At 41.3% G+C, this 137,512-nt stretch overlaps 4 protein-coding genes across 5 annotated transcripts; 2 read left to right on the forward strand and 2 right to left on the reverse strand.

Moving 5' to 3' along the window:
* Window positions 1–13,491: 13,491 nt before the first annotated feature.
* CNDP2 (carnosine dipeptidase 2) lies at window positions 13,492–28,862 on the reverse strand. 2 transcript variants are annotated; one of them, XM_066561094.1, is made up of 12 exons: window positions 28,770–28,862; window positions 26,085–26,181; window positions 24,996–25,139; window positions 22,376–22,538; window positions 20,744–20,832; window positions 19,631–19,831; window positions 18,791–18,875; window positions 18,097–18,257; window positions 16,016–16,180; window positions 15,352–15,493; window positions 14,612–14,759; window positions 13,492–14,189 (listed from the first exon to the last, which is right to left on the reverse strand). In XM_066561094.1, exons 1-12 carry the CDS (start codon window positions 28,832–28,834, stop codon window positions 14,120–14,122), a joined length of 1,530 nt encoding a protein of 509 aa, XP_066417191.1. In that variant the 5' UTR covers window positions 28,835–28,862; the 3' UTR covers window positions 13,492–14,119. The 2 variants fall into 2 exon arrangements, with proteins under 2 accessions (XP_066417191.1, XP_066417198.1); XM_066561101.1 differs by lacking the exon at window positions 28,770–28,862 and adding an exon at window positions 28,293–28,365.
* Window positions 28,863–41,865: 13,003 nt separating this feature from the next.
* On the forward strand, window positions 41,866–60,114 carry DIPK1C (divergent protein kinase domain 1C). The gene is made up of 4 exons (XM_066561106.1): window positions 41,866–42,106; window positions 47,183–47,860; window positions 51,314–51,478; window positions 53,503–60,114. Exons 1-4 carry the CDS (start codon window positions 41,924–41,926, stop codon window positions 53,719–53,721), a joined length of 1,245 nt encoding a protein of 414 aa, XP_066417203.1. The 5' UTR covers window positions 41,866–41,923; the 3' UTR covers window positions 53,722–60,114.
* Window positions 60,115–80,851: 20,737 nt separating this feature from the next.
* C1H18orf63 (chromosome 1 C18orf63 homolog) lies at window positions 80,852–97,577 on the reverse strand. The gene is made up of 14 exons (XM_066546131.1): window positions 97,444–97,577; window positions 96,709–96,787; window positions 95,234–95,290; window positions 93,812–93,923; window positions 93,209–93,250; window positions 92,177–92,253; window positions 90,703–90,812; window positions 89,969–90,065; window positions 89,784–89,869; window positions 89,040–89,223; window positions 86,553–87,629; window positions 85,442–85,558; window positions 83,804–83,891; window positions 80,852–80,963 (listed from the first exon to the last, which is right to left on the reverse strand). The coding sequence occupies exons 1-13, from the start codon at window positions 97,575–97,577 to the stop codon at window positions 83,835–83,837; spliced, it is 2,229 nt and encodes a 742-aa protein (XP_066402228.1). The 3' UTR covers window positions 80,852–80,963; window positions 83,804–83,834.
* Window positions 97,578–101,201: 3,624 nt separating this feature from the next.
* On the forward strand, window positions 101,202–115,375 carry CYB5A (cytochrome b5 type A). The gene is made up of 5 exons (XM_066546142.1): window positions 101,202–101,422; window positions 110,595–110,723; window positions 112,390–112,419; window positions 113,412–113,446; window positions 114,311–115,375. The coding sequence occupies exons 1-5, from the start codon at window positions 101,279–101,281 to the stop codon at window positions 114,387–114,389; spliced, it is 417 nt and encodes a 138-aa protein (XP_066402239.1). The 5' UTR covers window positions 101,202–101,278; the 3' UTR covers window positions 114,390–115,375.
* Window positions 115,376–137,512: the final 22,137 nt, after the last annotated feature.

Genomic DNA, 137,512 nt, shown 5'->3' on the forward strand with positions numbered 1-137,512 from the left:
AGTTCTTAGACGTGGATAGCCTCACCATCTTCTAGCTGCCACATCTCGCATAGCAGAAGGGAGAACTGCTGAACTTGTAATAAATTTAAGGTGCTTGTGTCTGCATACAAACTTCTCCCCTAAAGTCCTCTGCCCATTTTGAAAGAACCTTTATTGACATGGTCAAATTCAGTAATAAGCATAATAAAGTAATAAATAATAAGGGAGGTCCAGGTCCTGTCTTAGAGCCTTACAAAGACCTTTCATTTTTTGAAGCACATGTTCTTCACTCGATTAATGTGTAAAACCTCATTTGGAAATGAAATGCAAAATTTGGGGGAAATTGAACGTTTGTTTTCATTTATTTAAAATATTTTTTTACATTAATCCTGTTTTCATTTATCTTAGCTTTAAATGTTTCACACTGGAGTTATTCCTGAATTAGAATAGTAAAAGTCAGATTAAAAATAGATCTATTATATCTAGTAGATCCATTCAACTATTTGTTTATTTATCACATAATACTGCTGAGGAACTATACTACCAAGGGGAAAAAAAAAAGCTATTATTACTTTATAGCTTAGTATTTCATTGCTAATTGTCCCTGATTTTATAACCTATAACTGGGACAAGGTTTAAGGTCCACAATATAAGAGATTTGTTTTGTTATGGTCCTTATTCCATTTATGGGATATCATAAACATTGCCAACATTGTTTAGAAGGACTTTTAAATGTAGGCAGGTTTATCTCTTTAATAAAACCATTCTTTGATGGTAGCTTATTAACTACAAGAAATGAAAGAACCAACTCAAATAGTTTGGTTGAATATCCTCTTTGGGATACAATAATTGTTTAAGCATGAGGAAATAGACTGATTCAAGGAAAATAAGAGCAGAACTGAAACAATAGGATAAAAAGGGATGGGAAGCATCATTGGCTCTGTTTCTCTTGTTATTTGAAAATGTAAACAATCTAAGGCAGAGATGGTCCCCTACTTTGTGTTTCCATTTCTACCTCAGGGCAAAGTGTAGCACCCTCACTTGGTTACAAAAGCGATGGTACCTCCACTTCAGCAGAATTAGCATGCTTTAATTGTTACCTTAATGAAAAGGGTATCTTAAATAATTACAATCCTAAGTTTGAGTGAGCAGATATGTAAGAAATATGCTATTAGGAGCAATATTTCATTGACAGAAAAATGATGTGATGGTTTTCAATGCTTCCTGTCCTTCTATAAGCAGCTATCTCTAGTTCAAGACAGGTATTTTTCATTTCTTGAAAGTGAAGTACAGAAAAGCAGGAATGTTATTGTCCTGTAATAATCAGTGGTACCTGGTTATTTTTGCAGCTGTCATTTCTCAATATACTCCCTTAATATAACTTATCATTGCATCCCAAAGGATTGGTGTGGTATGGAGAAGCCCTTTCACACAACTCCCCATATCTCCCTCCCCTACAAGTATTTCTACTTCCCTGTGCAGTAGCAGCAGCAAGCCCTTCCACCTCTTCGCTCCTTCCCACTTCACACTGCAGTTAGAAAAGTATTTCCCAGCCACCATCCTTCAAGATAACCACAACTGACACCAAAACACAATTTAAGCAACACTGTCCACGTGAGAGCTTATCAGCAGTGGAGTGAGATTCTGCTGGTAGAGAGGAAAAGACCCCCAAGACCCTGATTTAGTAGTTGTTACCTGGATGTCCATAATCACACCCGGGTATGTCAGTGGAAGGAGATTGACTTAGAAAAGGTCCCCTTACCCAGGCAGGAGGTGCTTCACAAGGATAGGTGGCTGCAGACTGTCCTCTGTACAGAGCAATGACACCCAGCACCTTCCAGGAGCAGGGCCACAAAGATCTGAGGTAGTGGGTGGAGGAAGAGCAGTAACACGGAGCCCTCTCACCACCTGGTGGCTCATTCAGCAACCTCTCTGAACCCACAGCTCCAAGCTCTCAGGCTTTAAATGATAAGAGAAACAAGCAAGTTCTTGTCCAGTGCCAATTCCCATACACTGCTCTGAGTGCTGAGATAGGAGACTGTCCTATTTTTCAAAAGCAACATTGTAAATTCATTTGGCTTAATAATTAAGCAAATTTTTTCAGATATTAATCACACTGAAATGATGGCAAGAGGTTATTCCCATCTTGATTTCCTTCAGACAGCTTTTCTCAGCCAAATTGCATAGGTTTTCCTTAGGGATGATTCATGTCCTCCTTGCAGGTGAGGCTTTTATCCAGCTTATAGCCATTTCCAAACAGATGCACCAGATACTGGCTTTTCAGGCTCAGTGGCACTTTGACAGAAGGGCCAGCACAGCACTTTGTTTATGGAGCTCTTCCTACTGCCTTCTCCCAGCTTTCTGTGAGTTCCAGGAGCCAGCAGAGTCAGGGCACAAGTCACTGAGGTGGCGACATGCATGGTGTCCTTCAAGGCACATGTCCAGAGTGTGGCAGTGTTCACAGGGGTCTTAGGATGAGGGAAGAGACAAGAATGTTGACTTCATGTTTCAGAAGGCTTGATTTATTATTTTATTATATATATTATATTAAAACTATACTAAAAGAATAGAAGAAAGGATTTCATCAGAAGGCTAGCTAAGAATAGAAAAGAAATAATAACAAAGGCTTGTGACTGACTGAGACAGTCCAGATGGCTGGACTGTGATTGGCCATTAATTAGAAACAACCACATGAGTCCAATCACAGATCCACCTGTTGCATTCCACAGCAGCAGATAACCATTGTTTACATTTTGTTCCTGAGGCCTCTCAGCTTCTCAGGAGAAAAAATCCTAAGGAAAGGATTTTTCAGAAAATAACATGGCTACACCAGAGCAGCACCAAGTTAACTCACTTTGACACTTCGCTGACTTCTGCAGCTCAGCTGGGTGTCCCAGGAGCCACAGCCTCCCAAAAAAGGCTTAGGAGTATTTTTCCATTTCAGTCTGCCCATCATTGAAGTGTATTTGGGAGAAGGCCAAAGCAAGCAAAGGTTCTTCTCTTGACAAACACAAGCTCTTTTAAGCTTAAGTATAAGCTTTCTTAAGCTTAAATATCTAAAAATTAAAAGAACACATATATGTTTATACATACATGAATATTATATACACACACAATAATGCCTGTTGCTAAGAGATGTTACCACTGCAAAGCTTTTGTGACTGCGACCTCCTTAAGGAGGAGTGTGAGCTATTTCATAGCACATCCCTTCTGTCAAAGTGCCACTGGCTGTAACAAGGGTGCAGCACCTTCCTCAGCAGGGAAAATGCCCACTGAACCAGGGCTCTGCACCACTCACACTTTGTGCACCCCATGCCAGCCATGGGCCTTTTTGTGAAAAATGCAACAGAATCTCAACAAAAAGAGACAGACAGATAATTACAAGACTGGAGCATTTGGTTAGACAACTGGTTCATATCCAGACATCTTAATTAAACACCTGCAACCAGGCACTGAGCCTGCTAACAACCAGGCAGATGCACGACTAGTGGATCAGGATCTTTAATTGAGTTGCTATAAATTTAATTACAACTTCTCTGGAAAGTAGTTCTCTACCCATTCTACTCTTTCCCTTTAGACAAATAGTTTTGCTCTTTTGTTACAGTCTTTTCAAGCAGAGAAGTTTGTCATATATTCAAAGGCCTTTTCAACAAAACTGTAGCATGTGCTTTGACATGGCTTAAAAGGCAATGATGGCTTTTCATTTTTAGTACTATAGAAAATCAAACACGTAGAACTAATTTTTTTTTTTAAAGCTCCTAACTTCTAAGAAAATGACAGTTCTGCAAATCACTGATTTGGATATAAGCCATTAATCCCACACTCTGAGTGCCTAAATCCTTATTTAAATTATGAAATTTTGGTTGAAATATTTGAGATAGTTCATGAAGATGCATAAAGTTTGTATCCCAGCACTCACTGCACTTCAGATGGAATTAAGTTTTACTGTGATCTAAAATAGAGAAAGAGAGGAAGTCCCATGGTGATATTTTAAAATGTCATTAGCTATGAAATGTCAAGTGCACAAACAGCTGCTAGAAGACCAGTTCCACCGCATGCTCCTGTCCTCATGCCTGGAAGCCAGTCTTTGAACAGAGCACAGCTTGACCAGGAAGAAAAGCATCTCCTCCCCATTTGCAACACTCAATGTACCCTTTCCTACAAGATGGGAAAAGGGAAGGCTGGGGAGGGAATAGCATCTTGGGTACATCTTGCTTGGATATGTGCTTGAGTCACGAGACCTTTGGTGCTCCAGAAGAGCAACACTATCACAGGCTTTAATTTCAACTATTTTTAGTGAGAGTTTCCTGATCAGGCCCCTAAAAAACAAGGTTCTCATCACCTACCTTAGAGAGGAGGTTCTGGGCTGTGCACACCATGCTGGGTTGAGCTTTGTGGCAGCACGCAGTTGGCAGAGCTGCTGAGAGCAAGGAACCACACCCAGTGCATTGCTACAGGCACTGATCCCAGCTCCCCAAACATTCCAAAGACTCATTCCAGACTGTTCTAGGATGCCATTGGGCAGCCTAAACAAACAACACCAGGTTTTCAAACTCTGACCCTTATTCACAAACCCCACCAGTCTGACACACCCATTGCTTTTGTTTCTCACTTACTTGTGCAACCCCGTTGTGTTCTTTGACTGTTTCTCCGTGCTGGACAGATATAGTCAGTGGTAGAGCTGGATATCCTTTTATCACACAATCATTCAGGTTGGAAAATATCTTCAGGTTAAGTTCAACAGTAAATCTCAGTCTGTGACATGCAATTGCATAGAAACTGCCCATAAAGAAAAACTTATAATTTAGACAAAGCATTTTTTTTCATTTCTTCTCTATATGGAAAACTCACAAGATGTGTGTTCTTTTGCTATGCCTCCTAATTAGAGTACGAAAAAAAATGCTACCTTTTTCATTTCTTATGCCAGAAGTCAGTATCTTAGATTACAGAAAAGCATATAGGAACCAAAAAACCATATTTTGATGTCCCCTTACTTTCCCATGGTGCCTTTCCTCATTAAGGCTATAGAGTTTAGGATTGTTTGTTTTCATCTTACTACCTACAGGGAAACTGGCTAAGCAAGGATTCCCTTAACAAAAAGCTAACTGAGGAACATGCACAACCCCCCACACTGGCAATTTAGTACAGGGGACTGAAGATAATGTCATCATGAAATGAACCCAGTTTCTGTCACATTTAGAGAACTACAAATGTTCTTATAATGTCAGCCTCAGCTTCTCCACTTGCAGCAAGTCTGCTTTTACCTATCTGATCATTCACTACTAGGGTAAAGGAAAAGTTATTACTGAAAAATATTGCTAGAGGCAACACATGTGTCCATTTCCAAAGCAAAAATTACATGATGAAGTCACAGTGAAAAAAATCTAGCTCTGGAATATGACAGATTTAAAGAGTCCAAACCATCCATTTAGTACCTTGTGAGCAATCTCAGCTAAATACAAAGGTGTCAGAGATGTCAGATCCTTTATCTGGGTGCAGCCTTCCCAGCCACAAGTAAACATGTCTTTTATCTACCTAAGGAAGATAAGGAGGAGGAAAATGCTCTGTGGAGATATTAGAAAGATAATGCCTCTCACACAGTTGAGGCTTTAGGTGAACTCTGCAAGTAAAGGGGAAAAAAAAATAGAAAAGAGTGTTTTTTCTTCTCCTCATAAAGAGTTTTCAAAGAGCCACATTTTGAGGAAAAAAAAGCCTGAAGGAGTGCGACTGATTGCTTTTGAATTATCTCAGCATGGTGTCATCTTATCTGAAGTTTTCATTTGTTCCTGTGACTAGTAATTGGGCCCTAAACTGACTACCAGATTTAGCAGGATCAAGCTCTCAAATTCAGAGCACTGCAAAAACACAAAGAGAATTTTTGATCTTTAAACTGAAAGATAAATGGATGTTATCCTTGTGACATGTGACACTTCAAGTACTGAAATAAGGGGGCTGGGGAGCAGGCTTTTTGGAACTTGGTGTGTTCCTTTGCTAATAGTAAGATCTAAGTTGCTCTTAGCTTCTGCCATCTTGAAAACTCTGAATATTGACACATCTGTGACAAATGAGTGACAACCAAGGTTATAAACTTATGCATCACTTGCCAAAATACCTGTCATTCCTAAAGTAACCAATTCTGCCTAATCACAGACTACAGAAGAGGCTTTTATACCATTTTGCTGTTTGTTAGTTTGAGTTACAGATTAACTTGATTAAGGTTTAAAAGACTCAGGATGACATATTAATTTCTATCAACAGATAAGATTATATTTGGAACAGACTGATTGCAATCTTTATTTTTGCATTATAATCATATGCAAAGTGTGTGAAATTAAAATTTACCATCGTGCTCTGTTATAAAGCAAACAAATTTCTGAATATTTCACAATTTGAATTCACCACCCTCTTCTACTTTTGATTTAGACCCAAACTTAAAGAACCAGCCTCTCAGTTTCACAGACCACTTTATCATTTTATCAACTGAATTCTTTCTATTCAGCAATGGAAAATAAAAATAATAGTGTGCCAGAATAATAATTATTTTTGATGGGCATAGACTCTAGTAATTCAAATTCAAAAGTAAACAGGTGCATGTATCTAAGTTCAGAGATTATCAAACACTTCTGGATACAAACCTTATTTCTGTCTTGATGTGTATGAATACAAGTGTGTGAAAAGACACACTTGTGTCTTTTTATGTCTGTATTTGTGTCTGTATTAAGACCGTGTGCTAGCAAAAACAATATTTTCCTACTTCAGAGCTGTATTACAGACTGTGTGCTAGTGAAAACAATATTTTCCTGCTTGAGCCCCCTTTTCAATTTTTAGTGCTGAGTCTAATTATATTCAGAACCTTTCTTCTACATCCATAAGGACTGCTGGCCTATTAGTGGTGGCAGGGAATGTGTCATTAAAACTTTCTTCCACATAAATCAAATTATTGGAAGAAGCTAGATGAGCATTTATTACCAAGGCACTCTCAGCTCCCTCTAATGAGGTCAGAGAAGCTGAACTTATTTTGCATTTGGAAGAGATAATGCTAATCAGCTGCTACTGAGCACAGCTTCAAGGTGACTGCTGTGTCCCAGTAAATCTGTGTCATATTTGCACGTAGATAGATGTGGAACTACAGCACATTAAGAGAATGAAATGTATCATCCTAATTATTAATATTTTATGTTGATGACTCAATTACCTGTCATATCCTATAGGAACACTTTCACACAGTGGGAGACATGATACAGCACAGTTTTCTATTAATTTAATACTCAGTTAATCTGGTGCTCCAATTTTCCATGGGGAAAAAAACCCACTCAGATGTGTTTGCTACATTTTAATCTATTTCTATTTTAAACCAGTCAATGCATGAACTTATCTGCAGTTAAAAACAAAATTTTACTATGCCATTTCTCAAATCCCTTCCTCAGAACTCATGAACTTTAAAAAATTATTTCTGAACTGGTCTCAATGTATTAAAATTTCATCTATGAGTGTCAGACAGCTCCAAGGAAAGCTTCCAAAAATTATATGCAGTTCTACAAACTTGAAATTCATAAAGCCAAATTCCATTAAATATAATTTCCAGCTAAGTGCAAAGGAACATTAGCAGACTAAAGACTGGAAGCTAATGAATTCTGGTTCTCTGTTCTCCAGGAACATGTATTTGTACATTCACTTTTACCTCTCCCGTGAAGCCCTTTAGATAATTTCAGAGACCTGCTCTCTACCTGTGTCTCTTCCAAGCCTGTCCACATTCAAGGTATCTTTATTCACAACTATATACTGAAATTGTTGCCAGGCAACAGAATTGGTGTGCCTCAGCTCCTGATGCAGTTTTCCCCTTTTCTTGATTTGTATTCCTGAACCCATCTGCTCAGAATTAAAAATGCCTTAAACTAATCACAAGCAGCACTGACTCTCCTTGTACAAAAGTTTAGGATATGGTTGGCAACACATTACAGGATATTTTAGAAATGTTAACAAGATTCAAAGCTGTGCAGAAATAAATCTTTTGCTTTCTTTGCATTAATTCTCTGTTTGACAACCATTTCCTAAAAATGACATGCAGGCTCTACTGTATTTTGAATTTCTATTGTATTCTTGCAGCTTTGAACTACAGTCCTGTAGTTAAGTGTTCAACACAATAGAAAAACCTAAAGAGATATGCCTGGAACCATTTCCAACTCCTTTTTTCTGATGCTTTTAACTTTGGGTATTTCCACAAATTAAAAAGTTCCAGTGGATTTGCAGACATAGCTGCTCTTCTGCCCAAAATTCTCACTGGTTGCTATTCACTCACATAGTAACCTTTTGTTTCCAAATTCCTGTCCCTTAATGTCTTTACTTTCTCCCACTCTATTTAGTGTTATTATAATGGTATGCTAACTTCCAAAAACTGAAAACTATTGCAGAGGCAACTGCAAAGTAAAATTGAAGTTCAATTCCTCCTAGCAGCTCTCATGTTAGAACTAGAACTATAGTTTTTATACTTTATACAAAAAGCAGAAGAGACTCAATCCAGTCAACATGTAACTATCACATTATACATCAAAAGCCTGGAAATATTCCTTGGAAACTTCATGGGTTCCCCTTGCAGGATTAGTTCTCCTCATGTGAATGACTGAGAAAAATAGGAGTGGGGAAGCAGGAACAGCAGCAACAGCAGAGAATATGTGACGCAGCAAAGGGCAGGTATTCTGTACTCTGCCTTGTATTATTGAAAATCCATCAAAAGAGACAATTTTTATGTTTAAAAGGTTTCTAATGATGCACTGCTACACAGTTGAAAATGGAAGAGAAAAAGTTGTCAACCCATTACTAATACAGAAAGATAGTCTAAACCAACACCTTATCAAAGACAATTATAAATAAATAGATATTTTACAGCATTCTAGTTTTCAAAAGTCTTTTACAGTCATTTTACTACTTTAGCACTTAGTTTAGTTGCTTTCTACAAGTCTATAGAAGAGTTTAAAAGGTATTCTTAAAATTAATGAGCAGAATCTCAAAACTCCACCTACAAGCATTTAAAATCAGTCCAAGGCAACACAGCATTTATTCTCAAATCTATCCACTACACCAAAATTAAATCCACTAAGTACTTCAGAAATATTGTATTTAATTTCATTACATATCTTAGCATACATCTTGGAATTCAGGAATTGGCTACAATTTTGCATAGATAGACAGCTCATATTTGCAATTCCATTAATTTACTCTGTCCAAAAGAGCGAAGAAACAGTCCTCCAAAGGTTTACCTTTACATGAATACATTTAGCATTTTTATGCATGTTTTTAGGTGTATTCACACATAGGCAGTGGCAGCACCCTTCAAAGGGCCCTACCTTAAACACTATTCATACACACTGCTTATAAACAACACTTGAGCTTTAAATAAAGCTCCTTCAGTACGGACCACTGGACTGTCACTGACAGCTGTGGGGCGCACATTTTCACAAGCAACAGCCAACACAGAAGCACCTCTAGATGATTTTATGAGAATCTAATAATTGAACATATTTCACTTTCAAATATTTTGGCATTTTGTGCAGTGGGTCAAATTTGTGCAGTGTTGCAACAGCTTGAGGGATTGACTCTGGCTGGACTCCACCAACACTGCTCTATTACTCCATTCCTCATCTGGATGGGGAGAGAAAACACAATGAAAGAGTCATGGGCTGAGATCAGGAGGGCAGGGAAAGCTCACTCACCAGGTACCATCATGGGCAAAACAGACTCGACTTGGATAAATTAATTTATAAGCAATCAAATCAGAGTATGATAATGAAAAGAAATCTGTGAAACCTCTTCCTCTGATCCCTTCTTCCTTCCCAGGCCTAACTTGATTCCCAATTCTCTGCCTCCTTCACCCCAGGGAGACAGTCAGCTCATTATAAGTTGGTTCTCTGTGGGCTGAGAAGAGCTGCCATGGTCTGCACCATGGCCTGCAGAAGAGTATCAGCTCTGGCACCTGGAGCACCTCCTCCCCCTCCATCACTGACCTTGGTGCCCACAGGGCTGCTTCTCTCACATATTCTCACTCCTCTCTTTTCTGCAGGAACTTCTTTCTCTCCTTAGTTATGTTCTCCCAAAGCCTCTCCCACTGTCACTGATGGGCTCAGCCTTGGCCAGGGGTGGTCTGTCTGGGAGCCATGTGGCATTGGCTCTGTCAGACATGGAAGTTTCTGGCAGCTCCTCACAGCAGCCACTCCCATAGCCCTGCCCAGAACCTTCCACACAACCCCAGTACATACAGAGAGCCTGAGGAGTGACTCCATGGTGGTTATCCCAGTGGAATTACACAGGAAGCTGCCTTCTGAAGGCAAGCACAGCACTGCAGCCATGATATTTTATTAAAATCCTGGCAAAGGGATTTTTCTCCTGAAAAGCTGAGAAACCTCAGAGGAAAAGAAAACCAATAATTATCTGCTGCTGTGGAATGCAACAGATGCATCTTTGATTACATCCATGTTGGTTGTATCTAATTAATGGCCAACCACAGTCAGCTGGCTCAGACTCTGAGAGTCACCAGCTTTTGTTATTCCATTTTTTTCCTTTCCTTGCTAGCCTTCTGATGAAATCCTTTCTTCTATTATTTTAGTATCATTTTAATATAATATATATGTCATAAAATAATAAATCAGCCTTCTGAAACATGGAATCAGATTCTTGTCTCTCCCCTCATCCTGGGACCCCTGTGAACACCACACAGCACAATAACAGTGATAAAAAAAAGCTGCTCAACTGTGCTTGTTATGGCATTTTTCAATCTAAAGGGCAGAAACATTAGAGGCCTGTGAGCTGCCTCTCCATGACTGAAAATTAAGAGCCTGCACAGAGAGAACACTGCTTGAGCATCAGCAGGCCTATTTCATTAGCATGCATGTTAAGTTTTCCTCAAGAAATCTCAGAAGCACTAAGGGTATGCAAAATTAATAGAAAAATGAATATTTGAAAGTGCTAGAAAAACATGTCTCAGCATTCAGGCCCTGTCATAACCTAACACAATGATGTAAAATGCTATGATCGAGCTAGCAAGGGACTAGAATCAAAATTACCCACTAAACTTTCCTGGGTAGCCTAAGAAGATTCTCTGAAGAGTGATTTAAATTCCCTGCATAACTTAATTAATTATCAGGAAGGCAATTTATTCAGATGGACACCTCAATTTAAATGCATATATAACACATTAATCTATAATATTTTAATTGAATGAGTTCAGATAACACTAAAAAAATGGTACTGTTTTTGAGCTAATAGTTTAACAGAATGAACAAACTAGAATACTTTATCTATATTAGCTCTATGTTATCTCCACTCTCCACACTGCTTTAAGGTCAAGATCATAGAGCTGAAGCTCTTCAAGGTTTGATTTAGTTAGTGCATGCAAACTCACTATGGTAAACCAAACTCTGCTTTGCAATTTAAAAACAGATTCAAATTAGGAAACATTGCACTGGATGAGCTTAAAATGCATTGCATCAAAGTTGAGAATCAGGGCTGTGTTTTAATGTGCATGCTCATGTTTCCCAGAACACAAAAAAATAAAGAAAAATCACATTTTAAATGGCACTTAGGGCTTATTTAGGGATAATAGCTTGTAATAACTCCAGCTGCTCTTTTGAGTGCATATTCCATATCAAGATACATTGCTTGTGTCTTAGCAAAATCCATGGCAATCTAGTGAGCAATGAGGGCACAAGTCCACATTCTCAGTTTTGCAGTAGTTGCACCCTGAGAACAATTAGCTGTAAAACCCATGTTGTAGAACTTTCTCCCTTCTTGGAGTGGGAGAACTGGAAGTACCAGCAAACTAGACTTCCTGACAGCCACATGCCACTGATCAAGGCATGCCCCAGTTTCAAATTCAACAGGTAAAGCAATGTTCTGTGAGGGAAGTGCCAAGTGGCCCCTGTACAAAGAGCAGACACAGGGGCATCAGGCTCTGGGCTTCACTGATGCATTTTGGCTTTCATGAGCAGCTCACAATTTCTGTCACATCAGACACGTCTGTGTTGTACAACAGTGCTGTTAATAAACAGCTTGGGCTGAGCAAACTCTTGACACCATGCACAAGCATTCATGGATGCCAGGTCTGAAGCACACAGGCCACAGAAATAAGCCTTGTTCACTGAGTACTACCGTTCACATACTACTGCTTTTGTGGTCACCTTCTGCAGGGACAGGAGAGGTCACAGCTAAAGCAAGCCCCATTGCAGCAAGCTAACAAATACTGATGATTTCTGAATTTAAAATAATTCATCTAAACAAATCTGAAGTCCCATTAAATCTCATTAAGTAGTGATTACTTTAGCAACCTACTCCTGTGGGCTTAAATAGGCCCCTGCAGGTTGCTCAGGCCAAAGGCCCATTTTAATGTCTTTTTCACAGGATTCTGGTACTCCCCATACCAAAATATTTCTGCTGTATATTCAACAGTATCTGCTCCTCAGCCTTTTCTACAAACTTCTTGACACCTTTTCTTCTGTTTGGGCCTCCTTCACAACTCTGCCATGTTGTACTTAGCAAGTACAGCATCTGATATAGTGTCTGCAGTGCAGAGCTCGAGCCAATTAGCTGATTCGCAATAAATTTGTTACAAAAGGACAACTACACATGGTTTCTGAACATAGTTCACAACCAAATTAATAAACATTCACTCCACAGTGTCTGTGTTCAGTGCTCACAAGAATTGACACAGGATGGTCTGACTGTACCCCAGCTCCAAGTGCAAGGGTTAATGGTACCAGATTATCTCCAGTCATCAACTTCAGTGACAAACCAAAAAACCCAAAACAAGTTTTCAGTGACACCAGAAGACTCCTTAGCCCAACAGCTCTCCACTGTAAAGTCTCCAGATCAAGCAACAGTAAAGACCAGGTAGAGAAGATTTTCCCACCTTCCACCCTTCAAAGTGGGAATCATCCCATGCTGCCGACCTGTGTCAGGACACAAGACTGTACCAGAAGCCAAGCACCACCACTTGAAACACTTACCTACCTTAGGCTGCCAGTGCTGATCAGGTCACTCAGAAGCAGGGAGCCCATTCCAGTTCAGATAGCAATCATTTAAGAGGTTTGTTTTTTCTGGAGTTTTTTGGCATAATAACAGAAGTATTGGAGTTTAATGTATCCAGTAGAGAACTTGAAGTTGGATGGCAGTAGTAGTTGCAACTAGTGATCTCGTCTGTCTCTGTTTATGCCTACAAATTCCATTCACTCCCTTTAGTATTATCAGTTATGCTACAGTGTGATGACCTGGTTTACAGAGCCAAAATGAAACACTTTGAGCTCAGTTTCTCTCAGGAGAGCTGGAGTTTGCAACATCAGCTTCAAGTCAACAAATTCTTACAGAGCCAGAGCCCAGAAATAAAAATTTGGATTCCCACAAGATACAGCCTGGGTAGCCATGTTGCTCATCTGCCTTTATAGCCACAGAAGTGTCCCTCCCAAGTTCCCAAAGCTGCTTTCCCACCCAAGCCATTATTTAAACCTTAGAGAGCAAGAGCCAAACTAGAGCATGATTATTTATTATTCTTTTCGGTAGTACAAAGGCAGCTTTACAAAAATGGCCAGTAGTCACCACCACAGTGAAATTTGTTACAACCTGATTCCCTGTAAATTGAAACCTGCAGGCAGGCATCAACTGTAAGAGACAAACTGCTCTTCCAAATCACTCACAGTCAGCAAAGACAGATGTCTCAGTACAGCCTGAGCATATTCCAGTGTTGCCCCATAATCTTGATTACTTGTTTCCAGGACATACCCAGGAATAGGAACCTTAAATTGGCTGGAAGTTCTGCCACTGCTGTGGCTACTTAAACTGCTGAGGGTAAATCATTCCTCTTCATTTACAGGAAAAGTAGATCAATACAGCAAACTGAAGTGATACAGAGGGATGAAGATGCAGTCCAGGACTGCTGACCAGTTAAGGAATAGTCTGTTCATATAAAGTAAGCATTTAGAGAAGTATTTTTGGTGTATCATGTTCCTTGTCAAGTGGAACTGCCCCTTTCCCTCTCCCCCATCAAAGCAGTGGAGTGTTGGTAGAAAAGGGGAGCCATGCAAGACTTGGTAACTGATGACATTTTGCAAGAAAATTCAGACTTCTGATCCATAAATCAGAAGGTGAGGTGTCTAACTTAGTCCTTCAGCTGGGAAACTTCATAGAGATATGCACCAAGCATCTTCACCCCCTGGATGTAGTTGTACCTGCAAAGAAGAGTTTGCTTTAGCAGTGTCTCCACTGAGCTTTATTTCTAGCAGATGTCCTATTTGCAAAGCCCACACATCAGTCCTATGCACAAGACAAACTCTATGGGAATTGCTGCTGCAGGCAACAGGCACTACTGCCCAAACCCTACATCCTCCCTGGCAAGACAGAAACAACACCCTTTGGGGAGAGGGTAGCCAAGCTGAGAGACCAAAATATAAAACCTACTTCTGGTTTCAAGAGTATCAATGTAGAAATCAAAATTCAGCTACAAACTAGTTACCCAACCAGTCAGTCATTCTCTCCTGGGGAGGATGACACTCTGCCATCCAGAGAATTAAACAAAAGCAAGAGCTCAGTTCTTGGTGTTTTTCATTTTACATGCCAAGACACCCCAGAATAGGAATAGATATTCTCTTACCTATTAAGTTTTTCATTTTGAGAGTGAGCACCATCATCCGCAGCTCCAACAGGAAGCAGCATGACATTCTTGCCTGTGGCTTCTTGAAAAGTAAGGGTAACAGGAATGCTTCCTCCCTCCCTTGTCAGGTCTGGTTCAACTCCAAACACTAGAAAAGCAATACTCTAGTCAGTTTGAAGTCTATGTCTTCCCACAAACACTCACTTAAGCCATCATGTTCCCATCTGCACCAGGTGCTGGCCTAATCAGCCAGACTGCAAAGGCCACAAAACTGTGGAGCTTCTCCCCACAGATGTAGCACTGGAATATTGTCACTGTCAGTCACACACAAAGAATTCATCTGAAGGCCTGTCTGTACTCCAACACAAGTTAAAGTTGCTCTAGCTGCCCAATACAATTAACTAAACTGATTAAGAGGGGTGCTGTGACCAAACTTCACTGAATTTGGCTTAGCAGGTGATCTGAACCAACAGTCTCATCCTTATGCAAAAGCAACACCACATCAACAAACTTGTCCCAGAAGAGCATACATGAATTTGATATCCAGTATCTCTCCTGCCTGTATTGAAATTTCTGTTTAAAGGTTGCACATGTCATGCCTCCTCACTCAGTGAGCCAAAGTTATTAAACATGAGAGCAGAACACTTAATATTCTGCAAACATGACCTCCTCCGTGTTTCTTGAGGTGCTGGAACAAGAGACTTTTAATCCTACCAGTGCTAAGAGAAAAACCCACTGACCTGTCTTCATGGCCCTCCTACCAGCCATGTAGTGGGGGTGGTTGAAGTCTGACACCCAGGGCTTTCCACCATGGCCTAAGTACACTTTGAATTTGTTGGGACTCCGCAGCTCCGCAAACTTTTTGTTCAAGTAGTCTTCAACCTGTAAGAAAGGTTGAATGATCTTATCTACTGGTAGCATTTGTATGAGCACTGGCAAAGCTCATATTCTAAAAGCATCTTAGGGACTTGCAGATCACTACAATTGTGCAGCAATACTTTTCCTATTTTTCTTATTTTGAAGCAATCCAATGATTCTCTGCTCTGAACCAGAATATCTTCTTTAGGCAAATTAACAGCGTATTGTAGAACAATTAGGCAGTATGTCAAACACTGCTGCTCTTGAGTATGTATTTCTGGCAGTCCAAGTGCCCCACAATTAGATTAGCATTTACTCCTAAGCCCTTTTGAGTTCAGAGAAACTGGATAATCAGACCACTACAATCCACTGGGGCACCACAGGATTCCCTCAGTTATCTCGTGTTGAGGTGCAGTACACAGGGAAGATAGCGGGAAAGCAAATGAACAGAACTGCTTTAGAAAACAGACAAACTCTTCCCCCAAGGCAAGGTGAGCAGAAGTTTAGAGACACTTGTTTGGTTAGCAGCAATACATCTCGACATACATTCTTTGTGACTTCTTCAGGAGTCATGTTTGGCACAAGCCTGATTGAGAACTTGCCAATCACTTTCCTAGGAATCACAGTCTTGGCACCAGAGGCTGAGAAGGCTCCTTCAATTCCATGGAGAGACAAGGATGGGTATCTCCACCTGTGCATAAGGATCTCTCTCTGCAGAAGCAAAGAGAAAAATGCAAGGTTACATGAGGTTTGACAGAGCTCCCTAAATTATTTCTTCAACCTAATAAAGAACTTGCAAGAAATAGCGCTTTTTCCCATGCAGAAATGCAGCTCATTGAACATCACTCAGAAGCTGTTACTCCCATTAAGCACACATTTTGATAACACAGCTGGGCTCTTAGCAACTTAAGATACTCAGCAGTTCTAGTCTGGCTCTCTCCTAGCTCTGTGGAACTTAGGGGACATGACCAGTCTGATTCTGATTAGGACACAAGCAGCACTTATAGGGTGCTCAAGCACAGTTTGTAGGGAACATTAAAAGCTTTAATTCCCACTGCCTCAGGACAGGCAGGTGCCTTCATCACCAAGACACTGCTTAAGTTGACATTTTCTAAAAGCCTCACCCACTGCTCAAACTGAGGCTTACAGTGTGCTTTTCTTTATATCATCAACTGTATCAAAAAGCCTGAACTGCAGGCTGATTAAACTGACCACCACTGCCTTCCAGGTACACTTCCTGCATTTAACATAACTCTGTTATCTTGAGCACAACTGTTCACTACATTGGATCCTGAACTCAGTGCAGTTGCTGAGTTGCCCTGAGCAGACACAGGTGCAGTATCTTCAGCATGAGCTTCACTGCAGAAATGCAGCAGACTCAGAAATTTTGTGTCCATTACATTAACAAGTTGGTTTTTCTCCAGGTACAACCTGCTTACCATCTTCTCTCAAAGCAAATGTAGCTGTCACAGTTCAAATCTCTCAAGCACAGTTACTTTTTATCTGGAAGTTTCAGTCATCTCTCCCTAGCCCTAAAGCCCTTCTTGCATGTATGCAGCTTAGAAGTCCCTTAGCTGGAATTTCTGTTGAGCCAAGACTGAACAGCTTCAGTTCAGTATCACAAAGAACATCTTGCCAGCTCCTCCTTATATCCAAGCTATAATTCATCTATTACTTTAAAGGACAGGGCTAAGCAAGGAAGTCTGTGTGCTCCCAGTTGATATAAACCTGAGCATGTAAAGACAAGGTTGAGGATATAAATTGTTACTTATTCCTATTTGAGTTAAGTTTGAAGTCTCCTGACAGTACTAGGACAGAAGACAGACCTGCACATGTAAACTTGCCTTTTACAACACCTATGTCTGCTTTTTATGACAGGAGATGTATTTACATCTAGGGTTTTAAAATTAGTATGTAATACTTGTACCTACCTTGTAAGAGTCAATGCTGTTAAAAGCATTCATTTGGAGAGCTCCCAGGATGAAGATTTAACTTTAGACATGAGTTTATTGAGCTTGAGATTGTTCAAAGATTTGGGCTGCCTAGCTCATGATTACAAAACAGTCCTTGTTTGCCAGGTCTAGGAACATGTTCAGAATGCCAGCCTTGAATTCAGCAAAGCTGGGTTTCAAGCTCTTTTCTCACCTAAGGAGCAATCATCTCTGAGCAACTGCTTTATTTCTGATAACCCACTGAACTTCCTACAGATGTAGAAAATCAGATGTTTTGTGTAGATTGTCACCTGACCTCTGGAAAGCTACCAACATTCTTATCTAGCATTAAGAGAACAGCATTAAAGGTCTGTACCAGTTTCAAATACTATTTATACAGAGTAAGGAGCAAATTTGGAGTTGTCAAGACTACTTGAGTTAAACATGGGATAACCTAGAATAAGTTTTCAAGCACATAACACTAGCAGTTCCTCTGCAAAGTGTTAAGTATGCAGTCAACCATACAGTAAGCAAAATTATCTTCAAGGCATTGTCACCATTTTGAAGACATCAGATGAATCCTCTGCCTAATAAATTACTTAATAACACACACACACATCCACAGAAGCTTGTTTCTGGTCTCCTACTAACACAGACAGCTTGATCTAGACAGGGCAGAGGAGAAGTGCAGCACACCTTTGCATCATGCAGAAGTCTTGTTGCTCCTACATCTTTTGCATATTCTGTCAGGTCAAAATCAATCTTCTCATATAATGCCAGCTCCTCATCAGTAACAGGTGCCACAGCTTCATTAACACCTGGGATGAGGATTTTCCCTTTCTTGTCTACAAGAGAACCTGTAAACAAGAAGCACCTAATATCAGCATTCAACCAGAAGATACAAGATGTCATTCCTGGGAGCACTTTCCTTGGGAAACTGAAGTCTGGGCCTTCTGAAAACTCTGTAAATGCAATGAAATTTAGACTTCTATTTTCCAGAGCATGCACCACTGAGCCTGGAAGACACTTAAAAGAATTTGCTTGTATCCAAAATGCAATCTTGCTTGCTACTCTATTTAATTCTACTGCTACATTTCACTGGCTGTCTGAAGGTATGATTCCCAAAGAGTTCAGTATCATACCCACAGAATTTGAGAAGACAGCTGATCTAACATACAAATTTGCAGCAACATTTTAGGGAAAACTAAGAGTAAACTGACAACTTCTTAGCAAGACCTTCACCATGTTTCTTGTATCTAAGGCAGTAGCTTTGTATACTTGGCAAGCACCATTTCACTGGTCACTGCTTTGCTACTGCAAACTCAGTCATGCTTGGATGGCTCTTGATCCCATTTTAAATGCATTTTCAGTGAAACCTGTGTTTTCTTACCCATTAGAGCAATGAGATCTGTCATGGCCTCATGGACCGAACCACCATAAACTCCGGAGTGAAGGTCTTTGTCACAACATTCCACCTGATTGAAGTGAATGAAGATTCAGCACGGAGATTTTGCCATGTAGGGAGGAGACTACAACAGCCAAAGCCCAGCTAGAACTTGATCTGGCCAAGGGTCAAGGAGTATCCCCATCATTTGTTCAAAGCAGAGGGTAGTACAGTGTCAGGGGATGAGAAAAAGGCAGAGGTATTTAATGTCTTCTTTGCCTCAGTCTCCAATATCAAGGTCAGTCATCCTCAGGATGCCCTGCTCCCCTGCTGGAAGTTGGTGATGGGGAGATGAGGGAAGCCCACGATGCATGAGGAGATGGTTAATGACCTGCTATGTCAATTAGCCACCCACAAGTCTATGGGCCCAGATGGGATCCACCCCAAAGTACTGAGGGAACTGGTAAAAACTTGTCAAACCACTCTCAATCCTCTACCAGCAGTTCTGGTTAACTGGAGATATTCCAGCTGACTGGAAAGCACAAATGTGACATCCACCTATAAGAAGGATGTATGTGGATAAAGATATCTATGCTATGAGACAATCCTTCAGTGGAAGTGCTGGTTTATCTTGCTTCACACATCTGAAAGCTATCCCACCCACCCAAGTATCAGATAGAATAGCAAGAGAAGGATGTTTAGGCAATTAGGAAAAACCACTCCATGTAAGTAGCCAGTTTCTTTTCTGAAAAAAGCTACTGGCATGAAAAGGTTTGCTCTACCACTCTTCTCCTGTGGAAAGTTCAGTTTAATAATAACGGATTAGCAGTGTATTTCAGCACTTACCTCTATGAAGTAGTAGCAGATACCTCTCAAACCATAAGTGATACAAGGCTTCTTCTTGCCTAGCCAGTAGTTGTCAGAAATGCAAACATAATCCACATCTTTAAAGAAAGCATCTCGCTGAGCAAAAATCAGTTCATCAAGGCCTTCAGATCCTGATTCTTCCATACCCTCTAGGCAAAACCTAATATTTACTGGAAACTCCTTTGAAATTAAAAACAAGAACAGATTAAGCATGTGAGAACACTTGACTCCTTCAGTGATCTGTAATTTTCACCTGTTGCATTCAAAGAAGAAAAATGGACATGGCTAAAATAACTCCAGTGGAAAGACAGTGGAATTTGTTAATTATACACAAACTGGTTTAAAGTTTGGATTGTGCTTATGTTGAGGGCACTTACACCTTCATTTGATGGAATTCAAACTCTTCAAAAAAGTATTAAAAACTCATCCCCAAACCCTGTAAGCATGGGAACACAGCAGAAATCTGTTGCCAAAGGTTAGCCACCAGGCTAGGAAAACTAACATAAACCACAGGAATTGCATGCCACAGTAGGAACAGAGCTACCCTGTCTATCCAGTCTAGCATATTCTATATACCTAGACAGCAACTGAGAACTGGTTATTCCTCTCAAAAGCAATAGGAACTTGTCTTGCAAGATTAAGCAAACACTCTGAGCTAATTGTGATTGCACATTTTCCTTAACAGAAATGTGCAAAGCTCCCAATTTTAGTGTTGCTAAGTTAACCTCCTCTTAGAGCTCAGGGGCAGTGAGGCATTAAGCCTCGATAAAGGCCAAAGTAATTTGACATCCTTACGTGATAGTGATCACATTTGATTATTCCTCCTGCTCCACATGCTTGCATATGTATTTTCCTTCCTACATATTTCATTAAAGGAAAATTGTTAGAAGTGCAACCTAAGCATCTATAGGACTAACTCGTCAGCAAGTCAACTTAACCCTACTAGGAAATCAGGAAATTTACAGGACTAATACATCATTTCTCCAATCAGCTGAATAAGCAGGCTTCCCTCACAAGAGTTTGTGGCTTGGATAACATTTATTGCTAGACTCAGCTGCACGTGAAAAAGCAGAATATGTTTTGGGCACATACCTGGTTAGTTTGTTGATAAGCCTCCAAGGCATTCAGCCAGGCAAGCACTGGACCTTTGTCATCTGTTGATCCTCTCCCATATAACTTTCCTGTAGAAACAAGATAGAAATTAACCAGTGAGGAAAAAATTAGTATGAAGTTTCACCTCTTGCCTAGATGAGAACATTTGGTTTTGGGTAACATTTTTAACCCTGCATAATGAATAATTTTTGAATAATTTCTGATTCATCATAAGTAGCAGTTTTAGATCCTGCTTCACATACCCTTTCAAGTAGGATAGATACAGGACTGCAATAGTTCTCCCATTTGGAGAGCTTCCCCACCTCTTCCCCCAGCTGCTCCCTTAATGGGAGTTTATTATAACCCAGGAAAAGACATAGCTGCCTTATTTTTCATGATAATATAATTTTCTACAAACGCCTCAATGTATAGAAACAAGTTTTCTGCTTTTAACAGAAATCTATCAAGTATTATGTTCAGTTCAATAATTCTTTGTTTGAAGAGTAAAAACTCAGTAGCTAGTTACAAATCACTTCTCTGGATTCTCCAGATAAAAGTGGATCTCTCTAGAAAAGAATTTAGCCAAAGATGAGTTTCGCAGGCCACAGGGAATTCCCAGAAAATGTAGTACATGGGATCATAGCAGAGGCACTATCAGGGCAACTCAGCTGTGGCTACAATTCCTCAGCACTCCATGTAACCAGCGACAGAACAGGCCAGACAGCTTGCAAATGTAAAGCCATTGGAGAATGCCCCAGCATGGCCAGGATCTACAAAGACAAGCCACAGCCTGAGGCAAGTCTAGGTCTTGCTAGGAGATAACTCAGTTTAGTAACTTGGACTCTGCTGCCTATGAGTAAGTGCCCAAACAGAACTACTAGTTGCACAGCTACTCCTTTTTCTGGCAATCATTAATGCTTATGGAGCAGGAGTGGTTAATGTCCTTCTATTGATCTGACCTTTAACACTGAGAAAGTGAAATAAAGAACCTGTCAGCAGCACCAGCTTTTAATAGAAAAGGAAGTTTCAAGTCTTCTTGACTGCTGGCAATGTTGTTTCAACAGGAGATACTGTTCCATTCCTTCATCCCCATGTATGGGAGAGGGACAAATTTTGGGGCACTACATGTGCAAAAGAGGTTCTGTAGTACCCATAGTAGAGCAGTTAAACACAAGGCAACCCAGAGAGGCTGCTGTGCCACTCCTGTCTCCAGGCATAAAGAAGTTGTGTTGTATGTTTTTTCTCAATAATGGTTCAAAATTCCTGCAGTCTGACATGACCTTACAGGCTTCGAGCTGGGAACAAGAAATTAGTTCTAAAAAGCTCTCTGGCAACAAGCTGGCACCATGGAAGGCAGCAGTTAAGATTGTGCTGTAGCTACAAGGAAGAAAACATGCAAATTACAGCCTAGAATATCAGAGAAGGAAACAATCCCAAGAGTAGCTGAGATTTTGTAGCTAGACTTTTTTACCATTTCCCCACCTGCACATTTTTACCTCAACATTATCAAATACCCATACCAATTCTAACTCTCCTTCCCTCTTTCAATCAATGGCACAGCTTTGGAATAGTTGAGGAATACCACACTTGTTACAGAAGTGTTCATCAGTTTGTGAAGTCCACTGCTCTTACCATCTCTTTCTACCAGAGTGAAGGGCTCGCTGTCCCAGCCATCCTCCAGTGCTGCTGGCTGAACATCCAGGTGACCATACACACACACTGTCTTCTTGTGTGGATCCGTCCCCAGTGTTCCCAGAACAATGGGCGGTAGGGGGATCTCTGATCCATCAGGCAGCTAGAAATAGGAAGGCAGAAGTTCTAATAAAATGTGGAATGCCAGAGTTTTAATCAGATACATCAATTACCTTAATACTATGGAGGTTGTGAGAGTAGAGGCACAGACAGCTAAACAAAACTAATCTACTTGAACCAATTGCCAGAAGCAGGGTGCCAAAGAAGGCCTGGTGGCACCACGCCAGTTAGTTTCCTGACAAGTCCCAGCAACAGCCAAAATGTTCCAAGCCACTTAGAACTGTTAGCTTTAAACTACCAATGCTACATCAGATTTTAGCAGAGCAAGCTGACTGCATGCCAAACTGCTGTATCTAATGCTGACCTAAGCATAAGTGATAAACTCCATTCAATATTGCTTGTCACCGCACTTTCATCCTGTCCACAGTACAGCTCTCTGGACAAAAATTCCCTGACAGTGGTAAGGCTGGGTGTAACATGTGCCTACACCCAAATAAGATCAGCATAACAGACATATTTCTCTGTACCAGCCTACATTGTTACACTAAGGGCAGGGTAGTGCTGATGAACTCAGTTCAAGAGTTCAAGAGTTGAATTGAGCTTAATCCCTTGGAATACCCCATAAGCAATTATCACAAGCTATTCCCAGTCAGCAAGTATTTCCCTTCTGGTGAACATGTACTTCTGTTCAGCAGATGCAAGATCAGCTTTGACTTTTTGCTTATATGGGTCCCAAGCTCCAGATTTTTATCAACAGGTTACATGTTCCTTGGCCAGCTGCAGCTCTACATGATTAAAGCCCTACTGCAAGAATTTACAGTAATCAACACAACAAATTGCTGTGCAGCAGTAAAGCAACTTTGATCTGACAAGCTCAGTTGCTTTACATTGTCCCTCACAGATATAGTAGGAACACAAAATACATTGACTAGCTCTCTCTATACTTAATAAAAAAGAACACTGAAAGTAACTCTTGCAGATTAAAGTTACCTAATAAAAATATTACATATAAAACTCTAAAATCAGTTCTTGCTACCCAAAAGTTACAGTGATGAAAAAAACAACTTTGTCTCTGAATTAACCGAAATGCTTTTGATGGGGTTTTAGGCTGTAGGTAGTAGCAGAGCTAGAATTAACCCATTAATTCCCTCAAAGTCAGCTGTTGTCCTGCTGGAACCTGTAGCTACAAACAAGTGTAATTCAGTTGCCCAAAGCAAAAACTGCTCAGAAGGTTCTCATAAACACAGATCTCACCCAGCAATCTTTCACACCAATTACAAGGACAATCTTCTAAAACTAGTAAACATTCCAGCACAAGGTTTTTAATGCCACTATCCAAATCCTAGTCTAACAATTGTGGTATGGGTCTTGCTCTGAGGGAGGTAGTGGCTAAGCACCTCAGAGGAGGAGCATACCAAGCGGGTATTTCTCTGGGATGAGATTATCATTATCATTCTTATAGGCACATACATTTCTCAGGGGAAAAAAAAAAGCAGTCTGGACAGCTAAAAATAAGGAGAGAAGTAATTCTTTTAATGATACTTTTGTATCTAGCAAGGCAGCAATGCAATCCTGTGACAAATGTAACACTTCTGAAAGAGTCCAGAAGTCTTTTGGCAGACTTACTGAAACTTCAGTAAGTATCTTTACAGTCTATGGGTCTAAGGACAAATAGCAGCCTATTGTTTAAATATCTAACATTTTTGTTTGCAGGCGCTCTATTCATGTTCAGTTCAAAAAGTATTTAAAACACATTTAATACAGTCCAAAATTTAATTCAACATCTTTAATTGGGTCCCAAGGTTTACTATAAACAAAGGTTTTTAACAGAACATTCACACTGTGTGGCAGCAAAGACATTATCCTACACCCCAACAGGCTACTGCCTTTCTAGGCCACTGCGCACAGGACCTTTGTGTGGTGATCCCAACCCAGAAGCCCATCAGGCACCAAGGAATTAGTGACCCACAAAGACAACCTGAATAGCCCAAAGCCTGTGCCATGCTATGCTGCACACACAGTTTCACCTTCCTGCCTGTATTGTGCTGTGCATATCCCTGGACTGCAGGATAAACAGAGCCACTTGACTGCAACCTGAAGGCAGCTCTCACTAGGCACTAGGGATTACATCACCTGTCCTTGACTTAATCTAAAAGTGCATCAAGAAATTCTCACACAAAATCCCTTCTGTCAGTGGAACTGAACAGCCAGAATAAATAGAATGGAAAAAAATTTCCATGCGTGGGATCTGCACAGTATGTTGGATGCTGGTTGGGTGCTGCTAGATGCTGCACAGCTTGGAGATTCCAGTATCTGCAGGGACATAATGTCCACATTATCATCTTTCTTTATAGTGAAAAGTCCAATAAACAGCCTTTCAAAGGAGTCTAGGTGCCTTTCATACTGAGGAACATAAGAAACCAGCACTTCCTCATGCAAAACACCTTGTGTTCTAAAGAGATTTTTTCCCTACTAAGCTGCCGTGGAGATGCTCACGTACCTTTTGTTTGCCAATATCCATAAGTTTGGTTGTGCCTCCCAGTCGTTCAATCTCCTTGGCAGCAACTTCCATCATGTGCTTGATTTCACCCCTCTTCTCTGGCCATGCTGACACACTCTGGATTGCCACCCACTCTGCCAGGCGCTGCAGAGATGGAAGAGCTACAGGTTTTACTGCACAACAGGCACCATGCAAATACCACCACACACCTCGTGATTCAACAAACACTGGTTTAAGCCAAGCTCAAATTGAGGCAAATCAGCTCTGTCCCTGCTCAAAGAGCTTGTAACCAATATTACTCTCAGGAAGTTCTCTAAAACCTCACTTGCCTACAGCTGTCCCTGCTGCATAGCATAAAGTCTACAGAGATATCAAATAAGCTTAAGAGTATCACAGCTTGTGCCTGTTGTGCCCTTTACATTTTTCTTTAAGTATCCAGAAGCAGCTAAAGTCTTTTGGGCCTCTCAAAAAGGCCACTTTAGCTTCTCCCTGCATGAGTTCAGCAAGAACAACTGGCAGAAATCAAGCTGAACACTTGGCACAGTTCATGCCTCAGTTCACAGTGCTGTACCACTGATTCCTTCATGGATGAAAGGGATTACAACACAACCTGTAACTAAACAGCAGGTCAAGCAGCAAAGTACCTCTTTGGAGAGGGCAACCTCTCCCTCTGTACCCCAACATAAGTTGTTTTATACAATAAAGCTTTTTTTAGCCTCATTTATAACATATTTCATTGCCCATCTCCAAAGGGAAGAAACTATAAACCCAGTTTGGCATTCAGAAACCAGTGTCAGCTTCCTGTACCTCTAAATAGGTCACCAGTTGCACGATATACTAATAGATCATTTCCTAATAAATTTATCATGGACATTAAAGTTTTTAAACAGAACTATGCCTAAATTTAAGAAACAGTTTTCTGGCCTGACTCAAATCCCTCACACTTGCTGCCTGGTCTCCCCTCTCCCCCAATACTTGACATTATTACTGGGTATATCATAGAGATGTAACAACAAGCTTGAAGCTGTTCACCTAACTTCTAATATCCCATAGCTGCCCATGCTGCAGGAAAAAACTGAAAAAACTTACCTGAACATAGAGGTCCTGGTGTTCATCAATGTATTTAAAGAGGGTTTCCAGAGCAGACATTTTTGGACTAGTTTTCAGAGCAGTGTTGCTGAAGATTCTGTGACAGAAAAATAATTTAGCTTTCACAGGGTTGAGAAGTGACAGTCAGTAATCAAGAGCCACAGGAGACTTTCACCTTTCAGCTTCTAATGCCACACACTAAGCTGTACTAACATAAAACTTGAGGCCTCTCCCTTTCATGAAATCACCATAGTGAAGTGGCTAAACAAAAGCATATTTAAATTTCAACACCACTCTTTATGCCTCTCCTCTCAAAATAACTTTCAAAGTTGAACTGAGCAGTCTTGTCTCTAGAGATACTTCAATGAAATCATACAATTAATTTCACTGCAGACTTACAGGCAAAATGTTACTTGAGTAAAATGCAACTTCAAAGAGTAGATTTCATTATGAGTTCAACTAATAGCATGCCATAGGCTTGAATGCTGGTAGCCAGGTCCAAGAAAGCACCACACTTTGTGCTCTGCAGAGGAGGTTAAAAACAGCAGCTGGAAAACTGTGCTTTCTTCAGCCTTAAGTCTCAGTCTGCCACTCAGATTTCACAAATAAGGTCAGAATGAAGCCATGGGAACAGAGGCCAGCCCCAGCAGGTCATGAGCAAGTTATCAGTGACTATCACTGTGCCACCACTTCCTTCTTTTGTTTTTATTTCAACTGAAGTTCACATGAAAAAACCCAAGACTCCTTATCAGTTTACTGTCTTCCTTCCCATATTGAAAAGAAATACTGCCCACTAAAGCAACAAAGCAAACAAGTTTAAGCTTAACAAATCCCAGAATGGCTAAGGTTGAAAGGGACACTGGAGGTCAGCTGCTCTAAGATGTGGCCCTATAGCACACTACTCAGGATAGCATCCAGGAGCCTCTTGACTAACCCAGAGGAGGCTCCCTGAAGTGTGCCTCTAGAATCCAAGTGCCTGGACTAGGAGGAAAAACTCCAGTGCCCATGTAATAGAAGCATGTTCAGCAGCCCCAACCACTGTCATTCAGTATTTTGTTGAGTCAGCTTTATGCCAGATCCTTTAAGCCTTTCTTCTGCTTCTACACAGTAGTCACAAGACAGTTAAAACATCTGACTGCTTGTCTTAGGATTTCTTGAGCAGCTGACTACTCTGCATATCTGAAACAAATCCTTTTCAGCTGCAAGTTGTCCCACATAATATACTGCAATACATGCACCACCCCAAATTTCCTTTCAAGCAAGATTGTACCTGCACAGATACTGGTGTTTGACATACAAAAATCCTTTCCCTCACCAGAGATATCATCAATTTAATTTAAAGCATCCATCAAGTTTAAATTTGGATAACTACTTTGAAACACGAATTAGAACAACCTCAAATCATCAGACAGGTAAGCACTCCCTTTAATAGTCATGAAAACTGAACACCTTCAGAAGGACTACATAGACATAACCAAGTTAAAGCAATGCTCCTCACTGAAGCTGGGGCTCCCTAATGAAGCCACTCTCTTCACACACAGTTAGAGCTCGGGCAGGATTCATGTGGAGCTTTTCAGGAAATCACCCCACAGGTGTCAGTCCAGGGCATCTGACCCTCCCCTTCATTCAACTAGTTTCTATAGCCACCTCAGGGCTCCAGCTCCACAGCACAGACACAAAACACAAGGTACATGGAGGCTGACTTTCTGTCCAACACAAACAAGATCTGAACTACTTGTTAAGTCAGGGACTACTTTAAATATCACCTTAACCATAGTTAAATAGCTCTGAAATCACAAGGGCATTGAATCACACAAGTCACACGGAAGAGCTGCAAAGTAGCCTGCTCCAGAAAGCTTCAAACTACAAAAAGTAAGTATTGGTTACTACAGAGCAAAAGCCTGGATGTTACTTCCCCCTTCATCTTCAAAACCAGGGTCTGAACTTCCGGTAAGTCCTTTAGGAGAGCTGAACCCTTCCTACTTATGCAGAAGAGGCTCTAGAGTTTTATCTTTTCACAGGACTACAGAAGTTGCACCTTGAAATAAAACAACCCAAGGGACTATCATTGCACCATTACAACTTTGCCTTCCTTATCCACAAACAACATGAATATCCCAGAGGAGAGCACTGAACCAAGAGTGCTCTGCAGCCACCATGGAGCCCCATGCTCAGGTCGCAGGCTCAGCATTTCGGGCCGAGGCTGACCTGAAGGTTAAACGCGGGTTTCTCTACAGGGTTTTGCAGCACCGGGACGAGGTCCCCGCAGCCCCCAGGTCGGTGACAGCCTCGGGACGGGAGAGAAGGAGGCAGGGCACGGCAGGCTCCCTAAAGACAGCGCGGGAGGAGGGCTCACGGCGGGCGAGAGCGGCAGTGAGGAAGGGGACAGGAGCGGAGAGGCAGGCGCAGCTTCTCTCCGGAGACAGCCACGGTGCCGCCGCGCCCCAAGGCCGAACAGACCGGGAGACACGGAGCAAGGCCCGGCCCGCCGGCGGCGCCGCGCACCGGGCATTCCCGGCTCCTCCCCGCCAGGCCGCGCAGGGGTAGTGACAGGGCCAGGGCCGGGCACTTACGCCGGTGCGGCCGCGCAGGGGTAGTGACAGGGCCAGGGCCGGGCACTTACGCCGGTGCCGCCGCACGACAAGACCAAGGGACGCGGTTCCCCCGACTCCTCCCGACACTCACCCACGGCAGCAACGCGACCCCGGCTTCCACCTGGAGTAAAGAAACCACCGCCTCCCACGGCGCATTAAATACCCCCGTGCCAGCCCCGCCCCGCAGCACGTGCCGCACCGTGCCCTCCAATCCGCGGGCAAGGAGCTCCTCGGGGGTGGAGCTTGAGCCAAGGAGGGGCGGGGCCTCATCGCGGGGCTGCGGCCTGCCGGGGGGCGGCCCTGTGGGCCGGGGCCGGAATAACACAGGGGTGTAATAAAGGGGAATTTAATATATAGGCGAATATAACATGGGGTACAATATAACAGACTGGCAGAGACCAATCTGGACAACTGAATTATTGCAGTTGAAGCTGGGAGTATCCCTATGATCTTCCTACATTTGTGGTTTAGATAGGTTTAATAGATTTAGATGTGGTTTAGACAAAATCAGAATTAATTATAGAATATGCTACATTGGAATGGATCCACAAGGATCGTCAAAGTCCAAGGATCGTTCTGGCCCTGCACAGCACATCCCCAAGAATCACACCTGTGCCTGAGAGCACTGTCCAAAAGCTTCCTGAACTGTGTCAGGCTGGTGCTGTGACCACTTCCCAGGGGAGCCTGTGCCAGTGCCCAATCCCCAGGGTGAAGAACCTTTTCCTAATATCCAACCTAAACCTCCCCTGACACAACTCCAAACCATTCCATCAGGTCCTGTCACTGGTCACTGGTCACTGTGGTGTCCTGTCACTTGTCACCACAGGGAAGAGATCAGTGCCTGCCCCTCCTCTTCCCCTCACAAGGAAGTCATAACAGCAGTGAGGTCTCCCCTTCAGTCTCCTCTTCTCCAGGTTGAACAGACCAAGTGACCTCAGGTGCTCCTCACACGGCTTCCCCTCAAGGCCCTTCACCATCTTCATTGCCCTCCTTTGGACACTCTCTAAGGGCTTAACATCGTTTTTATATTGTGGCACCCAAAACTGCCTCTAGCACTGGAGGTGAGGCTGCCCCAGCTCAGAGCAGAGCAGGAAAATCCCCCCACTTGCCCCATTGGAGATGCTGTTGCTGATGTCCCCAGGACACTCCTGGCCCTCCTGGCTGCCAGGGCACTGTTCAGATTCAATTGTCATCAACCAGGACCCCCAGGTCCCTTTCTGTGGCACTGTTTTCCAGTGTCTCATTCCCTGGCCTGTATGTACAACCAGGATGAAATGAGATAGCTGGGACCCCAAGAGCTGGAAAAAAGTGAGAAACAGTGGGGCATGCTAGATGGTCTGTGAGCTGCCATGGGGGAGAGCTGCATCATTTGGGATCTTGGCTGGTGGTGCTGTGTGGGGTAAGGTAAGTGCTGGGGCCTTGCATGAGGCAGGTCTGGCTGTAGGCCATGCTGAGCCAGAGATTCACAGTTGATGCCAGCCTTGGTTTGTCTCCCGGGATTTATCTGGAGCTGGGGCTGCCCTGGTGCCTCCCAGATACTTGGCTCCTGGCTGGGGATGGGATGGGATGGGATGGGATGGAATGGGATGGGATGGGATGGGATGGGATGGGGTGGGCCCTGGCTGCCAGGTTCCCAAGGGGAGCTCCTGCCACTCTTGGCAGCCCAGACTCTGAGGAGCCCCTGACACCAGGACACCTGGCACTGTTCTGTGTTGGTGGGAGAACAGATGGCAAAATGTACCCAAAATGGACAAATGGAACTTAGAAACTGGAGTAAAGTTTCTATTTACACTTATGTTAGGGAAAAATCTTGCCTGGGAGCAACAAGGGAAAAAAAGATTAATAAAAAAATTAAAAGGAAAGGGAAAAGCAGTTTGTTGTATTTATGAAGGGTATTAAGTGACATGACACGGAATGATTGGTGACCTATTTTATTCTCATGTTCCTACATGGAAGTAGTCTTTGGTACTTTTTCCCCACATCCTCAAAAAAATTCACAAGCCAAAATAAGAATCAAGGACACAAGCTGACAAAAGAAAGGCATTAAAGAAACATTTGTTGTGTGGCAAATATTGTGCACTGTATTATCACAGCTTTCTGCAAGCCCGTATTGATCTAAATCCACAAAGGATTATGTGAAGAACAAACACAAAAACCACACAGTAACTTACCTGAGGGAAAACTACAACTTTTTTTGAAAGATAACAGGCCCAATTATCAGCTTTGAGAGGCTTGTAAATTGTCTTTATGGAAACACAGTTTTGTTTTACAAGGCTGTTAATTTGGAGGTGAAAATAGCGTATGCATACATAAAAACCCTTTGGGAATAGAGGAGAAAGGAGGGGTGGGAAAACACACATTTATCAGAAATGGTTTAGGGACAGGGGATGACAAAGCAAAATAAAAAGAAAATATAAGGATGCTCAGCATTCTCTGGTCCTGACAGAGATATCTAAATATCTAAGCTGCTCTATTTTTTTTTTAATATGTTGTCCTTGAAATAGTTTTGTTCCAAAGAAATAATTTGTAGGTACTTGTGTCATTGCTTTTAATCACAGGGATGTAGCATGTATGCGTCAGCTGAAGCAGTAGCAGCAAAGTGAAGAGCCTAAAACATAAGCACTGGTCTGGGAGAGGACAACTGTGTGAATCAGCTTTTTGGATGGCTTGGACTGAGAGCCACAGGGCTGTGGGAGGCCATCAGAAATGCCATTACTAGTGTGGCTCTCCTTTCTGAAAAATTCCATGCAAAATGATGAAAGGGGACAAAAAGTTTCTATGGACACTACAGTACACATGCAAAACTCACTCTCACTTCTTTTGAAATTAATTTCAAGTGGTGGTCATGTCCCTGTTTGCAGGTGTTTGCCATCTAAACATTTCACATTGCTCAATTTTTTTGTCTTTTCTCTTACATAAGATAAAGTCACAACATCTACTTTAGTGCACTTCTGAGCATCACTGAAAGCTGAAATTAGTTGTCTTCAGCCTCTTTATTGTATCATGCTATTTCCTGCTCTGTCTTCCCCTTTCCCCTTTATTTTTTACATTTCTGCTTAGGTGAATCATGAGCCAAACTTTCTAAACATTGGTTGCTATATAAACCATACAACCATACAATCATAAACTGCTAACCTGAAAGGAAAGATTGTAAATATGGATGTGCAGAACAGTGCAGCTTTGCTGGATTTCTTTGCTTTCCTGCAAACAATAGTTTTTGAGCTAGTGACAGCAAATTTAAAGAAGGATGCTTAAGGAAGTCCTCACTGGTTGCTTCAATCCCTTCTAAACTGTGTCCTATTTACATCACACCCATGTACACGTGCCTATGTGGACATTTTGACTCCATTAACATTGCTTACCTTAAGTAAACCCAGTTCTGCTGGGTTTGATTTTGTTGGCTAAAGGCGAACAGAGCTGCTTACCCCTGGAAATTGCATTGCCACTGGCATTCCAGCAACATTAGCTTTACCTATTACCCTGGCTTTTCAAAACCAGGTGGCCTCAAAGCCCAAACTCATTTAGAGCATTATCACTAAACCAAAACAAATCAAAGTATCATTTACTATCCAGTCAGTACTTTGGCTTCAGAGGTAACCTTGCCCTGGCCTCCAAAAAAAGCAGGGCTGCTCATGTGAGGTGCTGTAATTGTAGAGTGCTGAACACTTGGGCGTGTTCATGCCCTTCCTAATCTACATATGCATGTGTGCCATGCAGTAATTAATGAGCTTGATCCTCACGAGCTTCTTCCAACCAAATAATTTTTAATAGGTGATTAATCAAAATACAGGGCAGATTACATTTAACCTAGACTCAACCATGTAGAAAATGTTGATGTTTACATGGGACACCGCAGTGTGGGGTGTCTTTGTACTCGAGTCCCTGGTCAGAACCCAATTAGAATGCTCCATGGCACTTCACTGGACTCTGCACTCAGCTTTTGCTGTTGTGAAAGGTGCACACAGAGAAATGCTGCAGCTGAGATAAGATCTGAATCAAAATCGTGAATCCTGGTCCTGTGATCTTTCTTCCTATCCTTGCATATTGGAGCACTAATGTGAAATGAAACCTGTGTGGCTGAGTAGCCCAAGTAATAATACATGCTAAAGGACTCCCCTCCCTCCCTCCCTCCCTCCCTCTGCTCCTTCCCTTCCTCAACCATTCAGTGACTGCTCCTTTTGTCATCTTCTGTGTCCCCTTACTATGCTGAACCTGACAAGTGAGGGACTTCTATTCCCTGGGGTTCCATCCAGTCCAGCTCAGGACAGAGATATGTGCACTGTCTTGCATGAGCCCCCACAGTGCTGTGCCACTGTGGAGCAGACAGACACACAGGGTGGCTGTGTTCTGCTGTGCTGGGTTGTCTCTCTGGCTCAGTTGCCCCAAGCATGAGGAGCTAATTTGCCCTGCAGTGGTGGGTTGAATACTCAGGAGGCCCAGCACAGTCACTGAACTTCTCGTTCCTCACCAATCCCTACACACCTCCTCCTGTCCCCAGCCTCCCAGCTCAGTGGTTGACATAGCAAACTTTTCTGCATCTCTGGTAGCCCCTGTATCAATAAGGTTGTAACTTTTCTCATAAAAATCGGCTTGCTGCAACTATAGATCCTCCAGTATCTTAACAAAGTACCAAAACATCTTGGATTACTCAGCCTTCAGCAGTCACTAATTGCTTAACTAAGTCAGTTCAGGACACCATAGATCTTGAAATCTTTCATCCTAGGCACTAGATTTATCTGCAAACCATGACAGCATAAAGTAGAATACAAGGGTCTTGTTGTGCACTGCTGGATTTGCTCCTTTTTTCCTGGCTTTATATAAGGTGTTTTTGCCCTTCCCCAGAAGTGCCATTTTGTTGAGTCTGTACACTATATTGCAACCTGTGTTTGACATATCCTTTTCTCAGCATGGCCCAGTGACACGTTGGCAATATCACTGTCAGAAACATCAAAGTTAACCTGTCTAGAGGGCTGGAGAGATTCCCTCAAAATTAGAGAGAGTGGCAGAGAGCCAATGAAAAAAAACCCAGCCTTCCCCCCATTTAAATTCAATGTGCAAATTGCTCAGATATCAATGTGCTTTTGGCAGCATTCTCCCCTAACATTGTCCAGGAACAGGCAGTCTATTATGGGGATCTTGTGCTCAGAGAGGGCAGGTACTGTTCCCACTTCTGATTTTGAGGCACTGATTAAAGAATGATGTGAGAGGCTGTTAGTAAATTGCTCTTTTCCAACACCTCAGAGGACTGGCTTGCAAACTGCAGAGCCAACATATCTTAGAAAGTTATTGAATGGGCATGCCAAAGATTTCTTGTTTGCTGAAGTGTTAGTCCAGCAGTGCCAGTGCTCCACAGAGAGTAAAAACCACACCTACATCCCTTTGTTCATCATCTATTCCTCTGCCTGAGGGACTAAAGCACTCTGTGCTTCTGCCTGCTTGTCCTGCTACTCTGCATTGATATAACAAGTCAATGGCTCAAATGGGAATGGTGAGATGTGTGTCATGTAGCAGGCACGTGTAAAGGACAGGCAGGCAAGGAGTCAATAACCAGCTAGATGTGCCCTGACTGCAAATGAGAACCACAGCCCTTGGGCACTGCTTCAGTCCTGCACTTTTCTTTGGAATGACCAAAAAGCCCAAATGAAAAAACATTCACCCTTTTTCTGCTTAATTTCAACTATCCTGTATTTCATCCCAGTGTTTCATCCCAACTCCATGCCCAGTTTATCCATGCTGAAAGTGCATGGAATGTGCCAAATATTTGAATAAATGTCATTTTAAATTTCTCCTTGAATATATTTTGGAGTGTTGGGAGACTTTATTTCAGTCTTTTGTAAGTTGTTGATTTTTCAGTGTGAAAGAGAAATATTAAAGAGGTTTGGCCAGCAATGCATGCTCTCCTCAATAAAATGGAGCCTAAGTGCTTCCCCAGCTGGAATTTACTCCAGAGATGCAGCTCTGCAGGGCTGATTTTGGTATCTCTTGTGGTTTTACTGTGGTTCCATTCCCCCTCCTTTGGTGGATCTCCTCTCTTCGAGGACTGAGAATCACATCCAGAACATTGCAATCCCTGTTTTTCATTTTGGGAAACTTGCTATGAGTTCTTTTGCTAAGAACATGCATGTGTGTGTGCATCTGTACAGCATGGAGTGGAAGCACAGTTTTGTTCTATGCAGGAAACAGGGAGTTGCAAAACCAGAAAATATGAAATGTTGTCCAATAATTGCATCTCTGCATATTCCTCCTTTTATGTTCCTTTGTATAAATCAAAAGCAAAGCCACTGATTCTGGACCAGAATTAAGGACTTTTTGTTTGTTTGTTTGTTTTTCAAGAAGAAGAATGCTGTTGCTAGAGGTGGGAGAGTGGGACTCCTTCTAAAACACACAAAATCTTCTGAGGAGAGAGGTGACTGACAGAGGATGTTGGTGGTAGACAAGGGCAATGAAGAACTGAGAAGGTAAATCATTGAAAAATAAGGAGAAAAATGTAAATAGGGAAGAAAATGGGATCGTACTGAAGACAAGTGACAGAAAACAGAAGATTCTGCCTGTGGAAGAAGCTACAGAAATCTGCTTCTGAGGCTTCTCAGTCACCAACTATTCTGCTCAAAGCAGGAGGCAGCACCATGGCCCTCCCTGGTTATTATATTGGCTTTGATGCCTGGGTAGCAGTGAGGCCCCGGAAACAGGCCTGGCCACCAGAACCACTCAGGTTCTTGGAAGATGCTTGCATGTAACAAGAGGAACATTGTACAGCAGTGGCACTGCTGCTGCTGCTCAGGCAGCTGGGCAGGATCCAACACTCAGATTTCTTGCTTGGGACTAGCACAGGGGATTCACTTGCACTAAGGGATGTTTAATCTTGATAGAGTTATGAGCTGTTTGTTTGTTGTAAGCAATACAGAAATTGAATAGTCTACTCTTTCCTAAACAAATGTCATACAAGATTGAATGCATGCAAACTAACAATATATAGCCTAAAGAAAAGCTAATTACTTGGAAAGTCTGATAGAAAATTGGATTTCACTAATGGATCATTTTACAGTTTGCTCCGTGTCCAGCTATTCATCATTTGCAAAGTAACTGCAGTGAACAGCTTCAAGGAAATAACTGAAAGTAATTAAGTTTTACAAAACTGGTACTGAAAATCATCCAAGAACTTCCTAAGCCCTCATTTTTTTCTACTTCAGATTTGGATTTTTAGAAGAGAAGTCAAAAAATGGACATACTCACATGTAAATGCATCATGATCTAATACTGTATGTGATGGCTCCATTTCATTTGATTTTTAAACATGCAGTACTATAGTACACAGACCTTAAGCCAAACCAACAAAGCCAAAGAATCAGAAAAATGCTATAAATTAAGATTTGCTTATGTGAATGGAGAAAAGCAGCACAGATTCTCCCTGGAAAGTGTCTTTCCAGTTTACAAAACCTTTCACTTGCAATATCATAAGTATCCACTTGGTGGTTACTTGTGCCAACAAAGGAGATGCTTTTTTCCATCTCCAAGAATCAGTTTTCTTTCAATTTCTCTTCTAGTAACAGACAGCATGCAGACCTCTGGCTGCATTTTACAATTTATGGCATAACAAGATGTGAAGTTGTGGACTTTGGGTACCCTAGGTCACCCTTGCCAGTAGAAACTAATTTAAAATCAGTCTGGGGCAAATTCCTAATATAAACTTATTTCAGAGTCTGCAGCCATAGAACTGGATTGATTTAATCTCTATGACAGCATGATATCCCTTCTGGTAGCGTCAGCTGTCAAAATGTCCTTTTAATGCACTGAAATAATAAGTCTGGTCATTTGACTAGAAAAGATGGCATTTAAATTTTTCTCTTATGAGCTACCACATATCTAAATGATCACAGCCCCATCAATGCCATCTGTTTATTATGTGTAATATTCTGCCCCTTTAAATTACTTTAAACCATTCATGTAAATAACAGCCCAATGCCAGACAGAATTAGCTTATTAGATGGTGGGTTGTTTCTTTCTACACAACCCTAGTGCAACTTCTAAGTATTTCTGGAATTGTTTCAGACACTCATAAAAAGAGGCTACAAAGAGCCAGATTCACTACTGGCATAGTGAGATCACTTGGCCTGAACTTGATGCAAAGGCTGGAAAACAATCTCAGCATTTTCCCTTCTTTGTTCACCCTTTCACACACTGGACAGACACACAACATACCACACAGCAGCAAATTCCACTGGAGAGCATCCTCTTAGGCTTGGAAAATTGCTCTCAAGCCACTGACTCCAATACCAAGCAAAGAAAATTCCACTTATAATTGCCCTCGCACACTGACTAAGCTTCATCTTACAGCTTATTTTCCTTTTCGTGACTGGTAACATAAAGAGGCAAAGAATGTAGCAGAGAAGCAATGGGCAATATTGTATCAGGCACTATTTGGGATATGACGACAAAAATTCCAGAATAGGTTTTGCATCTTAACTTTTCCATCTCATTTGAAGAATTACAAGTAAACCACAATCTGCTACAGTGATTGCCAAGGTATCTTACTGGCTTCTTCAGCTGATATTGTTTCCAAATGAGAGGGAAAATTTGGCTTGAGGTTAATAAAGAGATTAATTAAAAGGGGATATTTGAGAAGAGCAGGACAATTAAAGTCTGTTATGCGGAATCTAGATCGTGGTAAAATGTAAAGAGAAAGCTAATACCTTTGTTGCTTTCTTGGGCAACTGTGCCTAAGAAATACTTCAAAAATTAAAAAGCAAACAAGAGAAAATATATTATTTTATTCTATTTATACATGGGAAAGCTTTTTCTGTCTAAACACTTGCCCTTGTTTAAATCAGTGAATTATACCAGGCTTTCCCCTTGCCCACAAAGCTGTACTCCGTATTTTATACTGTGCCATTTTTCTGCCTCTGGTTCACAATGTGACCCAATAAACTCACTGCTCACTGGTGCCATAAAACTTCTGTGAGTAGTTTGCAACATACTCTTTTTGATTAATGATATAAATGATAAAATACATTTGGATTCCTCTGGTAGACTCAGTACTCTGCAGGGGAATTTCACTGCCTAAAGGGCATGTTCAAACCTATGTCTAACCTTGCAAGGTTTCTCAGCAGCAATTCTGCGAAAGGAAATCAGAAAGAAATATTTGTAAGTTAAATATGTTTTCAAAGTTGATTTGAACAGCCCTGAAAAGTTTCTTGACCTCCCAGAAGGAAAATAGGAGATTTACATGCCTTGTGAAAGATTAGCAGACATGTACCCTATTCCATACACAACCAATGACAGAAGGTGATAAAATCAATCAAAGAGAACAATAAGTCCTAATGAACCAGTTTTACATTTCATCAACTTGAGTGCCAAGGTAGTTCTTAAAGACTGATTCAGTTTCTTTCTTCATGAAGAATTCAGTAATTAGGAAAATAAGGTCTAACAGCATAATACAACTTGAGCCTGCAATGCAGTGCTCAGCAGTTCCTTGGGATGAGCACTCCTCATGGCCCTGCTCTGAGGAGCTGCTGAGCCCCTGCAGAGGCACACAGCATGGGGGGATGCCATGCCAGGCTCCTACTTGGCTGTGCCAAGGCATCTCCTGGATACTAAAGCCTCTGGTTATTCCACATCTGAACTGTCACAGTGATGTGCAATTCTGTGATGTGCCCAACACAGCGACAAAGAGGAGGCCAACTTGATGCTGACATCATGCTCTAAGCATCAATTCAAAGATTAATTGGGTAGGAACTAATTTAGTTAGTCCTGGATTATTTTTACTGCCCCTGATATTGCTTGCCTTAATTCAACTTCTACTAATTAATGTCCATCAAGTTTAATTCTCAGTCAAAATGAGAATAGGAATATAGCTTCCTATGGGAACACAGGAATGCAACGTGAAGCAGCCACAGTTTAATATATATGGAAAGCAAGGGTTCTCTGATGCAGAGGATTTTTTTAAAGAAAAATTGCTATAGCACATAGGGACACACACACACACACACACACATATATATATATATATATATAAAATTCTGCTAGTCAACCTTGAAGCTCAGGGAAATCTGAAATTAGACTTGAATTTCACATTTAGCAATATGTTGTTATTAAACGCTAAACCACTTGATCCTAAACCACCTAGGCTTTTATGTTTTACTAAATCCAAGCTTTCTGGGTCAATTCTTGACCTGTTCTGAAGCTCTCTATGTTCATGTGTACAAGAAGGTACGTGTACACACACACATACATATTTACCAGGCTTGTCCAGCTTTTCCCACTCACTAAAGTCAGTGAGATATTTAAAAATTCAGAGTCTGGAGAACTAGATACAGCCCCTTCCCCCACCTGAATGCTATACTGAAATCTTTCGGGAAGACAGGGCTTTATTCCCTCCAAATGTTTCCTGTGGGATTTACCATAAAATGAAACTGGTAAACTACCCAGTATAAGTGTCATACAGCTTGCATTTGCTTCATTAAGCTCCGTTCATCTTGTACTTTTATTTTTTATGAAAACTATTAAAGCAATATTAAAACTACATTAAAACCTATTATTATTTTCTTTGTTTATTTCTTCATATTTCGTCATTTCAAAGCATCAAATACCCGCATGTTAAAGTTACAATTGCTCTTACTACGTGTAGCAGCTGTTTCCAAACCAAAGAGGAGGATGTGGGCCCATTACAGACCCTGAAATCCAGTGAATTTTAGCTGGTATCTTGGGATGAAATGAAAAGTGCAGCCAGACACCCTCCTGATGCTGCCTGCTGGGCTAACTACCCCCGTCCAGCTGCTGAGGGAGCAGTGGCAGCATACGGCTGGGGTAGAAACAGGGACGGGACTGCTTCTTTCAGCAACCATTTCCATTAAGATCACCTTATCTGCAGCACCTCATTGCACCTTTAAGGTGCAGACATTTGATACAGCTCTGCCTCCCAGAGCACCCAGCCCTGCAGTGGGCATCCCTGCAGGAGCCTGGAGGCATCCTCAGGGCTTGCTGGCCTCTCTGAACATAATCTCGGCAAGAAACTGCTTTACACTTCTCTGCCCTGTTAGCAAGTTGAGAAAGCTCCCTGGGCAGCACGGAGTATTTTTCACCGGGGAAAGGGACTGGACTAGGCAGGCAAGACTAAGAGGAAGACAGGGAGGTGGTGGCAGAGGAGGAGGGGAAGGAGGAAGGAACATCCTTTATTTTTCAGCAGCAATTAGAGAAGGTCAGCTGTGACACCTAACCTGGTCTGAAATCTCTGTATTTTCTTCCTGGCTTAAAGTCAGGGGTAATTAGATTTATTTTCAGAGCTGTTGTTGAAACACCAGTGACACGTATACGGAATTTCACAGAGATTTAATAAAAATGCATAATATCCTTTGGGGATTGCTGACACACAGAGAAGTCAAGATCCACACTTTAAAATACATGTGGGTTTGGGGAAGTCTAAACTATTACCCAGACAACTTAGGAACAAGCAGTAGGGATGTATGCTTGACTTTCCCCACCACCTGCATCCCTCTTCCATGTGGGATGTATCTTGGGACTGTTCCAGACATCAATATGGCAGATCTGCAATTTTATCTCCTAGGTGGCAGCAGTTGCTGAAGAAGGTTGGCTGTGTTCAAGCCTAGCTGGTATCCCTACAGAAGAATGGCTGAGCAAAATTCCTCCTTGTCCACTCATTGTCCTAGAAATTTCTGAAGAACACCCAAAGCTGGTCAGAGACAGCTTCTGAAAGCATTTCCTATCAGACTGAGAAACAGGATTAAAGTCTTTTAGTTCCTAGCTGCCTCCTTGGTCTTTGCTGCTTGCCACATTCCCAAGAAACAGACTGTATCACCAGTGCCTCAAAAGTAAGCCTCTCAGTAAAAGGATCAGGGGAAAGAAAAAAGAAAATTTGAAAAGGCAGCCTCAGCAGGTGAAGAAATGAGATGGTGGAGAAATCAAGCAAAATACACTGAGAGAAGATGTGGCTAATGATAATGATTCTGCTTCTGAGACTTTGGAGATGAAAGTAATTTTGCTCTTCTTGCATCTCCCTCCCCACTGACAGTCTCTAGGAAGGAAAGCTGGAATATGTCCAGCAATATTTTTATCTTTCTTTTTCTTTTCTACCACAGTCTGCCATCTACTTAGAAGCTCCATTTCAAGCCCTGCTCTGCTAGGTAGAGGAGAACTGCACTGATCATGTAAAAGATGTGGATAACACAGGCTGCACCTGTGTTCTTCCCTCTGCTGTTCTGTGAGATAAAATTCGATCATATCAATAGAGACATCTTTCTTTTTAAAGACTTGTCAAGGAAACATTTCTCGTTAAGTTAGATATGATGTGTTGCTCAGAACCGAGTTCTGTGAACAGAGACAGTGAACATCTGCACCTGGAGTGAGGAAAGGATGCCAGGATCTTCCTTGCTGCACGGGAACCAACAACTGAGTCTTTGACCTCTCAGAAAGGTTAACGAAGTCAAATAGAGGCTGTCTGGTGGGGCTGACCGCACAATAACAGGGACACAGCTACAGGGAGACAACGAGAGGGCAGGGATTCAATCTGTCCACCCCAGCATCCTGGGACCCAGTACACCCTGCCTCTTTTGGCAACGTGTGCCCAGTGGCCGCTCCCGAGGGAGGCAGAACCCGGGGGTGCTGGCGGAGGCCAGCCTGCACCCCGCCACTGCGGCTGGGGGAGCCAAGGGGAGCCAAGGGGCGACCCACTGTAGGGGCGCTGGGCGCTGCGTTACTCAAAGGGCGTCTGAGTCGCTTCTCTCTCTCCCTCCATTAGCTCCGGGAGGATAAAACCGAGAAGTTACTCCAGAATAAATGACAACTTTTTATTCCTTTTCCCATTTGTCGGGACACGAAGCTTTCACCAGGGGGACCTGTCCGTCTCCAGGCTGCCGCTTGCAAAGGGTTCCCAGAGCAGCATTCATCACCCTTCAAACTCCTTTTATTCTCGGGTGAGAAACTCGCAGAGGAGAGGCGGGGGGCGCGGGCAGCAGCCGCCAAGTGGCTGCAGGGGCCGCTTGGCACAGGGGAGCGCAGACAAAAGCCGGCGGAACTACGTGGCTTAAATTTAAAAGGGACGCTCCGGGCTCCGCCAGGGCAGCCCCGGCCCGGGCAGGGGGCGGGAGCGGGCCGGGGCCGGGGCAGCCCGGCGGGGGCGGCGGGAGTGGGACGGGCGTGCGGGGGGCGCAGCGCGGCTCCCCCGGCCCCGCCGCCGCTCGCTCGGGGCCGCCGCGGCCGGAGCGGCCGCCCGAGCCCAGCCCAGCCCCGGCGATGAGGGGCATCCCGGGCTTCAAGCGGCTGCGGCTCAAAATCTGGCGGCGATGCGCCCTGCTGCTGCTCCTCCTCTGGGCTGCCTGCTGGGTGCTGGTGAGCGCTGCGCTGTTCCTCCTCCACAGGAGCGTCTTCTCCGAGAGCTGCACGGACGAGAAAAGCCACCGGATCCTGGCCAGGCTGGTACGTGCCCCGGCAGGACGCGGGACATCTCCCGGCGGCTGCTCGGCCGGACGAGGCGAGGGCGGTCGGTCCGTCGGGGCTGCTCTCGGGGCGCCCTGCCCGGCTCCGGCCGCAGGAGGTGCCGCATCGCCGGCGCCCCCGGTGCGCACGGACGGGCGGCTGCCTCCCTACCTTCTTCCCTCCTTCCCTCCCTGCCTCCGTACCTCCTTCCCTGCCTCCCTACCTCCCTACCTCCCTCCCTGCCTCCCTACCTCCTTCCCTTCCTTCCTCCCTCCCTCCCTGCCTCCCTACCTCCTTCCCTTCATTCCTCCCTCCCTCCCTGCCTCCCTACCTCCTTCCCTCCCTCTCTACCTCCTTTCCCTCCCTCCCTGACTCGCTACTACCTTCCCTCCCTCTCCCTGCCTCCCTTCCCGGGGCGAGGTCAGGTGCAGGCGGCGGGCCGTCTCCCGGGCGTGGGATGCGGGTGCGCTGCCTGAGCCGAACGCTCCGAGGAGGAGGAAAACCTTCCTCCGGGTGTTTGGGGGTTTTTGTTTGTTTTTAGCCGAAAAGCTGTTCGTACAAAAGTCGTCTTTCATAAGTGCCAGGCAGCTTGTATCGCCTCCTTTATGGTCTGGTGGGGGCTGGTGGTGTGTGGTCTGGTGGTGTGTAAGATGTGGTTAAAATTCAAGAAGGGATTTGCGAATATTCATTAAAGTTTCCCTTAAAAATAATAATGAACAGATTTAGGATTGTGTAGGAAACACTTTGAGAAGAGGAGCAGCGTGGGTTAATGCTTTTAGTTCAATTTTGTTTCTTAGTCAGGGTATCTGTAGTGCCAGTGGTTAGGTGGGAAAGGATGAATCCTAGTGGGAATTGAATAATCTACCACTGTAAGCAAGCAAAAACTGATCACAGATTTTCCTTAATTCTGAATAATAAAGGAAAAGCAAGGGTAGGCAGCGGTCCTGACAGCATGTGTTTAATGGCAGTGAGTTCCAGTTTCAGTACCTCAGGAGCCAGATGGAAGTAGGGCTGAGCTCAGGTTTGCAGCTGAAGGAATGATTCCTGCCTCACCCTTATGTGCTCGGGAAGAACACTGAGATATGGAGGTGCACGGAGCTGCCAGGCTCAGGGAGGTCCAGGTCCTTGCCATCACAGTCACCAATAAACAGATGGACAGAGACTTGTTGCTGTTCTTCAGTTTGGAAAGCGTCAGGCAAGGCTTCAAAAGCCCAGGGATCAGATTTCAGTCGCAAGCTTGGAAAGTTGTCTCTATCACTGAGACAGCTCAGGTTCAGACCCTCCTTGCAGAGGAAGAGTAGCTGAGATCGCTGTGCCTCTCTGTGAGTAGGTGAATCATCAGTAGTATCGTTAAGATTTGAAAGCAACAGTTTTCCCAGATGACGTTAGAAAGGGCTTGTCCTTCTAGTGGAATAATTAGAAAATGAACTCGTCTTCATCCTCCCCAAGATAAGTTTTTCTACATCTTCTGAACTTAGCAGGAGTTTCACAGTTACAGAAAGTGCAACTGATCCGTGAAACAAATAACCTGATAGCTTGAGTCTCACACCTTCTATTAAGCAAAAATCAACTTCTAAGAAAAACTATTTTACTCGTCATCTCTCAGTAGGAGATGATATATTTTAAGGAAGTGGGTGCAAAAGCCCTTTCAAGTGGCATTTTTGAAGGTTTAATTTTCTTATTCTGAGAAAGACATCTGTGCAGCTGTGTACTACACTGAGAAGGCTAAAATAGCACTGGCAATAGCAATTTGCAGAGACCAACTTTAACTCTCAGAAAAAGCTCTCCCCTTGCTCTTTCCTAATGCCAGTCTCATCTTCATTCACACTGAACACACTAAGCCATAGCAATCAATTTCTGTTCCCTCTGGAGAAATCAATTAATTTTGATGCCTTCCAAACCTGGGTCTGTATTGCATTTACACAGAAGTAGTAGCTAACTAGGCAAAACATCAGTTTCAGGGCACTGATGGTGGTAGAGTGAGTTATTTAAATTTATTTAAATCCTTAGCAAGGTTTACATTAATTTAAGCTTTCACATTCATTTAAACCCAGCTTTTTAAACTTATCTTGATAAGTCCACTGAAGACATTAAAAATTATGTAGCCAATTTTAATAAGATACATATGAATGAGTCCAAGCTGTGCTTGTGTGTGCATTTTTGTGTAGTACAGCTGCTTCTTTATAAGGCTTTTGGCTTAGTAGCACTTTCATATTTTAGTTTTAAGTATCTGGCACTGAAAGAAGAATCTGTGGCTTTCAAAGTTCAATCACTAGGTCAATTTAAAACTGTCTTATTAGCAGATCTCAAACTTCAGTCATTAAGACAGGGATGGCAGTTAGGTTGGGGGACCATTTTTGAAAGATTTCTTTGGGGAATTGATTCTTCCTTTTATCAGCAGGATGGTGGGCAATCTTGTATAGTGAAGTCTGAAGTTAGTGGTAAACTTCCTGTGTTGGTAAATAATAAATGGTCCATTGTGTCATGGCAGGGTAATCCGTATTACCTGGTTAAATGCTTTCAGTCCACCAAATTTGTGTTTTAATGCTATAAAATGGAAGCTAGTACACTAGGGAGCACAACAGTACAAGCTATGCCAGTATGATGGAACACTGTCCTGTAAACTGTGTGTTTAGAATGGATGTAAGGGTCAAATAATTGCTACAAGATGAACTACCAGAGCAAACTGTGCCTAAAAGGCTGATAGGAAATGGTTCAATCTTCTTGATTGCTTCCTTGAGGAAGTCTTTTTGAAAGCCTTGCTTGCCTTTGTGACCAGCTGAGAATACACTTCTGGAAGGCTGATCTGTGTTTCATCACTGTGAGTCCATGGGCTCTTTGGTCAAGTCCTCTTTCACAGATCCCAGTTTGCAAAACACTGCACACATTCATTGTAAGAAGAATATGATTCCAACACTGTTTGTCAGATGCTAGGTTAATAATCAAATATTTATAGCGTCAACTGAAAAAACAGCAGAAAAGTCCTAAATAGCAACCAGGTTCAAAAAGGACCTGTCTCCTCTGCCTGTGAAATCTGACTCTGCTTTTTCCACAACAACTTTTTTTCACTAATGCCATTAAGAATGACGTGATGTCAACAAAGGAAAATAAGCTGTGCCTTGACATGTTTGGCTACAGGTCATGGTCATGTGTTCTTTTAGATGCCAGAAGTCCATGTGCATGTGAACCCTCCAAGAATGAACCACAGTAAAATTGTCCACAGGGGCAAGTGTCCACCCATGTGAACCCAATTACATGACTAAGTCCTATCTTCTCTTACTGTTCAAGAAGAGAATTAGATTGTGGTCTGTCAATAGAGTTTTAAATGTGCTTATACTTACAATCCACAGAAACCCTGAAAAATTTCTTCTGTTTGTAATTTTCTTTCTAAAATTGCTTTGAGCTCCAGATGGTGAGAACTGCTAACCTACTTTTGTCGAGAAAACTACATTTCCTACTTAAAAAGGTAGAGTAAAATTGTATTACATTAGTAGGAGTAAATTTTCAAAAGCAAGAACATTGATCTGCATGCTCTGTAGTCTGCAGATCTGAGTCTGAGTGAGTCTCAGAAGCCTGAGTGAATCTCTTTGGTCATCCTGGTGTGGATGAGAATGCAGATGCGTGTGTCCATGCATGGACTCAGTGTCCAGACACTCATGCAAGAATTTGCCTACCTGACTCTCCTTGCTGGCACTGAATTTTCCCACTTTGGCTGTGAGAACATCAGAATATAAATAGATTTTATGTCTCTCTGAACTGCCCTCAGTGAGCTGTTTCTGTCAACTGATCACCATTCTTGGATTTTGGACTTAATCCTCCACCCATTCCCAGGCGTGTTGTTTAAGGCTGGACTCTAAATGTTGCTTGGCATCAGAACATATTCCTCTGATGTGCACACCTCAGGGACTGTCCCAAGAAAATACATTGCTTGAATGCTCTGATCACGTTCCTCCTGTAACAGGCGGTCACAACTGAGGCGGGGCTCAGGCAGCCACTGCAAGTTCTGCACGTGCAGCGGGGACCTGCCAGTTTGTTTAAGTGAAGGTTCAAATGTCAGAAAGCAATGGAGGTGGATGACACTGTCAAGATGCCTCACAGATGTTTGGCTTTCTACACCATCCCCTCTATTCCCCTTTCACCACAGACCTCTGATCATCCCCTCTACTGAGGGACCCAAAGCAGTCCCTACAGCTGCACTTCTGAATGACCATAGGAATACATCAACTGCCTCCACTTTTGGAACTGATATTATAGAAATTATTCTGGCTTGAGAAGAACTGGTGAGGGAATCCTTGCAGTTCTTGCACTAATTTCCATTGACCATTTAACCATCAAGCAGCAGTTCCCTTGTTTCCAAAGACTGATTTCTTTCCAGTTAATAAAAGATTAAATATTGAAGCAATTAATATTAAAATGTCACTTCTGATAACTACATATAAACCCTGGAGAGTCATTGTGTTCTGCAGCATTTACATACTCAAAAATTCTGAAAGTTCTTTGTCCAAAGCTCATTGAATGAAACTTGTGTTTCCTGTTGATACAGGAGGAGGTTATCACAGCTTCCTTCAGAGCATGTTGAATGCAAGGCTGAAACATGCAGAGCTGTGGAATGTCCCAGAAATCCAGCTACACATGGGTTTTCCTTTAGTTTTAGTGGCAATGTCTAAATTATGCTGCCCTGAACGTTCCACAGAAGTGCTGCATTACTCTGTGCCTTAAAGCGTTACAACCCATAATCATACACAGCACAGCCCAAGTGGTTAGAGTTTGTCCCACTGAACTCGTATGTGTAAAATATTTCAGATTAACAGGTCATCCAGTCCCTTTCCTTGCCCCTGAAAAGCTTGCCCTTTACCATCCCCATAATCCCTGTTTTGAAGCAAAACTCCCCTGGTAATAGATCTCTAGAGACTTCTGAAAAACCATTGAACAACCCAATGGTTGTAGGTGTGTGTTTGCAGTTCCATGACTGCTGCAATCCTCTCAAGCTTAGGACTGTTGCTCATTATTTGTCTTTCTTCTGCATGGTCTGTAGGGGTATGGTTCTGCTATGAATATTCTGCTCTTTCACTCCAGTGCCTCGACTACAGCAGCGGAGCCCTGACTGGGGACCTCTGTGAAGACCTGTGTGTGGCACAGAAGCTGGTGTACAAACACTGCCTTTACTATGACAGAGGTAAGAAGGTCATTCAGGCTGATTGGAGAGGCCAGCCCATCATACTGAAATCCAAAAAAGAAAGCTTTTCAAGCTACCAGCACCTCAGTATGCTAGAGGAGGTGGAAACACAGGATATCCCTGAAACAGAGCTTCTGCTTATGGTAGCTTTGGAGGTCAAAAATGCCCTGGGGCTAGAACTGTCTAACAATACCATGGGGCCCCTGTGGACAAGGAAGAAGGGACCACGTTGGAAAGCACAGGTGGCCAGCATGTGGTCCTTGCTCCAGCAGGAAGAATATATCTACTTCAGTTTGCTGCAGGACTTCAGCAAACATGTGCTACGAATTATTGGCTCTTGTGGACACTTTTATGCTGTGGAGTATCTCACAGCTGGACATGCCTGGCACAAAACTCTTTTTCCCTTGGAAAACGTGATGGGCTCCTCCCTTACTGGCCACAGAAGCAGGGTAAGAGCCATCATTGACATTGCACTCAGCTTTCTGGACATGGTGCAGCACTTTGATAATGATTTCTCTCACCGCCTTCACCTGTGCGACATCAAACCAGAAAACTTCGCTATCAGGCACGATCTCACGGTAAGCTGGGCCTTTGGGGTGGTGTTCCAGGAACTTGAGGTCAAATTCTAGTCTGAAGGTGACTGTGTAAAAATGACACTTCCCTCCTCATACAGCTTTTGGCTAAGTTTTTGCAAAGCCAATGAATTTACAAGCATCAAGGGAGATTCTCTGCTGCTTTTTCTCTTTGTAATGTGTACAGCCACATTTTTGGAGGGCTAAATCCTGCTGCTTATTTTGAAAACTTCTTGCTCGCTTCTGTTTTGTTTCACTTCTTCAAAGGCACCGGTGCAAAGTCCCTTGGATGTGGTGAGGGATGCCTCCTGGAGACATGGAGATTTCAAAAGCTCTAAATGAAGCTGTAATTTGAGTCATATTTCTGGTAGTGATGCTGAAATGAAAAAACTGTATGAATTTGAAAGCTAAGGCTGAATTCATGGTCTGACACAAGGGGAACTCCCCACATCCAAACACACATATTTGTGCTTTGGTGGTCAGCTTACCTGGTCTGGAAACTGTGCAAGGACAGCAACATGAAACTCCCTACTAGTGTCACTCTTTGACTTCTCATGGTGCAGCTGTAACTCTGACCTGATAGCTGTGTATATTTTCTAAGTAGTAGTGCAGCTCACATTCGTTCTGTGGACAGAAATTCCTCTGGTTTATGTTGGAATTTTGTCTACAGATTGGAGGTACCGTGCAGTGAGTGTTTGAATTTAGGCCCCCAATTTGCAGTGTCATCAGTGGAGTTTCTGCACACTGAGTGAATATAAAGCATTTTCAGGGACTTTATTTTTAGTACTCACTGAGTGTTAATGTAACACTTGTATCTTCAGAGTACTAGACAAACACTACCTAAACACACAGCCATTAAGAGCAATTAGAGTGTTTCCCCTTCACCCTTCCCTCCCCTCTCATTGTTTATTCAGGTGCAATACAGCAGCTGAGCAGGGAACGGGTGAGGAGCTACAGCAAGAAACTGAAGCAAGCTGTACCACTATTTAGGCAAAGCAGGAATTCCTAAAGGCAGGCTTTGCCCATCTTCCTCAGTTACTCAGGGCTGTGGCTGCCTGTGGCTGAGCACAGGCCAGAGCATCTGTTTCACAACCTACTTACAGGAACATAGATTCCATTTAGGGAAAGGAGATGAATACCGGATGTGTTTTGTCTTATGAATCCTGTTGGTGAAGCTTGCTTTGCCAGGATCTTTCTGTGACCAACCAGTTCCAGAATGGGAACACAGCAATGCAGCCTTTTTTGTCTCTTCTGTTTGTTTTAAGCAACTTTTTCACTTGCTGGTTTCTTGTATAGGATAATAAAAAACCTCACAATTGTACCACTATTCCTCATTTGAGTAATGAGACTTCTAATGCCCAAAGAAATGTACTTGGAATGCAATAGTTTTACATTGAGGCTTATTTTCATATGGTAGGGATAAGCCTCCAGGCTTCACGCGCTCTCCTGCAGCACAGAGAGGAGCTGTCTGGTAGATCATCCAGGAGAAATTTAAGCTGCCATGGAGCCACATAAGGTACAGAGTTAGAAGGAGGTTTGGGTGAATGCACAGTGCTCTGGGAGAGCTTCCTCTTTTACCAATACTTCAGAGAAAACTGGACAGATTATAGCACATTAAGCATGACTTTAAATCAGATCATGAGCCAAGTTGGGTCCTTCCTATATTTCCTTAGGTACTTTTTTCATCAGCTATGATCATAGCAAAGCCCACCAAAACATAGCTGTTTATAGACAGAGCGTCAGCCACATGTGTCTTCACAGGGTCTAGCTGGATGCCCACACATTTTTGTAAAAGAATTTCAGTGAAGCCACTGAACCCTTTGGCAGCCACGTTTTTGGGAACTGGGGCTGCTTTTCCTAGTGGAGCAATGGATAAGATTGTCAAATGTGCTGGCAAAGACCCCACCTGGGAGGTGGAACAGTGATGCTGGGACTGGGGAAACCCTGCACTTCTCTCACTGTCTCTTCTCCAAGGAACTGAACAGCAAAACCACAGAAAGCTTTAGGAAGTAAAGAATCCAAAAAAAAAAAAAAAAAGAAAGCCTGTCTGTCCAAACATGTAAAATTCCTTAGGCTACATCATCATAGAACTCTCCAAAATGCTTAAAAATACTTATGTTTTTAAGATATGCCTCATCTCTGTAAGATTTTTCCCTATGGAAAAAGGAGTAGAACAAAATGAAGATTAGACTATATTCTTTATTTTGCCTGTGGAAGGTTTATTTGGCCTTCTACCAAACCAGACATCTTTAGTTCCTGGGGTTGATCCAGTTGCTGTTCCAGTCACACTGTTCATCTTCTCCTGTTACTTGGGAGGTCGAATCTGAAAAATAAAACTATAACTTGAGCCCAAGTAACTCTGCTTTGCCCAGGTCCCAGACCTTTTCCTCCACAAAAATGTGTGTCAGATGCTGAGAGAGAACATCCCTGATCCTGACTGTCAAGTGTGAAATGCAGCAGTGAACATTTGCTGGCTCCACATTCCTGATGTTGGAGACAGGCTTCCTTCCCTGTGGTTACCCACAGCTTGGCTCACATCAGGCAGCTGCCATCCCTGTATTGGCTTTCTGTCTTTCTTTCCCTCTTTATTACTGTGATTTCTTTAAGTGAAGCATTCAGGGGTGGAGTGGCACTGGCGGAAACTGAGCCCACAGCCCTTGGCTTCCAGAGAGGTCTCACCCCCAGCACAGGCAGCAGTTCTGCCAACACTTTGTGCTGCATCTGGGAGCCTCCTGCCAGGGGGAGGAAAGGGACTGACCCCTTTCACTCAGGGTTTTTCTGCTGTGACCAGCTTCTGGCTGGACTCTGCTACAGGACGTATTTCTGGACTATAAGAACAAGAACTGTTCACAATAAAATGTGTCAAACCACAGCAAAGAAGACTGCACAAAGCCAGACTCAGCTTTCAGCAAAGTCAGGGATCTCCTATAGCTGAACAGACTCAAACCCACAGAATGCAAGGACAGGTTTGCAGGAGCCGTACCAGGTGCAGCTATCCTTGCATATCCCACTGTTCCTCTCCACAGTGGCAAAGTCAGGGGTTTAGTCTGAATGCTGAGTTCTAAATGAAACTGTCTGGTCCATGGGTAATTGTGCACCATCATGTAATTGAGAGGTTGAGGTGCCATCTGCATCTGTGGCACCAGCAAGTAAATCCGTCTTCAGATTGGATAGGTCCACTTTAAGGTGAATCAATCCAATTGACCCCAGGGGTGCATATTGTTCACAAATAATTTTTCCATTCCTGGTGTCATAAACATTGGCTGGTTTTGTTTAAAAAGTGTTGTTTATAAGGTGAGTGTGGCTCAGTTAAGTGAAATGAAGCCCCTGTGATCCCAGTTCCCTACCAGCAGATGCTTTCAGCACAGCATTTCCCAAAGCCAGCAGCAAAGAATGCTTGCTCAGCCCTGTTCCAGAGGCTGTGCCGTGCCAGATCTGATGGGATGTTTTGATTCACAGGTGGTGGCCATTGATGTGGATATGGCCTTTTTTGAACCCAAAATGAGGGACATCCTGGAACAGAAGTGCACAGGAGATGAAGATTGTAATTTCTTTGATTGCTTTTCAAAATGCAATCTGAAAATCAGAAAATGTGGAGCACAGAGAGCCAATAACAACTTGCAAGTGAGTAGACACAGCTGTTTTATGCATCCATTCCTTTTAAAATCACACTGACTATAAAATGCACGGTATGTACAAGGAGACTATGAGATGAAGACAGTCGGGTTTTAAACGTGTCCATGTAAATGTCCTGTTCAGAAATCTCATCTTGGGGCACATAAACAGATCTTTATTTTCTCTCTATATAGTGTTTATTTGCCATGATTTTCTGTAGGTGTTAGCCCAGTGGCACAGACAGGAGAGCAGAGTAAGCAGGGACAGGGGATTAGCACTCCCTGTCTCCACTGATGGTAAACTCACATTTTTGAGTTGCACTTCAAATCCTGTGTTCATTTTTGGGCCCCTCACTTCAACAAAGACATTGAGGTGCTGAAGAATGTCCAGAGAAGGGCAATGGAGTGATGAAGGGTCTGGAGCACAAGTCTTGCAAGGAGTGGCTGAGGGAGCTGGAGATTTTTAGGCTGGAATAAAAGGAGGATCAGGGACATCTTATTGCTCTTGGTAACTACCTGAAAGGAGGATGCAGTGAAGTGTTGGCCTCTTCTCCCAAGTAACAAGTGGTAGGAAAGACAAAATGACACCAAGCTGCACCAGGGAGAGTTTAGGTTGAATATGAGGAAAAATTCCTGAAAGAGTGGTCAAGCATTGGAAGAGGCTGCCCAGGGAAATGGTGGAATCACTGTCCCTGTAAGTGTTCAAAAAACTTGTAGATGTGGCACTTGGAACATGATTTAGTGATAGACTTGGCAGTGCTGCATTGACACTTGGACTCAATGATCTTAAAAGTCTTTTCCAACCTTAGTGATTCTATGATTCTGTGAAAGTTGAGGCTGTCCAAGTGTAAGCAGTGCTTGTGATTCTCCACTCTACAGATGCAGTGTTTGGGTGTACTGGGAAGGGGTGTCCATGGGGTTCTTGGCTTTGGGATGAGGTGTCTTACAGCTCACCCAGTTTGTGTTGGTGGGAGGCACTGGCAAAACAGAAAGGCTGGGGGGGTGTAGCTTGTTGGCCTTTTGCCTGCTTCTCCCACCCCCTCATCCTCACCACTCATGATTCAGAATCATAGGATTATTTAGGTTGGAAAGCACCTTTAAGATCATCAAGTCCAACTGTTAACCCAACACTGCCATGTCCACCAACAGATGACACCTCTAGTGTCACATCTACACATCTTTTAAATATTCCAGGGACAGCGACTCATCTAATTCCCTGGGCAGCTTGTTCCAGCGCTTGACAACCATTTTGTTAAAGAAATTTTTCCTAACATCCAATCTAAACCTCCCCTGGCACAACTTGAGGTCATTTCCCCTTGTATTGCTTGTCACTTGGGGGCAGAGGCTGATCCTCACCTGGCTACAACCTCCTTTCAGGTAATTAGAGAGGGCTATAAGGTCCTCCTTCAGCATCCCCTTTCCTAGACTGAACAACCCCAGCTCCCCCAGCCACTCCTAAGATGTGTGAAGTGCAGGAGCAGCTTGAGAAGGGCCATCCCTTAGCTAGAGCATCGCCTTTATGGATGCTCCTTTCCTATACCTCCCTCTGTGAATGGCTAGAGGCACTTTGGATTCAGATGACATTTTGCTACAGTCCCAGGGAAGGAGCAGGACATTAGTGGTAGCTCCTGAAACACAATGATCCGCTCTGTTGAATTTGCATGCAATCCTGACATGGGAAGAGACAAGAATCTTGACTCCATGTTTCAGAAGGCTGATTTATTATTTTCTGATATATATTATATTAAAACTATACTAAAAGAATAGAAGAAAGGATTTCATCAGAAGGCTGGCAAGGAATAGAAAGGAATGATAATAAAATCTTGTGACTGCTCACAGCCTCGACACAGGTGGCTGTCATTGGTTATCAAGTAAAAACAATTTCACATACTGGGTAAACAATTCTCCAAATCACATTCCAAAGCAGCAAAACATGGAGAAGCTGAAGCTTCTCAGCTTCTCAGAAGAAAAGATCCTAGTGAAAGGATTTTTCACAAAATATGTCTGTGACACTGCTCTTTTTCCTTTCCCCAGGTCATTTGTGACAAAATATTCCGTCGCTGGTTTTCCCCAAGCCTCAGAGGAGCGCTGGTCTCCCTGCCCCTGCAGCTGCAGCTGCAGAAAGCTGTGCAGGAGTGTGCTCAGCCGGGGCACACCACGGGTGCCACGGGGCACCAGAGGGCTCTGAAATCCCTCTCGGAGCTCTACCACCTGCTGAGGGTCACCCAGCGAGAGCTGCAAGGGCCAGAGTAGGCACAAAGGGCAGGACTGTAAAGGCCACACCCCAGTCTCTCTGTCACCCCTCCTAACCCCGGATTTTACAGCACAGAGATTGCTTTTCTGCTATGCAAATGAAGTTCATAGCTGCAGGTGCAGCACGTCCTGATGATACCCTCTAAAATGTTAAATTGCTTTACATGGATTCTGTTCTTGCTTATTCTCCTGAGGAAGCACTGCCCCTCTCCATCAGCATACAGCACATCCTTCTGGGCTGCAGTCACTGCTCAGATAGCATCTGTCTGAGTGTGGTGCTCAGAGGATGCACTGACAGAAGAAAAGTGTAAGTGCAGCAAAACTCGATCAATAATTAAAAGAATGGGTGGGTGTGAATAAGTACATGCATGGTGTTTGTTTCAGTTTCTCTGTCAAATGAGGTGAGTTTTTACAGTAGATACAGAGCATTTTGCGTGGGAAAAAAAAACAAAACCAAAGGAGGGGATCACAAACAGAGAAATGTGCTGTCACACAAGGAAAGAGTTGCTTTTGTACAAAGCAGTCCTTCCTGATGTCCCCAAATGCATTTCCTCTGGGCCATTGCATTACCTGTGCCATTGCTAACTCTTTTGGGGAAAAATTATATAAAGGTACTTTGGACTTTTCTAGGGCAAAATAATTATACCCCTGCTGAGCTCCCATGTGGGTACTCATATTCTGCAGTGAAGAGGTATGAATAATGCTACTGGATTTTCCCATGTGAACAAGCCCTCAGGCACTTGTACATCAGAGCACTTGATAAGAAGCACTCCTTTGCCAGAGAGCAGAATTGCCCAGGAATGTCAACAATCTGTCCTTTGCACAGAACAATATCCAGATGCAGAGTTTTCTTCCATGGTATTTTTTTAATGAACAAAAGGAAAATGTTTTGTACAAATTCATTATCTTGCAATCAGTTACGTAAATAAAGATCTCTAGATTAACTTAAAAACATTAACTTTGCCTTTCAAATGTGCAGAGCTGTGGCTGGAGAAACTAAAATGGGTTCAGGAGACATTATAAGTGTGTAGGCCCAGTACCAGGCAACGTCCCCATGAACTGGTTTTGGCATGAGGACATTACAAACCCCACAAACAGGAATCCCAGCAGCCTATGGCAGCCCTCAGTTTGAGGAATCAATTTTGAGATCCACAATACTGGTTTGTGGATGTGAGACATGTACCAACTCTTAATCTGCTCCATCTTTATGTCCCTCAGCCTTATGACAGCTGTGAAGCCTGTGAGTGCTAATTAGACATAAACTTTCCATTTCTGGTGTGGTTCTTTAAAGTAAAGCTAAAGACTGCCTGTGACCAGAAAAATGGGAGCTGTTGAGGAGACCTTGACCCCTTAAAACCTATCTCACATTTTCAGACTGGTGCTAGTGTGTTTTTATATATATTTCTTGCAATAAGCTATCATATTTTTAAAAATCATGCAAGGCCTCAAGAAACTCATAACAAGAACAAGGTCAGATGCTTTGCCTGGGGCTGGACAAGCTGCTGCTAAGGTGGAGCTCCAGCTTAGCAGATCCTGAATGATAAAGTTGCTCTCAGTCCATGCTTCTCCTTTAACCAGACAGGCAAAGAATCCTTCAATACTTTAAGATCATTCTTTGCAAAAGCAGGAAGGCAAAGCAGAATAAGAAGAAACACAAATTCCAGAACTAGCCCTGTTACAAAGCCATGAAATAGATGGAAAAAATAATTAAGGACAGAATCAGATTGTGTCAAGGGAGTGAAGATAGGTAAAGTATCAGTTAGAGAGAAGACAAGAAAAGATAGATGAAGGGAAAATAGAAAAAAAAAGAAGTAAAAAATACGTCAGCCTTTGTAGAAACATGATTTATGATGCAAGATTCAATAAAGTGACATTTAGTCTGGGGAAGAAGAGGCTGAAGATAAACATGATAACTTTCTTCAGAAACTGAAAGGTTAATAAAAAGAGAATAGGAGAGAACTTTGCTATCCAGATTTCCTTGGTGGATATGACCAGCAATGAGCTTAAACTGTAGCAAGGAAGAAAACAGGTAAGACATTTGCTGCAGGCTTTCTGATAGAAAGAAACAGTGAAGATATGACACAAATCATCTGGGAAATCATCAGACTTCACAAATTGTGGTTTTTAACTACAGGCAAGAGTGAGTGCCTGTCAGGAATAATGAACATGAAGTTAAGTTGGTGATGTTGCCTTGAGGTAACCTTTTACCTCCAAGTCGTGTAATTATGTTATCACCAGTTGGCATTTGTGCTTTCGTGACACAAATAATTTTTTGTGCTCCCTCACAACAAATCCCGCCTTCTTGATCCTTGCTAGGTCAGGAGGGACTCAATATAGGTCCCAAATGCTGCTGGGGGACCTGAAGCTACTATATATCATTGTGTTCCTGTTTCCTTGGTCCCATTCTTTCCTCCTTCCCAAGCTCAGAGAGTGCCTTCAGGGAAAAGCAGGCATCACACAGACCCTTGGTGCTTTGCAGCAGAGTCAGGCTCCCCCCATGGCAGGGATCCCCTTCCCATTTCCAGATTTGCATTTCAGAGAGGATAAATTTCTGTTGGGTGGGATATTCCACTTTAAAAACAGGCGGGAAAAAACACAGTGAAATGAAAACTGGTGGCAGCCAAATGCTGGTGGAATGTGACTCTGCTCAGAAGATCCTTTTTCCTTGGCAGGATGTAGGAAGGGAAGCTGCCTTTGACAGATTTCTCCAAACCCTTCAGGGCCTGGCTGCAGCCACCTCCACCTGGCAGGGACCTCCTTCCCCCACACCACACTTTCCCAGGACATTAGGTTTCACTTCTTTTCAGGATACAGAGAAACCTCAGAAACCTCTCAAGATCAACACAATTGGGTTATTTGTCCTTGGCTGGGCTGTGAGATTACATATCAGTGATGCAGCCAGCTCCAGGCAGGTTTTGGTGCACACCTTCAAGGAGAATCTGACAGGCTCTGTGAACACAGGACTTGATTCTTCATAGCCCCCTATGTGCTTTGTAAAGTCACTAAATCCTGGGAAACAGGAGAGAAAGCAGTAGCAGTGAAGCAAATAAAATATTGTAATTTAACTAGCACAGGTAGCAATGACCAAAACAGGAATAAAACAGTAGCTGTGCCTTTATGTCTCTGGGACAGAAAGAAAAAGTTAAGGCACTGGTTTAGTTCCCATTTACTTTAAGGAGACAAGTACAAACTGCTGTAATTTGAGCCTGTGTGATTTTACAACCACATTTTTGGTGAAAATATCTTTTTTTTTTTGGGTGGAAAAATCTATATAGGAATGTGTTTGACAGGAAGACCCAGGACTGGTGCTCCTTTCTGACAAAGCCCTTTTTATGCTGCCCTGGCAGCACTGCCCACCCCTCTTTGGTAGTTAGTGCACCACAGCTTTACAAAGACTGTGTAAGATTCTTCCCACTGCTCATCCCTTCCATATAAAAGAGGAATTTTTCATAAAATATGTCCGTGACACTGCTCTTTTCCCTTTCCCCAGGTCATTTGTGACAAAATATTCCATTGCTGGTTTTCCCCGAGTCTCAGGTTCACTAATAGCATTTGGTTGTGCTGGCAACAGCCACTTCAGTCCAAGATGTCTGTTCCCATTCAATTGATCTCAGCCCCATCCCTTTGCTCTGTTAGTCTCTTCCCATATCCTTTTTGCCCTATAAAAGTGGCATTACCTCCTGATTAATTTCTACCACTTGCTGCATTAGTGCCTTAGTCAGCAACTTCTACCCCATATTTATGGCTCCCTGTGAAACAGGAATGGCATTAAGTCATTGTTTATTCATTCTTTGCATCTCAGTTAGCAGCATGTGCTTCAACTCTGCAATAATCCAAATACACAGTCTGTTCCCACATTTTACAAGAGGTGAGTCCACTTGGAGGTCTACTTCATCCCTAGGAAATCTTTAAAAAAGATAAATTCAACCTGCTGCTCAGGATTTTCACAGAATTACTTCTGATTTTCTCCAGCTGGCATTTTATGCTCTGCAAAAGACATCTGCAAGCAATAGTCAGCACTAGGATGGTACAAAACAGAGCAGAACTCCTTGCTCTAAAGGGTTTATGTGGTCCCCCTTGTGTTTCTAGGTTGGCTCAATGGTGACTAGCCCAGAAAAGCAGGTCATTGCTGTAGCCAGAGTTGTTCTTACAGATACTACTGCTCCCTAATGTGACTGCCCAGACTCCCCTGACAGCATCTCCCAATCTGAGAGCATTCAGATGCATTGCTCACCACTAGAGATAACAACAGATATTTGGGACTGGGAGAGAAGAGAGAGAAGGGTTTTAATTTTTTTTTTTTTAATTAGAAACATTGGCTGAACAGCATATTACCTAAATGTGAAAAATGGGATCATGTACTTGAAGAGGTTAGGGACTCCTCACTGATAATTTTTTTCCTTTGTAATAAAATGTAAATCCAAGTTGGCCTATTTATTTTGGTGTAGATAAAAAAAACCAAAAAAACAACAAAAAAAACCCTCTCCCCCCAAAAAAAAACAAAACAAAAAAACCCAAACCAAACAAAAAAAAATTAAAGAAGCCATGTACCAGGTTGCCTGTCTTTCAGCAAATCATATTGTCATGTGTAACAGCCAGGAGGGTGATAAATTACAGCTTTTAATGACTTTCTGGCTGTAATATGGGAGCCTTGTAGTTGTGATGGCAGTGTACACATCTGGACAGCCAACTACAAAACAACCAAGAATCCTCTGTATCAGCAGATGTGAACAACCAGATTGGCTGTTTTGCAGATGCCCTGTGAAGCCTAGTACAAATGAAAAATGAAATCCCTCTGTCTAGGCCACCTGTAGTGAGTCCACACAATAAGCAGAGTCACTCTGCAGGAGCCTCAGTCGCTGCCGCTTTCCTGGATCCTCAGTGAAATCAGGAGAAAGGCTACTGGGCTTTCAGCAGCAAAAAAAGACAGCAATGCCGAGCAAGGAAAGAATGAGATGCTTGGAAGAATGAAAATCCAGGACAATTGAACTCAGAACCAAAGAGATAGGAGACTCCATACTGAAAAATCAGAGAATGTCAATGAATTGATTGAGAGAAAAAAAATCCCAACATTTCCATTGTTACTTTCCATTACTTTAAAATAAGAAAGTGTAGTAGCACAGGGGATATAGTGCAGCCATGACCAAAGCCATTTGTTATATGTGTCTAAGGATCTGTCAAATAGACTGTGGAGCTGTGTAATGACATCTGCAGCCTAAAGACTAAACAGAATAAAATCACTTGGAAAAAGCTTTTAGAACTACTGTTTACATAAATGCATAAAACTGCCCTAATTAGCAACAAACAATGTCAGCCAAAAAGAGGGAGTGTTTTTCTCACTAGAAATGTTATTATATCTATAGATTAAAATATTGCAAAATGCTGAAATCCCTGAAAGGCTGCAATCCATAATCCTGTGGGTAAAGTTTTGATCCTGCAGGCTTGGGCTCCAGAGCAGCAGAGGGACTGCTGAGCTCCTTTAAACACCACAATTCTTGGTGCCTTCTGCAGTGTACTCTGAGCTCCTTCCCCTGTAAACCGGAGGGGATTTTTCCAACGCTACAAAATGTGCCTAAGTGATGCTGGCAGCCAGAAGGATGTGCCTATGATCCAGTGCATAATCACTTCCACAAGCATCTGCTGCTAGTGCTTTCAAGATACATGTAATCCAAGCTGGAGATTATTGTGAATACCTCTCATTTTCCCTTGCTGGTTCCTTAGCAGTTTGCTTCTAGCTAGTTAGAAACAGAGTCCCCCATCCTGCTTAAATTGGTTATAATCTCTCCAAGATTCATGCTGCAGCAGGAAAAAAACAAACTGCCTTGAGTTCAGGATGGGTTCATTCTCTTAAAGGTACGACATGCAAAGCTGCAGGAAAGAACAGAGGTCAGTTCTTATTTCTAAGAGGAAGTTAAATAAGAGTAGCTGAAAACAATAGATCTTTCAACCAATATCCCATGTACATTAATGAGCTAACATTCCTCTCCATTTGCATAATTCAAAGCCCTCTGCTTCTTTCCAATTCAAAAGAAAATTTAAAAAAGCACAATGTGTTTACTACTCCAAATTCCACATATTATGGTAATTACTTCTTTCTCATTTCTATGTCAGAGATTTCAAGTTGTATCTTTGTCCTTAGGAAATTGATTTTTTCCCCTTATCCCAGGAAAGGGAATAGCTGGGAAAAGGGAGGGGGTGGGGGTTTTTTTTTGGTTTTTTCTTTTTCTTTGGTTTTTTTTTTGTTTGGTTTTTTTTTCTCTTGTACAAGGTTATTAAATACTATTCTAATCTTGAAGGGAGTTAATCAGTGGCTAAATATTTATTATATGAACCAGGGCCTATTTAATGGAATGAAATGTCTAACAATAGCTAAATAAATATCCAAGTAATTACTCCTGTGTTCAGAATTTCTTTTTAATGTAATGATACCAGTATTTGTCTATCTGATTCTAGATTATATATGCTCATGTAAGTGCTTTGCCAAACATATGTCCAGATGTGCATATACACGGATTCAGCCTGCATCTGACTCGGTAAAACTGTGACCAGAGCATGGAGGAAAAAACCATTCCTTGGAATGTTTTAGCCATGGTCTTTCTTTTAGACTTTGTATTCTATTTTTCATGGAATAAAGGCAGTGTGTGCACAGATCCTCAGGCATTCCTTTGTTGAGCTGTAATTTCATGTCACAAATGCTCAGTGGGCAGACCTAAATGCCTGGGGTTTTATTTTCCATACTATATTCTATATAAATTGAGGAAATGCAAGAGTAATTAGCAACATGAATGAGCATCACATAGTGCACAGAAATAATGAAAAATTAACAGAATGCTTAATCAAATTCTGTGGTTTTACCCATTGATTTCGCTGAGCTTTCTTAAGTAATTAAAGAGTTACATTTTTTGGATCAGATTCTAGTTTCCAACTCTTAGAAAATATTGGATAAACAGTGTTACATTAACCAAAGCAATATCACTGAAGAGGCATTAGATAATGCAAGTATACTGCCTGAATTTCCATTGCCATTTCAACAGATATCTTTCACAAGAGAAGAAATGAAGCCAAGAGCTGGACAGGACAGTGATAAGCTCCACAGAAAAGCCTGGAAATGGACTATGCAGGGACAGTTCTCAGTTCCACCTCATTCATTTTGCATCCATTTTCCCAGGAATATGAAGTCACGTGTGATACTGGCATGTTGGAGGCTCAGGCTGGGTTTACACCAGCATAATTCCACGGCATTTAAGTGTGTGCTCCTGATTCATGTCAGCAGGAGAATGGGGGCTCCTTGCACTTTTAAATGGGCAGAGGCAGGAGTAAATGAGCAATAAACTCATTTAATAAAAGTGAGAATGCAGATGTTTAACCACAGCCCAGCACTTTTCCCCTTCCATAGTGGAAATCTCTGTGGAAACACCGACACATGGCTGCACCCACTCGGACACAATCCAGGGATCTTCTTCAAGAGCTGTGTCACAGCCCACTGCTATCCCTCCATGCACACTGGCTCACCCATGATGCCTGGCCCTGAGCCTGGGCTCTGCTCTCACCACTGGCACCTCCTCTGGGCGCTCGGGCAGGGCAAAGAACGTGGGGATGCAGCTCAGGAGAGTTCTTCTCTCCTGCACCTGGAAAATGAGCAGATAGATCAGACTGCCCTCCTGGCTCAAGGTTGAATCTCAGACCCTCTCTGGCAGCACTGACCATTAGGCAATGAGTTACAAGTGTTCACTCTCCCAGTCCTTGAGGGAAAGCTCACTGGGAAATAAAACTACTTCTCTAATGGATCTCCATCAGGTGCTGGAGGGTGAACCTCTAGCACAATTCCCAGTACTGAAGAGTCCCACCCAGAAAAGTCTCTTTCCATAGCTGGGACCCTTCCCAGTCACAGCACAGTGGTGGGGAGATCAACCATGCCATCCTGCTCTTCTGACTGAAAAAGAGAAGGAAAAAACCTGAAAAAGAGAAGAAAAAAATCTCTATGATGAGAGTGGCACTTCAGAGGAACACCACATTCATGCCAAGAATGGCAGTGAAGGAACAGAAAACAAATGTGGCACCATGGAGGTTCCTCATCTGTTGCTATTACCCCATCCCATAGCCTTTACACAAACTTTGCTGAGAAAGACCTACTCTCAGTGTAGACTGCTGCAAAAAAAAAACTGTGGGGGTGTATTTAATACTATCTGCTTTTCCATGTGGGAAACTGAGAAGGATTGTCTGAACAATCAGTACAATATACAGCAGTCTTTTTCTAAGTGTAAAGGAAGAGAAAGAGTTTGTTGTGCTCCATCCTTTTATATAACAGATGACAAAGCACAGCAACGGTGTTTCTAGTTTTTATTTCAGGAGTTCACAAAGCTGTCAGCCAGCTCAGATGCCATCTCTGTAAGCAACAGGGATTTGAATGCAGGGATACACACCTGCCTGGGCATTTGAATAAAAGTTTTGTAGCTGGAGTGTGCAACTACACAGCTATAAATATTTAAACTGGCTGCTCTGAGTGCATGCTCTCAAGCTGCAAAGATGCTGGAAAGCAGAGCACAGCTGGAGCAATGCCAAATCAATAGGTATGGGCTTTTAAAGGGTGCTTGTGTGGATCTCTGCAGACACTTCTGGTACTGTGACGTGCTTGCTGTTAAAAGCAGAAGATAACAGTGGCTTTTCATTAGAAGAAGCAAGCCCTACAAAAAACCTCACATCCTCTCTCTTGCAGAGGAACAGGGAAGATTGTTATGAGAGGGCTGAGAGGACTGGGCTTGTTTGGCCTTAAGCAGTGACTCCTGTGTCCAGCTCATGGAGGCCTGTACAGGAGATGGAGCCAAACTCTCCTTGGAAGTGCACAATGGCAGGACAAGAGACAACAGACACAAGCAGGAACACAGGAAATTCCAGCTTGATATTAAGAAAAGGTTTTATACACTGAAAAGTGTCAAGAACTGGAACAGCATTCCAAAGAGGTTGTAGAATCCATGTCCTTGGAGATATCCGAGCTTGACAGGACAAAAGCCTAAGAAATCCAGTCCAACTGGTCCACCTTTGAGCAAGCACTTGGACTGGGAAGCTTTTATGCCTCAGTGCCAGCATGGAGCCTTTCAAAAAGGTTACCTGCAGTTTGAAAATCAGAGAAACAAATCAGGCCTTTGCAAACTATTGTTACTCAAAATACCTAAATGTTTCTTTTGACTGTGGCTCTTATTCATGTGAAGCAGCCAAAAGCATGTATTTGGTCTCTATCTAACAGGTGGCCCATCCAGTTTGCAGGCATCTTCTGCTCTCAGCTGAAGAACAGATTTCATACCCTGGCCTAGCCAAAGCCAACTCAAGCTAGCTGAGGAAGCTGAGGAATGGGAAGAACAAGGGCTTTGTGAATGCCAAGGAACAGCAGAGTTGCATTGCTAATAGGATGAATCCTCTGCAAAATTCTTGGATCCCAAAACAATCTCCATCTGAACTTCGAAGAAAATGCGATCATGGTTTAAATATTTTGGTATCTGTCCCAGGCCAAGTGGATAAGGGGCTCACTGTGCCAGGGGCTGGACAGGACCAGGGTAATAAACAATGCCCGAGTTGGCATTCATGTTTGGGCTTCTCTGGCCCTTCAGAGCTGCAAATTGATATCAGCGTAATCTATGCCCACTGCAAGACCTGAACATGAGGAAAAATCAGAATCATGCCAAATAGTTTGGTGTATTCTTTTATATGGCTTAGATTCTCTCTTCCAAACAGACCCTCAATCCTGAGAAAAAGCCAGTACTCCTCCTTTATCCCAAGCACAATTGCAAGATTATGAGCAAAAAAAAAAGACCAGCCAAGCACTGGAGGTACAAAAAATTTTAGAAGTAGCTGTCATATTACTACCAGAGGATTATAAAATCAGTTCTGTAGGAATATGAAAATAAATTTTCTTTAGCTGTTCAGATGAATAAGACATAGCACAATTCCAAATAATGTATCCCTGCAGTTATGAGCTTGAATAGTACTGCCTTTTTCCCTCAAAGAAGCAGGATATGTTGCAGATACAAAAGGGTTGTTGTTTTGTGTTTAGTGTTGGTTTTTTTAAAAACATTATGCCAAGTTTCTGTTTTCAAACACATGTCCATGCTGGGAAGAAATGGGCATGTATCCATCTTGCCTCCAGGCCAAACCATTTAACCAGAACTGGGAATACTGACAAACTTTCTCAACCCTTCTCTCCCTCTCCAGTGCAATTGTATAAAGCAGTCCTTTTCAGAGCTCTCTATGAAAATGACCATATAAATATCACACACTGTGTTTCCGTTTATCGAGTGGAAAATTATTTTTAACCCAATTTTAACACAGAGAAAGGTAACAGGTAAGTAGCCAATGTTCTTATAGCCATTTTAAAGGGGAATGTGTCAGTCTATAAATCAATAGCTGGCTTGGTGCCATTTGCTTCTGAATGGAAATCAACTATTTTTGCAGAGCTCTGCTCACAGCAGCTGAGCATCAATGCTAAGTAATGTGCAGCTATTAGGGGAAAACTGAGCATGACAACACAAATCACAGAGCCCCTGATGAAGATCTGTGCACATGGCTGCTTCTTCTAATCACCAGCAGAATTTAATGAGACACCTGCAGTTTATAGACACTCTTGTTCCAACATAAATTGCCCTGAGAGCACAAAGTCTTCTTTTAAAAAATATTCTTCAGTAAACCATAAACCACAAAGAGTTCATTGTCACTAATAACATACTCCTCATTAATTTATAATGGCATGAAACAATAGTCCCTCATACATAACCTACAACAGATCTGAAGATTAGGTTGAAGGGTGTTAAGATCTCCTAATTAGCAGTTTTCTACCATTTAGATATTCATTAATAAAACAGTGCTGGAGACCTTGAAATTGACTACTTGCAAGGCTGCAAAACCACTAATTCTTCATAAATCTGACCCATATGAGATGAGGGAGAAGACTGAATGTATCCCATGGGTCTCTTAAGTAGGAACAAGCTCAGGCAGCCTGGGATTCCCCCTCTGCTTGAAGCTGCAAGGGCATTCAGGTGTAGGCACAGATGCTCCAGCCTTGCCTCCATCCTTCCATTGTAGTGAGAGGGCAGCTGGGATTGCCAAAAAACCATGGAGGCAGTTGATCAGAATGCCAGGAAGGATAAAGGGGAAGTGTACCTTGTCAGAACTGATCAGATCTGTTGGGAGGGGGAAATAAACCCCTGGTTTTCTAACCAGCAGCATGTGTCTTTGCTGCTTGGGGGAGGAAACAGAGAATGGTGTCTGCTAAAAGCAAAACCAAATCTGACTCCTCTGAAGCAGTGGGCTCAGACAGAGAGCAAAGGCTTGTTGCTGAGAATTAGGGATGTTGTCATCCACCAAGTCAGCAGCTGGAAATTGCTGGCAGGAATTGCTGAATCTCTGGGGCACCCTGGGGTTTTATTGTCTTGAACCAGAGCTCAAAGTGGCCACAGCACAGAAGCCTACCAAACCCTCTCCAGCAGGTGCACAGGCTTCCCAGGAATTCTGATACAAGCTGTTTTGTAACCATTGACAACAGCATTTTGACTTTTTTACCTCCAGGATGAATACCTGAGGATCTTTGGTGTAATTTTGTTGCAAATATCTGAGAGGTACTCTAGGACCTTCCTTGGAAGGCCCCTCAGAACTTGTTAGCACATTATAAATTGTGATGCAAGCCTGCTGCTTGTAGGAGGAAAAAGATTTGTGGCATTGTGTTAGTGAATCAGCAACTAATAGCAGTATTGGAAAAAAAGGATGGGAATTTCATTCATTCTGCTCCTCTTCTGTTGTCAGAAATAATCTGTCAGTGGCTGCCCTTCCAGCATTTCCTATCCCCTTCCCTCCTTGGACAATAGCTGCATCTCCCACTGTGCCAGCTGATATAAATAGACACTTCTCCAGTGAAGTTAATGGAGCTGGGGCTTTTCACATGGTCTAAGGACCTGGTGCTGAGCATTTTAAACTGGCTGTGCAGCTGCATCAGTTATCAAATAAGATATGTCAGCAACTCTTGAGTCAGACAAAATAGTTGTCTAACAGCCCTGCTACCAGGAAAGCCACAAATGCTGTCACAAAAACAGTTCTGGTGAAACCAGAAGTATCTTTTACAATATGTTACTTATGGAATAAAAAAAGGGCAGTGCATTTTTATTCTTCTCACGTTATTCAGAGATTTTCTCATCACCAGAACAGAAAGTGTCAGAATAAGTGCATTTCAAAAACCATTTTTTAATAAAGTAAATGAAGCCTTCTTTGATAATGGGAGTGAAAGACACTAATGTTAATGGAATTTTCATTAAAGAAAACTTCTTTGCAAAATAGTACATACCATTGGGAGAGAAAAATTAGCAGTCAGATCCTCACTGTTGCAATCTGGCAGGGTTCTAGTGACAGACTAACATCCCGTCTAGTGTTGCAAGTGAAATTACACAGTCAAGTTGTGCTCTGAGACACGCATTTGTTATGAACTACCTCGTATTTGTTACTGGTTACCTCAGGGCAAAGGAATAAATTCATTTTTATTAATGAGAAATGTGCAGGTGACATCTGAGAGTAAACTCTTCAAGGGTTTGGCCTTCCCTAAAAATAAAAACAAAAGCAGCCTAGAAAAAATACAGGAAGAAAAGCATCCCTGACCTTTGGGACAGCACCTTCACCCCAAAGCATTACCAGCATTACCCTGCCTTGCCTTGCCACCCTGGGCTGGCAACCTGCCTGCCCAGCAAAGCACACAGAAACCCAAGGTAATGCTGGCAGCTCTAAAGCCCCAGCCATCTCCATGGTCTTCAGCACTGGGAAGAAATGGGGTGGTGGGGATCTCCGTGGAGATGTCTGCACCTCTCTCCTTCCCTCTTTTTGGAAGGGGGAAGAGGAGTCACAGCAAAGGCTCCACAGGCGCTGCAGGGACTGGAGGTGACAGAGGGTGGGTGGCTCAGGCACCCAGGACAGCCTCCCTGGGGCAGGAGCAGCCTCACTGCCAGCTCATTCCCTTCCCTTTGCAGGCTGGAAAGGGGAGGTGGCATCTGGCAGTGCTCCAGAGGGGAGCAGGTGATGAAATGTGTTGAACCACATACGCAACAAACGGAGAGACAGGTGAATAAACATCAAATACAAACTACAGAGAACAGAAACCCTTTTTCCTATCTGCTGGGGGGCACAGACTTGTGCCATGAAGAAACCCAGAATGCCTGAGAGACATGGGAAAAATTTGGAACTGAGCAGAAAATCTATTCAGGGTGAAGCCACTGAGAGAGCTGGTGACAGAAATTACTCCAAGGTGTGGAGCATAGACAGGGAAAACAGAATACAGTTGATCAGACCCTACAGAAGACTTTGGGGATAAATTGCTCTAGAAAAGTGCAGTGCTCATGAGGATTGCATTCAAGAGTGCTTCAGTATCTTTTCTAGTGTAAAGCCTCCTCAGCCAGATGCTTGGGAATGTTTTAGCAGCTTTTTAAAGACTGAGAAATACAAAATAATAAAAGAAAATATTTAAAAAAAAAAAAAAGGTATCTGCTTTGAAAAATATCCACAAGAATACAAAAATAGCATGGAACTAGGGCATTTTTTTTGTCCAAGTTACATCTTGTGCTTAATGTCTAGAATCTGCTGATCTGTGGCTTCTCAGCAAAAGGAGCAGTCCTGCAAATACCTAAATTTTGATACATAAGAACAGCCCCAGTTTGTGAGCTGCCTCAAAGCATATTTCCCCACAGTTTCAAAAATCCTTTTGCAAAACTGGCACTGTAGAAGTCCCAACTCAAATAATGATTTTCAGAGAACAGACCCACCATTTGGGAGCTGAAAATTTTGAGCAAAGGGGGACTTTGAGACAAACTCTCCATAACATTTGGGATTCCTCTTTTGCTGTGAATTACATCACCACGCTGCACTAAACAAACTCCTAATTTTAGTGTCACTCTTTAAGGCATTTACAAATACTTGCATGGTCTACATTAACAGAGTTTAATAGCTTTAAAATATTTTTAATAAACAGAATCTTCACATTTTTCAGTACTGAGATCAAAGCATAAGCAATTCCTCTAAACGTTTTATTTGAACCAGCTTTAGAAATCAGTTTGGCATTTGTTGTACCATTTGCCTCATTCTTATGTAGAACCCTCCTATTCTGTTTTGTATATAATTTTATTTATTACTGTAATTTTGGTTGCAGCTAATCACACACATTAAAAATCATCTAGCTTTGAATAAGTCTTTATAAAAATTTTGATGCTCTGTGCTGCTCATTCTTGATAACTGATGCATTAATGTGCACCTGATTTAAAATGCATAGTGCAAATACAAAGTGCTAATTACAGCGATCCAAACTGCAATCAAGGTTTTCATGGCTCTGCAGCGAGTGGCGTGGCATTCACCAGCTGTAGCCTAGGCTACATTCAAGCCCTTGTTCCCTGATGTATTCCCAGGGAACAGCTTCTTTAGGAGCAGGGTAGGAAGCTTACTATGTTCCCTGGGAATAAATGGCACTGCAAGACCCTATGAACCCAAATCTTGATGTCTACTTTCTCACCAACCTGCGTCTTAAACAACCCCTGAGGACAAGCACACCTTCCCCTCCAAAAATACATCAGGCCGTCCTGTTGCTAAATGATACTAAATTTTTCTACAGCTGAGAGAGGAAAATATATATGTGTATATATATATGTGTGTGTGTATTTATTTATTTGTTTATTTATTGTTAGGTTCACAATTAGATATGGCCCATAATTGCAGATTCAGAGCCTTTTTATTCCCCTGAGATGCCTGATCCCTTGTGTTGGGAAGTGCCCTGTAGGCTTTGGATTGAGCCTGGGATCTGCGCACAGAAGAAATTGTTAATTTGTACTTGACAATGTTCAACTCATACGTACAGTAGGTGGGTGGGTGAGTTTGAGGGCTTTCAAATTGTGTGGAGGAAAGGAAAAAAAATAGACTTTGTTCTGTATTTAGCATTTGAAAGTGATAAATCTCTTTTATATTCTCTAAGTTACAACATAGATGTGGAGCGAGAGAGATTTAGATTTTAATCTTTTTACTGATGTAAAATAATTAAAAGGGTTTCACAAACTCATTTATTTCCACATGAAATATTCTATTTCAGGAATGCTTGAGAAAGTGTTTCAGAAGTTAGTGATTGAAAGCAAGCAGCTGCATACTGATAACAAGCACTGCAGCTTTAGATCACAGGAATCCACTCAGCAAAGGAACCAATTTTTCCAATTTTGAAAAACAACAAAACCCCACTGGCTAGAGTGCTTGCCTGAAATTAAAGCATATATCTGCTTATTTTGCAAGAGAAATAGTAAAAAAATGTGTTGAAAGAGATGAAGCTCTTTTCATATCTTGCAGATTATAATTTATTGCTAAGGCAAGAGCCACTGAATTCTTCCTCCTCTAATTACTATAAATTTGTGAGGTATGGACAGAAGATGTGCCACTGTTCATATGGATGTTTGCAATACTGACATTTTGATACTGACATTACTGTCAAGCTGTTCCCACAGAGGGGTGATTGGATTGCTTGTGCTCCCCACCCTTTCTGCAGCACTCCCAGGGCAGTCCCGAGGGGTGTCTGCGACTGGGCTCAGAGCACAGACTCCACCATCACAAACATCTGATGAAATAAGTGCATGGAATTAATTCTTTGCCATGTGGTAACCTGTTCTTGCACTTTAAACCCTGACAGCTCAGTTTTATCAAATGATAAAAGGCTTTTATCACACGAGTCAATGCTTAGATGGAAAATGTGATTGGGAGAACTGGTAATTGCTTACCAGTCAGTTTGCTCAATCCATTTTTCTGTCCTTAGACTTGTCAAGCATGAAAACAATCAAATCCTGGCAGCATTTGCATTTGATGTCCATCCAGACCAACTTACTGAGTAATAGAATTATCTTGGTCTGACATTTGAGGTCACCAAAAGGGTTTCTGGGCCAAAGACGCCACCATAAAACATCTCAGTCAGGGCTCCTTGATGGCCCACCAGGATGAAAACAGCTTCTTTCTGCTGCGAGGAGCTTTCACCTACAGATGTCCATTAAAACATGTGGGCCCATGATTTTCTTGGCAACTTTTCAAAACTGCCCTTTTGGAAAATTGTTTCCGTACTCACTGAATAGTTGGATGTTCGGAGTTGGGCAGACTTGATGAAAAAAGATCTGTGAAAGGGAATTTGGGGTACAGAAAGCCACACATGTTATCAGTATTTTAATTTGCCCCAAACTCAGGCTTAAATCCAGAAGGAATTGTTAAATATTGTAATCTTCTGTAGGTCACAGGCTTTCATACAGTCACCCTTTATTCAGCCTCAAATTGTCTGTTTGATTAGTCATTTCTTCCATGTGAGATTTGATTGTTGATTTGAAGACATCCAGACGTGGAAAGCCCTTCACTTCTCTTCCCAGTTTGTTCCAGTGGCTAATCAGCCTTACTTGTTTCTCAATTAAGTCTGCCTGATGCTGGCTCCCAGCCACCTATTCTTCCAGTGCCTTTCTCATGGAGTAAGACAGCTTTGGGTAAGGCAGGGTCAGACCCTGGCATGCTACGTCCACCCAAGCAAAATGCTCTGCAAGAATGCTTGTTGGCATTTTTAATTGAAAAACTCTTTGCATATTTATTTAAATGAATGGAAATAAAAAACCCAGAAAAACAAACCACAGCAGATTAGTGTTTTATACAGAATTTTAAAAGGGATTGTGCTTTATAAACATGTGGTTTTATTTTAATGTTTCTCTAGGCAGATATTACTGAGAACTGACAAAAAAAAAAAAACCAAACCTATGTATTTGTTCTTCTGCTTTGTATAATAAACATCTGCATTCTCTTCTGCCTCAAGTGTCTGCTTATGAAGTTAGAGAAATCCTCTACATAAGGAGTAGGCCAGAACAGTACTGAAAACTCAAAAGAAACTCCAGATGACAGTCTGACTAAAGAGAATGAAATAAAATTCAAACCTATCTCCAACATCTATCTGCAACAAAACTCATGCCAAAAATACCCTTGAAGACCTAGCCATAGCATTCAATGACTATATTTTCATTAGGAAACTGTTTCTTCTCTGCAAAATCTACTCTGAAATCAGGATGGACAGAGAAACTTAGTCCTCAGATACCCAGAAAAAAATAGGAATTACTCAAAAATACTAAGCATACAGTAGACAGAAAAATTAAAAAATCTGTGTCTGCATCAGCTGGAACTGATGTAAGTTTTGCTCTCAGTGCTAAGACATGCTTTACTACTTTGATTGAAATATTTCTGTTTCAGAGTCCTCTGAGATTCAAGGACTGTCAATATCATGCCCTGTCAGCACCACTGTTGGGAGGTGGATCCATTGGCTCTGTATTTGAAGGCTGGGATGGGAAGGATGGCAAGATAAGGCCATGCCAACAATTTAAGACAATCCACCAACCTCAGAGCCCACAGAGATGTTAAATCAGGCAGAGCCCAGGGGCAAGGACAGAAAAAGTAGAAATATTAAAACACCCTCCAAAGAGCTTCCCAAGAACTACTCTTGAAAGTTATTGTCATCTTTCTAACTCAAGTTTCAAAGACCCCTACAAATCAAACTGGTCAAGATTTATTTTAATAATTGATTCAATGGCCTAACTTCTTGTTTTTGTTCTCCACCATGGAAGAACAACACTGCACTGAAATAATTGTTGTGAATGGATCAATTACATAATGACCATTAGTGCAGTTGTCTAATTAGGCCTTTTCACAGAGCTAAAGAAAATAAAAGACGATCCATGGACATTAATGTGCTGTACCTTTTCTGCAGGATGCTCTGGCTTTGCATTAAGTGCTATTTCTAAAGAGTGCCTGCAGCAGACTGAAACTCTGGTAGGGTTGAATAAAGAAGAGATAATGTTACTTCAACCTCTTACAGTCATCTGGGTTTTGTTTTCATCATATTTCAGAAATATTCACATGCTTTCCATACATTCTTTAAGGGTATTTTTATAACATAAAGTTCTCCTTTCTAAGGTCATTTATTTTAGTTTTGATGCAGCCATTCTGATGAATGGGAGACAAAGGGGCATGAGAACTTACTAGCTCATTTAATCACAAACTATAAGCAATAAAATGCACTCCCCAAGTACTAAGAATAGTTTGGGTCCAAATCTTATGTATGGAAAACTAGCTGCTTGCAGGGGTACTGATGAGTGCCAGTCATGAATCCAGCTCCTCTGGGATTTCTAAGCCTTTGATGCCCTCTGTGCACCTGCTCACAGGGCAGGTTGGGTACTGCCTGAAGCCATGCAGGCAGCACAGACACCAAAAACCTTCCTGTTAAATGGGTTCTGTGCCAGCTCTAGCTCTGGCAGGGATGGGGAGGTTGTGCTGGCATGTTACCTCATCTTGGGATGCAAGAGGATCAGCTTCCAGATATCCAGATAAACAACTGGAGGAACATACTTTTTGGCAGTGATCACAGATCATTGGGCATGAAGGGCTGTAGGAGCTGGAGGAAAGGTAGTGGTGCAGCCAGGAGAAGAACATCATCTGCCTGAAATCAACAGCACATTCCCTTAATCTTGCATGCTGGAAAAAGCCACTGCTCTAAAAGACATGTCTCAAACTCCCTCTTTCAAAGTAAATACTGAAAGAGTAAAAATCTGGAAAATTTCTTGGTCCTCCCTGGATCTTTGTTTGGACAGATATGATTGTGGAAGCCAAGACAGGGGTAAGAAAACATGGATTAGTGACAGAGATTTCTGTCTGGGAAACTAAGAAAGCATCAGGCTGGAGTAAGACTGTGCGAGAGACCAAGCCTTGTGGGAGAAGCTGGCGCTGTCTGGTTTTCTGGGATGCACTGAGCTGCTCATAAATAGATTTCTGGCATGTACTCATAAACAGAATTAGCTGGTCCTGGGCTCTCCCTGGCCTGGGAGGGAATCATCTCCATGCAACTCATGTAGCACCATCAACCAAACTGCATAATCACTCCAAGCCTGTGATAGGGAAATGGAGGGATGGGCATCAGGACATTATGGGAGGCATCCAGCTGGCCAGAGCCTGAGTACCAAGTGGGATCAGCACTTTAAAGCATAGAGTTTGCATTCAAACAAAGACAATTTGTGTTAAGATCTTTTCTCATACTGTATACAAGGGCAGTCTGAGGCACAGCAGGCAGAGTCCTGCTGTCTGGCCAGGGCTGCAGCTGTGTCACACTGACTGAGTGCCCTACCATCCCAGGGATGTCTGCCCATGGGTGATGGTGGTGTTGGAACTGCATAGCTGGGCTGACACTCCTGGCCAGAGAGGTGCTGGCAGGCTCAGGGACACCCTGGGGCAGGGACAGGGACACCTTGGGCAGGGACACCCCAAGGAGCTGCAGCTGTGGGTGACCCACTTGGGAATAGAGCGGGAGGAAAAGCAGCGAGCAGCAAAGCGTCATCAGAAATGGGAGCTGGCAGCTTTGTGAGACAACACACTGTAAGCACAAGCAAGAAGCAATAGAATCCTTGGTGCAAAAAGACCAAGGATATAAAAGACATGAACAAAGACATGAGCAAATACATGAGCTGAATACCTATGCTCCCAGTTTTAAGTAAAAATATTTTTTTTCCTCCAAGAAATGTTAGAAGAAAAAGATAAAAGAAATCTAACGTGTGTGGTGATGAACAAACAACCTCAATCTCAAAAGACCAAAATAGGAAAAATAAAGCTTATTTCAATTCTTGTTAGATTTCCTTTTCAAAAGACACCTGGCTCGGATGCTCTGAATGCATTTAATCACAACTGTCTTATTAAGCAAGACTGAGCAAGCTAAACCATATGAAAATTGTTACTGGCCCAAACAGGACTCACTAGGAATGAGAGTCAATTCCATTAATTACGTTCTGTAGAGCAATCCCAAATGTGCATTATTCACACTGTAGTTCTAAGCACATTGTAGCTCATGAGGCAGAGGTGGGAAGACCCTCATTTGGATGGAGACAGAGAACTGCACCTTTGGACTGAGCAAGCATAAACTGGTGGGAGAGAGGAGTGACAAAAATTACACAGAATTCAGTATGACTGATTAATTGCCTTTAATGCAAGTACCACCATAATCATAAAGAGAGACTTGATTAAATGTGCAAAGAGCTGGATGGGAACTGTGACATAGAACCAGCTGTAAATTTTGATACTCACCAGCTCTCTGTTCCTGTCCATAGTTTGTGCCTCCAAAAAAGTGTCTGTCCTGCTTGAGTATAAGCTCATCAGGACTGCAAGTCCATTTATGAGTCAATGAGTCTCAAATTTTTACAGACTTTCTGAGCTTATTTGACTGTTACATCTAAAACCAAAAATTATTTTAAAATACTTGCCCTGATTATGCAGTAGCAGGCATGTGCAGTTGATCCAAAGGAGCTAAACTTTGCATCAAATTTCCCCTGGGCACTGTGTGAAACTGCACAATAAATGAGTGTTGCTGTAACTTAAACAGATACTGACTCTTCAGAGACATGAAAATAAAAATGTTCTGGCGTTAAGATGTGGCCCTGACAGGTCTATTACACCCTTCACAAAGTCTGACCGCTTTCTTCTAACAGTAGCTCTCTTAAAAATTAATGATGCATGCTCTCCATGCTCTCTCATTGCCAATGCACGACTCAGTAGGTTCAGATGAGATTCCAGTTAGGCAGGCACTCAGTCAGGGGGGCGTATTCCCCCTTGGCAGGGAATGGGCTTAGTTCACCAAAAAACTTTCCTTCTCTTTACCTTTTTCTATGTAATCTACAGAGACTTTCTGTGAGATATCTTTTCTCCTTTCCAGCTGTCAATATGACTGCATTAAATCTGCATCTTGGGTTTAAAATTCCATATAATAGCATGAAAATATATATCTTTTTAAACTGAAGTTTGGAAAAAACCTAAATATTTCAAAAGAAATCTTTTTCTATAGCACATGGTAAAATTTCCATTAATATTTAAAAAGATCCCAGTAGATGAGAACTTTTCTCCATAAAGCTGCAAAAGTTAAGGCATTCAGAGTATTGAAACTCCCAGCATAATTGTTACAACAAATTCCCTCAGGCTTATTATCACTAACTAAAATTGCAGCAAATAAGTAGCTTTTAGCCTTTTAATTAAAGTCATTTAAAATAAATTGATCTCTGCAGTCATTTATCAAACATGTAAATCAGCATTCTAAAGCAGTGTCTCTGTGATTTAACTCACCTTCTTGCCCACTCCCACCCAGCTGGCTCCTTCCAGCCCATAAAAGGCCTGGGAAAATAGGGAAAATAGGTGAAATTGTGATTCTGGTACAAAGGACAGCAAATCTGGCAGTGCCAGGGGAGTGCAGGGCACGAGAGAGTGTGTTTCAGCACCCCTCACCCAGCTGCACCCTCAGAATTCAGCAGATGCAGGCATGCCAGTGGCCAAGGGATGTGTGCTTATCCAGTATTTTCAGTGCACATGAAGTCCCCAAACTGGTGTTGTTTTTCCCTCCACAGCTGAATGGTGGCTCATACTGTGTGCACTTATACTGCTACCATCAATGGACTCATCTCTAAATGGGAATTAATGAATATGTATGATTAATGCCAAGCTGGGCTGGCTGGGTGCCCAGGTATTGGGAGCTTTGTGTTTTCCATTACTGGAATGCATTTACTTTCACTGGATGGGCAGATTTTAGATTTTATTGTTTTTCTTTCTAAATTAAAAAAAAAATGCAGTGGCAGAGTATTCAACCAGTAGTATGAGACTGAAAAGTAATAACTGACTATGTGATCACTTTGAGTGGCATTTTACTTCGGGCATTCTTACAGGAGCTGCAAAATCTGATACACAATGAAAAGCTTTTGTCAGTCTTCAAAGCGCCCAAACTCCCAGAAAACACAAACTTATGGAACTGAGCCTTACTTAAGTCTCTCTTGCAATGCAAGGAGAGCTACAGAACTTTCCTGGTTAACAAATGTTTGAATTTACACATACTTCAGTACTTTACCATGCTGGCCACACACACTAAAAGCTGCACAGTAAGCTGCAGAATGTTATCTGCTTTACCAGGGTTCCATTTTAATTCTTCACATATTATTTTCCATTGTATAAATGGAAAATAAATTAAGTTAATGCTCTGATTTTTTTTTTTATTTTGAAGACTAAGAACTACATGTTATGATCTTGAATTATGATTTACCACCCCTTTTTTCCCTCTTCAGCAGAGGTTTAATTTAGTTTCATTTACCTCATGTGCTTTGAAATATCCCAGAGACATGAAGCTTCAGCTGCAATAAAAATATTTTTGCTGTATAATGTAATAAAAAAGGCGTCAAAAAAATTAAATGGGTACCTTTCTTTTTTGGATGTGTGGATATAGGGGTTTCTTGCTTGCACCTCCCAGAAGAATAACCCTTCTTATCTTTATTCTAGAAAACACTTCGGCACTGAGCAGTTTTAGCTGATTTCATAGAATCATAGAATGTTTTGGAAGGCACCATAAAAATCATCAGGGACACCTTCCATTAGACCAGGCTGCTCAGAGCCCCATCCAGCCTGGCCTTGAACACTTCCAGGGATGGAGCATTCACAGCTTCCCTGGGCAGCCCACTCCAGTGCCTCACCACACTCACGGTGAAGAATTTCCTCCGAACATCTGATCTAAACCTGCCTCTTTCAGTTTAATGCCATTACTCTGAGTCCTATCACTCTGTGCCCTTGTAAACAGCCCCTCTCCCTCTCTCTTGTACCTTTGGCTGGAAGGCTGCTGCGAGGAAGCCCCAGAGCCTTCTCTCCTCCAGCCTGACCAACCACAGCTCTCTCAGCCTGTCCCCATAGCAGAGATGCTCCAGTGCTCTGATTACCCTCAGGGCCCCCTACTCTGGACCTGCTTCAAAAGATCCACTTGCTTCTTGTGTTGGTAGGCCCAGAGCTGGATGCAGCACTCCAGGTGGGGTCCCATGAGAGCAGAGTAGAGGGGGAAAATCCCCTCCCTCAACCTGCTGGTCACCATCCCCTGGTACTCACTGGCTGCACTGAGACAGGTGGCCAACTGCTTTGCAAGACAAATGTTCCTTCTTGCCAAAATCTGTGCTGTGATACTATGCATAATTAGGAGAAATGCATTTCATTGGACCGTGGAAGCTGAGAAGCATGTAACAACATGCTCTGTGTTTATTTATGTTCAAGTTCAGCTTTGGGTCACCCAGCCAACTTTCAACTCGCAGGCACCTGCAGGGCACAGACCAGTGATGGAACAGGTAGGTCCTGGCACATAGAGGAGAGTCAAAGTTTTACCTTCACTACTGAGTTGGCATCATCCAAGATTTCATGCCATAACCATTCTGCAATCTGCAGCTACCAGCACATTCTCTTACTGTTGATTTATTTAGATAGCAGCTGATGGTTTAATAGTATTTAATTAAGCCCAGTAGGGTTAAAACCAGCTAAGCTTTGGCAGCCACTCCTGTCATTGCAAATCGAATTTTGTATTGTGGACAGGGGAATCAGGGAAACAAGATGAAAATTGTCCCTCTTGCACCACCCCCTGGGACTGGGCAACAGGGAACTTCCCAGTGCTGCTGCCCAACCTGAACTGTCTGTGCTAGAATAACATTTTTCACATGACACACACTCAGCATATTTTTTAAACATCTCTAATGAAGCACAGCCACATGTATGTGTGTGCATGTTCACACATGTGCTCTAATACATACAGATATGTGTGTGCTTGTTTATATATAAATATACACACATATTTAGCTGTTAACACCATGGAACAGAAATGTCTCTCTGAAAGTGATTATTTAATCCCAGACAAAGAGCTTCCTCCAAGAAGATCAGACATATTAGCCTTCAATACTTTTGAACTTCTCCCACTGGAACAAGCTTAAATCCCTTTTACGTATTGGGTTAAATAAGAAATGTGTTGTCACTGTTTTGAACAATAAAAAATGGTTGCAAGAAGTTCATGTGTGTTCCTGGTTGATCTGTAAGCTCTTTGAAAAAAGTTCTCACATATTTTCCAGCAAAGTTGGACTGCCTTGTTTCAGATTCTAGCACTACCCTGGGGGGATAAGATATTCAGGGCTTGCATCGAGTTCTGCACAAATCCGAGGGAAAACAGACTTGCTCATCCTGGCTGCAAATTTTAAGTGAGAGGTTGAACTGCTGCTCTGTGTTGTGCATGGGTCAACAGAATCACACAGATTTGCCAAGAGACAGAATACTGTATGGTTTTCAGGGCTGGGATAAGATGTTTTCCTGAACTAGTTCAGGAGATGCCACTATTCTTCAGTACCTGGTTCTCCATGAAGGTAGGATGAGCATGTTGGTGCAACGAAACACACAGCCCAAAGTTCTTAAAGTGCTGTTTGCTAAGTAACTTTGTGAAACAGTGGCATAATACTTCAAGAGATCTTGATCTGACTATTTTTAAACCTTCTGGTTTGAACCACAAGCTGGTATGAAGCTGGCATGTAGCTGGCACCAAGGAACTAAAAAGCAAGTTTCCCTGCAGTTATAAGTACCTATAAGATAATCTGTAAACTTTTAAATTGAGATTTGACAGAGGGCTTGAGTGTATGCCAATTTAAAGTACATAAAAATTCCCTCTGGCTTACATCTGTGAAGACAAGGGAGGATAAGAACAGTGTCAGCTTAGGAGCACACAGGAGGAAAGATCACTCTCTGGAAATGCATATTTACTAAATATTGTGAACTCATCATTAATATTTCAACTCAACAAAATATTTGCTGAATCTTCTAATTCAGAGGCCAAAGAAACCTTTGGCAAAAGTAAATCTGAATCGACTTAGATATAGAATCAGATGATTTGAGAACTGATGGCAAAGCTATAGAACACTACAAAACCCACCAGATGTCAGTGGGCAAGTGATGATTTTTGCCAGTAGGCCTCTTCACCAGCTTCTCACACCTGGGAATTGTTTTAACCTTTTACATTTTCACTTGTTCCCATTTACATTTATATATTTTGGGACCTGTGGAATAGTCTGTTTCTTTAATCTTGAAAAACCAATCCTGCAGATATCACACGTGGAAGCTCCAGGATGTTGAGGGTTCCTGTGCTTTGACAGGTTCTGGCACCTGCCAGAAGTGAGGGTGTTCTGCCCCGTTAGCGAGAGCCGATTAAACGCAGAAACTGAAGTGGGCTCTTACACACCAACAGTGAAGAGTAAGGCAGCAGCAAGGTCCCTTCAGCACCACCAAATCCTCCCAAGGCACTCACAGCACTAATCCCTCCTTCCCACAAGTGGCATTTCCATCACCACCACTCCTGCACCCTGTGTGGTTCCACCCGCTATCAACACCTTCCCATGCATTTACAAGGAGTGGGTGAGTGTAGTAACAGGGCTCTTCCCCACAGTTTAAATCCAGAAGTAGCTGGCAATTTAGCACAGATGAGTAACTCAACAGTTTATTTAAATGGAACACATTGGAGCTGAGGTAAATAAATTTTTCTGTATTTTCAGTTTTATTACAGATAACACAAAATGCCATCAACATTTAAAATGGCAAAAATAGTGCAAAATTACTTCTGTGATAATACAAGACAAATGTTGGCAACCAGCAGCATTTTAAAAGCAACAATAGGGAACAGATCAGGCAAAGCCCTAGTTTATATAGCATGGCAGAAATGCAACTAATCTACATGCTTTTCTCTGTAAGACAGGAGAAAGATCAGTTACACATAGTCAAACCTATGAAAGGTAACTAAACCATAGCATTTTTAAAGTAGCCTTGTATACCAGCTTCCAGACAAAAGGTAAATATACTTTGATTTCTTGCTGAGCATATTGCACTAACTTCTTTTATTATTTGTCTCGACTTGGTTTGGCTTTGTTTTTGGGGTTTTTTTTGTATTATGTATGAGAAAATGACATGTTGCTGAAGAGCTCACTTCCTTTTAAACACTGGCACCATGAAATTAGAGCTATGTTGACAGTCACCATTCAAGAAAAAAAGCAAAACAAAACAAAACAAAACAAATATTGTCACAGTACTAGGACGAAATCCAGCTTGGAAAAATGAAGAGAAATACAACTATTACAAAATAAACTTAAAAAAAAAAAAGTTTCATGAAGGGCATGAAGGGCATAAAGTCCCATTGTATCAAGTCCTTTAGAAAAAAGGATTTGCAAATGTATGTAAAAACAAGTGTTAAATTACAGTTCTGTAAGATTTGAGTTTAGGAGCTAGTGTGGCATTTGATTCTTATTTTCCAGGTAACATAATAATATTCATTTCACAGCAGTGATTACGAGGCAACAATCTTATATATGTGTATATATTGGTATCTGCATGTTCAGTAGGTCACTGAAGTCACACTTAGAGCAATAAAGTTACTCAAAGGGCAACTACAGGGTCTCTATGGACTTCTGAAGAATGGGGTTGTCAATTAAACTTAAAAAAAATCTTTTACAGAGCAGTTTCAAATAAAAGTCATCAAGAAATACAACAAAAAATAATGAAGCTTGAGCCAAATTCAGCCTTTAAATGAGTTCGGTAAGAATAAAATTGTTTATTTTTCAATCATTTGACTTGACAAGGAAAACTTATTTGGGAATGTTTTATTGATGAGTCAAACTGTCCCAGACACTGTAACAAAGAATTAAATATTTTATCTTTAAAAACCCAACTAGAAACAACAATATAATTTGGAAGAATGATTAACTGTGTAAGCAAGTAGCGGGATATACAAAATGGGATTAAAAACCTAAACAATTTAGTCAAATTTTCAAATGCATTAGAGGCTTATTAACCTGAACTGTCTGAAGAAGTTGATGATACATGGATTCACTTGACTGTATTTAACCCTCAAATTTTCTTCCAGCTACCAATGACGAACAGCAAAATACACAAAGTTCAGAGATTCTCAAGTATGTTACTGACCTCTTGGGAAACTGAATGGAGGAAAACAGAAAAAGTTTACATCATGGAAGAAGACACAAGACAACTAAGAACTCTATGGCTAATATGAAGGAAAAAAATATTGCTGCATTCCCACATCTATATTTGCATTCTGTTTACAAAGTTTGGGTTCAGAGCATTCAAATTAAATGTCTGCATTTCTACACAGAACAAGAAAGAATTCTCTCCATCATAAATATGTGGTATTATGCACATATATGTACAAAGGATATTTATCCCTTCTCTTAGATCTTGGCTTTTTAAATTTAAAGCCCTCAAAATATCAGTCAGTTGCAGTGTTGGAAGAAGCAACTTCTGTTGCAGAAGTCTATTCACACCTTCTTAACCTTCGGCTGAGGTCAGGCAGCTAAAGCACATTCTTAGCTCTACAAGAAAGTAAGAGACGGAATCTTTAAGATACCAGTCTTTAGCATTTATAAATGGTGAACCATGCAATAAATTAACTACTAACCTGAATCAATCCCATAGAAATGGAAAATGGAGAGAATAACAGAAAAAACATTACAATAGCAATTCTTTTTTGGGTACTTAGGTACCAACAACCTCCTGATGCACACAGTCTAAAGGTTATTTCTGCTACTAGATTTGATTAGGATATTTTCCCCCATCATAAAAGAAATTGCTTTCTCATTGAAAGATTGAACATTTTCACAATCTTTTTTTTAATGAAAACAAGTATTTTCACTACATAGGAAAGATATTATTTTAGCTACTATTTCACATGAAGAAAATATTTGAAAGATAGCTTTGTGGAAATTTCTGTAGAATAGCCTTCAAATTACAAGATAAATTCCTAAATGTTGATTTGTGGGATGCACTTTTTAGAAGAAACAGTCCAATAGATCTCAGCCCAAAGCTGTTGAAAACTTTTTATATAATTCCAATGGTGTGGACCTCCTACCCTACTATTATATCCACACAACATCCTAACAATAATAGCAGTCAATACTTTCAGGTGAAATCTTGTTATTGTTATTGTCTGTGATGAATTTGTATCTTCTCATTTGCTAAATGAAATTTGGCAACTGAAACCAAAGGTCAGTAGTATCTCACTGCAACGCAGGAGCAGAACAAGAGGGAGAGTTTTGCAGATCTGTGGAAAAAGCTTGGAAGCTTCAGAGCTGGCATTTTTAATATGTCTGTTTTTCCACCAACAATTGTAATGCTGCAAATGCTTCTTTAAAAACATCTTTCTGTAGTAGTATGTGCTGTGCTTTGGAAGCTCTGCTCTTCTGATTAGTCTTTGAAAACAAATTTCCCTTTCACAGTAGTTTATGGCCTTGAAAATGATAGGGTGACCTTTATTAACAAAGAACTAAGCATGGAGACTGTTAGTATAAGAATCAAATGTTCAGCTTCTTAAAATGTTAAATACTTCTCTCACATTGCTTTACTAACACACTCTAACAAAACGAAGAAAAAAATTAGGATTATGCTGTGATTTCCTGGACAAGTCAAGAGGCTGTGCAACTTGGCACATGAGTCATAAAAACTAACCCTTTTTGCAAGATAATTGTAAAAAATGGGGGATTTTTTCATGAATTATAGAACAAAGTCCTTCCTGCTGACTACATCACTGAATTCCAGTGTAAGGACTTCTCACACATAAATCTTGCTACACAGTAAATTGGAAAACTCCAAGTAATTCCCAAGTGTTCAAATGAAAACATGCACTCTGAATGCATGTGTAGTAATACATAATGTAGGAATTTAGAGCCCAGCTTTTCAGAATCAAAACTGTAGGCAAGAGTCCAACAGCAGAAGTTGTTTTAGCTTTAGTTTTCTTTTTAAATCATCAACACCAATGAAGACCCCTTACCAGTGGGATTCTTGGAAATCATATTTTAAACACTGTATGGAAAACACTGTTTTCTCTCAGGGGTTTAAGCATTATCTACCATGATCAACTTGATGCTGTAGCACTTAACTCATAAACAAAAATAAATCAGAGTATCAGAGTAAAAAAAAGTTCTGACCATTCACAGATACACCACTTCTGCTCATCAATCCTCAGCGAGAGCCACAGACTTTGGAGCTGTGGATATCTGTGCTGATCACTAGAACAGATCACCTCTGAAGAAGGACCATGCCTGAACTGCCTGGCTTGAAGCAGGAGAGATTAAATGCTAAACCCAGGGATGGAATATGCTGAATACCAAAGTGTGAAGGTCAGAGATGAAAAGCTTCCATCCATACCAGAGACTTTCTTTAGGAAAAGCAGACAACTGATATATTTGTTCACTAGAGGAAATATATCTCAATAAGGAAATGAAGGACATGAAGTGCATCTCTGAGACAAAATGCACATTTGTCTACCTGTTATCACTTCCATTGAAGCTAAAAGCCAGGTTAAAAGATGAACAGTTTATATTTTGCAGCTTTATTGCTCTGTCTTTCTATTTGCTTTGTATAATATACATTTTTTGTGCTGTTCTGTCTGTGTGACCATCTTGCTTCCGTCAATATTTTAATCTGAATCAATATACTTCCATTTATCGCTGAAACAGTTAACTGTATTGGCTGTTCTTTCCTGTACCTTTTACTACTGATAACTTGTGATAGGCATTCGGTCCTTAAACCTGGTGAGCTTCTTTTACTATGTCCTAATGCTGTATTCTTGATATTCAAAGGAATGCTCAAAGGACAAGCTTGTTTTATCCTGCAAGACTATTACTGACAACCACCCACAATGTGGGTTGAAATATCTTGTCACAAAACTAAATTTATTGTCTTTTTATGACAGACAATTTTGTCCTGTGATTAGATCTCGGCAACACAAGAACATTTAGCCACATTTCTTGTAATGATATCAAATAATATACACAGCTCCACTTTAATAGTTTTTGGTTTTAACTTCGATCAGATTCAAGGGAAACTTTGAAGCCCAAAAACCAGGCTTATTTTAGTCTGAGAGAAAAATGAGCCACTGAAGGCACAAATTTATGTCAAATTCTAAGTTTTAGTAAATACAAAATGCCTTTTTTTAACATTGCTTGTTTCATAAAAAAAAGCACAATTTGCTAGTGTTCTTTGCAATTTAGTTACCTCAGTTACCTCATCAGTTTGCTCTAGAAGCCATTTCTATAGTAAAGTGATTCTTTTGTAGACAGCTGATATCATCATGATCCAAAAGCTCAGGGACTATTACAGACATAGTGATATTATTTTAATAAAAGAAGATATTTTAAATGTCTAATAAACGTACCCAGAGTTTTCTTTCAATGCTCCAGAACACCTTAAGTAGAAGTTTTACTTCTTTTGGCTCTCTTTAACTTTGAATAACCTTCTTCTTTCTGCTTACAAAAACAAGACAAACAGAAAAGGGCAAAAGCCAATAAAGCAAATGAAGCAGCAATACTAAGCTAAAAGTTCAACTAAAAAAATTGTTTCTGAGTGAAATGCTTAGTTGAGTAAGAAGTAATTAATAAAAGTTTCTGTTTTCCAATATAAATAATTTGAAGTATGTTTATAAGTACAATGGCTAAATAATTAGGACCACAGCTACTTTGAAAATACCCTTTACATGCTGGTAACCATGACTTTCAAAACCAGCCACCATTTCTGATGATCAGTAAGGACAAAGGCTTATTCTTCAGAGATGTGTTTACCAGTGTCCCCAGTTAGCACCATCATATTTTAATCTGGGGACAGGAAGAATCAGCCTAATGAGCACCAGAGAGTCCATCCCGATGCCAATTAACAGATAAGTCTCTTTCCTATTCCTGACACACCAATGAAATTTCCTGAGAACTGTGCATCCACCTCTCTTGAGTCCAGCAGTGGCAGCACTGCAGTGGCAGCGTGGCAGTGAGAACTTGCTCTGTCCTGACACTTCCCAAAAGTATCTTGCAGGGCTCAGGCAGGTACCTGTGCTACTCAGAGCCTGCCTGGAGAGTGAGGAATGCACGGGGCACTTGTGACTCCTGCCTAGGACAGGGCAGTGCCCCTTCCCCATTCCAACAGTGCTGCCAGAGCAGTTACAGGCTTTCCATGCTCACAAGCCCTGTTGTGTCTGAGTCGTTCCCAGCAGCAGGCAAAGGACTCCATTTTGTACTGTGGTGAAAGTCTCCCCTCAATACCCAGACCCCTGGGGTTGTTATTCCTATAAACAGCTATTTTTGTTGCTGGTTTTCTTCTCTTTGTGAGAGTGACTCTACTGCTGTAGCACTGCAGTGCTGGGCCTGTAAGCACTGACTCAGTTGTGGCCCTGTGGAAGGGCCTTTCCCAGCTGCAGTTGTGTGGGGCCAGCTCAGAGCAGCTGGGCTGGTGCTTCCCACACAGACTCCTCTTTTCCCTGCAGCAGCTCCAGCTCTGGGGTGTGTGTTCCTGCAGCAGGCCCCTGGGGTTGCTGCACTGGCCTTTTCTGATCTACACGGAGAGCACAGGCTGTGTTCCTTTAATTACAGCTAAAATGTCCAGAATTGCCTTGTACTTGGCTTTAAAAGCATAACAAAACAAAAAGTCATTTCTACAGAATGTTGCTAAATTCAGGTCCTTGAGATGAAAATCTCACAGAGCCACTGAGAATGCCCAGAGTTATATTAGACAGTATAGGACTTTGAGAAAATCTGCTTCAGAAACAGTAACATGATTAAACATTTCAGTAGCATCTTTTGCTGGACACAAACATTTAAAATGAACTCTTCAAGTGACAGTATCATACCTGATGGTTACTGTTACTTTTATCCTGGTTAAGGTTAATTTCATCCAGAGAGGTCAATAAGATTTCTTAGCCTGCCCATTTTAATTGGAACATACTAAAAATGTTTAAATATCTTTTCTGTCCCTTAATTCACGTCCTTCTGGACAGGATTAAGGAGTCTGTGTGTGTAGGGGGGGTTACCTGTCTTCTTCTGGCACAACTTTTCTTTACAGATGCTTCCATGTTGCTCTCCTTGACTGGCAAAGTCGGTTTTGAGGTCAGTGTTTCACAAGTCAGATACTTGTTCCCTGTAAACATCTAAAAGTACAAAGTTTATACCTTCACTAGAAAAATACCCCACAACATTTTGAACAAGATCTCTAACTTTTGAAATTACCTGCTTTTTCAAAAGGTGCCCTCATCACACAAAGCTGAGATAACCCACCAAATTACATTGTATAGATGAAAAACGTGATAAGCCCAAGACATTTCATCCATATACCCAATATATGGAATATCATCCTCATAAAAATTGCACTAAAATCAGCTAAACTATTTATTTAATTAAAATGCAGGGAGAAGCACAGAAAAATAAGGTGGTGAAGTACCTCTAGCTGTCACCTAATCATAACTTTTACCCAAAATAGAGCTAACTTCAAAGATAGATCACCTTGTTTTGGGTCCCATTCAGTCAAGTTCTGAGAATATGGAAGGCTAACAAACCCAAAAACCTCCCTCTGTAACTTGTTCTAGTAGCTGACTAGTTGCTCTCACACTGAGGATATTTTCCTCACGTCCAGTGGGATTTTTTTCCTGTTGCAACTTGTGCTTTTTGTGAAACTGTAATTAAACTTGTATTTACAAAACTTCCATGTTTGTCTAGTAGCACAATGCCTTACACACAACTGCTGTCAGCACTACACAATTGATGAGGTTTGAGATTCCTTCCATGAGAAAGGAATTATTCCATTAATATGGTTTTATGTGGAGAGAGATTGAATATCAAAAAAAAGGTCACCATGTTAACCTCACACAGACCTTGATAAACTGTCTAAAACAAAGGAAAACTAATTACCCCATCATAAAAGTCTCAAATTAAAGAAGTGTTTCTTTCACAAAACACAGTAAATCATCTTCCCTTTCAGAAAAAACAAAAGCAGCAGTGGCTGAAAACATTAAGTTATATGGTAGAATTTTAGAAAACTATATTGAGAATGATGGTAGAACATGATGAAAGTCATGCTCTTTATTGCTTAACATTGTTTTTGAATTTGTGAGAAGCAGTGAGAATGAGCCCTGCTCTTTACTCTACCTGTTCAAAGTTAGGTTTGGAATGGTGACTGGTTGTCTCAGCAGTACAGTCCTTAGAGTGGCATGCTGCTTTGTTTTCTTCACTTTTGGCCATGCACACTGTATCTTTGAAGACAGATTCATGAATATTTAACCCAGCTCCTTTATTTGATCTCTTTGTTTGTTGCAGTGACAAACTGGAATTTGTCATTTCACTGTCTAATTTACAAATCTGCAAACGCACTTCTGTTGACTGGTGTTGTTTCTCAAGAAATTGAGCAGTATTTTGACTTGGAAACTTTTTCCCCTTTCTTGCATTTGAAATAGAAGATTCATGTGTATTCAGACATGGACTGGTGTTTGATTTCTGAAGCACTGGCCCAACATTCTTAAGAAAGAATGGAGAATTTGTCTTTTTGTGATTGACTTCACTTGGACTCCCACCTGAAGCTGAGTTTTCAGAAAAATCAGAATTAGCCATTTGTCCACTAGACTGGGTTTTCCATTGGAATATGGGTGCACCATGTTTTGTGTGTGTCTTCATGTTCTTTACCTGAAGCATGCTGCTGTCAGTAGGAGTTTTGACTGGTATATTTTGAATGTGTTTGAAAACCTGAGTTATGCTGGATTTGTGCACAGACAGCATAGAAGACAAAACACCCACACTTTTCATTGGTGAATGCCTTTCAGCACTTTCCTTTTTCTTCCTATCTGTTTGATTTGTGATCTTTCCATTCATTTGCATCAACTTTCCTTTGAAAATTGGTATAATTTTGCTGACTTTTGGGAGTGTGGATTCAAAGGCTGAGTTTACAGGTGTTCCTAAAGATTTTGCAGAAGGTAACTCTGGTGCGCCTGGTATTTGCTTATTGCTCATTGATTTCTCTGTTGCTTCAATGCTAGCCCCTCCTGGACTCTCACTGCTACTCGAAAAACTCTGTGCTCCTGGCTCTTTGATCAAACGCTCCATCCAGTGGCTGTTTTCCGTACTGCACGATGAAGGAATTCCAGGCCAAGTAGGTTTTCTTGGAGGAGCCTGCGTTAGAGATACTACACAAACCATCTCACCGTCCAATTTCGTATGCGTAGGTTTTATTTCCTGCAACACATCAAGAGCTGCTAAATTGAATAAACTGGGTTTAACGGTCTGATAGTGCCACCTAATGCATTGCTATATGGCATCAACCTAATACACATCACAATATATAAGAATACAATTTTGTGGTTTGGATCAGAATTACTATCTTTTAAAACAATATTTAGCTGTCACTATAAATTAAGGGGTTTTTTTATCCTCCCCGAATTCTTTGTTTACTAACTATGCTAGAATATCATATTCCTCAGAAGGAAAGATTTAAATTACAGTAATTATCTTGGTTTAGTGCTTTCCAGCTGGATAATGTCTACCCCTTTTGAGGGGTTCTGCAGAAGGTTTGACTGACAGGGCTCCTCATCTCTTAAGACTTCTAAGAGCACCTGTATTGTGAGCAAAAGACAGTTTGGATGTCTATAAAAACTGCAGATGACACAGAGGACCATTCTAGCTTTGATCACTGGAGAGACGTAAACAGAAACTGCTTTCTGAAAGAGGATTATAGTATTTTAGAACCTCTGCAACTTCTGTCACTATTATTTGTTCAGAATTAATTACTTCATTTCTTCTTTAACACACTACTACCAAAGAAATTTGAGCCTTAGCCTTCATCACAACCTCAAATTATATAGGAGTTTTGATTACTTGCCTCCTTTCCATCACCAGACATGGAGTAAACTTTACAGTTTGAGTGTTTTAAAATGCTTATGTCCACAGTCCTCTTTTTATTTTTAAACAAATTTTAATATTACTACTACTGCTAGTAATAATAATAATAGAATCATGAGTAGTTTGGGTTGGAAGGGACCTAACAGATCATCCAGTTCCAGCCCCACTGTCATGGGCATAGATAACTTTGACCAGACCAGGTTGCTCAAAGCCCCATCCAGTCTGGCCTCGAACACTTCCAGAGATGGAGAATCCACATCTTTGGGCAACCTGTTCCAGTGCCTCACCTTCCTCACTGCAAAAATTTCTTCCTAATATCTAATCTAAATCGACCCTCTGTGAGTTTAAAGCCATTTCTCCTTGTCCTATCATTACATGCTCTTGTAACAGTAAGAATTGTAATAATGTTATGGTTACTATTGTTGTCATTACTCTTGTTTTTATTATTATGGAAGAGATTTGAGAAAGGTCTGGATACCAAAATGTAAAAAAAAAATCTACAGAATTGCAAACACTGATAGCAACTAATTAACACCAAGTCCATTTTTAAAATGTATTTATGTTAGTAACAACTTTACAATGGCAAATACTGTAGCTTTTACTTACATAATAATTAAAAGTTACAGGATTGATAGTTTGTTGTGAAAAGCACAGTTATATGCTCTTACTGTGCTCTGAATATGATAAAGACCACTTCATACAATGAAAAAGCATGTGCCATTAATACGTTTAGAAAGAAAGCCTTACATGCACTGAAGCCCTGGAGAGTTCTTTTGTAGCATAAAGTGCTTTACTTGTCATCTTTACTGGAAATCCACACAGCTGTGAAAAATTGCTCTTCATGTCACAAAGAAAAGAGTTCACTACACCTTCTGCATCTGTTCTGGGGAAATACTGCACTGGCTGACTTCGGATGCAACTTAAAGGGTACCTGAGTAAGCGTTCAGGGATACATAACAAGTTTCTTTACATTTCTATAACTATTAATCATCTTTGTTGAGAAGAAAACATGAGTTTGCCTAAATGTTTTTTAAAATGGCGAGAAAAGCACTTAATTTCTTATGGGCCTGACGTTTATAAAGTTACAGGACTCCAGCACAATTATACCACACTAACCTATAACAGCAGAGATTACTCAATATAACTAACCCTTAGTCTAGTGTTTCCTGGCAGGAAAAATATCTTTAAAAGCAATTTTTGTTGGTCACATTTTTACACAGTTTGACTTTCTTTTACACCACATCCATTTACATCACATTTAAAGTGGCATTATCACATTTATGGAAGCCATGAAGCAAATTGTTCTATTTGACTTCCTATTATTCAATACTGGGACAGAGATATTTTGTTTCAATTTGTCTATTAAAACACTTCTCTACTGACTACTGTGAAATTATGAAAAAAGGAAATGTGGCACACTCAAAAATGAAAAGCAGAGCTTTGCTAGAAGTGTAGGAGAGGAAATGTGACAAATACATTCTGAAAGGATACGTGAAGAACCTTTCCCCTATTGGTTTGAAGTAAACACTCAAGTATGTTTTTGTCTCTTCAAGATCCTCAGGAAGAATATATCCATACTTAGATAAACCAAATAAAAACAGGTATTACAAGGACAAACTCAATAGGCAAACAAAAAAGGGAGGGAAAAATGAAAGCAGTGTGTGTGTGTTTCTTACCAGACTCTTCCAGTGCATCTGAAAATCCTTATACGAACGGAAAGGAGATTCTGGAGGAATTATGTGGCTGATGTTTATGATCTGACCCATTTTCATGCTGTGCACAGGTAAAGAAGGGATGCTTAGAAAGGGTGTCATAAAATCCAGTTTAAAATATACTGGCCTTTTGGGGAGAAAAAAATCTTATTTTTGGCAAAGTACTTAGAGATTATGTTTTGAGGACTAATACCTTTAGCTCATAAGTTTATGACATAACAAAAGCAATATTTCCTGAAGTATGGTAAAGAATAAAGTGACAATTACAAGTGACATTTCTCTTCAACATTTGCTAGCAGTGAATGCAGAACAAAAGCAAATATCATCATTACTTCTCTTTTATTTAATGATGAGAAATCTTAGGTAAAAATAGAGGTAGTTCATTGCAAAGATGGAAACACTTTTTCTTTAAATTGACTTTCTGCTAAAATTGTATTTCAGAAAAAATGATGCTCTTGCTTACCATAAAAGCAGCCAAAGAGTTGTAAAATTAAAATAGTATTTAACTGTGTAATTTATGATTTGTTGATTAATTTTTCTTATTTTCCATAAGAATGAGATAATAAAAGCAACAAATTCCTGACTTTAAAACAGACTGTAAAACAGAAGTGTTCTTATCACTAGCATCAAATTCACAATTTGTAGGGCAAACATTCTGAGAAATGTTTATTTCTGCTGAAATATCAACAGATTCCTACCTTGGCAAAACATAGCACCAGTTACTTAATATGGAATGTTGCTGAATAACTGTGTTTTCATTGCTGTCAAACACCTTTACAATGTTTGCTGAAATATCAAAATCTCCCAGCTTAAAACAGAAAAGAGAGTTTATTTGCAAATAATTCTACAGCAGTACAAATTTAAAATTTTCAAAAATAGTTGTGTATCACGATACACTGAAACTTGATATATTATTATTCATCAGCTCTCACAGGTTGATTATTTCAGAAGGCATTCCCATCATCAAATTGCATGCTATCTTATGTTAGAGCCTACACTACTACAAACCATGCAAGTAAAAGGTTTAAAGTTTATTAAAATCAAAGAGATTTAAACTTTATTGTATGTTTATTGCAAGCTTCAATGCATGTTTTTAAAATGTTCAAATCAGATACTTATGCTTGACATTCTAGTAATAGCAAAGTGTGCGTCACTTTGCCTAAACATGTGCAAGTGTCCAAGGAACAGAATTAATGGGACATGCAGTTTCATCCTCTGAGAAGTCAAAAAACACCGCACTTTTTCACAATGTCAGAATTTGACTGTCATGGAACAATCAAAAAAATTTCAGAAATATTTTATCTTTCTATTATCTATGAGGGTTTGCATTTATTCACTGAGAAGAGAATCTGGCCATTTCTGTTTTACAAAAGTATTGAAAGGATCAAACTGGTAATAAAGACATATCATGATCTTTTCCATCACTGGTCTATATAATTTGGGAACTGGCTTCTTAGAGATAGCTTTAATATTTATGATGTTTCAAGCCAGTCGCAGAAGAAACTATATTCTTCTATTTCAACAAAAAAAGAGCTTGGATCAGAAATATTTATTTTAGAAAAAAAAAGCAAGCCTGACAAATACGCCATGCACGTATGGATATACTCACCACAGGTGGCATGGCTGTCAAAAAGGATAACAAGTTTTTGACCTCAACCATGATTTCTTGAACAATGTATAAATTAAACTTACAAGCAGCATAGTCCTGGCTGCTCCAAAATTCTGGAAGCTGCATAGAAATTAAGCAGATTCTATAATAACCATATAAAGGGACCTTGAACGTGGTGCTGACAACTCACCTGCAGTTGCTCTGCTGTTACTCAAAAGTGTCTGTGTACAACAGTGTGACTGAAAGCTTTCTAGAAAACACTGCTAGAAGGAAATCTAGAGTCACAAAGACACTTCACTGCTATATTCTGTTAGCTTTTTTGAAAGCTCTCCTAGCCTTGAATCTGTTTTACAATGCTTGCTAGAATGCATCAATACAGATACAATATGGATGTTATATTGACTGTTATACTGTGTAGATAGTCAATGAATATGGTTAATGTCTCAATGCAATCAGAAATAAGCACTTCTATCCCCATCATGCTAACTGGAAGACACCTAACAGAAAAGAAGATTAAGATTAATAAAACAAACACAGTCATAGAAAATATAACTGGCTTATACCTCAGGGGGTGGCAGCCGAATTGAGCAAGGCTCCACACTGATGCAAAGCTGTCTTTCTGACACATTGAGGTCCATAACTAAATTAAAAAAAAAAAAAGCAAAATGCCTGTTTTGAATTACAGCTCATCTCTTAAGCAGAAAGCTAACCCAAATATTTATTTAGGATAATTGTTAGTCAAAATGCTGTGTTTGAAAATCAAAAGGCTAGACTTTCTCAGCACAGAAATTGAATTAGTTGCATTTCAAGTGTGAAAAATAAAAATAATAATGAATTAGTGTCATACAGTAACTCAGAAACTCAAGTCTGGCTGTGCAACTGTGTGCTTGATCCTCATAACCTTGACAAACAAACACCCATTTACAAAGCAAATGTAGTTCATATGACCATTTGCTGCACTGAGTCATTCAGCACAGTATTTTCCATCCAGGAGCTGTCAATAGCAAAGATTAAATGAGCAAGGCAAGCATTTACAGACACACCTCTAGAACTTTCACTCAGCTACAAGTTTTTCAACACATATCCCTGCTACTAACTTAGGCTCCAATATCACCAAATGTAATTTTTAACTTTTATACTGGAATAAAAGTACTACTTTTTAATTTTTGCAATAGCTAACCAGCATGCTTTGTGATTTCATTTTTGTGAGCAGTAAACAGTACATACTGGACAGTCACCATACCCCATTTTCCTATCTATTATTATGGAACTTTCATACCACTTGCAAGACTCCTAATTTAAGGCAAGTGCAATATTTAACTGCAATAATTATAACATTGAAATGACAAATGTCAGTCTATGGCTGTAGATTAATACTATGAAAATTATCTTTGTGAGTAATTTTTCAAAGGTTCAGTTGAGCTGACAACTATTACAGACAGAACATTACCTGCCACCAAGAGTGTTTTGACAGAAGTTATTTCAGAATGAAAACCAAAGACCCTGTGCTGGTAATACCAAGATTGTGGCAGTAGGAAAGTGCTTAACTTTACCTTGCTCTCTCAACTTTACCATTAACAGAATATTGTACTTACCAACAGCATTTTGCCTTCCTGAATAAGACAAAAAGTCTTTCCCTTAATAAATAGAATAGACAGATATTATTTTCTAAACCATATGTCTGAAGTCTTTATGTGAAAAAAAAGGAAAAATCACACAGTTTATTTATGTCTATCACAAATGCTGAAAGTGTGTTCCTTTTAAGGAGATAAAATCCCCTATGTCAATTAACTTTTCACTGATTCATTAACATCTATAAGAAAGAGAGATATGTAAAGGTATATTAGTGGGCAGCAATCTATACATCACTTTTTCCTCCTAACCCTCTGCTTCCAACAATATTTGGTTTCATCTGGTACACTGCATTCAGTTGACATAATTATTTGATCTATTACAAAGATAAGGAAGGAAATGAAAAGGTGAATGGAATGTCCATTCAGAACATTAACTTGTGTCATTCAACTTGGATAAAAAAAACAATAAAAGTGCAAATAAAGAAAAAAGGTAATAGGATAAAGGAATGAAACAATTTATTATAATGAATGAAATAATTATGGAATTTAAATGATGGAAAATAAATGCTACAATAAAGAACCAAAAACTAAACACTCAATCCCTGACCCAAGTGAATCAAATACCTTGCACCAAGAGATGACCAGCCTTGTTCCATCTGGGTGCAAGCCTGGCTGTAAGTGTGTAGGAGAGACAGGTTTGGAGAAGGGCTGGAGTAACTGTTTGCGGCGCTTCCAGCTAATAACAACAGTGACAAAAAGAAACATTTTTAATAATGTAACAATTTTTTTAAAGGCCTCAGTTAAAATTTAAGCAAATAAACTGCTACTTCATCTTGGAGCCAAATCCTATTAAGTGCCACACATGCTTAGCTTTCATCTGCTTTGCTTCAAGAGGAAGGTAGCACAGTATTTGATGTATTGGATTTCATGCGCCATTAACGTGAGGTGCGCAACAGTTCCTAGAATGCTTTCACAGGGCTGATAATAGACCTGGGGAAAAGATTAATTGAACCCTCTGGAGTACTTCACTAGATATGCAACTCCCTCCAGGCAATAGGCACAACATCCAAAGCTGACATTAGCTCTGCTGTCAGAGTCAAGACCAGGACATTTTCTGGCAATCACAGTAGATAAATGCAGCTTTGCTCACCCAACAGCTCAACTTCCCTGCCTGTCCTGAAGAGCTTTCTCTTGACCATCAGCATTAGGCAAGAAACTAACTACAGCAGGCTAAAAAGAGTTAAGTAATACACCTCCAGAGGGATGTTTCTAAAGAATCCTGCAAGGAACTGCTTGGTGTTGAGAAACCTAACAATGACAGATCACCTGCACATATCAACATAAAGCAGTTCTGTAAGGTAAGCATATTTGAACAGTGTGTATCTTATCTAATCTGCATATGCATTTGCACTTCTTGGAACAAATGAAGATACACCCAGCTGGTTGTACAAATGAATTATGAGAGCTACTGGCTTTGATTACAATCAGTCTTCTGACTCACCAATTTTAGTGCATCCACACGTACATTCATAAACCCCATAGATGTTGCATACTAAAAGATTGTAAATAATATGCATAATGGTCTAAAAATATATAGGCTGTTAAGCTCAGGGGTTCCATTTCTTCTCTATGCTTTTGTTTTGTTTCTCTGAGACTGTCCTGTGCAGGCTGGGTAAACCCAAAGGTGAGTGGGGAGACAGTTCAGCTGCCTGAACATTCCCACTGGATGAAGGGCATGACACCAGCAGGAGAGATGCAGGTCTGTGGCCCAAAGATTGTCTCTAGGTCAGTCCCCAATGCCTCTGAGCAGGATGCCACTGCAGCAGAGAAATCTAGAGGTATTGCTCACAAACTTCTAAAAGCCATTCAGTCTGATAAAGTATATTTACCATGCCCCCATTCACAGGACACATTTTGTCTTGGTAACCCTGAAACTGGGCCTCTGTAGTGCAAACTGCAGGGCCCATGAAAAATACTCATCTCTGGCAACAGCAATTGCAGACAAGTGTAACAGCCTAGAGAACTGTGTCATATTTCAGCACTTACAGTAGCTCCGTGTCTCTCTGCATAGGCTTGACATATTCCTGATTCGTAAAATGGTAGCTAGAAGTAACAATAAAAAAATAAATCAAGGGTTTGGCATTAAGCATAATTTAAATTCTGGTACAACAGTGACTTTGCCTTTGAAAATCATGCAAGGGAATAGTTAGCAAACACTTTATCCTGTGTTTTAAAGGAGAAAACTAAAATAAGCTCAGGCATTTGTCATAATGTCATCTCATTTCTAGCTAAAGATACAGTCATAAGCAAGACAGGTGAGCCAAAGACTGCCCAAAACAAAGCTGCAGAACTCTGCACCTGCTTCTCTCCATGTGAACTGGGTAGTACCTTACCAATTGAGTCCATTTCATCCCACAGACTGGTTTGCCATCTGAAAAGGCCATTTCATCAAAAAAAGAAAGGACTTAAGCTGACCTACACCACTAATGAACAAAGAAAGAAGTCTGTTTTAAATGAAATATTTTTACTTATCCTTGATCCTCAAACAAAACACTTCTTAGAGAAACATAACATGAATGTGTTACAAATACAATCGACCCCTAGCCATACTTTGGTGCTGACTGACCAAGAAGCAACAAGCTCACATCCTTGGGATGAACTTGCAAGCTGGAAAGTCCCTGGCTCATCTACAGGGGAGTGAAGGTGTCTTGAAAAATATTTCAAAAGGTGTTTTTGAAACCCGAAAGTACAAGATAACCAAAGTACAGAGAGAGCTATCAGCACTAAATCAGAGACACCTGTCTCACCTATACTATTGATTAGGATCCAATTACTTCACTCTTTAAATATTAAAATCAGGATAGGCTCAATCTGAGCACTTCCTGAATGCCAGACTGTACAACAGCTGGCCTGCATGGCAGGTTTGAGCAGGGACTCCTCTCAAGTTTAGAGATTCCATACTGGAAATTAAGAGAACCTTCCTTACAAAAGGTCAAGAGACCCCTTACCTGCGACCCGCAGTAAGTGACTGAAAGCATGCTGAATTCATGCTATGAAGAATTACTAATCCATGCAGATACTCAGATACTATAAACATTGTAGGGATAATCCCATTAGGCATGAACTGCTGACCAACTCTGAGACAAAGATTGGGTACAGCCACACATAGGCTCCAAAAAGGAATTCCAAAAAGGGATCCACTCCGAACCTCATGTCTCCACACGAGGGCCCTCTTCACCCTTTGCACCTCCGGTCTCTCTGTGAGTCATTCTAACTCAGTTTTCCTTTTCATGGCTCCTCCATGTGTCATTATTAAGGTAAACCTTGGCATCAAACTTCCTGAACCTTGTCAGAACACTGTTAAAACTTTCCTAAATTCCACCACACCCATCAAACTCTGTCAAATTATTATTTTACCTCAATAAAACATAGTGCTGCTTCTCTCTTTTGAGTGATGTGCACTCTGCTCACCTGCAGAGCAGTCTGTAACTACAGATACTTATTTACACAGTGATACTGACCGCCATCACAACTGAAATTTGATTCAGTGTCCCCATAACAGGTGCAGAAAGGATCTCATGGTACAGGAATAATAATTGTCTATGAAAGAGGTGAGAAAGAAATTAAAAATATTATTTTCTCTGCTTAAATTTATTTTCCTTACCTCTTGTAAACAAAATACATTCTACTTTTAATCAGTTTCCATTGGTTTAGTACAATAAAATGGATTAGTCCAAGTTACTTGCTCTAGATGACCCACAATGGTCTAAGACAAAGATTAAAGGGATTTGGCACACAAATGGAGCTCTCCAAAAGTGTTCCTTTTGGCAGAATTTCTCATTTCTCCCCTTTTCTTTTAAAGGGAATAACATAATGCTTGGTGAATGCTAAGGAGCTTTACATCAGCTTTCCAAATAGTCTTTTCAAATAGTCACAACTACATGAAGCATCCCAGCTTTGCAGGTAAACACAGATTAATTTTAACCATTTATTAATTTGAAGTATGCGTATTCTTTAGTTTTAGCCTGTGAAATTTAAAACATAATAGAAATTTTGGTTTTGTTCCCCAATATAAAGCAAGTCCCCTGCCCAAGAAAAAAAAAAAAGCTATTTTTTTTTCCAGTACAAAATTGTACTGTTTGCCAGTGATAAGAATTTTGCTGATTTTATTACAGTAAATTCTAGTACGGCTAATAAAATATTTGAATAACAACCACCAGCAGCTTTTGGAAAAAATAGCCCTCAAAACACTTTACCTGCAAGTCTTTATCTGTGTACTCCTTGTCTCAGTTTCTGGTATCTGAGAACTCAGTGTTACTGTAGCAGCACAGAGTTTTTGCAGCTCAGGCAGACTGACAAAGAACAGAGGCTGGTGTCTGGTGCTATTCATGGTATGTTGCTGATTGCCCCCAAGCAGCACCTGGGTCTTAAAATAAAAAAAAAAAAAATTTGTAAGGCAGGTGTTTGTTTACAGAACTTTATATGTTATTAGATAAATGAGTAATCAATTCTCTTTTGATTAAGAATATAGAGAAAATATAAATTGGTCAACTAAAACAGCTGAATATCCTTTTTGTATATATAAGGCATTATACTTGAAAAAATAATTATTTGCAAGAGTCAAAATATTCAAAGTAATAAAAGGACAAAAGAATACAGAGTACATGTATGATCCTTTCCATATTAGCTGAGGACATGCAATGGAACTCTGTCATTTTTGGAACTTCCTAAAAACCACCGAAAAGAACCCAAAGAATCAGAATTTCAGACTAAGACTATGATTCTTTGATGCAGTACTAACAAATTACATGTGAATAGGAACAACATTAATTCATATGACCCATCTTGTTGAGTGCCTGTGGTGTACTCCTTTGCCCTGCAGCACAGGCCGGGCTCAGTGTAATGAGGTAGAATATTCATGACAAAAAAAAATCTAACATTTCATTACTTGAAGAAAAATACACCCTTTAACTGTATCACCTTTTTCAATCAAAGTCTTTCAAAGAAAGACAGGTAGTTAGAAAGCCAGGAACAAACACTGCACACCAGAAAAAGCTGGTTTTTATATTAAAAGCTGGTTTTTATTGTATATTTATATTTCCCCCTTCTCCAAACCCTAAAACAATTTTAGGAAATGGTCTCACTGGCACAGTGAGGACAACAATAAATATTTTGATCCTAAATTTTGTGAACTCACCAGGTATTCATCTGAAAAGCAATTTTGTAAATTCTGATAAAACAATTATGAACTGGAATCATATTTTGAGGAACAATGTCAAAGATAACTTTGCTGTTCTGATTTTCCTTTGTTTTCTTTACAGTGGAACACTTTAAACAGATTAACCTCCGTCATATCCAAGAAAAATCACAAGGTGAGTGTTTTATAACTGTCATTTAAAAGAAAATAATGCTTTCTTATTTCTTACCTTTAAAGGAAAACACATTTCAATGTTTTTCAGCAGTCACGAAAAGCAGGGTTTTTTTAAAATGCCAGCCAAGACTATCACTTCATCAGAGAATTCCAAAAGGTACAGCTCAAGGGAAAGTTCAATTAAAAAAAAATAAAAAAGAGAGAGAAAAAAATCTTGTCTTTTTTGCAACCATGGAAAAGAAAGCCCGAGTCCGAGGCTTTCATAATGTTTATTGGGGATTTTTGTGGCAGAGATGTTGTAAAACATGCTGCAATGTTCCAGTGCCCTGCTTGCTGCTTGAGGATAACTCCCCCGTGGGAACAATTTGCTGTATTAAGCCTAGGTTAAATCTTCTCAGACATCTTAAAAGCTAATGGGACAGAGTGCTTGCAAAAGGCTTCTCCCTTCAGGGGAGAGGATAAAGAGAAAAGCAGCAGTTAACACAGAGCTGCCAGTTAAGAAAGAGCTACTGGTTATAAATCATGGGAAATGAGCACAACCGCCCTCGGTTCGAGGGGACTTTACGTGTGTGGGAGAAATGGGACCTTTACGTGCCAATAATCACAGCACGTGAACTTGAAACCTGAGCTCCTGCTAAGCTGAAGGGAGCATCAGTCAGGGAACGGCTATCCCTGTCTCTTCTGTCTGAACAGGCAACGAAATCCCAGAGCTCGGCAGCACTGTTTGCAATTTTCAGTAACATCCTGGAGTCGGAATGAAGAACCTCCTTATCAAAGCTGGGAAGAACACCAATCTGAGGGAGAGTAGCTACTCTTACTGTCAGGCTGACTGAAAGTTGAGGCAGGATCTGAAGATGGTGGTGACAATCCATGAAATACAAAGCTGTCCTGCACTCAGGCTCAGGGTGCAGAAGTTAAGCACCAGCTCTCAGGAAGGGTGACAGGTCACACTGGGGAAGTCTTATGCTACAAAAAAAAATCCCCCCACAAATCCAGCCTATAATCACGCCTGAGTGCGTCCATGGGGCTATTGCTGCTGAGGCAGCCAAGTTGTGCATGGATGTGACATGGGGATGTGGGGCATGAAATATAGACAAAGCCATCGGACACATCTGAGACCAGAGTAAAGGAAACATATTTTACCTCGGCCGAAACTGCAGGGAAACAGGATGCTGGATTGGTGACAGAGCCTCCCCGAGAGAAGGGGAAGGCACTGCACCCTGTGCCCTCAGCCCACCTGGCAGCGAAGCAGGGCAGTGCCACAGGGAAGCCTCGCTCCCAGCCCCGCGGAGCGAGCTCTCCCAAGGCGGGGCGGGGGACTCGCGCGGCAGCCGGGAGGTTTCGAGGAGCTGTGAGGAAGCGCCTGTGGCAGGGGCGCTCCCGCCGGGATCGCCTCACGGGCTGCGCGGGAAAAGCAGCGCTTCCCGCCTTCGGGCACTACTGCCTGCCGGGATCAGCGAGGGTGTGTGACGTCCCGGGCAGCCCCTGCCTGCTGGGACACTGGCAGGAGAGGGCAGGGTGATCGGGCGGGTGCTGTGGCTGCCGGCCAGAGCCCCGGTGTGTCCGGGTGTAACTCAGCCCGCGCCCGGTGCTACGTGTGCCCATGGCAAAGGCGCTTTAGCCGGGCACAGGCAGCTCTTGGCCGAGCCGGGGCGCCAGCCGGCTTTACCACAGCGGAACCAGGATAATTCAGCTTAGATGCTAGGGAAAAAAATCTTTACTGAGAGGGTGCTGAGGCACTGGAACAGGCTGCCCGGGGAGCCTGAATCACAGATTCTTATGGTTGGAAGGGACCTCTGGAGATCATCTAGTCCAACTCCCCTGCCAAGACAGGGTCACCTGGAGCAGGCTTCACAGGAACACGTCCAGGTCGGTTTTGAATGTCTCCAAAGAGAGGGGCTCCACGACTTCCCCGGGGAGCCCCGACCGGCGCATTTCTGCCACTCTCAGTGTAAACGTCTTCACGTTAAGGTGAAACTTATTGTTTTTTAGTTTACGGCCATTGCTCCTCGTCCTGTCTCACGGAAAAGAGTATGACAGCTCCCTGTGTCTCTTCCCATAAGAAGTGCTGTAGACTCCTAAACATCTTTAGGAGTACACTCTCCAGCAGTTCCTTATCTTTCTTGTACTGGAAGTGTTCAAGGCCAGGCTGGATCGGACTTTGAACAATCTCGTCGAGTGGTGCCCATATCAGGGAATAGGAACTAGACGACCGAAAAGGTCCCTTCCAACCTAAACCATTCCAATGCGGTTCTACATTGCAAGTCGGCGATTAGCTCGTCGCAGCGCACACTGGCAGCCCCGCAGCTCGCCGCTGCAAAAGGCGGCGAACGCTGGGGTGCGCACCCCAGGAAGTGGACGGTAGAGAAGCTGCGACTGCAGCGCCCAGCACTGGCGGAGCCCCGACGGCGGCCAGCGGGGCTGACCCGGCACCGCCCCCGCCCCGCCCCGCCCCGCCCCGCCCCGCCCGCCACCGGCCGGTCACGTGGGACGGCGGGGAGGCGGGAGAAGGCGGGGCACCACGGCAAAGTCCCGCCCCCGGGCGTCACGGCAGCCTCCAGACTGCCCGTCTGCTTTGAGTGGCATTGCCCTCGGCCAATGAGAGGCCGGCAGGGCGGGAGGGGCGGGGCGGTGGCGGGTGGTGATAGGGCCTGCGGCGGGGCCCTGGCGCTGTGCGCGGTACCGGCCTGTGGTGCGTGCGGTGCGGGACGGAACCGGAGATGGTGGGCTCCAGCGAGACCGGGAAAGAGTCGTGGCGGGGCCGCTACTACCGGCTGGAGGAGGTGCAGAAACATAACAATAGCCAGAGCACCTGGATCATCATCCACCACCGCATCTACGATGTCACCAAGTTCCTGGACGAGGTGGGTGCCCGCGTTGCCGGGACGCTGGGGGCACCGGAGCCCCACGGGGCCGGATCGCTGGCGGCCCCTCGGCTCCCGTCCGCCTGCTCGGGCCCGCGGGAGCCGCCGTCGGGGCCGCGATAGCGCCCTGGAGGAGGAGCCGCGGGGCGGGCCCGGGCTCCGGGCGCCTCTCGGGCCGGCGGAACCCGCGAGTGCGGTGCCCCGGCTGCGCTACCGTGTCATCCGCTGCGCGCCCGCCGGAAACTCTCGGATTTGAATTTCTAGTAAATAAGGGCAAGGAGAAAAAACTGGAGTCAGTCTTGAGGGCTGAGGTAGGCGGGCCGGCTGTGTGAATCTTGGGTACCAAGAGTGGGGCTGAATCCTGGTTCTTGCTTTGGTGTGCTAGCTGAAAACAGAATTAAAGGTGAAGACGCAGCTGGGACCCAGAGCCATGTTATCGTGTGAACTAAAAGTCAGCAACTCCTTTCTTCACACTAGTGTAATGTATGATGTATTATGGAACAGGAAAGAAACTTAACAAAGTGGAAGGAAAGTACCACTAGATGCAGAATATCACAGATCTTGAGGTTACTCTAATAGTCACAGAATCACAAAGTAGTTTGGGTTGGAAGAGGCGTTAGAGCTCATGTCATTCCAGCTCCCTGCCAAGGGCAGTGACGCCTTCCACTAGACCAGGTTACTCCCAGCCCTGGTCCTTGAACAGGTCCAGTGATGGGGCATTCCCCACTTCCCTGTGCAACCTGTGCCAATGCCTCCCTCCTGTCACTGTAAAAAAGTTCTTCCTTATATCCAGTCCTTGGTAAAGCCTCTTGGTCACAGTAGCTTGTGCTCCTGTCTGCCAAATAAGTGCATCCTAGTGAGTAGCCTTAAGCCCTGGGTGGTCTTTTTTTGCAGGACATGGCAGGTGTGGCTTTACATCAGGCAGGCAAGTTCAGGAAATTAGGGTGGCTCTCACGGCTGCCCTAATCCGCTCAGTGTGGGGAGGCAGTGTGGTGCTACAAAGCTGCACCAGTTCCAGCTCTAGCATAGAGCACTAGAGGCAAGTTCAGTTCCTTTGGCTGTGTTTTGTTGGATTTCTTCCTTCCCAGTTAGTGGTTGATGTTTTTGATCTCTGGCAGACAGCAGTTGTTGTAATCATTGATGGTCATGGTTAATAAAGAAGCATTTTAGTTATTGGACTAAAGCATTACTCAGTGGAAATGCAGAAATAAAACTACCACTTTTTTTTCAGTAATTGAATGGCACTGGGTTTTAGATATTTTGAGTTTTCTCCCTTGCTCTGTATTGCCAGTTAGCAAAGGTAGAATCACAGGATCAATTTAGTTGTAAAAGACCTCTGAGATCTTGTCCAGTCTTTGACCAAACACCACTGTGTCAATTAGACCATGGTGGTAAGTGCCACATCCAGTCTTTCCTTAAAACTGTCAGGGATAATGACTGCTACGCCACCTCTTTTGGTATCCCATTTCAATGTCTAGTAACCCTTTCTGTGAAGAAATTCTTCCTAAAAACAACCAATTAATAAGTGTATGGTAGACTCACATGAATTTCTTAAAGAATACAGTTTAGATGGGTAGAGACATGACAGATTTTAAGCATCAGTAGTTCTGTAGCCCCATCTTGATTATTGTGCTTGCAAACACTTCCAATTCAAAGGACAAACTGAGCATTTTGCAAAGGAGGGTTGACAAGCGATTTTTCAAAGGCAGTGTTGACACAGGTAGTATTTCATTCTTAAGCTGTGTGTCAATGCAAATTGTTTGGCTTTTCAGCAAGGCAGGTTATGGAACTGATCTACTGGCGCTTCCTTCATTATTTCTCATCTAGCTCTGCCCCTGCTCATCTTCATCCATTAGTTATGGACACCACTGTACAGTTATGCAGTCAGGGCCAATTTAATTATAGAAGCTCTGGAGGAGAATGCAGCTTTTTGTGCACTCTGCAAAACTGAATTAGCTTTTGGGAACTTGAGTGGTTTTGATTGATATGTAATTGTATTGTTTGTACATATTGTCCAGATTGAGGAGGCAGAAACAAAAAGACCCACACCTTAGAAAAACCCTAAACCTAACCCTGCCCGAGAAAAAAAAAACATTGAACAAAAAAAATGCAGGATCTAATGAGCTTTTGAGTTTAAGTAGTTGCACAGCCTCTTCCTTCAGTACATATGGTTAAATTGGTAAATATTAAGAGGTGTCACCTTGTGTAAATTACTCCAAGAAAACCTCATTTTCATCTTTTAGGCCAACATTGATAATTTAGTAGCATATCAAAAGAATTCAGTTTGTAAATATTGAAATAGTTGGGTTTTGGGCAACGTGGAGGATGTCTTGGGACACTCTGGTAAGCACAAGTCAGACTTCACCCTCACATTAAACAACTTTCAATAGAACATGGCTGGTTTTGAGCTGAAATTTCCAAGACCTTCTGAGATAATCAATGAAATTGTTGGAAATAGGTACCTGAAATGTTTTATATGTTATAAACATATAAAATTTATATCAATGTTTAATATTTTAGGTGACGCTACAGTCCTAGGGAAAGTTCTTTGATGTTTTATTATTCATTGTGCTGGTGATTTTTGTTATGGAACTCTTTGATTAAGATACTTCATAGGGCACTTTTTAACCTTTTTTTAAAATGTTTTTGGTACTTAATTAACTTATCTAGTGTTATGCTAATTGTTTTGATACTGTCAGACACCCTGAGGCATGTGACAGCTGAGGAGAAATGGAAGCTAGCCTCTTGCTAGTTCATTCCAGAATCCAGTAAACCCTACTCCAACTGAGGATTATGCTAGCTGTTTCAATAGCATTATTGGCATTATTATTGTCAGGTGTATTTCTTGCAGTTCCTTTCCAAGTAGAAAAGCTTAACATATTTTTAGACTTTAATGTAGGCCACTGAAATTTAAGTCCACTAGTATAAAAAAGGGTGGATTGCTAAAGTGTCACCTCACTCATGCTCTTCCCAAGTAGTACATAAGTGTCAGTTTACTGGGGAGTGAAGAGCTAGGAGCAGCAGCAAAGCTCACCTGTCCTGTGTCTTAAAACAATAAGCCATCTTTTCAGCTACTGCATTAACCTATGGAAATATTTTCTTATTAATGATGAAGTTGAAAACTTTACTGTGCTTCAATATTGAAGTCACTTTGGATGCTCTTGTGCTTAATAAGTGACAGTGTGGTGCTGTTTTTCACTCCATTGCAGTAGTTAAAGGGTGTACTCCCTCTGTCTAGCAGTTGTGTCTTCATGGAGCTTGTAGATGTTTAGTGGAACTTGTGTGGCTTTGGGGAGCAATCAGCCTCTGTGAACACTTGATTGAAGTTAGATAGGAAGTGGCCTGGGGATGGCGATGTGTGTGTTGGGAGTGGAGTCATTGCATGGTGTGACCCATAGTGGCTTGGCTTCCTAAAGGACAAGGTTAAAAAAGATCATATGAAATACAGAAAAAGTGCTGAATAAGGAAACAATTGTGTGCTTTGATATATTATCTATGGGGTTTATGAAGATTCCAGCAGCTGCTTTTTTTTTAGTCAGTTTGATTTTTCTTTCTTTGTTTTTTTTTGGTTTGTTTGTTTGTTTGTTTGGGTTTTTTTTGTGGTTGGGTTTTTTGTTTGTTTTGTTTTAGGGGATTTTTTGTTGTTTTTTTTTTTTATTTTTAAGTGGCAGATGTTGGGGAAAATTCATAGCTTGAATATTCATCTCTGAATGTTCTTTGATTTTCGAAGTTTGGGAGAAGAAATCAAGGGACCTCAGCTTTTGGAAAGCATTATTTAAAAGATCTTGGAAAGAAATAGTATTCTTGAAACCAGAAGCTTTGGTGTTTGTCATTAAAGGCTGTCAGACCTGTGTTGCAGAAGATTTGGGAAACCTTTTCCTTAGCTTCAGGTCTTGTGGTTTACCCCCATGGAGTACCCATGTACCATGTAGTGGCTCACTCACCCTCCTGCCCAGTGCATGGGGAGGAGAATCAGAAAAAGGTCAATTTTGTGGGTCAATATAAGAACAGTTTAATAATTGAAATAAAGTAAATGTAACAATGATGGTAACGATAAGGAGAGAGAGAGAGAAGTATAAAACCCAACAGACGCAAATGGTGCAGCATGTATGGGTTCTCCACTCACTGACTGATGCCCAGCCTGCTCCTGAGCAGTGATTGGTGGCTCACAGGCAGCTCCTCCCAGTCTATGGATGGAGTGTGACATTCTGTGGTAAGGAATATCCCTTTGCCCATTTTGGGGCATGTGTACTCACAGCAGGATATCATGGCTGTATCTGTATTGTAGATAATTACATATATGAGGAGTTAATTGTTCTGGAAGCCAACTATGGCATTCATTTAATATTAATTTAATACAGATTTATTTAGGTTAATTCAATTGTGGTCTAAGAATTCAGCAAAAACATTACTGGTAATTTTTTTTTTCATACGGTACGAACTTGTGCATCCATAGTAGTTTTCCTAAACTTCTCCTAGAATGGACAGCTGCCACCAAATGTGTTTTGTAATGCAGGTCAAATAAAGCGCAAAAAGCAAATATTGTTCTATTGTGTCAGGATGAAAAATGTTCTCTCCCCTCTGTGGCAATAAGTTGCATTCATGCAGTATGATGATGTTGTGATGAGTAGCATAATGCCTTGCATGTTTATAGTCATGTTCAGCTTGCATTGAAAGATGCCTTTATTGGCACGTTTGGAGTCTGCCAGTGAACCATGGGAACTGTTCCTGCAGAACCTTGCAGTCTGAGGGTTAAATCCAGTGTTAATGCTTCCTCAAGCTCTGATAAAGCCTCCAGGGGAATTTGAAAATGTTTTAAGAAATAGCACATCTTAGCACTTACAGCTTGCAGAGTTTTGCATAAAGCTGTTTTGTAAGTCAGGAAATGGGCACTGTTGGGGTTTAACCTCAGTGCAGCCCCTTGCTCACTGCTCCCCACAGCCTCTTGGTGGGATGGGGAAGGGAATTAGGGGAAAAAAGATAAAATGTATGGGTTGAGATAAGAACAGTTTAATAACGGAGATAAAATAAAATATAATAATTGCAATAAAAAGGGAGACAAAAAGAGATGCTAACCAATGCCGAGCCCATTGCCAAGCAGCAAGCTGCAGCCCTCAGCCAACTCCTTGCAGCTGGTATACTGGGCATGGCATTCTGTGGTATGGAATACCCCTTTGGCCAGTTTGGATCAGCTGTCCTGGCTATGCTCCTTCCTGGCTTTCTGTGCACCTTCGTGCTGGCAGAGCATGGGACATTGAGATGCCCTTGAATTAGGGTGAGGGCTACTTAGCAACAACTGCAGTGTCAGTGTGTTATCACTGATTGTTCTCGTATATCACTGAATCCAAAGCACAGCACTGTACCAGCCTCCAAGAAGAAAATGCAACTCTATCCCAGCTGAAATCAGGGCAGGCACCAAGCTTCTGGGTATTGCATTTGCACTTCATCTAAAAGCCTAATGATAGTTTTCAAAAATACACTTTCAGAGAGAGATCTTCTTTCCTAGGCTCCTGACATTTTACATGAGCTGTCTGTTTCTGTCCTGAAACTTAAAGAGATGATGGAAATAATTTGGAGGACTCTTTTCAGGCTACATGAAAATGCCCTTGAAATAAGCAAGCATTTGTCTGTCTGTCCGTCCTGCATAATAAAGCTGAGTTTCTCTGGGTTTTCCTGGCTCTGTCACTGGCCCCTTTCTCCTTTTCATTCCTGTAGTGCAGAAAGAGAAATCCAAGTTTGAGACTGTCACTAATGGAGACCTTTGCTGATCTTCCTGAAAGTGAAATTAGACCCTAGATTTCATTCCCTCAGTATAGGAAGGGAGAGGGCACAGGAGTTGCAAATTAAGGTAGTTACGGTTTAATAGAGTCTTGAACTATGACACTGAGAAATCTGCATGACCGTAGCAAGGGGAGAAAAGGTGGTATTCAGATGAGGTGAATTGGACTTTTGACCCAGATGAGAGCAACAAGATTAACTGCATATTTGCCTTATCTGAAACTTTCTAATGTGCTGCTGTTAGGAATTCATCTGTGCTCTGTACTAGTGCTGGCTCTGTATGGGTATTTGTTATGCATATAACTTAGACTATTTATCATATGGGCCATGTCCTAGGAATGAGCTAGGCTGTCTTAATTTATCATCAGAAGCTTTTTTGTTTCACCTGAACTACAGTTTTACCTACAAGATTTTATCAACAGGATTTTAGTTTAGGAGTCACTATCTGTATAGCCTTGTGGGCTTTCCAGTTCCAGGGTCTGTCCAGAGGATCTTCATTAAAGTAGCAGTTCTGGTAGCAAGCTTTCTTTACCAGGCAGAATCATGAACAAAAGCCTTGTATAAACAAGCTTTGGGAAACTCATCCAACCGTGAAAGATGCTCATTTTTTGATAGAAGAGTCAGTTCTTGCCCTTTGTGTGAGACATTACAGTTGCTCCCTTTCATTAGGGGAGGCGAAATCTTTTAATTAATTGCGTGTATTATGTACTAGTTATTTACAGAGGGTTTGTAAGTTCATATCATTAAGCAGAGGAGGCATCTAAAAGCAGTGTTTAGTTTCACAGTACTTCCATCAATGTCTAGTAGGTTATAATTAACATTACCTGGTTGATGGCTTCAGTTTGGAATTCTGTGTGTGATTCTCCATACTTAGCCTTGCTCATTTCATTAAAAAAAAAAAATTATCAGTTTTCCAGCTGTAGTGGCAGAGGTCAGGGTGAATTTTTCCTCTTCAGCTTATCTGTGATAGTCAGTCAGAGGGTTGGTAGAGAGATTGGTTGCAGTTACTGTCTTGATGCTAGTATTGTGGTATTGTAGACAGAAGGATCAGTTGCTAATTAGACAAAAAACTAGTTCTACAGAGAAGCTGGAGTGCCTCTGTGGTGCTGCCCATACTGCTACGTGATTGCTTTGTAGTGCACCAGGGAGGGATTTGGGAGCACAAGTTAGTACATGATCATTCTGTAGCTGGCAACATGCAAGTAGTTTGTTAAAGTAGTCCATGAAGTAATTGTAATGTAGATGCAATTATGTTGGTAGGTATCCACTTGTTTGGCTGGATGGCAAATGTTTTTGGTGAGGTAGTGTAAACCATGTGACCTTCATGACTTGCTGGAGTAACTGGTATTTTATGTGCTTGTATGAGTGGGGTTTGGGTTCATTGCAGTGCATGAGTAGGAGTTAACATACTGCTTATGCTGCTGGTGCTTTATGGGTGGTTTAACTTTGGGGCCTTTTGCTGCTTGTTGATATCTTGTTTGTCAAGCATGTTTTCCAAGGAGTTGTGCCACCTTTTCTGCTGAAGTTGGTGCATATGTTTTTCTACATGGCAGGGCACAATTCTTTAGCATGGTATTGAAAGCCCAAACCCACATTGCTGAAGAAATTCTGTGAAGATTTAGTTGAGGTAATGTCTTGGAGTGCTGGTTAGACCCAAGTTCAGCTTCTTAAGTGCTATTTCAAGGCATTGAACTTGAGTACTCCCTCAACTTTTGTCCAGTCCTTTCCCTGAATACTTACCAGAATGGATCCAAGGACAGGATTTTGGTGAGCATGACATATTTGCAGGTTGCTTGCATAATCTGTACCCTTCTGACTTTTTTTTGGCTCAGCTGTTGTGTCTAATCTCTCTATCAGTTGCTTAATCTTGCTTTTGCTTAGTCATGGTAGGGATCCTTTACCCTAATAACTGTGGTATCTTGGCTCCATAAAAAGTGTTGTCATGAGTTTTTTTTTTCCTCAACTTCCTTGATCTGTTAAACTAAATGTCTGCCTTTAATGTGAAGATCAAGTTATGGAGTTCTGGTACTGCTGGAAATTCATAGTAGTAGTTTAGTTCAACTGCATGAACAAATACTGGTTTTGTCAGAAGAGAAATTTTGGTAAGAGATTAATAGGAGGATTTGAAGTAAGTGCTAACCTGTATTGCCTAGACTAGTAGAAATGCCATTTCTTTAACCTGTGGGCTTTTTGGTGAGCTGTGCTCCCCGCAAGATAATCCTAATTTGTGGAAATTTTGCCTATTTTCCATAATGTTATATCTTGTACTCAGAAGCATTAAAACCTGAACTGAGCTTCAAAAGCCTTGTATCTTCTCTGCTACTGGTAAAGTGCTAATATCTATTCCGTGGTTGCCTTAATCCAAGGCAGTAGTAATAAGTGCTTTTAACTTGTTTACCTAATCATTCCCAATGTTTATGTAACACTTTCCTGCTTGAAGGTTGAGTGGTGAATTTTTGTGGTGTGTTACCTGTTACATAATAAGTAACTGGGAGCTGAGGAAATGCACTGAACTAGAAGATGTGATAGATCTTGCAGTATATTCAAGCAGAGTTATTTGATAGATAAAAATGTACTTCATAAAACCCCCAAAGTGCATCCTGGGGAAGAATAAAAGTTAATGGAGAGCAGGGGCTTATGTTAAGGGAATGGTGATGGATTGAGGTATTAGAAGATCCTGGGAGACATGACTTCTCTGTATCTCAGGGGTTTTATCAACAATGTGGTTTTGGGATTCCATAGTCTATGAAAACCAAATTGCTATTCTAGGGTCTTGAGTGAGCTTTCAGTTGTGCTTAATCACTTCCAAAGGAGCTCTCTTGATATTTGTACCATAATTTGTTTTGGAAAGGACCCTTAAACTTATCTGGCCCACCTCCCTGCTCAAACCAGGATTAATTAGAAGGTCAGATTCCTTAGCACCTTGCCAGCTTGTTTTGCCAATGCTTGATTCACATCTTGTGAACAGATTCTTTTTATCTTCCTGGAATGTTCTTGCTGCAGCTAATATCCTTTTGGCTTTTATCCTTCTGCTGTATAAAGCATATATTGCTTCATTTCCCAAAGAAGTGAAAACACAGAATGTAACTTCAGATGATAGTTGTGCTGTTAAAATACAGACTAATTCCTACACAACTTTCTAAGTGCTTTAGTTGCAAGGGATAATGCCTCTTACTGCTTCTTTGCCAATGACATAGAGACTTAGCTTCCTTGGTTTTGGCTTCAGAAAGTACATAAAGCTCTCTAGTTATTTAGAAAGGCTTATGTTTGCTTTAGAAAGTCCAGCAGGTGATTTTACTTTTTTTTCATTTTAGAAATGTAAAAATGCAGAATTTCCATTTCTAGAATTTGATATGTATTTCAGTAACAAATTCAAACTCATTAAAATTTGCAGCACCCAGGAGGTGAAGAGGTCCTTAGGGAGCAAGCTGGGGGAGATGCTACTGAGAACTTTGAAGATGTTGGCCATTCCACAGATGCAAGGACACTGTCAGAATCCTTTATTATTGGGGAACTTCATCCTGTGAGTATATGAGTGTATCCTTACTTTTGTGTTTGCTATACTGCTTTTGCATCTAGTTACTTGTCTGGTAATTACTTCAAAATCAAGAACTACTAGTTTGGTTGGATGTCAGTCCTGCAGCTGTTTGTGGATGGAGGTTGGAGATAGTTCCCTCAATGTGAAGGGATTTGATTAGTGTAGCATAAGGATAGCCACATCTTTTGGTGATTTAAATTGCCTTACAGCTTAGTTCTTGAATAAACAGAGCATGGAATTGTGTCATTTCTGATATACACTGTCAGCTTTATAATGAAACTCTATAACGCTGAAGGTGGTATTGTCAGAATGTCTAGACCTTTTCCTATGCCACTATGCAGAGTGACTATTGAACAACCACTTTCATCCCTTCACCATTGTAAATATCTATCTTTCAGGCTCCCACCTCCATCAAAAGGTGCAATCCTGGCTCTTTATATGTATGCCTAGAAAAGGGTTATTAAAAGCATTGTACTTCTAGTTTCTTGCTCTGTCTTCCCCTCTCTGTCTCCTACCATTTTTAGCTGTATCATAGTTCCCAATTGCTGTTGTCAGGGTTTTTTATGATCAGTTCCCACTGGATAATCTGTCACATCCTCTCTTCTATACTGTTCATCCCATTTCCTGTACTTTTAATGAGCACCTTCCTGCTGTCTCAAGTTTTGAAGTATTTCTTTCTAGCTACAGAGCTGCTGCCTTGGCTTCCTTCAGCTAGGCCACAATTAAACTCTCCTGCATCTTAATAGTTGAAAATCACTGTTTGGAGGTTTAGGCTGCTAGAGTGCCCGTCTGCTCTACTTTACTGCCCACTCCTGCCTCTTCTCTTTTCCTCTTGTTTCATGTATGTTTTGGAGTAAAAATCACTATATTGAGTAGCCTATTTCACAATAAGATTCCTGCTCTTTTTTGTCTCAGGTCATCTCTTGATAAATATTATTGGTGTAGCTTGTCCTAATGAGAAGTGATTTGGCTCTGATGCACATTTGTGCATTTCTGGCTTTGCAGGCTTGCCATCTATTTGTGATGCCACTAATGTTGTTCTTAACATGTGTATCAGTCCAGTTGTTCCTTGTTTGGCAAGTGCCTGTTTTCACTTGATATGAAACAAACAGTGTGGTAGTGTTATGTACAGACACAGCACTGACAGGATTATATACTGTTGGGCCTTTTTTGTAATGGATGTGACTGTGCCAAGCAGAACTTAGAGTTTATGAAAGATCCCTAGATTTTGGGACCTTTGGTCCAGTGGACATTGGCACAACCAGTTAGTTGACTTTATCTGATAGTACAAGTACAGTAAGCAGAATCAATATGATTGCAGTCAATGTATAAGCTAAGGTTATGTACTCTCCAGAGACACAGGAGAGGTGAAAACGTGAGCACAAAGAATAATGAAATTTGTTGGAGGCTCAGGTTTCACTTCTTCCTTGCATACTGGGAAGTATTATTTAAGGAAGTGATCTTGTTTATGTTAGCTCAAAATCCATCACTGACATCTGCTCTCTTGCAAGTCTGTTTTTACCTAGGGAAAAATATTTACCCATTAACAGAATGAATTGCAAACTGAATTTAGTGATAAATTGTGTGAGTTTGGTTTGGTTTTCAGTGCTTCAGATTTTGTCTAAATGTTCCTTGCTCTTTTCTCTTGCAGGATGATCGATCCAAGCTTCAGAAACCAGCAGTAAGTGTGTTTCTTGAAATGCCACATTGTGTCATTTGGGCATTTCAAACAGTGACCTACTGTCTGTATATGAATGGTACACCCCCAGAAAAAGAAATAATTCAGTTTAAGTGTGATGTTTCAGGTTTTAAATCTCTTAGACCTGTTGATACTGCTTCAAATTGTTCTTTCCCTTAACCATTATTTTCTTTGTGTGGCTTCATACCTGGAGGTTACTAAGTGTAATGGCCTTATACTATAGCAAAATCTTTCTTTCTTTAAATTTATTGCAAATGTTCTGGTACCAAAGCAAGTAATTTTGCAGTGATGGATTGTGCACCACTAAATTTAGGTAGGGTTGGATGCTTGGATTTTTAAAATAAACTTAGGGTCATACACAAGTAGTGTTACTCAAATTAATAAGTCTTCATATAAATTGTGCACATGTACCCAGCTGGGATTTGGCCTTGTAGTGCTGCTTTTTCTGTGGAAACAGAACAAGTCCAAATTAGTATCAGGAACAGCTATAAAAATTTGACTGATTCTTACACAATCTGAAATACCACGCTAAAACCCCTGAGTTTAATAAGCCTTGTAGATGTAAATTAGTATATTTCTTTATGTAGTTTTGATATAAAACATATTTGTGAATTAATTCCAAGTTTGTTCAATTTGATTTTAGTCAAGGAAAGGATTTTTGTCTTGAAGATGACTGAAACTTTTCAAATGTAACCCAAGGTTGAAGTCAGCTTCATAGAAAACTTGCAGCAAAATATTTGATAATGTTTTAGGAACTTGATGCAATGTTAGCTACAGGAACTGCTACCAGCTAGCTTGTAATACAACAAGGTTTAGAGCTGCTGTAGGAATTAGGAGAAAATGCTTCCCAAATGCATGCACTGAGTTGTTTCTGAATTAGTCTCATTTGATGAGTTTTGAGAAACTATGGGGCTAGTTAAGGTGGAGAGGTTTGTCTTCCTGAAGTAAATATCTTCTTATGCTTTGCTTTCCAGGAAACTCTTATTACCACTGTTCAGTCTACTTCCAGGTACAGTATGACATCTGAGGTCAAACTTTAAGTTCCTCATAATTTTCTGAAGGTTAAAAAGCTGAATAGCTTTTATCTGCTGGAAGCTGAGATATCAGGGGGTGGTGCAAGAAAATTTCTGTTCTTTGTAAAGTCCAAGTTGGCATCTATGTACCACTTTACAAGTGTGGCAGCTTGCTAGGTAGATACTTCTCTCATACTGGCAGGTGTCAGTATCTACCAAATGGTTTGTTTGGCACAGGCCTTTATTTCTGGAGTCTGCCACATGAAGGGAAGACTCTTAGTGCCATTGCCAACTATTTTATGGACGTGGATGCCTTGCTTTTAAAATTTGCTTCTGCTGTTGCATCTAAAGGAAATAAGAGGATTCTGTGTGTAAGAAGGAAGATATGTCAGAATTGGGAGGGGGTTGCAAAACACTTTGGAATACCACTGAATCAAAAACTTTGTGGACTTCTATCCTGCTCACAATTGCCTATTGTGGAAACCTCGGAGGACTCTTTCATGACCCTCTGGGTGGGGAGTTTGGGTGCTTAGAAGAGTCATGTGATGCTGCTTCTTAAATAGCTTTTGAATGAATGACATTCTGGGCAGCACACCATGACTTTAAATGTGCCTAGGGTCTTACTCTTCTCTAGTAAGCAAACTTCTTTGTAAGCTTTAGTACAAAGCCTTACTGTACAAGCTTCTTCCCTTGTCTGGAGAATTACTGGCCAATCCAGGTGTTCTGTTGCCCTGAATTTGAAGTATTTGTTGGAGTGGCTAGAAAGGACTTCCTTAAGCAAGGACTTTTTTTTTTTTTTTATTTCCCCTAACTTGCTGGTTGTCACTTCCTAAACTGCTTTTTCAAAAACTTCCCTTTAGTTCATGGTCCAACTGGGTGATCCCAGCAATAGCAGCGATTATCGTGGCCCTGATGTATCGTTCCTACATGTCGGAGTAGGCGCCTTACTGAGACGTGATGCAAGAAGAGAATACCTTCTCTGGAAGAAAATATAAGCAATCCTAACCCAATATGTTCCTGGAGAAAAGCCTGATGTCTGAAGAAAAATTCAAGTTTTTCAGAAAATGAAACAATTCTTTTTCTGCTGTGCACTTTTCTTAATGTTGCCTTCTTATATGCTGCTGTGAAGTGATAAAAAGGCACCATTTCTCTTTTTGTATAACACTTTTATTCTCTAATGAGTTACTTGATAACTGTATTGGTTTCTGTGGTAGAATATTATTTTGTATGTAACACTGATTCTGGTTATTTCTCTTTAATCTGTAATAGGGTTATTAGGACTCTCTTTACTTAGAGATTTTACAGCTTTAAGAAACTACCAAAACTGTGTACATGTACACAACTTAACTTAAAAAAAATCATGTTGTCTTTTTAAATGTAGTATGAATGAAATGCAAGTTAAATGTAATGAATAAAACTGAGTGGAGTTATAGGTGCCTGGAAGTGGATTGGGCCCTACCAATCAACTATAATGAGCTGGTTTTTTTTCCATTTTTTTTTGACAACTGCTCTTAGAGTTTTTGTAGGTACTCCTACTAGCAAACTATTCTTTGTCTCCTGTTGAAAAATTCAGGTGAAATGAAACTCAATGTTTGGCCTAATTCTCTGTCTCATTTTTGTGAAAAAAGGCAGAAAAAAGTAACTGCTACTAAATAGTACTGTTCCTGCCAAACACTCAGGTGACTGTAGAATTTGTTCTGGAACTTTAGCCTTCGATAAAATCTTCAGCTTTGTCAAGTATATTGTGAGGGGAAAAACTGATAAATTAAATCCATTTCTGACTCTTTTGTTATGTGCTTTGGTGCTTTACTATGAAGAGGCAACTGTTTTTACTGCTGAATACAAGATAACTATAAGTTTGCATTTTGTAGTGAACATTTTTAGTCATATGTAAATGATCATGAATAAAAGTTTAATTGGTTACACCTGCTGTCTCAAACACCTTCATTTCCAAATTCTTTGAAGGCCTTGAAAGGGATGTCCTACTGGGGCACTTCTCAGAAGTGCACTTAAAATAGCTCAAATCAGCTTCATATCAGGCACTAACTTTTGTCCATGTTTGTCCATGGCTTTCCCTCTGAATGTGATGAAAGAGAGTTTAAAATTTCAAGCTTTATTGGTAGTTTTCTAGATAACCTTAAAAAGGATAGAACTCAGAGTGAGTATTTAGAATCACAAATAGAGTTTAATTTTTAAAACAACACTTGAGCCCATAGATGTAGGCAAGGCAAAAAAAAAAAAGGGCAACTTTAGAAAGCTTAGCTTTCCCCCTCCAAGAATTTCAGACAGATAAGTACGTCCACATCAGCAGACAGGGCAATGCAATTAAAATGGATCTGTAATGTGAAACACTTGCTGTGAAATGCTTTTTTCCCATGCTGTGTATTTTGGAGTTTTAATATGATGTAGCTCTATTTCAGCCCTGTATACTGGATATTTATGCAATTCCCTGGAGTAGCTGTGGAAGCTCAGTCCAATCTAAAAGTATTCAAGCTGGCATGTGCAGGGAATTTCCACAATGTGAACCAGAAGCATGGTGAGTACAGATAAGTAGGCAGGCTTCAATAACTGATACAAGTAAAAATGCTAATGTACATGTGCACTCCCTTCCAACGGTGTGGATACAAGTTGTTCCTCAGAGATACACTTTCCTTTTGGGTTTTAAAATGTAAATGGAGATAGATCTAAACTAAAAAAATTATCAGGCTTATCTTCCTTTTTAATACTCTTCAGGTTAGAGCTGCTTTCCATAAAGGTGTCATATAGATGACTATAGCTTTTGAGTATGAATAGAAGAGAAAATACATACAGGTGTGGTGAGGAATTAATGACTGTGCTATTGTAAAAGCAAGTGAAGTAAGGGTAGTCAATGTTTTTACAGTCTGACAGCAAAAAGAAAATAATTGACAGTCTGCTTTCTTCTCAGAACAAAATCCTTTGTCCACAGATCCAATCTGAAAGTATTTGCTCTAATTATCTGACAATAAATACTATTTATTTTTTAAGAGGCTGGCTTTTAGTGATTGATGCTTTAAATCAGTTGTCTTATTGTCTACTTGTACAACCTTGTAATGTTTACACTGTCCTAAATTATTTGGACATTGGGTTTTTGGCCTTTATTTGCCTGTCCTCTGTTCACAAGAATGCACAGTGATGGGGAGGTCCCCCTTAAATGGAGATGTCTTTGGCTGCTTCTTGGTGTCTGTGGAGTAAAGCCAGCACAGCTTGTTCACTTGCTCCTCTGAGATGACAAGGAAAAAACAGTGTGCTCTTCCTTTCTCTGGCTTCCTTGCTCCATCTTGCTGGTCCAATGCCTTTCCCTGGCCATCGTGCTGCTGTCAGGATTTTATAGGATGCTCGAGGGAAGCTGGCAAGGGGGTGAAAGCTAGGCAAGTGGAAGCTGATGATAAATTTTCTTTAAAAATTGCTATTTTTTATTTTTTGTATGCTTGACTACTGAGGGTAAAACTGTTAATAAATTCATGGGCATTTGAAGCAAAACTGTTCCTGTATTTTCTGCAAGGCTGGCAATGACTTAACTGAAACTCGCTGGGAATGAATGAGCTGTATCAGTGTGCACAAAACATACAGAATATTATTAACAGTATTACAGCATTTTTTTTAATATAGAAAAGTATTTCAGAATTGGCATAGAAGGAACAAGGAGCAGGAGGAAACTCATGCTCCTCTATGGTTTGCTCAAATGCCTGTCCACAACTATGGTGAAGCTAGTAACAGATGGATGACATATTTGAATTCTATTTTACTTTCATACTTCATTACATTCCTTCCTGTGATTTATTCATTATGTGTTGAAATATTTTGAGGTTTTAAGTAGGTGGGCAGACAAGCACATGAATTAATGAGAAAATGTTGGAACATTGGATCTTGGTAGATGATTAATGCTGGGTTTTCTATTCTTTCTAAAAACTAGTTAGACTTGTTCTTAATCTTCTTACATGTAGGAGTGTGCATAAAGCAATCCTTGACATTTTCTTTGGAAATTTTTTAAAAGTGGGGACATAAAATGTGATTTTCTAAAAGTGGGAACATGCAATGGTACATATTGATTCTGCTAAAACAAAGCTCAGAATAAACACAATTGCACTGCAGTCTCAGGTGTAAGGGAGTAGATTTTTACTTTTATCCTGTGTAGTATAATTCCTATGCCTATACCTGAACAGTTTGCTGCACTTAGGCAGACATGGCCTAAGTACTGCCCGTGGCTGTCAGTTGTGCTCACACAAAGTAGCACTGTCAGGCTAGAAGAGTTATGCACAGGAAAGCCTCAGGGAAGGTTTTTTGGTGTTTCTGAGCAGAACACCAGAGAACTCCTGCAAACCTCCAGAGTCCAGGAACTGTGCCCAGTGCACAACTACCACAGAAATTTTCACTTTTTCCACAGGTCCTGATGTGGATAAACCTGATTGATCCTGTTGCAGGGTGAGAGCACTACTGTGTCTCTGTAGTCCTACCTGTTTAGGTCTTGGATAAAAACAGCCATGTATTTTTTGAAATTAATAGGTGTTTTACCTCTCAGCAGTGGGAAATATGTTCTGGAAATTGCTTCAAGGTTTAGGAGGGCATGAATAGAGAGAAAAAGGTAAGCCAAGCAAGGGGTGTGCTTTCCTAAGTGACTTTTTTTCAAAAAGGAAACATCATTCTCCTGTCACAGATTTCTGAAGGCAGTTGATGCTTTTAGTCTCACTCATCTTAACGTGGCTCGCAGAGATATCCATAAAAGGTGGTAGGTGCTTGAGGGTAGACATGAAAGAAGAGTTTAACCTGATGCTTTAGAAGCCTTAGAAGCAGGGTGGTGGGCTGGTCCCTGGAAACAAAAATAATATGTCCTTTCATTTGTAAACTGAGTGGATTCACAGCTTGTATTTATTTGGATCCATTTTCAGAGTAGTGCTGCAGTTGATAACATTCTCTGTATCAGTCTGAGGAGGACAAGCAATTCAAAAACACTCAGGGGAAGTTCGTATTTGAGCAGTCACAGCTTCCAGGGTCAGAATGAGAAAACCTTGTTTTAATTTTAGGTGATTCTGTAGAATTACTTTTTGATCCTATGGAAGTCACAAAGACATTTGAGAATGCTGTTTTTTATATATTTATTTGTCATGGTGAGACCTTTAGGCATGAGGATATGGATGAACAAGTTACTAGAGTACAAGCTGGGGTGTGCAGACTTGGAGCTAACTAGCTGCTCTCAGGCAGCTCCTGGTGGTGGGCTGCTCTTAGTCTTGGTTGCTTGCAAGATAATTTATTGCACCTTAGTTGGAGGCAAGACAATCACAGGCTGGAGAAGCTCAGGATCTATTGGATGTGCCAGCCTGGGTAGACAAGATTATCCTGCCCTAAGGTCCCTGCTATATGTCTCAGATCACATATAGCGCACATCTACATGATCAGACTCTTCCAAAAAAATTATGCCTTTTCATTTAGTAAATTGGCGTCTTCAAATGAGTGTCTGCAGGTGAGGAAGAGCAGGAAGGGTGGCTGAAGAAAAGGAAAACAGCCTGTGAAACAAGGACTGTTGTCTACAATCTGCTTTCTGAGCTCTGTGCCCTAACTGCTAAGTGCAGAGGTTTTTACTCTCTCCTCTCTGCTATGAATCCAGCATTGTTTTTTCTACTGGGACGGATGGACTGATTGCATATTTATCCTGCTTCTTGGACAAAGTTTTAGGGCCTGGGCAGACTCTGGCCTGGTTTAGAGTGAGTTTGGATAAGTCTGCATCATTCCTGTAGGCGTAACTTCACTGGTTTCTGCTGGGCCTCGCTTCTGGCTTGCATGAAGCATGAGAATGCAGCTCCAGACTTGTCACACACTTTCATGTGGGAACCTTTCAGTTTGTTCTTGAAGTCATCACAAGCTCATTATGAATCCCTTAAAAATAGATGGCCTTCCTACTTCCAATTGCTGTTATGAAATTAAAAAAGAATACCAAAGCAGCATAGAGTTAAAAAAACAAATCACCAAACTACATTCCTTTTATACTTTAAAAATCCACATATTTTAAATCCATTGTTGCAGGGACTTCACTTTCGTGTGTGAAAGAAAACCCTGGGCAAACAGATTCAGATTTTGTTTGGAATGCTCAGGAGTTCCAGTAATGCTGTTGAAAAGCAATGCAGCAATGCAGCTTGCAAGCAAACAGAGGAGTGTAAATTCCCTCATAAATACAAATTTGTACATCTGTTAGATTGTCTTTTGTTTACTAAGTAAACTACCAGCACAATTAAAAATCGGAAGTATGGAATGAATTAAGACAAGAAGCTTTGTCTTGGAGCTAAGCAGGGACTGAGCCCCGGCGTGTGAGCGCTGTGAGGCACTGCAGCTGTGAGCTGTGCAGTGTTATTGGAAAGCAAGCCAAGGGACTGTGTGTCAGCATCCTATTTCTTCTGGCACACAACACTCTGGTAATTCTGGGAAATGTCTTCTGGGAAAACTTCCCTTAATACTCTCATTTTGAATCTACTAGTACAATGCTATTAGAACACAAAAGCTAAATTTACTTTAATACTTGTTTTATTAACACAATGAAAAAGGACTTACAGATTTTGAAAATGTCATACAAATATCATGATTTCTATTATTCATTGGTTGTATCCTGGCTTAGACGTTAACTCTGGAGATCAGTGACTAGGAATATCATGAAGGAAACAGGATTTCCACAAAAATATATCCAAAGTATATCATAAATATACTTTCTCTATTTTTAATTTAAAACTTCAAAGACACTTTAAAATCAGGCAACAGTGTTCAACTTAGAGAGATCTACCTCATCCATGCAACAAAGTGCCATCAAAATGCCCTGAAAAAGAGCAGTCTTCTTCCAGAAACACATTTGCTTAGGTATATGTACTTTTAGCATCTTGTGGCATAAATCAGTCATGTGTAGGCCACAAGCAGCTGCTCAGGATATGACAAATTTTGTCTCATATGTGTACAAAAAAATTAGCCTTTGTCAATGTGTTACACTATAAGCAGCATAAACAGAAAATAGTATCAAACCAAGTTTTGTTTAGGTGCTCAGACCTTATTGGATATACATACATATATATATATATATATATATACACACACCATATACCCTGGTTATCATCCACCTCCCAGCTCCTCCATTTAATGAAATAGTGTGAGCCTTCTTATTACAATTTAATGTGCCCAAGTCAGAGTATATGCATTTTATTTCTCTGCCCTAATAATAAAAATTTCATGGGGTACATTCTGTGACTTTGCAAGGTGAGAACTTGATTTGATTTCCACTCTAAAGACTAAAAGAAGGTTTGCCAACACTTCAAATACTGAGGTTTGCATCCAAAAGGTCCTCTAGTTGTTAATTATATTATGAGTTAACATGTCACAAGGCAGTTCAGCAATTAGAATTATGATAGAAAAATAGAAAAGTGCATGGGACTCACCAGGGCTCTTTAAATTGCTGGCAATAGAAAAAAAATAAGGAAGGTAAGTGAACTTTTAACAGTTTTTAATTGGTAAAATGAAAGTAAGTTTTGCTCCAGGCAATGGACGTCAAAGACAATGATCATGGATTTGAAAACTCCTAGAAACTCTTCTCAATAAATAGGAGTTGCTGTTCTTGTGTCACTTTCTGAGTGTCCTGCAACATTTCACTGGTGCTGATTTTCAGCTGCAGAAGAACTCTGAAGTTACCTTTGGGCAGTGACAATCTTCCTGTCTGACTGCTCCCTCCCGTGTTGCTCCTGTACTGAGCTAAGCTACCATGCTGGGGCTGCTGCAGCCTCCTCAGACACCAGAGCACATCCTCATGCTGAGCATTTTGGCAGTGCTTTGTTGCATTGACCAGGCTGGTCCCTCTGAAATGGGCACCATTGGCTCAGTTTGAAGATATTTTGTACCAGTGAAACTGCATTCACAAGATGCCTTGTGCTGGTAAAACAAGATCACCTTCACCCCCTTCTTCCATTAATACTCCAACCTTCTTGAAACCTAGTGCCTTCTTAGAGGCACAGAGATGAAAGAGAGGCAGTATTTATTAGAAACACTTGAGCAAAGTAAACAGATTCACTGAGCTAGAGTCAGTCCTAAGGTTAATGCCAAAGCCTAGCTGGATTATTGTTCTGTGCTGCTGAAATCTGGATAATTGTTTATCTAGTTGCCTGTATGGAGATATATGTAAACAACTGAAAAAGGCTCTCACTAGAAATCAAATTCTCAGACTTAGCTGCTCATCTCTGGGTACTGAGAACTGAACAGTTCTTTTTGAAAACTTCTGGTCACACTTTTACTTGAGAATGATTAGCTCTCTCTCACATTCTTTTGAGTCCTTAATGCCTTCTCCTGTGGAGAAAAACCTGTGCCTGGGTTTTGTAGCTGTGCCAAAATACAGTCAAGACAAAGAACTCAGCCCAAACATAGAGCTGGTTTGTTGCCAGACAATGTGAGCAGTAAGGAACAAAAGGTTTTCTAAGAGGTTGAGCTGATTCATTAATTTTTTTTCTTCACATCTATACCATATGGGATTACATGGCTTTTGTGAGTTCTGCTGCAGTGTTTTCTTCTTTCAAAGCCTTTCTGTCCCCTGCAGGGTGATGCAGAGCATGCCATGAGCAGGGGCAACTGGGGGATCTATATAAACATCCCTCTCAGTCCCACTTCCCCAGTTTTGCTGTGCCTTTAATGTTAAGTTAGGCAGAGGCAGAAGGAAACTGCTATTAATAAATGTTGGTCCAAATGCTTCTTGACCATAAATTCAGGCTAACTCCCTCTGACCTTGCTGAAATAACAGGGCTCTGAGCCATGGAGGGCCTTGGTCTGTGTCCAGGGGAGGTTTTGGAAGATGCTTACATTCCTAGTGGATTTTGTTGTTTTTAAGAAGTCGCGGTTCAGAGGAGGAAAAAGCGCTGCACACCCACCACAGAAGATTCATATCATGTATTGCGTGTTTTCACAATGCTTGCCAGCCCTGGTGTGTTGGCTGAGGGCATTCACTGACTCCTCTGTGGCCAAGGGTTTCAAAGCTACAGCTGAAGGTTTTTAAAAACACCTGGCTGTAGCAGGTTGGGTCACAAGGGTGATGGCTCAGGCTGCCTCTTGTGTGGCAGCGTAACCCTTCCTTTCCTGCTAGTGTGACTTTATTTGCAACACTCCTTCCACAGGCACCTCTGAAGGCTGCTAAGCTCTCAGAGCAAACAGTTCCCTGAGGGCTTTGAGGGGTTCTTTTGAAGATGAGCCAGGATCAGCTGTGTCACGCAAGTAGATGTTAATGAGGAGAAATTCAGTGACCTCAGAAGCAGGGCATCACCAAGTTGTGCTAAGGGTCCATATGCTGGGATCCTTGCAGGAGTCTTGTTAAGCTGATTAACAGTCAGAAAGGTTTTCTGTGGGGATGAGGAATATCTTTATGTCAGGCTGTGGGCTTAACTGCAGTGACATAATGAAACTAACATTTTGAATCACAGTAGTGTGATTCAAAATTTTTCTTCTGTAAAAAATTACTATTTGCTAAAACATTTAATGATTAAAAAAACTGGAAAGCCTCCTTAAGATCTGGGTTTTTTTCAGGGTAATGATGGGTCAAAAAAAGTTTTAATCTTAGAAAATTATTTTTAAACCTGGAGAGTATAAACAGAAAAAATATAAAGTGATTCAACTTTTTTTTAGTAAGCATGATCTTCACATTTGGTTTTATTTTTTTTTTTATAAAAGAGAAGAAATTATAAGAAACTTTTTCCTCTAACATGTTCAAGAAATTTTTTAACTCAGTGTCTATGTGCTGAATAATTTTCATATAAATACAAGTGGAAAAGGCTTTGTTCTTGTTGTCTTTTCTATCTTCTGTCACCACAAAATTTGGATAAACCTCTTATCCTTTCTCTATCCCTGCACTAGTAGCAACAATCAATCTTTTTATGGTTATCCAGGCAGTTTAATTTATCTCTCCTGTCCTTCCCAGTTGCCAAAGCAGACCGATAATCTTTTGTTTACTTGAACTTTGTGTCCTTCTGGACTATGTGAAGGCAACAGCCTCGGGACAGAGTCCAAGGCAAAAGAGTTAAATTGACCCTGTTACATGACAACCTCATTCAGAAGTTCACAGCTTAATTAACTATTTCTGTTGCCTAAGAGCCATTGTCAAGCTCCAGTTTTCAAATTGGAAGGAAAAATGTTCAGAGTTATGTATTCCTTCTGACCAAAGCCAAGTTCAGAGACACCAGAGATCAGGAAGTCCAAGGGAAAACTGAGACTGCTTTGGGGACAATGAGCTGTTTTGGGGTCTCCATAGGAAGCCTCTCTCCATTTCCCTGCCTGTTGGCCCAGCATCAGCCTTTACTAAGCTTCCAAGCCTCCAGATTTAGGCAGAAGCAGCAGAGTAGCTGGGAAGCTTTGGGAGTGCTGGTGGTACCAGTTGGACTCAGCTCCAGCCTACTGCTACTCACAGGTGTCTGCAAGCCTGAGCCATCATCCTTACCCACAACCTGGCCACAGCTGGAATTTGGGACATAACAAGGCAACTGATAAGTTAAAAAAGGTGGTGGTAGGTTAAGAAGTCAGCTGGTGCCTGCAATGGTTGCTGAGCTTTGCCTCTGCACAGGATCACTGAACAGGGATCAGTGCTTTTGTTGGAGTTGGGGGTACATGCAAAGATGTGTACCAAATGTGGAGGGATTACACAGATGTGGAGGGATTACAGTGAATGACATGGGTTTAGCTCAGCCACACCTGACAGTCCTTTTGCAACCCAAGCTCTTCTGGAAAAACTCTCCAAACCTGAGCTATGAATCCAACCTTAAACCAAACTCTGACTCCAGCTTTAACCAAGAAAATAGTTTAGCATTAATGTAACTGAAGTCTTATCAGAATAATAGAAAAGTTGTTATTCTGCAGGTTTGTTTGTTTTTCAAAATTATCTATGGAAAGCCTCAGTAATAATAGTACAGTCAAAACTATTATGTACGCATGGTGTAGACTCTCCCCCTTTCCCCTGGTGTCCCTCTCACTCTTCCACTGTTCCTCTGGGCCAATGGCTTCGGCCTGGGGGGAGTGGGTATGGTCAGGCAAGAGCATTCAGAATTCTTCAATGGGATAAATATCGTGAGGGTGGTGCTGGTTTCTTCCTCCTCTTCCTCCTCTAGCATCCACTTAAGGTTGTAGTCATATATTTCCCAGCACCTTTTGTGCTTTTTTTCTTCCTTCATTGGTCTGCAGTTCAATGTTACATTTGAATTTACTATATATGGTACATTTTAGCTATGTTAGAGACTTGTTCTTTTCTTCCCCCCCCCTTTTTTTTTTATTTTTTATTTTCATTACTCCTAGGATGGGTGTTGTTCAGCTTCCAGGTCAGAACTTCTGTTGCTCACCACTGGTGTGCTGGTTATAGCTCTGCATCAGCCCATGCCCTGTCTCCAACATCCTGCGCCTGGGCTCCTCTACACCACCTCTTAGGATCCCACCTTTGCAGCCTCTTCTCTCATACCAGGCCTGCATTGCATCATTCTGCAAAGATTGTAAAAGTTTCACTCTCCATACAAGAGCTGCATGTTGCTACTCTCTGTATAAAAGCCATGGTTATATCCTTGGAAGGCAATCAATGCAAGTTCACTGTAGCTACTTGGTCATTAGAAAAATGGCTGTAAAAGCAACAAATCAAACCAAGTAAAAGGAAAGCCTTGTGCAGGTCTAGGCAAATTCAGGCAAAGCAAAACTTCCATCCCAAAGCTCTACAGAGCCAAAGAAAAGCCTTGTGTCCTGTTACCTGCAGGAGCTATTCTGGCTTTAAGGGACTGGAGCCTGCAGGGTGTGTTGGACAACCTATTTTTTAAACTGGGGTATTCATGCTGTTCTGAAAAAATATGCCAAACCTAATCCTGGTCTAGGCATCCTGAGTAGCCTGAAGTGCTGAAATATTTTGATACTAATTGCAGAGAGTAGCCCACAGCTCAGCCCAGCAAACCCTGGCCAGCTCAGTCACTTCCTGCACTGGGCTTTGCAAGGTCGGATACCCAGCTTAAGCCCATGGCTCCACATGCACGTGTTCTCAAGTTCTTCCTGGAGCTCCCCCATACTCTTGGGATGAGCCTCTGACCCAGCAAACCATTCCCCATGGGATGGTTGGTGTGGGAGCCCCACAAGAGAGCGAGTTCAGGCTTGTCCAGAGATCCCAGTAGGTGCCAGCCTGCTGGGCAGCCCCTAGTGCCTTCTCAACATCCTCGAGTTCTGGCTCTGTAAGCTCATTCCTTGACCTGTCCTTGGCACTGGGGCAGTGCTCTCCCACCGAGGTGGAGGCCCTGCCTGAAGCCAGACCTTCACTGTAGCCTCAGGTCCATGCTTAAAGCCCCAACCCTTTTGGCTCTCCTGTGTCAGGAGCCACCAAGTCATGGTGTCCTCAAAGAGAGGCAGAGAGGGCTGGAGCTGCTTTGGAAAACGCTGGCCTCTCTCAGAGGTAGCAAGATGAATTTTGCTCTGGAAATACCAGATAATGCTATTTTCTCTCTGTTTTGGCCTAAATTCAGCATGGGTCATGTGCTGGCATCCCCTTGCCATGTCAACTTTGTAAAGAAGCATGGGATCCTTTCTGGGTTGGATGACCAAGTTTTTGCAGACAGAAAATTTTAATATGGTTGGGCAAGAAGTAAAAATTCCTTAATTTCATAACAATCTTAGCTATTGTTTCAGTAATATATATTCTTAACTTTATCCCATTTCATTTCTTGATCAACCCAATTTCTAAGTGGGGGATATTTTGGTAATGTTATGACTGATGCTGGATTTTGTGGTTTTAGCTTTAGGAAGGCTAGAGACTGAGCACAGGACAAATGCTTTGGTGGGTCATAGCTGCCTTCTGATGTCCCAAGAGGAAAATGGAATGCAAACAGCTTGAGGACAGTATGGCACAGACTGAGCTAAGGCTAGGGTAAGGTTCAGATGAAGGGCTGCCTTTACTCAGGTAAATAAGAAATGAGGCCTTGCTAAAGGATGGATTTAGGATCAGGCTTCTCAGTGTAGTGATGTGTTGATGTGCAGGACAGGAGGAGCTGATTGCAATTCCAGTCCACAAGAGGCCCAGGCTAGCAGAGAGAAGCCAGCTGGGGTCACAGAAATGACTTCCCTGGTTTGTGGTCATCTCATCATGAAGCTGTCTCACTTGACCACTGCTCCATGGAGTGAGCAGGGAGTGAGCACTCCATGGAGTGCTGTGGCAGTGGGCAGTGGCCTCCTTGGATATGCTACTTCTCTGCAGGTAGTCTGGCTGCTGCTGTGGGTGTAGTGCCACCCACAACCCCTGAGATGAACTGAGCTGCCTGGACTAGGCCTGTGCAGTGGGGGCCTGGGCCTTGATCCTGTTTTATTTCCTGCTGCTGATGTGCTGTTGCTGAGGGTGTCAGAAACCAGACAAAAGTATTGCCCAATGCCCAAAACTAAAGGTCCTAAAACCCATGCCTAAGTGCTGCCTCTAAGTATCCACAAAAAACCTTTCCCATCTGACTTCAGTTTTCTGAATGGCTGCAGTAGCATCTATATGTGTTTCCAGAGAATTCCCAGGAATTCACCAGGCTGAGCAGATTGACACCTTGGTTATAGGAACCATAAAATAGATGTTCTTCTGCATAAAGTCCCTGAGGGCATGATCTGGAATGGCCTTGGTATAAACTTGGCTTGACTTGGTACAAACTTGGCTGAACTTTTCTTCTAAGAGATGAGAGGCAGGTAAAGGGAGGAGAAATCTGAGGAAATCCCTCATTTGGGGAAAAAATGCTCTAAAGCATACTGCTGATCCTAATAGTTCTGAAAGACAGGGACTGGTGGATTTAGGCCCATTCTGCTGGAGGTGTCAGCTTTGTGCCAGGTTGGTATATAACCCAGTTTACTAATCAGCACATTAGTACAAGCCCATCTTCAGACGTGAGAATTTTGCAGTGGCCATGACTGTGATGGATGAAGAATGGAGACAGGACAATGTCTCCATGGGCTCAGCAATTTTCACTGGTGAACAGAAAGACCTTTAGCAGGATAAAGAACATCTGAAATTACTTTGACATAAGTTACGGCAGCCTTTGTTTTCCAGTCTCATCCTATATTTTACTTGGATCCTACCTATCTGAAAAAATTAACATAGCTATTCAATATTTTGTGCTTTTAAAACATTGTCTGTACTAGTTTTTTCTCAAAACAATTATATTTTTAAGTAATTATATTTTTTAATGTAAAGGATCAACATTTTACATAGCTTTCCAAAATAAACGTGGAGCTGATCAAATGCCACATTTTGAAACTTACCTTGAAACAAACATATATTTTCACCAACTGATTTTATTACTTTGCTTACTGATAACTCTGAGGTGGTGAAAAAGACTTTTTTCCCCAGGTAATTTATTAAAAAGCCTAACTAATTCTTTTTATTGCTCTCTGAAAAGGTTCATCGTGGAAAAAGTGCAAAAGAGTTCAGTCCTGCCAATAAAACTTTGGACTGTTTGATTGCCAGGACCTATTAATCAGTAAAAGAAGTGTTTCAGCGTCTGTGGGTGAGAGAGAACCTAAAAGGAAATGTCTTGATACAATTTTAAATTTAACCCTTAAATTGCCTACAATGTAATTCATTTTTTCTCCTAAGGGGAAAGATATCTATGATTTTTGTGATATTAGGTGGAGAATAAAACACTGGAATTGAAAAAGCGAACTTAATCATCAGAGCAGTAGGTCATAATTGAAGTCCAGGTCTGGGTCTAGTGAATGGAATGAAGTGTTTATGCTTTTACATGATCCCTTCCACTAGTGTCCTTAATTTATTTTGCAGATAAACCCCAAAAGGTTAAGTCCTTGAGCTGTCTTTGCTCTAGATCTAAGCCACTTGTTTGTTATGGAAAGAGCATATATCTGCATCCTTGGAGATGATCAGAACTTGACTAGACGTGACCCTGAGCGATCCGATCTAATTTTAACATTGACTCTAACTTCAAGGCTGGCCCCGCTTTGAGCAGGGATCAGACCAGATGAGATCAGGAGGATCCTTCTGACTGAGGTTTCTCTGTGAGTTTGTGTACGTGTATACATGTGTATGCAAACAATACTGGAAGAGCTTACTCCTTGGCTCCAGGCTAAGGATATAAGTTTCATATCTAGAGCATCACTATGAAATTTGTCAGAGGGCACTTTGGCTAAATCAGTGAGTAGAGAAAATTATTTATCTTGCTATTCCAAAGCATTTAAATTTTAAATTCTGAATTCAATTCCAAAGCATTGAAAGCAATTAAATCAGATACAGAGCAGCCAACCCCTGTGAATAAAGGGCCACTATTCTAAGATTTCTGCAAGTTAAATTCCTTTTTTCCCAAGATACTTATTTTTTGGAGGAAAAAATCTGGAAACAGTCATGATTTTTTTTTTTTTTTATTTCTCACTCCAAAACAGGCAAATTTAGAAGTCCTGCCTGCCTGCACAGCAAAAAGTGACCTGCAGCAACAAGACAGAGATGGTGGCCTCAGACAGTGTGGAGGCAGGTTGTTGGTGTCTCCACCAGAGTGACTTGATCAACTGTTTACCTGATTACAATCTCCCTCATTTTTTATTTTCCTCCCTCTATTCCAGTTCTCCTTCGTCTTGTTCTTCTCTCTGCTAGTTGCTGTTATCTAGGAATACAACCTAAAACCCATCTAAGCCATTTTTAAATGGCCAGAATATGTGTGCTGAAGTATTTCTTCACAGGAGATGAAACACCACTAGGAGACAAAGCCCCCTAGGACACATGATGTATTACTGCATGTTGGTTTTTCAACACACAAACACAGAGCTCCAGCTTTTTTTCTGTTCCAAAACTCCAGTTTTTTGGAACAGAATAAGAAACTTTGGAAGTTGGATGGATTTTGACAGCTGTTTGAAACTAGAATTACAGCAAGTGTTTCTTCAGTCTGATCTCTGAGGGTTTAATGAGGCTTAGGTTCAGGCAGTCATCTGTGAAGCCTGAAAATTTTGCAATCTAATCCTCAACTGCATTCAAAGAAAGTTGTGTAAGGAGATGAAAATGACTTTGCAGTGGGTTAAAGGAACAATATAATTGGGAAATTATATAGAAGCCTGATCAGAATGTAGGGTGATCCCAGTATAAGTCAATGTAACCCTGTGTCAATCCAAATATTTATTCCATCTTTCAGCATCTATGAGTAGGCTGCCAGTGTAGCAAAGTAGTTACTGGTGTGTAGTACTGCAACAGAGAGGAAAGCAAAGCAAATCAAAAACCCTGTAAGCATGGATGAAAAAGTAAGGATTCAAGAAATCACTCAGAAATCTCTTTATTATTTCCTTCACTCATAGCATCAAGATCAAAATTTGAAATATCTTGATAATTTGATTAAATATTTGAAGGTTAAGGAACACAGAACTATTTAAAAAGGAAAAAAAAGTAAGAGCTGATTTGTGGCAACCCTCCCATTAAAAATGAATATTTGACTGAATAGTTAATTAATGCCAGATACATATGCAATACTTATTTCTGTAGTGCTTCACCTCAGAAAGTCACTGTAAAAACAGTGTATGTGGTGTTTCTGGAGGCAGAAGTCAAAATTATCTTGAAATCAAACATTTGCACTAGAAATTCTCTCATTGGCTCACGTTGACTTCTACCAAATTAAGTCAAAGGTAAAATGCACAATAAATCCCAAAGAGACAGCACTGAAAATCAGGTTTGCTCCCTTGTTAACATTTCTCTTTCGTTTCTGTCTTTGTCATAGGAATGTAGATCACCCTCAGGGATGTGAGGCTGGAACAGGGCCTGGGGCAGGTGCTGACTTTTGCATCCCAGCTGAAACCTGTTGCACATTTTGCAACCCTAGAGAACAGTGTGCCTACCAGCATTGCTGAGAAGAGCACTGCAATGATTTCCCTCTAGTGATGAAATATGTCAGCTACAGATTATTCTACATATCTAAAGTGCTGGCACAGTACAAGTGGTTGTTTCTTCATTCTTTGGAACAGACACTTTGGGATGGAAAGAAAAGAGAATCAGAAGTTTATTGTTGTCTGGAACTCTATGAAGTCAAAGTGAAAATAACAGCACTCTCTACCATAAAAAAAAATCCCAGCAATCAAACAAACCAAACCAACCAATCAAGCAAAAAAACCCAAAACCACCCAAACAAAACAAAACCAACCAAAAAGAAAAACAGAAGAAAACCCAACCCCCAAACAAAACAAACCTACACATCAACCATCAAAAAATCTACCCTCAAAGTAACTCTTTAACGTCAGAAACAAAGTTTTGCACTAAATACATCTCTACATTTAGTTTGGTATTCTGGACAGAAAATTACTACCTCTTAAATTGAGTGTCACACCTAGGCACAAAATGCCCTAATCAACCTTTTATTATTTTCTAAATAACTGCCACTTTTGGCATCAGAATTCTGTATTATTCCCCCTGAATAATTATGAAAATATTGGCTATTGTCAAATTAATTTGGCAGTGGGAAAAAAGGTTTTGGAAATACTAAGTTTAACACTATCTGTAAAAACAACTAGATAGCTACAAAGGAAAATTCATTAAAGAATGCCCTGAAGGGTATCAGAGCACTAGTAGAGTCACAGTGGACACAGAATGCCTGTGGGAGGCTGACATGGAGAGAACCCAGCCACACTTTCACTGGTGTCTCACACCAGATTAGAGAGCAGCTAATTTACACCCAGCTCAAGGTGATTTTCTTGGCCACAAAAAGATGTGAGCAGAGGGGAACAAGGTTAGAACTAAAAAATGTTGAGAAATTTGAGATAGGGATTACTTTTATCACAGTGATAAAAGAAAAGTGGTACAGTTGGGCAGGAGTCACTGTGTACTGTCACTGCACAGGGGAAGATGAGAGGACATTTGGAGACTGCAGGTCCAACTGTGCTGCAGTGACATCCCAAGGATATGAAGTGGTGGGAGAGTCTGCATGGGTGGTTGTGGAGCTAAAACAGCCAAAGGTCTTTGGGTTAGGCAATTTATTTTTACATGTAATTTTCCCTGGCCTTGAAGCAGGACCTAGACTCTCTGACCTCTTTAGTTCTTTTACTGCCTTATGGCTGCACAAATTAGGTTTCCTGGGGTTAAATCACAAAGTTTGCTGCCTAAGGATGAGGCGATGCCATTGGGATCACAGAGTTTTTCATGTAAACAGTCAATCAAAACCAAAATGTAAGGAAATGGGGCCTCCCTAGTCCTGGTTAATCCAACAAATGCAGAGAACTGAGTGATTACATGATTTGGTAATTAATTTGGTAATAAAATTTTAAATGAGTTAAGTTCTGAATTGGTCACAATTAATTAAAGTTGAAACACTGGATAGACAGCGTGGTTTGCATAAAGGACTCATATCCTGGTTAAAACCACTTTCTTATATGTTATCCTTAGTTTTGCAGGAAAGGCTTCATTCAAAGTGTTAAAGTGAGGTAAACTGTGGCAAATTTTTGGTTGATCCTGACTTGTATGGTCACTTACCTCTGACAACTCCCCTGCCCTGTGTCTGTGTCCATCAGTGTCGGAACCCAGAGACTTCCTCTGGATGCCCTGGAGGACTTGAGACCCTTCAAGGGGCTCAGAGACCTTGGCACAGAGCCCAAGACCCCTGTGCCTTTGATTTAGCCCTTGGAAAAAACAATTACCAACCTTATATGAAGATCTGCAAGCCAAGAAAGTCTAAGTAGAATAATAATTAGTTTGTCACGGGGTGGAAAAATAGATTTTTTGGGGGTTTTTAGAATGGGGGTTCAGGGGACAAGATGGAGGAATCTGGGTGTGTCCAGCTTTTCTCCTTCTTTTTCTTGGCCTCCATCTTCTGCTGGGATGTTGGCACTTTTAGATTGGTTTAGAGTAGAAGCTCACTAACATAGGTGATAGGTATTGGAAAATAATTGTAAATAATGTACACGTAGTTTTTAGTATAAAAAGATAACGCCCACCGGGGGAGGCAGAGTGCCTCTGACTGTGAATTCAAACCAAAATTGAATTAATTTGGTTTGGTAGCTTGGCAGGTCAGGAGAAAGAATTTTATAGATAAGATACAATAAACAACCTTGAGACCGAGAAATGAAGAGCTCTGACTCCTGACCACCAGGCTGGGAAAAGAGACTCTCTAACATATCTCAGGGTCGCTCTGACCAGCTAGAGATCCCGAGACATCAGATGACCTAAGATATGGGGACAAGGAGGGGCAGAAAGGATAAGATGCTTTCAAATAGTCATTGGGGACACAGTTTTGGAGGGTTGCATTGCCATAATCTGCAGTTTTGGTAAGGGAGGTTATGCCCTTGTGTCCAGCTTCTTGGAGGAGGGAAGCACCCCACTGCCTCCAGCCATCCGAGCTGTGGATGCACGGATGAAATTTGGTGTGTGAGATGACCAATAATAGTTTAGGCGTCCTGGTATTGATGATACCCAGCTTTTCAAGATTCAACTGGACAAAGCCAGCAGCAGCTAAGTCTGACCTCAGGGCTGTGGGCAGGAGGCTGGGCTGAGATCTCCTGAATGGTGCTGTGAGCTTGTGGCCAAGCACAGGCTGCTCTGCAACTGCCTCCAGGTAACATAGTTTCTATACCTTACCTTCTTATCCTTTCGTTTTTGTTTTGCTGATCACCTTTTTAACTTCCCTCTTTTGTCCCTTTCCCTACCTCCTCCCATCTCCACTCAGATAAACAGCCTGCCCCGAATCACTTTTTCCTCACTGCTCCCAGTTTTCTGCATCCCACCTCAACTTTGCTATTGGCGACGTCCTCAGCCTTGGAGGGCATTACCAAAGTGGATCCCCAGGTCCTGGGAGGTACAGAGTGCCCAAAAGTCCCAGCACAACCTTCAGCTCTCATGCCTTCCCCTTGCTCACACACCTTCCCCCCAGTCCCCTTGTGAAACCCAGTTTCTCCACTGTCATCTGTCACCACCAGCAATTTCTCCATGTCCTGCTGAGAGAGATGGCACCAGCTCAGGCCAGGAACCAGCTGTCTACCTGCAGCCATTAGAAATCATCTAATTTCTTCCCTCCAGCTTGCGCCCTAAGTCATCTGCCTCTCCCTCTGCCCCTGTCTTTCTCCCCACACATTTTACTATTATTATTTAATGTGGTTTTCTTCACAGAATATTCAGCATGTGCAGAAAGACACTGTTAACAAATATTTAAAGAGGTGGAGGAAGGAAAGACATTATAGTTGCCAGATAACTGCATATCCTGTGCACTGTGGTCATCACAATTGGAAGAAACCCCCACCATCCTGTTAATTTTAAATTTCAGTCTCAGTGGTCATGCAATATCTATGTGAACATGTAACACTCACAGCAAAAATGTCTCCCAAAGCTGGAAGGCTGCAGGATCTGAAAAATAATCAGCATCACTTTAGCAAGACCTGCAAGTCACTAAATATTTGAACAAGTTTCTCTGAGGATTTTAATTATATTTAAAGAGCAATTCTTCTTTTGCACATGACAATGAGAATGGTGTCTTCTGTGCCAGTAAATTTGCATCTAGGCTATATTTGAAATCAATTATGCATATTTTAGAAATTAAAATAAATTATTTCTTTGTTTTAGAGTTGTTAGCATCACAATACTGATGTAAAATAACCCACCTATAATTAGATCTTTTACCTTCCCTCTAATGAGATCACATCTCTAAATGTTAATTTTGGATATATTGCCAATCCAAAACTTAAGTGCACCTCACTTTTTTTCAACAGCACATTAACTATGTATCTTCTCAGTTTTACTTGAAGTGACTGGGGATTTTTGTCTTAAAAAATCCCTACTGTAGGCAAGACTCATAAACTAAGGTGCTCACAACAAATTCTTTTTCTGCTTCAAGTGCACTTGGGATAAGAATCAATGTTATTTGTAATCAGGAAGCCAGTCAAAAACCCTCAAGCCACTTCACAGTTTTCAGTATAGTTTAAATGGCTTAATAAAAAGTAGGATACAATTGCTGGTGCTGAAAAATGGAAACCTTTTCTCACTCTGGGAACTTAATTAATGAAGATTTAAAAAAAAATTAAAAAAACCCAACAAACCCCCCCTAATTTGACAGCTCTCTGGCAGGCTTTGTAGGACTGGCTATGTAAGAACTGTTTGACCTGCTGTAAACTCAGCAGATCCAAAATGCATCTGAGAGACAGAGTAGGCACCAAGCTTCATTCTCACACTTGCTTAAAACCTATCTGTTCAAACTTACATCTTCAAGTATATATAAACCCTCATTTAAAAAAATAAAAAAGAATTGAAGTGGATTTTGGCCAAATTAACTTTTTTTACTGAATGGTACCCAAAATACCTATTTTGGTATTTTGTAGTTACCTTTCTCTAACTACATCTATGCAATGCTGCATTATTTCAGTCTCTTTAAGGCAAGAATTGTTCTCCTATAGACATTTTGACTTAAGGCTCCTTAAACCAGGAAAGTTGGATCAACTCCTAAGTATTTTACAGCTTTACATTTCAGCAGCAAGATGTCAAAGCAGCTTTGCTTGGCACATTGATTAACTCCCATGTCAGGGAACAAGAACAGACCACAAAGGCTTTAGATAAATACAAGAAGAAAGCTGTTAAATGTGTTCAGTGGATGTTTATTTACCCGTGTCAGAGTACTACAAGGCAAGGCATACACAACTGTAAAAACCAGCAGCTCCAATACATGAGAAACATGTCACTGCATGTCACTGCATATCATGCTACTCAGGAATCAGAGATGTTTTGGAGACGGTGAACACATCACGTGTGTTTAGGAGGAGAGTCTAAAACACTACCATGCTGAAATTTCCCAAAAGCATTAATCATCAGCTAAGGTTTAGGATCCAAAGTGATTCTCATCTAAACTCATTCCTGCTAATTAAGCTGAGAAAGTGAGCAGAATCCATGAGGCAAGCACATAATGCTCTTATGGCAAAAGAAAGGGGCTATTAATTTTCTGCTAGTAATACACAAAGGAATATGTTTCCATGCTCCAAACTATCAAATCAATCATGTACAAAAAGAGGCCAGCAATTCTTCTTCTTTGGGATTTATTCTCTTCTGAAACTGTCATCCCAGGCCTTGGCAGGAGCTCAGAGTGAACTAGGACAAGGGACGCGCATGAGAAAAATAGCATCAAACTTTCTTTGCAGTATGTCAGCAGATACTGCAGCAGGTCAGTCACACAAATGGCCTGTTAATAAGCTGCTGATCAATATGAGCTAATGGCAATTTTGGGAGAGTGTTTTCTCTAAAACCCAGGGGGAAAACAGTCTGTACCTGCGAATGAAAAATGTTTAAAGCAACGGCAGTAAAAATACATGTAGGGTTTTGTAGCAAGAATGAGTTGCCCTTAATACTTTTACCTCATTTTCATACACATAAAGCATTTTTGTAAACATTTTTTACCATATCAGAAGTTGATATCCTAGATGAAACCAAGGCAAGCAGTGAGGTTGCTGACATTTGTAGAAGACAGATTCTGATGTCTATTCCACCCTGTGCATGTCCCAGAGAAGGTACAGAACAGCACTGTTGTTATGCAGTTCCCTTCAGGTTTCTGCAGGATATCTCTCTTGCAGCCTTGGAAAATACTTATTTTACAACATTGCTGTGGCCTTTGCTATTGCAGCTGATGATCTACTGATTAATTTTAAATTAGTAGAATTTAAAAGCAAGACGTTCTTTCCCTATTAAACATGGTAGTTAATAATATGGTACGTGATGATAAATTTTGTAAGGGTAATTTTGGGTGAAAGATAATTCGCCTGCATTCAGAGGCGAAAGTTGTTTAACAGCTTTCCCTCTGATGATAAAAAATATTTATATTGATATATAAAATATATATCAAGTGTGTTTCTCTGCCCTTGTTTATTAGTTTCTTCAGGAAAAAGATGATCCTGTTTTACATCCCTGGAAAATCCCTAACTGTTGTTTATAAACAATCTGGAAATATTTCACTTACAACACACTTCCCTTTAATTTATTTTCATTTACCTTTTGTTTGGTATTGGTAGTGGTGACTGTGGGTGTGGGAAGTGTTAGTTTCAGATTACTTTCATAAGAGTAGTCTGTCTCTCCCATGACTTCTCAGGTCCAGAAGCAGTTTGCAATATAAGGATACAGGGGAAGCTGAAAGGGTGGGTGTGCATAACAAACCTTCTGTCATGCAAACACAGCAAAAGGTCTCTGGGTTTAAAATTCTTAGCAACCTGTGCAGCTGAATACACACTGAAAAAGGATGTTCAGGAGAGACTGAGTAATTGCTGAGGCTGTTGCCTGCAAAGCAGAGGAGAAGTGGGGTATGGAGATGAGTATGATAACCTGATGTATGGTGTGGGCAAGTTCACACATTTCCAGATTTTGTTGTGGGGCTACGTATCCTGGTGAGTGCACAGATGTGTTGGGAAGCTTTGCAAATGTTTCTCTGACACAGTTCTGTGGTACTGACCTTGTGCTGTCCTGTGGGTGCTTTACCCATAAATATGAGTTTAGCAAATGGAGGTTTGGCACTGAGGTCAAAGGCAGTATGAACAAGAGAGCCAAAGTCAGCAATGAAACCATGACAGGTTGCAGCAGGCAATTTGAATCACAGACATTCAGGTAGTCGGGCCTATGAATTTAGGAAACTGTAGGCTGTCCTCCCTGCACTGCACAAAAGTGACAGGTCCCACACAGGGTCAGCATGGGCTTTTGGGCAAAGATGAAACAAAGCTGTTAAACACAGTTTCTCTGGGTGCTGATCACTTCTTAAACTGAAGTCAATTATTTTTTTAAAGAGAGCTTTTTTCTATACAGTATGAAGAATTTGTGGGCTGAGGGAGCATGATATTTGGCCTGAGCTGGAACATGCTGCTACAAAAGTCTCAGCTATCGCAGATTCGTCCCCAGTGCCATGCTGTAAAGATATATCCTTAGTTTTTTATGCTGCCACAATAATCCTGGAAGGGTATGCCTTCAGCACATGCCTTCAGTCTTGTGTTCTTTCTAACCACCATTTTAGTGTACAGAAGTGGAGCTGACTAGTTTCAGTACCTGTTGGCTGCAACTTTCTGCATGAACATGTTTCAGTGAAACACCACTTTACATTAGCTGAACACTCTGCTCCTGTGCTCTA

This window comes from Molothrus aeneus, chromosome 1 (genome assembly GCF_037042795.1).
Source record: "Molothrus aeneus isolate 106 chromosome 1, BPBGC_Maene_1.0, whole genome shotgun sequence".
In the NCBI taxonomy this organism is placed as follows: Eukaryota; Metazoa; Chordata; class Aves; order Passeriformes; family Icteridae; genus Molothrus; species Molothrus aeneus.

Coding starts and splice junctions, on each gene's coding strand:
- CNDP2 (XM_066561094.1), bottom strand. CDS start 28,834: ATGCGCCGTGGGAGGCGGTGGTTTCTTTACTCCAGGTGGAAGCCGGGG. Junction 26,182..28,769: donor GGGTCGCGTTGCTGCCGTGG/GTGAGTGTCGGG, acceptor TTTCTGTCACAG/AATCTTCAGCAACACTGCTC. Junction 19,832..20,743: donor CTTATCAACAAACTAACCAG/GTATGTGCCCAA, acceptor TTAATTTCAAAG/GAGTTTCCAGTAAATATTAG.
- CYB5A (XM_066546142.1), top strand. CDS start 101,279: ATGGTGGGCTCCAGCGAGACCGGGAAAGAGTCGTGGCGGGGCCGCTAC. Junction 110,724..112,389: donor TTATTGGGGAACTTCATCCT/GTGAGTATATGA, acceptor TTTCTCTTGCAG/GATGATCGATCCAAGCTTCA. Junction 112,420..113,411: donor CCAAGCTTCAGAAACCAGCA/GTAAGTGTGTTT, acceptor TTTGCTTTCCAG/GAAACTCTTATTACCACTGT.
- DIPK1C (XM_066561106.1), top strand. CDS start 41,924: ATGAGGGGCATCCCGGGCTTCAAGCGGCTGCGGCTCAAAATCTGGCGG. Junction 42,107..47,182: donor ACCGGATCCTGGCCAGGCTG/GTACGTGCCCCG, acceptor CTTTCACTCCAG/TGCCTCGACTACAGCAGCGG. Junction 47,861..51,313: donor CTATCAGGCACGATCTCACG/GTAAGCTGGGCC, acceptor TTTGATTCACAG/GTGGTGGCCATTGATGTGGA.
- C1H18orf63 (XM_066546131.1), bottom strand. CDS start 97,577: ATGAATAGCACCAGACACCAGCCTCTGTTCTTTGTCAGTCTGCCTGAG. Junction 96,788..97,443: donor ACACAGATAAAGACTTGCAG/GTAAAGTGTTTT, acceptor CCTCTTTCATAG/ACAATTATTATTCCTGTACC. Junction 92,254..93,208: donor AGGAAGGCAAAATGCTGTTG/GTAAGTACAATA, acceptor TTTTTAATTTAG/TTATGGACCTCAATGTGTCA.